This window comes from Ornithodoros turicata, chromosome 1 (genome assembly GCF_037126465.1).
Source record: "Ornithodoros turicata isolate Travis chromosome 1, ASM3712646v1, whole genome shotgun sequence".
NCBI lineage: Eukaryota > Metazoa > Arthropoda > Arachnida > Ixodida > Argasidae > Ornithodoros > Ornithodoros turicata.
In genome coordinates this window covers 126,160,926-126,277,359 of record NC_088201.1, presented here as the reverse complement: position 1 = coordinate 126,277,359, position 116,434 = coordinate 126,160,926, and the positions used below count along the sequence as shown (strand labels likewise).

General features: G+C 44.9%; 3 protein-coding genes across 4 annotated transcripts; 2 read left to right on the top strand and 1 right to left on the bottom strand.

Annotated features, from left to right (window-relative positions):
- Positions 1-1,846: 1,846 nt before the first annotated feature.
- LOC135378580 (zinc finger protein 665-like) lies at positions 1,847-5,741 on the bottom strand. Its single transcript, XM_064611635.1, has one exon. The coding sequence runs from the start codon at positions 5,535-5,537 to the stop codon at positions 3,093-3,095; it is 2,445 nt and encodes an 814-aa protein (XP_064467705.1). The 5' UTR covers positions 5,538-5,741; the 3' UTR covers positions 1,847-3,092.
- Positions 5,742-5,895: 154 nt separating this feature from the next.
- On the top strand, positions 5,896-59,441 carry LOC135378581 (GPI-anchor transamidase-like). 2 transcript variants are annotated; one of them, XM_064611638.1, is made up of 9 exons: positions 5,896-6,023; positions 6,175-6,332; positions 6,424-6,559; positions 9,755-9,866; positions 20,898-20,994; positions 40,042-40,159; positions 41,359-41,469; positions 50,824-50,996; positions 51,647-51,915. In XM_064611638.1, exons 1-9 carry the CDS (start codon positions 5,946-5,948, stop codon positions 51,654-51,656), a joined length of 993 nt encoding a protein of 330 aa, XP_064467708.1. In that variant the 5' UTR covers positions 5,896-5,945; the 3' UTR covers positions 51,657-51,915. The 2 variants fall into 2 exon arrangements, with proteins under 2 accessions (XP_064467708.1, XP_064467707.1); XM_064611637.1 differs by lacking the exon at positions 51,647-51,915 and adding an exon at positions 58,532-59,441 and having other exon boundaries at positions 5,899-6,023.
- A 12,709-nt stretch (positions 59,442-72,150) lies between these two features.
- On the top strand, positions 72,151-84,819 carry LOC135378579 (uncharacterized). Its single transcript, XM_064611634.1, has 4 exons — positions 72,151-72,448; positions 76,108-76,218; positions 82,037-82,114; positions 84,660-84,819. The coding sequence occupies exons 1-4, from the start codon at positions 72,215-72,217 to the stop codon at positions 84,663-84,665; spliced, it is 429 nt and encodes a 142-aa protein (XP_064467704.1). The 5' UTR covers positions 72,151-72,214; the 3' UTR covers positions 84,666-84,819.
- The last annotated feature ends 31,615 nt before the right edge of the window (positions 84,820-116,434 follow it).

Here is a 116,434-nt window from a genome sequence, read left to right as displayed (position 1 = left end):
ACGCTAGTGTCTGACCAATCACGTATCCACTTCACCATGCGTCCATTCCACAGAGAGGCATAAATGGGCCACAATGACACGGTCGGTGAAACTTTGAGTTGCAGTGAAGTGCACGTGCGCAAACGGAGCATCTTGTTTCGCCAACGTGCTTTCAAACATTTTCAACGGAGGCGGCCATGTTGGAAAAGCAACGGTGACAGCAACGCCACGGAAGCGACGGCGATGCACTTGTGTGGTGTGCCTTCGCTCATTGGTCAGATGCATAGCCGGAGGTAACCCGTACTGTATGGAGTTCGGTCGGGCTCAACTCTTGTGGTGCATGTGCTTTTCAGTTCGCCGTGTTTCCTTGCCATGACAACCATGCTGCGCTGCAACCGTAACACATGAAAATGCAACAGTGTGAACCAGGCATAGTTGATTGTGTTATGTGCGTTACGTTGCACACAAGGTTTCCAGTATTCTTAATTGCCCAGCATGTCAAAAAGCACCTTCTGAACGTCTTTGCAGACTCAGCATTTCCCAAATGTTCAAATATACTGGGAGTTTCAGTTAAACCCTCGGGCTCAATAATTCGCGAACGGGATCACCAATCGACGAACTTTCTTTTTTACAAGTGCACGTCCGATACCACCTACAAGATGTGCACCGTGTGAATGAGTGGGAGGCGTTCATTATTTAAATAAAAATCCAAATGAGTTTTGTAAAAAAAACATAACTTCTAAAGCAGGGCGCTGTCGGCATTAAAATGGGTACTACCCCTTTTGAGACCTTCAGTGGACACCTTTTAGAGAAAAATCTGCCACCGAAGCCGGTCATTTGTTGCTGTAATTAATTGGTTTCAGCTTACATATTTTGTCGCGGCTGGTCGCGGTGAAGTGCAAAAGGACGTAACTCATTGGTGTAATTCATTGGTGTAAGGACATAATTCATTGGTGGACAAGGGAGTGGAAGAGCGTCCTTTTGTGTTTCACTGCAACCAGTTGCGACAAAATTATGTAAACCAAAACCAATTAATTACTGCAATAAATGACCTGCTTCAGTGGGGGATTTTTCTCTAAAAGGTGTCCACTGAAGGTCCCAAAAGGGGGTAACACAAGCCCACCATTGTTATAACTACCCTCAAGCGGATGCTTTTGGCAAAACTGCAATCTTGTCCTGGTCGCACATCATAGAAAATGTCATTTAATGTCGACAGCGCCTTGCTTTAGAAGTTATGTTTTTTTTTACGAAACTCATTTGAATTTTTATTTAAATAATGAGCGCCTCCCACTCATTCACACGGTGTGCAGCTTGTAGGTGGAATCTGACAGATACTTGTAAAAAAGAAAGTTTGTCGATTGGTGCACCCGTGCGCGAATGATTTAGCCCGTGGATTTAACTGAAACACCCAGTATATCCCCTCTATTCTGAATACATTGTCAGCAATCGAAAGTGTCGAAGACTGATATGTTTCCTCGTTTGATTTTCTTCAAGTGCAGAAAAGAGTAAATCCCAATTTTGAATAAGGATATGTTCCCAGTGGTCGTGTATTTTTTGTTGTTGTTGCGAGCACGATTATCCCAAAATCATGGATGACCTAAAATGTTGTCAGGTTATGTCCTCAATGCTTGGCCAGAGAATGCTGTCAACCCCATTCGGTCTTGAGTTCGCCACGCATGAGCATGGCCACAATCGTCAACTTATCAAAGTGAGTCCTACCTAAGCATACTTGCTGTACTGTTTCCTCGTGTAAATGTTGAGCACATTCCAAAACACTGTGTTGTGAGCGGGAAATGGAGCACTACCACGTTGGATGAATAGCATGCAATCATGTCAACCTGTGTGTACTACAAAAAAACACAGGAAACTACATGTTCAATGTATTGCAACGAAGTAAGGTGATGTATAGAGAACTGATAAAAGTTTAGTGTGATAATGCACGTGACCTCAGAAATGGTGCAAGGGAGGTACGTTGCGAGTTCCACAACCGCCATAAGACAGAATGAGTCAAATGTCCGTGACAATGTCAGCATATATGAGACAAAAATACTATCATCAAAATCAAAGGAGACATGTCCTAGATGAAAGAGGAAACTCTAAGGAATGCGGAAAGGTGCCACTCACTGCTGCAGAACGTTCTAGACTTTATAGAAGGAGAAAGAAAAAGCAGGCTGCTTGCACCAAGAGCTCAGCCTCAGCACCTTTTTCCCCCCGAGCTGTTTGATTTGATTGACACCGGGCTTTGGAGTGTTACGCGTTTGTGTCGTCCACGTTTGTAGCCCATCTCGGCTAATTTCTCGTTGTTTCCCTTATATTCAAAGGATCTAGTTTTTTTCCTTTATATATGTGGTGTCATGGGGTGCACGAAGAAGTGTTGGTGATGTTTGGCAGTAGACGAGCAGGATCAAGTTTTTCTCAGTAATAACACTTTATGGCGTGTTGTCACGTTTACGCATATAAGTACCCCTAATCCGTAAAATCAATAAGTAAAATAAGTATTTAAAGAGATTGAAACATTTATTTTGCTGAAATAAATGTTTCAATCTCTTTAAATGCTTAGTTTATTTACTTGCGAGTGCTAGACTTCTCCCATTTTTGCCCGTTAGGATCAATAACTAGTTCATTAATGGGTCTCCTATGTTTTGAGATTGTGTTTATGTCATCTTTCCCTGTGTCCGGGTTTCCCGTCTATCACCATGTACCAGCTCAGCCACACCCTTGCCCTGCTGCGAAGTAGCTCGGCATTTTCTCCCCTAAAGCGAAGAACTACAGAATTAGAAACAGCTTTGGTGCACTGTGGGCTTTGATCACAAAAGTAAAACACAGTGCACTCCGCATGTGAGTAAGCCCGCATCACTTCCATGATGAAGGCAAAACAGAGGCCTCGTGTCAAGAGCTCATGCAGCGTTATCAAAGAGCGTTTCAGCCTACATGCAATAACTGCTCACAAATGGTTCTGGACGAAACAAAAACGAACTTTAGAAGGTCATTGAACCACAACACAAAGCAGTACGGCACAGCTGAAGGCACAAGGATCCGATATGACACAACACACCACCGACATCACAATGTGTCAAATGTGTGCCTCTTCAAAGTACGCTCTAACAGTGTCATTACTGCAGCTCTGCCTCTTCTTCCATAAACACATCCTCACTCAACAAGCTGTCTGCACCGTTAAGTTCCCCTTCTGTCACTTCTATTACAGCCTCTTGTACGTGATGCGAAACATGTTTCTCCCGTTGCCCACGGGCCAGTGCAGACCGCTTCGAACAGCTCCGTGCATCTGTCTTGTGCTTAGCGGGATGGGTCACGATAATGTGCCGTTTGAGCGCGCTGTAAGATGCAAAGCTCTTCTTGCAGTGCCCGCAGTAATGAGCGGCCCTCTCGAGCGTGTGGGTTCGAATGTGCTGCGAGAGGGTCACCTTGGACCGGAACCTCTTGGAACAGTACTGGCACTCCAACCGTTGCTCCTCCGCGACGTGATGACAGGCGTTGTGAGCGTGGAGGCTGCTCATGTACTTGAAGCTGACGTTGCACACGTAACAGCGGTACGGCCAGCGTTGGGCGTCGCGGAAGAAGGACCGGCTGCCATGGTGACCCACGTTGTGGAACGTCAGACTCTGCGGGGTCTTGAAGTGCCTTCCGCAGACGCTGCACACGTAGGGGGAGTGCTCCGAATGGACCAGCTGGTGGCTCTCCAAGTAACCCTTCGTCTCGTACAGCTGACCGCAGGTCAAGCACGGAAATCCCCAACCCCCCTCGTGCGCGGAAACATGCCGGCTGAAGCGGTCGTGGCTGTAGAAGACCCGAGGGCAGCGTTCGCACGTGTAGCGTTCCCTGTTGTGGTGGCGACTGCGGTGGTTGGTCAGTTCGAAGCGAAATACGAAACCCCGCCCACATTCGTCGCACGTGTGCGGGTACGAACCGCTGTGGGTGTAGACGTGACGACGAATAGTCTTGTCACTGTAGGTGGCGAAGCCGCACTCGTGGCACACAAACTTCTTGATGAGGTTCAACCGCTTCAGGTCTTCCTCCGTCATCTCGGACCGATGACTGACGGCCAGGTGGCGCTGCAGTTGGCGTTCGGCCGCAAACTTCTTGGGGCACCGTCTGCACGCGTGGGGAAGACACCTGTCGTGCACACACCTGTGGTGCCGTCTGAGAAGGGCCTGATTGGTGAATATCTTCTGGCATACGGAGCACGCACACGCTGAAGCCACATCCTCCCCCGATGGTGTCAGGTGTTGCTTTCTGAAGTGCCTCCTCAGTCGACACCTGCTCCCAAATGTTTTGTAGCACACGTCGCATATGTAATTTGTTGCGTCCTGATTGGCGTTGTGGCTGCGAATGTGGCTGACGAGTGCGCCCAGTGTCGCCAGCGTTTCTTCGCAAACGTTGCAGTGATAAATTTTGCGTCCTGGGCTCTGCTTGCTGAAACTAACCTTAACGAAATGCATCTTTTCGTGAGCTTCCATTTCGGATTGATCTGTAAACACTTGGGAGCACTTCTTACAAGGGAATACGTGAGATTCTGGATGCTGCTCTGACAGATGTACGCACAGGTCTCTGAAGTTTGGAGCGAGGTGCAAGTTGCAAAATGAACACAGCTGTTCTTTTGATTTCTCAGCATATGCCACGTCCTCTTTGTGGCACTTATTCATGTGCTGTGTGTACCCACGGTTTGTGAGAAATACACCTGAACAGAATTCACACATGTACACCTCTTGAACAGCTGCTTGACCCTTTGCTTGCGTTGATGCTAGGAGGCTATTTTCTGATGCTCTCCCTTCTGTGTCACATTTATCTGGTTTCACTTTGTGCAAGAGCAACTCACCCTTTGACAGGAAAGTTGCCTTGCATTCACTGCACCTGAATGGCATCATGTAGGGTGGCAAATGCGACCACATGTGTCGCACCAGTGCATATTTTTCGAGAAACTTGCGTTGACAAAATGGACAACCGCGCATAACATTGTGTTGGCTAAACATGTGATCGCGTCTCTCAACGGCGCTCTCAAATGAAGCGGGACATTTACAGCACAGATATTCTTTCTCTTCGCTGTCACTAGAAACACTAACGTCGTCGTTTTCGCTGTGTGAATCGGATTCGGATTGGGAAGAGAGTGAATCATCTTCCTTCGGCGCCTCTTCGGGTCCATAGCATATTTCGTGTTCAGAAACTCCCGCGGAGGTCGTTGAAACGCCGGCATCGCAAATCACGTCGTCTTTCTTTTCTTCCGCGCCGCCTCTTTCTTCCTCGCTATTGATATCAGAACAGTTACTTTTTGCTGCATTTGAAAGCGAGATTCTTATGAAACATTGAGGCACTCCTTCGACAATTGGCGACTGAACGCGGAATTTTTTCCCCAAAGATCGGGCCAACTCGTCAATTTTCTCCAGTCGTCGCTTCGGTAGTGTGTCACCAAAAGTTCCGCATATTAAGGACACGTACCCATCACAGGCAATTCCCTTCGGGAACACAAGATCTGCTACAAAGGGAACGGTATCGAAGTTCATGTACACACAGGTGTGGTCTTCATTCCCGTCAACCTCATCCATGGTTTTTGCCAGTGCATGTATATATACGTGTCCCGCGGGATGCCAAAACGGTCAAAACCTTGTAAAAGTTTGTGTGTGTGTGTGTGTTTCTGTGCGGCAGGTAGTGCACATCAAACTCGTGCCAACTTCATGAATGCAAGTCTCGTCAAGCAGAGTGAACAGGAAACGGCACACACCGGTAGAAAATGAAATGCTCTCTCCGCTCTCTCCTTCTTCTTTATTTTTATTTTCGCGTGTTTAAGTTTTACAAATTTTTGATTATGCACTCTGATGTTATTGATTGCACTTGACATTATATGTGTCATGTGGGTCACTCGATGGACAACTCCAAGTTAGCGCTCATGATGCTACTCATACGGTGTGCTCTCGTGAAATTGCTCATTCCCAACGGCAGCGGCAGCAAGAACGATGTCTGCCAAGTTTTGTTTACTCAGTCCCTTTCTGCTAATATGTTTTTCTTCATTTCTAACGCCCTCGTGTTGCAAGGTGAAATGCAGATTGATAATAATTTAAATTATCTCCACTTTATGCGAGCCACACGTTATTCTCGCTTTTCTGTGTCTTCGGAGGCGGCGAAACAACATGAACGATAGCTGACCAACCGGTGTTCCTTTCTTCTGTTCTGTTCCTTTTGCAGACTCAAGTAGACGCCAAGCTTAATGAATTTTTCAAGTCGGGCCACACGAATAACTGGGCTGTTCTCGTATGTGCATCCCGGTTTTGGTTCAACTACCGACATGTGGCGAATGTATTATCCATATACAGAAGTGTCAAAAGGCTCGGAATCCCGGACAGGTCAAAACTGTTCCCCTTTAGCTTTTCTTCTGGTGTCGTTCTGTGTTTTTTGCTGCATGACCTAGTCAAATATTCTGTTGTGTATGCGCAGTCAAATAATCCTGATGATCGCTGACGATATGCCGTGCAACGCCAGGAATCCAAATCCAGCTACCGTTTTCAACAATGCCCATCATCATATCAACGTGTACGGCGACGACGTAGAAGTGGACTACAGAGGATACGACGTAAGTCATATCTAGGGTTCAGCGTTTTCGGCATTTACTCCTGCGAAGCTTCGTCGGCCATTTTTCGGCATTTCAAAAAAGTTTGACAAAAATAGCTAGGGCACCGTGCACTAGCGAGAGGACGCTGCGGTTGTTTGATCGGCAGCGCCACCCGTGGCGATTTCGCGCGTAACGGTCTGGTACTGACACCGTATCGGCGCCTTCGCGTATGTAGCTTTGGTGCGTACGGGTGTCTTACCGAATTTTATATGTCGACTTTGGGGCTTTGGACTCATTAACCCATGAGACTACTTGTGTGGAAGTGGTTTGTCACGTAAAATGTATGCGATGGGGAAGCCTTTTGCACGTGGAACATTATGTGTCTATGCACAATGTGTGACACAGTGTGTAGCGCAGACAAGCGTGTAGCATTCGTGGCCCGTATTTACGTAAAGTTAAGTGCATATTTATCCGCAAGGGACTACCAATTATAGACTACACATCAGAGACTAGCTACGTCCAGTACCTGCGCTATGAGGACGGAAATCTCTCACTGAAGAATTCACATGAATAATACAGTCAACAACAAATTGGAATATATATTACGAACATAGCGGGAAAAAACGTTCTCGTTTCTTTCTTATGCATAATCCGTTAACGTGATGATGCACTGTGAGGATAAGTTTCTTAGTCAAATAATTCCCAATCTTGCATCGCTCAAGGCGGGGGATTCCCTTTTAGCCCTATGTGCCTGCATTTGATGCACAGTCACAGTAATAAAAATCAATCAGTCAATCAAGATTGTTTCAGGATATAAATAAGGCGTGTTTTTGTTTAAAACTGGATATGTAATGATGATAATGTTTTATTAGTGCTAAACAACGACCGCAGCGGCCTTAGTGTAAATGGACATAGCGCATCAGACACATTGTCGCAAATTGCAACATAGAAGCAGCCAGAAATATCACGCAAAAGAAACACAAAACAAACTATGCTAAAAAAAAATGACAATAATTAAGAAGAAACAGTGAGGTTGCTGTTCGACAAACGCATGATTACTTTTGTGTGTGTTTGCGTGTATGTGTGCAGACGAATAGGCAGACACTAATTTTAGCCAAGCTCCACGATGTTCGTTGGTCATTCATTGGTGTATTTCGCAACTTTTTCACGTCAGTTGCTGTGCTATAAGTCCGCATTGTGACGCTCAACTGGTCATTGACAAATATACTAAATGCAAGGAATGAGTTCTAAGTTTGAAACAACGGATTTGAGCAGCACGTTGGGTGGATTGCCGTGAAAGCGCTCTCTCAAATACATGATCGGCGGGACGATACAGCGAGAAGGACGAAAACTTTACGACAAGTTGCCTCTCTTTCACAATAACTTGGTTGTCGTGGCAGATTACCACACAGAATTAATTTCCATTTTGTCTTCTCCTTTGACTTTCTATGCAGGCAGCTTCAAATCGCTCTTTTCGAACGGCGAAACTAGCACAGCACTGCTAGACGCTCCTGGCTGGTACCAGGGCATTACGCCACGTTTCCCCTCGAGGGGCCGCTGCCGTCGATAGAAAACTCTAGCGCACGGTGCCCATAACCACCGGGCAGAGCTACACAGGGAGGAGCAGTTTCTCTAAAAATAGAAAAATAGAATAGAGCGTGAAATAGAGCTAAATGATTAACTTATGAAATGAAAAATACTTGCACATCAAATCATCAATCCCTGTTAGAGACGATACATCAAAATCAGGATCATATATTCACTTATACATACTAGACGTTTGTGTCTTAGGGTTGAACGTAATAAAATTCTTAGCCCATTCTTAGCCGAATTTACATAATCATCAGCATGTGTAAGTCCCAAGTCAAGCTCAGGTGCTTGTACATGCATGAGGAAACACTAAGTACTTTGTGCTCAACTCTGCCCCCTATGCTAGGTGTTCCACCCAAAATGTGCTCCTTCACGTGGCTTCACCAAATGCTACCTTGTCTTACAGCTTCTGACATAAAGCCTCACTGTAGTAGAGTAAGCGTTTGGGCTGGTTGGTTCATATTGAATTAAAAACAATTAAAAACCCCCAGTGCTTGTCGGTCCTTGTCCTTTTATCCTCTGTCCTTGTCCTACCCAGCACTGGGGGTTTTTAATTGTTTTTAATTCAATATGAGCCTCACTGTTACCCCCAATTTTGATCCCCCCAAAACGAGGTTCTAATTATGCCCACATGCCCGCTCCAGCGATGCCATGTATATGTGTATGCATACTTTCAGATGATGAATGGAGGTGAGTGTGTGTAACATTAACAGTATTCACATCCACACTGTACTGACACATGTGAGACCTGCGACTGCATCCACAACCACGCATATATTGGGTACATATATCCGCTGTCCTTGCATACGCAAGAAAAACTCTGCATGCCAAAAATGTTATGTTACAAATCACTCAGGAACATTGTGTCATCAACAGTTGTCAAAAAAAGGCGACTAAAGGCACGTAAATGTAAAGGATGACACACTCGGACGCCATTTTGGATTCATTGTGTACTCTCAATTGTGCCTGCATGTGGAGGGTGTTTGCAGAGACACTGCTGCTTATTTGAGGGCAAAATTCGGGTACCCATGTGCACCGCAGCAGTGTGCAGATTTATCTGCTTTTTATCCGTGCTGATTTCAAAACATAACGTTTCTAGCCACAAACCAGCATGTCGTAGATATCCACGTGAGTCACCAGGAGTAACTTCATCGTGCTGCAGCCAGTGTCATCTCTAAGGACAAACACTGACCACTGTATAGACATAAACGTGCATAACACCTCCTTCTCCCCTCATCCTCCAATTTACTCTTTCCAAGAGCATAGGATTTTTGAAACATGTACAGGCAGGCTGCAGATCACGTGTGCCAGTCGTTATTTCGCAGGAGCTCATTGTTTTTGGTGCAGAACACGCCACAGCCAAAAAAATACGAATAAAATTAAAGTTGTGGATCTCCTCAGTGTTTTTTTTGTAAGTGGCAAGCCCTTTGTGAATACTAGTGTAACCAGATAACAGGTGCTAGTGTACCTTCGACGTACCTCAAGGGTGTCAGAACGGGGACACCTCGTGTCAGCAAAATTACTGTCAGCTCCGTGCATGTAGCCTGACGAATGACTTTCGTCCTCTTGTAGTTAATGCACAATAGGGTTACCACCATTTACCCTGAACAACTATTATTCTCATAGGTCACTGTGGAGAACTTCATCCGCATCCTGACAGGGAGGTTGCCAGCAAACACGCCACGGTCCAAGCGTCTTCTCACAGATGAGCACAGCAACATCTTGATTTATATGACAGGTAAATAATACGCATGGATGACATAATGTTACGGATGCCAGCAGTGCACATAGCGTATTTACTCGAGTCTACCGCGGCCCTGATTCTAAGGTGCACCTACCAGAACGCGAAAAAACTGGATTCTAACGTGTTACCGGATCTGACGCGTGTCACCCTTGAGGGTGAAAAGATATGTTGTAACAACAACAACATTATTGCGAGATGATGAATGGGGAGTTTCATTGCCAGGGACGATAGAGCATTACAAATATGCTATAAACACAAGTGATAAGGTAGATAGCAGAAGAAAAGTGCCTATTTATAACACGCACTCATTGTCAGAATCACCACTCACCTTGCACCACAGCATTTCATCCTCCGTGCTGTCAAGCGCGTTTGTAATGCAACATTTCTTGAACGAGTTCTTGTTGTCATGATTTCCGTTTTCTTCAGCAGTCTATTACCATGTCTTCTGTTCTATAACGCATGCGTTATACAGTTAAAAAGTGCTGTGAGGAGGTCCTGTGAGTTATCTAACGGTGAGGATTATACACGGAAATATTTTCCTGCATAGTTCCTTTTAAAGTAGCACAGAAGTCATTTTAAACACCCTGTTTTCTTCTTATAAAACTGTTAAGTAGGCCATTAAGATGCACCTTGCGAAGTAATTCACACCACATAGTCATAATTATAGCAGAAACTGAATTTAAAGTGTGCCGCAAAAAGCGACTGTGCGCAACGGTGGTGAAGAGCAGTACCAGACTGTGATCTGCTTGGAACCTCGCGCTGATGCTATAAGGAGAATGCTCGCTGATTGGTCTAGAGAAATGTTGTCTGCTGCTTCGCTGTCGTCTGCTACTTGGCTGTTCGGGGTTCTGAAAGAGCCTTTCTCCTGGCTCTGTAATGATTCGGTCGCTCCTTCAGTCCCCAATTCTCCGGGAGAACTGGCAAAACTGGTTTACGGCTGCAGAGGGACAAGGCGCTGACCCCCACTGACCAGTGAACCAGAACGCGTTCTCCTTAGAATGTCATCGGTGACGTGCCATCATACCTTCTCATCCTCGTTATACCTGGAGTGGTGAGTTAAGGGTGAATGCACGGAGCCATGTTTATGCAAGTTTTTTTTTTTCTTTTTTTCTGGGAAACAAATTACACACATCAAAACCTTTCGCACTAATCGGTAAAATGACACACATACTTTCATTAGACGTCTTAATCTGAAATTTTTTTAGATGGCCCTCTGTACTCCTTTAAGGTCAGTGACATACAAATTCTAGCCTCTTCCAGGATGTGCGAGGGCACTGGACCTCATGAAAGGTTAACGATGTTGTTGAGCAATCAATGATCATGAGTTCATTTGAGAAGGGACACAAAGGCGTTGAGGAGACTGAAGTATACTATGACACCGACACCATTGCATCGGAGTTTCACTGCTTTGACTAAATATGTTTCAAATAAACCATGCATATATGATACACCGCCCTGGTTTGTTGTGTGTACTGGTAGCAGTACAAAAGCCTGTAGCAACATTGCAGTGTGCGTTATGCATCAAACTTTTTTCAAGTTCGGACTGTTTTTAGGGGTGCGCGTTATACATAGAGCCTGAAGTTTTCAGGAAATATTTTTTCCTACATTCGGGGGGTAAAAATTGGGTAAATTAACATCTGCACTAAATTCATGCAAATTCGGGTGAAAAAACTTCCAGTACGCTAAATTTGGGGAGAAATCGGGCTCAGTTATTCAAACTAATTGTAGCGGTTTGGTACAAATGGTGATGTAACTGCATTTTTCTGTGAAACAAGTAAGTTAGTGCATTCCTACAGACATCCCAGTGAGGGCAATTTGCCGGGTAAATATCGGGTTTCACCCTAAAGAGGCAATCTTCAATTCGGGGAAGAATCTGGTAAAACCCTAACACTTCAGGCTCTAGTTATACACCAGAAAATACGGTACTTTCTGTTTAAACGTAGCCGCATTGTGGGCCTGCTCTTTACTTCACCCTAACAGATTGTTAAAAAAGAGGCAGAGGGGCAGGTCTCGACCACTATCTTCGTAGAGAACGGAAAGCGTAGATCGTTATCTCCGGGAGAACTTCGGTGTCGCACGGTCTCGTTTTTCGCCGTGTGATGAACACAGAGAATGGGGAACGGAGATTGCTATCTTGCTTATCTTCGAGGGAACTACGGGCACGACCACGGGATGCGTGGTTTAGATTTTCACCACGTGAGGGCGACCGTCGTCAACCTCTCTCTGTGCCATCTGTCGCAGTCGTCACTGATTCTAACGCGCACTCCCTGTTTTTGCGAAAGAAGTCTGAAAAAACATGCACCTTAGGTTCAAGAAAGTACAGCAGTTGAATGAGAAAAGCTCCGAGCTTGTCGTGGCACCAAAAAAGTAGATGCGGGCCTGGTTACACAAAGCTTGTCCCCATCATTGAAGACCAGAAAGTACTTTATATATCTGAACATTTTTGAGTTCCCTAAACAAAATAACGGCTCTTTCGAGCGGTGATCTGCTAGAAACAAAAATCACAACTGGGGCTGCAGCAGGCTCGGTGCATGAACCCTTACTACAGTAAACCCCCGATAACTTGAAGTCGTAAAAACCGGAAAAAATTTTGAGATAAGCGGGGTTTCGAGTTAAGCGAACAGCGAAAATTACGTTGCCACGATGTTACCACAATGCGCTATGTTATGAAACGTAAAAAAAAAAAAAAAAGCGTTCCTACAGTAGTAGTGCCTGTAAACAATTCAGAAGCCATTTATTTTTTAACATCATCGGAGACTGAATAACTCGGTAATAGCAATCTGCTTGGCATTTGCGTCTGTGAACAAGAAAGCATCTTTAAGCACTTGAATGCAACACATGAGACGCTCCTCCCGGCACGTCACTACCGCAGCCACTCTCGACGATTTCTGTACCACTCAGTTCACCGCTACTGAACATCGCCGTCGTAAAGCGCATAGTCCTCGATGTTGAAGTCAGGCGCCCACAGCTCCCCATAGAGACCATAGTTTGAGATAATTCAGGCGACACTGGACATAAGACCAATGAAAATGCGTCGTGATGCCTAGCATCCAACCAATCAGCAACCTCTCAGTTTGGCTTGGCTTTCGGCCGGCCCTGGCTGCCATTGACTTCTACTGGTTTTCATACCTGGCGCCCGTTATTCCAAAATAACTAAGACATTTTTGATAGGCTAAATACATATTTATTGATGCAACGTATAAACTCAAATGTTTGACTCATATATTCACCGTGCGTACAGGACGTTTCGTTCCTTGAATAGACAGCAGCCAAACCATGTTCAAACTTGCAAAGCACACACACAGTCTACTTCTGGAGGCGAGCGAAGTCCACGAGTGCGTGCGTTTCACAGATGAGCATCTTCTTCTCATTCTGGCGATGCACCATAGGTCACACAGTCACGGGAAATACTTTTTTGTCGTTACGAACACACTCTTCTTAGTCACTGTATTTGAAAATGCGTCAGCTCACCAAGCATTCCAGTTCCGACCCAGCAAGAATGTCCGTAGGTGGACACTTTATCGGAGATCAGTACATGGCCTGAGTCACTATAGCTCACGAACAAATCCGCGCGTACACTTCCTCTTTGGTCGTTGTGGTCAACCGACATCGGCGAGCCGCGGAGACGCAGCGACCTTGCTTGGAGCTGCCCACCTGGCCGACTGCCCAGACTGCCCGCAAAAAGTGAGCTGTCAGATATTTCGAAACTTTATCAACCAACCCTGGAGCGCGCATCCTCCTTTGGCCAATGGGCATCCGTCATGATGCCTGACGATGTAATACCACGTGACTGTGACGTGATTTTATTTTTCTTCTGCCGCAAATTCGGGGAGCTGTGGAGGCCTGGTTGAAGTTCTAAGTCACTCTCCCCAAAGCATGCGAGGCGCATCACGTCGTTGCACAATTCATCACAGCCACTGAAGTGGTCTGCTGGCTCCGGTACGGCGGTGGAAGACCAGAAACCCGCATGAATGAAACAGTTCATGCTACTGGCTTGATGAACTTGCTACCAGGCCTTTGATGAGTGCCACCTTCCGCTCCAAAGTCAGGGACTTTCATGCGCGTTGTTCAGCCATCATGGCGCCGCGAAGAACAAAACGAAGAGATGCTCGGACGAATGCAGAGGAGGAGGAGGAGGAGTGACGTTGGGTGGAAAGGGGAGTGCTGTCTGTCTGCCACAGCTAGCGGTGCGTGAGGCGTGAGTCACTAGGACTGAAAGGCTTTGACCTTGACCTAGCCTGGGGGACAGAAGAATGCACGTTATCAGCCGTAGGTACGCTGACCTACCGGTGATGGGATTTCGAGATATTCGTACTCGGGCAAAAAAAAGCTTCGACTTGAAAGGGCCCAAATATATAGGAAGCATTGGGACATGGATCGGGACGCAAAAAATATTCGAGATAACCGATATTTCGAGATGAGCGAGTCGAGTTAACGAGGGTTTACTGTAGTTGTATGCATTGTGCCTGTCATTTAGGTAGGATGCAAGAAACACCAGGATGATCTGACTTGAATCTTGGCAGATTTCATGTCGGATCATGCAGGGGGGTCCCATCGACCTCTGAGATTTACGTATTTACATATTCAGATGATGAATTCAGAATGATAAACAATGGTGAAACGAAGGATTTCTGCCAAATAGATTTTGCGCGAAAAAATCTAAAAAATCCGGTCCTGAATTCGAGTGTTTTACGTTTGCTGTTTTGTATGTGCATGTACCCTGTGTTTTAAAAGATAGTACTCTTGCAAAAAAATTGTGTACAGTCGCGCCGCATTAATATGGACCCTGTTAATATTGGCAACTCGAATTATGGACAATATTTGTAGGGACCAAACTTTTTCGATGCATTTTCATCTCGTTAATATGGAACCTCGCTTTTCGGAAAATGGACGGCCCAGCACGGTACAAACCATATGTAGTCCATGAATTTTTGTCTCGTTATTATGTACGGTATCGGTGTGGAGGGCAAGCCTCTCATCACATTCTACAGGAAAATTTTTGGAAGTAGGATCTTCTGTTGTGTATAGGGAGATATTCCCCCTCTCCTTCGCAACCGTCCACAGGAACTATAAGTGGGAAAGGGGGTTATTTGCGTACATGAGGAGCCTGGAAAATACACTATGACGTCGTGACTCTTCCGAACACGTCCGCGGGCAGTTGATCCCGGTGCAAGGAGTTGTCTCTTTAGTTAAACATATTGCAGTCGCTCGGCAACTTACGAGAACAGAGGCGGTACCGTTGTCAACGCAAGTTGTCAGGCTCTGGCGTCACATCAGGGTAGTTTCATTTTAAATCGAACAACGTGTGAAAGTCGTATTTTTTAATTCGCCCAGAAAAAATATATGTTAGAGGACAGCTTAAACGACGCAAATCGCGCCACGTGCGATGCTCGTACGTGTAGTAGTTTCCGCGTAGGAGAGGGGGAAAGTCTGAGGCTGCTTGAGCATGCTTTCTTCTGGACCGACTTTAACGAGATCTAGCACGGCTAATTTTATGTCTAGGAACTGGAGGTTTTTTGTGATTATAGGCTGCACCATAGACACTGTCGACAGTCACCCACAGAACTCTGAGAGCCATAAATTTTCTGTTAAAAAATGCCAAACTTCGCGTAAACGTTCAAAAAGGCCAAACTTTGTTACCAATTTGCTTCATGATGGAACCTCTGAGAACATCGAGCTTAGTGCCATTCGATAGGACATTGAAAGAGCTTTCGTGCTGTATAGAGCTCATTTTTCTCAGCCCCGTTATTTCTGTGTTATTAGCTTGAGAATCACACATAGTAGGCGAAAATTGCCAATGTTGCATCTCAATTTTCTCAAAAATGCCATCTTTGATTTCCTTGATTATTTTTGAAAAGGTGGCGTCATGTCTCTACTTTAGACACCAAGTGAGACAATATTTTATTTTTGCCTGTGAGACACGCAGCGATTTTTTTTGTCATGCAGGGTGCACGAGGCTGCAGCCTTGCGCGCCCCACCCACGAGCACGCGACTTTCAACCTCTTCTTTGCTACAGGTGTCCCGCTGACGGAGAAATCAATGACCACACTGCGTGAGCTTGTTGTAGTGTCCCCAGAGCATCACTTTACGTTTACCCTATGGCCTCCCAGTTCCGTCAGGCTCATTCAAACCGTGGGAGAGTACACGGGTAGCCTGTGCGCCTTTGACGAGAAGCCCCAGTTCGACGAACATACCGACAAAGCAGTGAGAAGAAACGAAGTGCTTCGTAGAGATCTTTATCCACTGGTAACATCTTAGCTTTTGTTTCAGGTTGCCACCAGTCCCCCAGGAAGTGCGAAAGTCACATCCTTTTCATTGGTAAAAGAACGAAAAACGGAAGTTTCGAACAACGTAAAATGTGCCCATTGCGAGACCCCTGCAGGTGGTGGCTGCCACCATTGGATTAGCATGGTGGCAGCCACCACCTGCAGGGGTCTCGCAATGGGCACATTTTACGTTTTTCGAAACTTTCGGTTTTCGTTCTTTTACCAATGAAAAGGATGTGACTTTCACACTTCCTGGGGGACTGGTGGCAACCTGAAACAAAAGCTAAGATGTTACCAGTGGATAAAGATCTCTACGAAGCGCTTCGTTTCTTCTCACTGCTTTGTTGGTATGTTCGTCAAACTGGGGCTTCTCGTCAAGGGCGCAGAGGCAACTCGTGTACTCTCCCACGGTTTGAATGAGCCTGACGGAACTGAGAGACCATTGGGTAAACGTAAAGTCATGCTCTGGGGACACTACAACAAGCTCACGCAGTGTGGTCATTGATTTCTCCGTCAACGGGACACATGTAGCAAAGAAGAGGTTGAAGGTCGCGTGCTCGTGGGTGGGGCGCGCAAGGCCACAGCCTCGTGCACCCTGCCTGACAAAAAAAAATCGCTGCGCGTCTCTCAGGCAAAAATAAAAGATTGTCTCACTTGGCGTCTAAAGTAGAGACATGACGCCACCTTTTGAAAAATAATCAAGGAAATCGAAGATGGCATTTTTGAGGAAATTGAGATGCAACATTGGCAATTTTTGCCTACCATGTGTGATTCTCAAACTAATAACACAGAAACAACTGGGCTCACAAAAATGAATTCTACACAGCACGAAAGCTCTTTTAACGTCCTATCGAATGCGACTAAGCTCGATGTTCTCAGGCGTTCCGTCATGAAGAAAATTGGTAACAAAGTTTGGCCTTTTTGAACGTTTACGCCAAGTTTGGCATTTTTTAACAAAAAATCTGTGGCTCTCAGAGTTCTGTGGGTGGCTGTCGACAGTGTCTATGGTGCAACCTATAATCACAAAAATCCTCCTGTTCCTAGACATAAAGTCAGCGGTGCTAGGTCCCGTCAAAGCCGGTCCAGAAGAAAGCACGCCCAAGCAGCCTCCGACTTTCCCCCTCTCCTATGCGGAAACTACTACACGCACGAGCATCGCACGTGGCGCGATTTGCGTCGTTTGAACTGTCGTCTAACATATATATTTTCTGGGCGAATTAAAAAGTACGACTTTCACACGTTGTTCTATTTAAAATGAAACTACCCATCAGCTGTCACGCCAACGGTCACATCTGCTATGTCTGAAGCGGTACTACAGACAGACAGCTCTTAAATCATTTGAGGACAATGAGCAGCAGGCTTTACGTGTTGCCGACATTTTGGAAATGTGCAACGAAGTATGCCGTCAAGCAGGCACTAATCCGGGAATTCTTTACAATAAACTTTCAGCATTGTTTTTGTTATTCCCTTGCTATTCTATAATACGCACGATCTGCTTTATGGACGATTTTGGTCGAGGACGAAGGTGTCCATATTAACAAGGCATGACTGGACCTTAGTATACACCCAGGCCAACAGGTCGAGACAGTACGTGATATAGAAAATGGCGAACATGCTCTTGCACGCAATTTTGTTCCCATTCAAACCAGCAAGGCAGGTTACAAAGGGATTAAAAAGGAGGCAAAGGGATTAAAAAGGCCAACCAACCTGAGACAGAAAGGAACCAGGTCAAGCAAAAGTACGGAATGTCACAGAACGCATCTGTAGCCAGGATGAACAGACACCAAGGGCAACGAGGCAACACTCACACAATGGCCCGCGTTCTGTATTGCCAAAGCTTCTCCTAGAAGTTGTTTTTGTGTGTCAGACTCCCAGGCAACCACTGTGTTGCACCCCAAAAAGGTTGGCAATTCTAACGAGCCTCTAAATTACTAAATAAATTTGAGTCAGACTTTTTTTCAGCCTCTGATTTAAGCATTGAGATGTTTGACGAACCCACATGCCAAAGTAATACAATAAACAACAGTTTTTTGCACAGGGAACGAAATGTAGTGTTCTGTGACTTACCCCACATACTGCCACACATTTTGAGAAAGGGGCCAAGTCGTCAAGACGAAAACGATTCCTAAAAAGAAGCCATACATCATAAGACTGAGAAATTCCTCTGTCTTTATCAGCCAGAAATATCTCGGTCTTTTGATGTATGGCTTATTTCTATTAATCGTTTTCATCTTGATTGCTTGACTTCTTTCTCAAAATCTGTGTCGGTCTGTGGGGCAAATCACAGAACACCAAATTTTGTTCCTGGTGCAAGAAATGTCATTTATTGTATTCCTTTGGCATGTTGGTTTGTCTAATTCGCAGGGTGTCTACCAACCTGGAAAACCTGGAAAACAGGGAATAGTCAGGGAATTTTGATGTGACTGGAAAAGTCAGGGAATTGTCAGGGAATTTGGCTAAAAAGCAGCTGAAGTCAGGGAAAATCGCAGACAAGTGCCCTGATGACGCGCAGTGAATCGCGAGTGCCGACTGGTGGTTGAGAGGCGATGCCGCAGCAACGTTACTGCGAGTAGCAGTTCACCAGTATTACAAGCTCTGACGCAGAAAAGTAGGGTAGCCTCACTAATACTTAATAAATGGTCTGTTTTATGTTGGATCTGGTATAAAAAACGTATGAGCAGGCACCAAGTTCCCTTTTGTTTTTGTCAGGGAATTCGCTTGAAATAGTCAGTGAAAACCTGGAAAAGTCAGGGAATTTGAAGGCTGCAGTTTAGTAGACACCCTGATTCGTCAAACGTCTCAATGCTTAAATCAAAGGCTGGGTCAGCACAGAAAAAATATCAAAATAAAAATAAAAATGCGACTCAACCTTCTTCCTTGTGTATCATTTAGAAATATTACTTGCACGGGAACCTCTTCTTGTAAGAATTGTCAACTGCATGTCAACTACATTCCTCATTGCATCGATCGCCTTCGGAAAGTTTACATACAGTCAACGCTCGATTTATAAACACCCTTCGTTTCTCGAAAGATCGTCACATGAATTCAGGGATTCATAAATCGAGGTGCAAGGTGCGCGGAGGAGAAATGGGCTGAAACACGACAGGAAATGCACTTGATTACGTTTATTTCTGAAAATACTCCGTGATTGTGCTCTGCACCATACAATATGCTGTATTTATCCTGTCCAGAAGAGACTATAGAAGTCTGGCACACTTGACTCGTCCGCCTGGTCCTTGAAGTACTGTATCTGACTGTGAATGTGATTCCACGCTGAGCGAGCTGGCACAGCTTGGCACACAGTCCTGCTGCTTGTCTTGACTGTCACTATGGTCGCTCTCGGCACCTTCATTTGACGGTTTTTCTCTCAGTTTTTGTTTGTTTTCTTTCACATCTCACCAAGCTTTCGTTCAGAATCTGTCGGTGCAACACGAGTCCGATATGCAACGTGCGTATGACACAAGAAACGGCGACAACATGACCCAGCCCAAATGTTTCAGTTGATCTTTAAGAAATCACCGCTTTTAATGCACTTTATGCAGTGCTATTTTTCACATATTGGACACGGGAAAACCTTACTCATCTCTGGAGCAACTGCTTCCTAATATTATTTACAAAAACTTGGTTTCACAGAGATTAGACAAAACACGCAGCAATTTTCTGGGAATTTTCTTAGTGAGGGGCAGGTAAATACCATGGGAACAGGTGCAGCTCCCACCTCATGTTGTTCCTATGATAATAAGTACTAGCTTTGTGGGGTGCAGAGAGCTTGACAGAGGACCCCCTGCAGTGTCGGGCATTTGGCGTGGAGTAAGTTTCGTATGCGAGGACGTACCAGCATAGGACTCTGGTTAGCATGTTCAAGAAACAAAACGCTGCATTTTTGGAAGTGCTCCTCCCAGAAGTGTGGTTTGCTCTAGTTCTCGTAAACGTTAATTGATAACATGTATCTATAAATAAAGCCTGAGGTTTTCGCGAAATATTTTTCTTTTCAAATCGGGGGTAAATAAACGTGTGCACTAAATTCATGCAAATTCAGGTGAAAAAACTTCCAGTATGCTAAATTTGGGAAGAAATCTGGCTCAGTTACTCAAGCTAACTATAGTGGTTTGGTACACACTGTGATGTGACTACATTTGCTGCCAAACAAGTAAGTTTGTGCATTCCTACAGCCATCGCAGTGAGGGCAATTTGCAGGGTAAAAATCTGGTTTCACCTTAAAGAGGCAACCTTTATTTCGGGGTGCACATTCAGGGAAGAATCGGGTAAAACCCTAAAACTTCAGGCTCTATCTATAATTAGAGCTTGAAGTCTTTGGGCTTCATCTGATTCTTCCCCAAATTGAAGGTTGCTTCCTTAAGGTGAAACCAGATTTTTACCCGGCAAATTACCCTCTTCGAGATGCCTGTAGGAATGCACACTAACTTGTTTGACAGCAAACACAGTTTCATCACCATTTGTACTGAACCAGTTCAGTTAGTTCGAGCAACTGAGCCCGATTTCTCCCCATTGAGCATACTGGAAGTTTTTCCACCCAAGTTTGCATGAATTTGGAACACGTGCTTATTTACCCGGTTTTTACTCCCCCGAATTTAGAAAAAAATGTTTCCAGGAAACTTCAGGCCAATGAAACAGGAAATGTAATGTAGTGTCACTTACTGCTTATTGATGATGGTGAAGGATATTTCAGTGTTCAGTGTGGCAAATATTAATGTCCTGTTTTCTGTGTACTATTTACCAGAATTGTTTGAAATTTCAGGACATGGCGGGGATGGATTTCTCAAGTTTCAGGATGCAGAAGAAATCACGAATGTTGAGCTGGCAGATGCCTTTGAACAGATGTGGCAAAAGAGGAGGTGCGTACTACAGTATCTGGGTTTCACGGCCTGCTGTTTGGGTGAAAAAATTTTCCAGTATGCTAAATACGGGGAGGAATTGGGCTCACTTACTCAAACTGAGAGTACTGGTTTGGTACAAACGGTACTGTAACTGCATCTTTTTCCAAACAAGTAAGTTAGTGGATTCCTACAGACATCCCAGTGAGGACAATTTGCTGGGTAAAAATCGGGCTTCATACTAAAGGTTTCATACTTTCAATTCCGGGTGCAAATTCGGGGATGATTCGGGTAAAACCCCGAAGCTTCGGGCTCTAATGATTCATTGTTATATGGCAATTGTTATCTGCATTTAGCTGTTCAATTGGTCAACTGGAAACTCGCACAAAGTAAATGAGGAAGAGAGCATGTACAGTAGACTCTCGTTAATTCAAACCCTGATAATCCAAACAAATTTGGATAGTGACAGAATATTGTAAACAGTGTAAAGTGGACTTCGTCTAACGCTCCTGTGAAACAAAGTGAAGCGGACTTGCAGAGTGAAGCCGCACCCTAAAAGAACAATGGCTGTACTGTAAAGTGGGCTTCACCTAACTCACAAATGTGATAAAGCGAGGGACAGCGATACCTCACCTCGGTACCATTAGAAAAATATTCGAAAATTTCGGAAACTGAAAATCCGTTGTGAATAGCGTTTGAACAGAATCAGATACTAGTATATTCGAAATTTTGAATATTCACACAGCGCTAACGTTATCGTTGTCCAATTTCTTGCAAATGGTATTGTGCATCGTTTGCAACTGCTATACTGCCTCCCAATTGCTGTTCACTTTTTTTCGAAACTTTTGTACCCCAAAATAAAATCGCTAAAACAGTGCTAGAAACAATAAGGACAATACAGGATGACAACGGGCCAAATTGGTACTTTATTCAGCTATATATGTACCCCAAGCTCTGGGGTCGTCCTAGATTCGAGAAAATACGGCACCTTAGTGGTGAGTAGGATTGGCTACCGAGACAAAGCGTTGTACTACATCGAACCTCGTTAATTCGAACTCCACGGGAACCGTACTTTTGTTCGAATAAAGTGGAGTTCAAAATAGCGGGAGACCCACTGAATAACGGCAGTAAGTGCGGGGTGAGCGTAAATCACGTCACACATGCTCTTCGCTTATGTTCCTCGATGTTCTATCATGCAGCACGGTCCACATTAAATCCCCAGAGTGACAAAAATCTGCATTTATTCAGGGAAGAGATAGCATACCATTACATCAGGAAGTAATCCGTTATCTGCATCTACACGTGCTTCCTGAAACGCAATTCAGTCAACTGGAACTTGGAACTTCTGTAAAAGTTCGAGAGCGGCGTCCGCATTGTCCTGGCTGGAAAAGTAGCGCCGTGTCACATCTAGTGCCGATGCTTCTTCCGATGCACTTGGTATTGGCACTGGCTCACTGGTTTGTTCGCCCAAGTCATCATCACTGTCTGTAGCAGGGTCTTCAGGCTCAGCCCGGTCGGAGCACACAGACTCGATGGTTTCTGCGTCAGTCAACGGTCCACATATGTCCTCGCCTTCGTCCGCGTTGACTAGCTCTCGAAGGTAACTCCCTCTGGCACGTTGAAACAAGCTTCATCAAGCAGGCGGTTGTCGTAATCGGAAGAAATCTATTCCACGCTCGCAGTGTCCTCCAAGGGTACGCTGGAACCGCACTTTCGAAAGCAATTGGCGATAGTTTTGGGTTTCATGGCCTTCCACGAGCTTGCCAGATTATGGCAGTAATTTGAAATAGAGTGCCGTCTCATCAGCGTTGAATACGTTGTCAAGCGAATAGTTTTCGAGGTGCTTCTTTAGAGGGCCAGACAGCCATTCTTTGCACGTGGCTTCGTCGACGTCTGCTCTTTCGCCAGAAAAGTTCTTGAAGGTTAGTCTGTGACGCACCTTAAAACAAGACAGCCAACCTTCTGAAGCACTGAAGTCTTCAGTGTCCAACCTGTCTCCTGGCGCTTTCTGGATGGCTCCACATTTTCCTTTTCATATGCAGCGATTACAGTGTCTTTGTTCTTGATGTACGTGGACAACATACTTTTCTTGATGTCGAACTTCTTCGCGATTTGGGTCTTAGATACCGCGCCGCGTTCCACCTTTCACAGATTTTGTACCTTGGTCTCCAGGTCTTTTGCCGACGAGTAGTTCCCCCTTTTCGCCATGATGCCAGTGACGGTGACGAAAAGATGCGGTGGCAAAAAAAAATCTTCACGTCCGCAAGGTCATGCACAAAAGGAACTGACTGCCGCTGATCCGCAGTGTGGGCACAATCCACGGGGTTGACAGTGGTTGCGAGGGGAGGAGGAGAGAAGAGGGAAGGAGGGAGCCCAAGGAGATTATGCTGATTACGCGTCCCCTGCCTTTCAGTTCGGCTGCTGTAAGGAGGTCAGTGCCCCTGGAACACATGGAAAAGGGTCGATGCATCATGGGTAGCGCTTGCGGGTCGAGGTCAGCGTTCAGGAGGAGATGGAATTTGGAGACGGGGCCGGCCACGTGGGAAAATATCGGTTCGAATTAGCCGTTGTGTCCGTTCACCAGTTCGAATCGTTGGGAGTTTTTTGCCATTGAAAAACATAGGAGTTGGATGGCATCTATGTATAAGTTCGAATTATCTGGAATTTCGAATTAAGCGATTTCGAATTAACGAGGTTCGACTGTACAACAAACAAAGCGAAACAAAGCACCACATACTTCTGATGTTGTGCTTCTGAAAATAAAGTGGTGCTGTATAACAGTCTATCAAAATACGACACAAATTGTGTGCTGCTGTGCACAAATAGAAAACATAAAAATATTTTCGATGAGTACACATACTGCATGCAAAGATGTGTATCATTAGAGCCTGAAGTTTTAGGGTTTTACCCGATTCTTCCCCGAATTTGCACCCCGAATTGAAGGTCCACCCTTTAGGGTGAAACCCGATTTTTACCCGGCACATTCCCCTCACTGGGATGTCTGTAGGAATGCATTAACTTACTTGTTTGGCAGCAAATGCAGTTACATCACCGTTTGTACCAAACCATTACAGTTATTTGAGCAACTGAGCCAGATTTCTCCCCGAATTTAGCATACCGGGAGTTTTTTCACCCGAATTCGCATGAATTTAGTGCGCATGTTTGTTTACCCGATTTTTACCCCCCGAATTTAGAAAAAAATATTTCCCGAAAACTTCAGGCTCTATGTATCATGCAGAGCGCTGTAGCATTCGATGACCCAATTTTTACACTATGACCCACCCGTATGTGTATTCATGTTCTTGTGCGCAGCCCATCTTTGCCAGTTTAAGGCCTCTGCTTTTCTAGATTTCCTCAAAAAGTCATGAAACTAGCAGCACAGAGTGGTGTTCCCTGCTTGCAGTAGGAGACAATAGAATCATACGTACAATTAAATATACAAAATGAACAGGTAGACTTATGGAAAATTTTACAACATACAGCTCACATCTGCATCTCTGGCTGCACAATCTCAAGCAGACATGCGTATATGTATTTTGTACAATAGAATCTCAATGATACAAATATCCTGGGATAGCAGAAAATATTTGTATCAACTGAACTTCATATCATCCGAAGATAAAAAGATGAGAATGGCAAAAATAGAGAGTACCACTTTATTTGTTCTAGATGCGATGAAGAAAGTCTGTCATATGCCGTTATGTTGTCGATGCTTCGAGATCACGCAGAATACTTGGCTGAAACGCCTAAGTGTATGCACTCGTCGTCACTGATGCCCTCCGCATTTGCAGTGCATCTCAAAATGTTGAGAGCCTGCAGACATTGCCTGCAGTCGGCAGGCGATGTCTGGTTCTCATCATTCCTGTCACCATCATCTTCACAGTCACTGGAAGTAGATGCTTGCCTTGGTGCAGAGTCCTCAATGATCTCAGTAATGGATCGCACGTTCGGACGTTGTAATTGGTGGTCAAAAAGTCAAATGCGGAACATTCAGCTCTAAGTTCGTCCCAATTTCCAATCGAAACATTTTCCTCTTCAGGCTCCACACATGTTCCCACATCCACAGGCGAGCTGACAATGCCACACTTTCGGAAACAGTTTCCATCACCTGGTTCCACGAAATAGCGACAAAGTGCAGAGCATCCAGCAATCTGAACTGGAGGATTTTTCTCCATGCCTTCATTTTTTGCTAGGAGATGCCGCACTAGAAGCTCTTTAAAATGATGCTTCACATTTTTAATGATTCCTGCATCCAAAGGCTGATAATGGCTTGTTGCGTTAGGTGGTAAGAATACCAACCTTACATTCCTAAGGTGCACGTCTTGAAGGTGTGCGGAACACTGATCAAGAATCAAAACAATCTTCCTGTTCTTGCTCTACATTTTGTGGTCAGAGTACACCAAGAAATATGGAAAAATGCCTGCTTGTTAGCCTCGTACACGCACTGTAGTGAGCCTGCGTTCTTGAAGCACCTTGGCTCAGATTCATTCACCTTCTCATAATGTTGCTTTGCCTCGGCAACATTGCTTGCACCGGTAAACAAATCGTCCACGTAGAAGCAGGCGATATGTATGGCAGGCATTTCATCTTCACAGTTTTTCATGTGATGCTGGAATGTAGTGCTGAGCAGAAATGGGTTGGACGTTGTACTGAACGGTGTGTCACCCACCACTCTTGAATGTTTGCAGTGCTTTGACTCCGGCACAGTGTACCACAGAAAGTAAGGGGGCGTCTCTGTCGCTTTCATTCACTTTGATGTGGAGGAAGGTTTTGCTGATGCTATGTTGTTAAGACGGAATCGGAGTACAATCGGTAGGAGTTCGTTCAATGGTGGTGGTCCCTTTTCCAAGTGGTCGTTCAGGGAACCTACGTTAGGGGCGTGCGAAGAATCATAAAAAAAAACAAAACACACACACGTTTTTGTCGACACTGCGTTGCTCTGTATCACAGCCTTGTGTGGCAAGTAATTAGGGCCTGATTTTTTGGGGTTTTATTCTTCAGCGAAATCGGGAGGTAAATATCTGGTTATATTTTGCTTCAATAATTCGGGTGTAATCGGGTTGAACTGAACCTGATTCAGCCCAATTCTTGTTGAATCAGATAGAATCAGGCATAAGTCTTCGGTTTACTTGGCATAATACACACCAGTAGACAGAGTCCATGCATGTAAGAGGCAACAGGGTCTCTGTTTTGACAGGTTGTATGAGTATATTTATGCATTTACAACAGTTTCCAAAGTTCTGTGTTAGTTGTGATGACTTCAGATCCTCCTGGTCCAGCAGTTTTTGGGGAAATATCGGGTTATGCCTTGTTTTTCCTGATTTGAATCGGGGGGGGGGGGGGGGGGTAAATATTGGGCATAATCGGGTATAACCCTAAAAAGTCAGGCCCTACATGTAATACACTGGTGTGCTAGACGACATTCTTGGTGGCACCTTCTCCGCATGACTGTGAACCATGTAACTCCTGATTGCTTCATCATTGGCTCTGTTTACATGGGCGTGCTAGAAGCGTACCGATTCAGAGCATCCTGAGATTGAAGCCGGAATGCTATCGTTTACGTGAGATCATGCAGGAGCCGTTCCAAGCACGAGTGTATGGGGAGAGGAGGATTGTGATGGAGGGCCCGGTAGAAGGAACTGACATTCACACGTCTGCATTTCCAGCCGCTAACTTAAAACCTCGAAAAAGGCTGTCTGTCGCATGGCAGTGTTCTGGCTACTGATTTGCTCCCAAGTACAGTTTTTCCGGTGTTGCTGACAAGGCTTTCCTTTGGAAAGACAGTCTGCATTCAAGTATCCAGCAAACAAAAATGCAAACGAGCCGAGTTCAGAAAACAGCACTTGGAATTGCGGAGCCGAATGCAGAGCGCCACGTGATACTTCCCATGATGCAACGCACGAAGAAATCTAGAGCGCCACCTACTGGGGATGCAATAGAAGCGCTCAGAGGTGTTTACATGGGTTCTCCAAGTGAACTGTACCGACTCGGTTCACCCCTCTGAAGCGGACCAAGTTGGGCCACATTTGGGAGCACTTTGAGGCGTTTACATTAGTGCACCGGGACCACTAGCCTGGTCCGGTTCACTTTAAGCGGTCCCATGTGAACGGGGTGGTAGTCCTCCACCATTCCTTCTCGTTGGAGGCGTTTCATTAGATCGCACTGTCGTCATAGCGCAGCCTCGCTGTTGCCGTGCAGATTCTTGGTGTTTGTCTGTTTCCAGGGCATCCTGACTTAGTACCGACCATCGACGCACTTGACGTTTTCTTCAAATTTCTTCAGAACATTGTTGTTGTGTTCAGTGTTGCCATTCAGTGGATCATTCACCCCTATAGCTTCGAGGTCCCAGAGTCAACATAGTGATGTTGAGTTCTCCGTATTGACTGTAACGCTGACTCTAAGTACACAGACGACAGTGTTTGTTACTTCTTCGATGGTTGTTTTGAACTCTTGTTGAGCCCTGGAACGTCCACCCGAATTTAGATTCGACTGCAGCTAAATCTCGATCATTTGGTGACCTTCGTAGGCGGCCTGTCAGGAAACCCCCCACATCTGATCTGTGCCAAGAAGCAGGGATAGTCCAACTTCCGCCTGCACACCTGGGAACATCAGTGAATCTGCAATGTTTTCGCCATCGTTCTTCATTGCAGTTATGAGTAGTGCTCGGATTTTTAGGCATTTGCCTATAAATGCCTTTAAACGCCTAAATACAACATTTTCAAGGTTTCCTGCGTTTTGTGTACTCTATTGAATCGTACCCTTTTTAACATTTTTGGATGCCATAAGAGCCTTTTTATAGAGGTGTAAGTTTGAGTGCGGCTTTCAGGCTCGTGCTGAGAGCTGCATTATGCTTTTCGTTACTGCGTGTTTGTGCCTTTCAACTTTTTTTGCCTGCGTTTGATCCAAAGATTTGGCCTCTCTGGGCCTTTCAAGCTCTTCGATGGTGGAAGACTAGTAAAAGCATTATTCAACATAGCGTGGTTCCAGGCCGTCTCCGCATTCGTGTAGCAGACGTCAAAGCTCGTATGGTACCGTAGCCTTTAAACGTGCAAGTTTTCCTTGATGTAGCATTCTGAAACACCAAAAGAGTGTACCTGATCAACGTGCCTATTTTTGCTTTTTATTGCCTATTCAGCTATTTTTTTTGGGCCTAAACGCCTACCTATTTTCGTCGTTTTCAGTACCTAAATTTCTGGGCCCTGGTCATGAGCGACGGGTTCGATGGAGTCTGGGCAATGTCCTGGCAGATGAACAGTATAACGATGGCTTGGATGTCGTATTCCCTCGCATCGTACTGACTGCGGAGGCGCAACTTGACCACCTTTCATTGTTGGACACTGCTTGTGGTCCTATCTGCAAACATGTTTAGCTGCAAGTTGATGTGACCGATGACAGGAGCCTGCAGTTTCTGTGCAACGTCTTCACGTATTAAAGATACGCTGACTGCCGCTATCTTTGGTCCCTCGTGTGTAGGTACATCTGGAGTCGGTGACAGACCAAGCTTGGAAGGCTGTAAACACTACCGTGGAATCGTTGGCATTTGATGGTGTAGTCCCGCAAGAAGCCAGTAGTCCTGAGAGTCTCTGAGCATCGTCCTTGTTCTTGCCTTTCTTTTGCCGCTCTGGGTCACGCGTCAACGTGACATTACATCTGTCGTCCATGCTGAGAGGTCACTTTCGTTTGGCATTCCTTCAATCGATGACCCTTTCTTGTACACCAAAAGCAGCATCCTTCTCTGCTTAGAACTTCCTTTCGCTCAGAAAGTGGCAGGTTTCTCTACGTGATCCGGTCGCATGGTCATTCGTTCCGCAAAAGAGAGATGCACGTTGATTCGGTCCACTCCAGCATGCAGTACAGCCACGCTGTTTCTGCTGCATTGCTGCTGCTTGTTATCACGCTGATGATCTGTGGACAGTCTTCGTTCTGCAATTCGGTATCATTCACAACTCAATTTCTATTCTGAGGAATCTGAGAAGCTTAGTGAGCTCACCCACGCCCCTTCTCCTGTTGAGGTAGAGCTGCTGTCACATGACTCGTTGTCTTCCTCGTCCCTCGACCACGGTTGAAGTGTCAAGACCATAATTGTCCCATCGATGAAACTCCACCTCCAAGTTTGGAGGCTACGACGTTAGCAGGATGTGGCACAACATAGCTGAGTACGTGTTGATGTGAACTCCAAAAGCAGTCAAACCTCGGGTGTTGGTCTGCTTTAATTACCGAAATTCACACCGGCTCACAACAATTAAAAACAGTGAATAAAATTGACGTTTCGGAATCCATCCGGATTCCATCATCAGAATGCGGTCTAGGTGGTCGTCCCCGCTCTTTTATACATCAAGGGGGCGTAGCATTCGGGTAACGGGCCGGGCTGCCTGTTCATGGTGTTATCTATCTTCTTGATAAACCAGGACTCCAATTGTTTACGTACCCCCCAACGTTTTTCATGTGCCAAGATTGCCGGTTTTTCTAAGTTCACCTGGTGCCCTGTTTTCAAAACATGGTCACAGAGCTCTGTCTGCTTACTAGTACTGTATTTCATATCCCTTTTGTGTTCTTTCATTCTCGTTTTTGTTTTCCTACCTGTTTCCCCAACGTAAACCTCGGGACAATCGTTGCAGCTTATTTTATATATAACCCCACGTTCGTCCCCTTGTATCGTCTTATCCTTAGGGCAAGATATTAAGTTCTTTATAGTCACCTGTGGTCTAAAAGCAGTGCGTATACCTACCTCATCAAGAGCCCGCCTAATTTGTTCTGAGACACCCTTTGTGTAAGGAATGGTTACAAATGGCTGTTGGCCAGAGTCCTCGGCTCCACGGTGCTCCCTGTTCATTCGACGGCACGTGTCGTCGATGAAACTGGGGGGATATAGTCTATTCTCTAAGCATTTCTGTGTAGCTTCCAACTCGGTTAACGTAGCCTCGGGATCGGAGGAAATGTCGACCGCACGAGAGGCTAAAAACCGGACTACAGATCTTTTATGTTCTAGAGGGTGAGCCGACGCATAGTGGAGGACCTGTCCACCATGCACAGGCAGCCCGGCCCGTTACCCGAATGCTACGCCCCCTTGATGTATAAAAGAGCGGGGACGACCACCTAGACCGCATTCTGATGATGGAATCCGGATGGATTCCGAAACGTCAATTTTATTCACTGTTTTTAATTGTTGTGAGCCGGTGTGAATTTCGGTAATTAAAGATGTATGTTCCCGGCCTTTGGTCAATCTTTAGTGTTGGTCTGCACGCGGTCATATAGTGTCCGTAGTGTCGGCATAGTGCCGGATGATTTGACGACAGGAAGTCTCCTCAGTCTTCCTACGTATTCTCTTTCGATGCTCTTGCGGTTGCCAAAACGCCGAGTCAAGATCACAATGGCGTCATTGTATGTTGCGTCAGCCACGTGCTATCCATTGCGGAAGCAGCTGATCCATTCAGTTGGTCTTGCAGATATTGAAATTTGTCGCTCTTTGACAAATTGGGGTTGCATGAACTGAGAGTCAAAATTGCTGCCGGAAGTGCTGCCACTGAAGTAAATCGCTGTTGAAACACTGGAGGCTAAACTGAGGCAATTTCACACCCGTCTTCCATACACTGGGTCTTTGCATTGATATGCATTGATATCCTAGCTGAAGTTGGATTCGACGCTGATGCTGAAACAGGCGTCAGACGTGCCTTCAGTACTGCGATAGCTTCGGCAGTCTTGTCCTCGTATTCGATGAACATGCAGTAGAACCCTGTTAATTTGGGTCTCACGGGACTCACAACAATGTCCAAATTATGCGAATGTCAAATTATTGAATGAACCACATAACAAAGAGTAAATCTTAGCCCCAGCCGATGGTGTTGACCGGGGAGATAAGTGCGGTGCTCATCCGTTCCTTTGACGGCAGTGCGGGAAGCAGACGTGAACTAGAACTGCACTATACAAGTCTTATTTACAATGAGGAGACAAGTGTCCCTCTCGAGGGGCAAGTCCTGAGTGCCTCACCGGTCCAGTTTTCCTTTCCGCGACACATCGGTCCGAGGTCACGTTACAGACGACCCCTCCCACGCAAGCACAGGATCCCCCGCGGTTACCAGCCGGCTCATTTCGGGGAGTAAACGTCCTTTTTTTTTTTTTCCTACGAAGGCGACACCAAGAGTTTTTTTTTCTGCCTCTTTGTAAGAGTAAACTGTCATCAGGTCAGAAACAACGCAGATGTTCTTGAGCGATCGAGCAAGGGGAATGGCAACAACTTAACAGCCCCCCTTTTCTTCCCACCGCTCCCGAACGAGAGTGGCCTTGAGTCGCAGATAAAACAGACCACTCCAAGATTCTTCAGAAGTCCACAATGGTGAAAGTCCGTGGGAGGCAATAACTTCACACAAAGGGTGTACTTGCCAAAATGAAGACTCTTTTATTTAAGAAAAACTGTCAGAGTATGGTAGCTTGCCTTTGCAAGCTGATTTGCGCCACTAGAAGTTTTCAGAGCGTGGTTAGGTGCTCCACCGCACTTGCACGACCAGCGGCGTTCAAGCAGAAATCGTCCAAAACCGCAAGTAATTCTCACTGCAGCAGTGACTCCTCACACTCATCGTCCGACGATAGCCTTTTCAGCAGTTGCGAGGACATTGTCGACAATTTCATTTTCAATCAAACTGCCAGCAACAGTATCTTCAATTGTGCCAAAGAAGGCAAGAGACCATGGGAATGGCTGTCGTCCTCTTCGGCGGCCATGTACCCCAATGCAGACAGAGTTCTTTGATTGCGTAAAACTACAGATGCGAAAATAGTTCACAATTTCTTCCGAGTCTATTACAGAGTCACCATGGCAGCTTGGCGTGTAGTGCAGATACAAGAGCGTGAGACACGTGGTTGCTTCATGGATGCTTGAAGGGAGAGAGAGGGCATCACAGCGCTGATAACCATAGCAATGCGAGCGTGCCTGCTCTTCTTAGTTGTAGAGTGGTGCATGGTGCCACACTTTGTCTTCTTTGTCCATGTAATCGCTCTGGGTTCGTCGCGATGTCATGCCCTCTGAATTACGCTGTGGAAGTGCAACTGCTTCTTAATTAACGAGTGTTTCTTACCATAGACTTATATAGCAATGTGTCTGGACTGCACAAGTCATCCAAATTTTCCAAGTTACCGAATTAACGGGGGTCAAATTATCGAGATTTTATTGTAGTGTGCTCCATCATTATATCTTCGTCTTCGAAAAATGGCTCCATTTCTTGTGTCAGTTGTTTGAGCTCGTTGTTACTTGTTGTTCAAGAAGACAGCTCAAGGTATCTTTACGCTGCTCCTCCACTTTGACACGTTCCATCGTTGTGATCGCAGTTGGCAGTTCTAGTTTCAGTATCCAGGCTTCCCGGGTTTGGGCACCGTGTTACGGAATACTGGTTCCCTTTGTCGCATTATTATAGCCCAGAGCAAGAAACACAACTACGTCTGTTCAGTATGAAGGTGAGACTTCATTCGACACAGAGAAACTGGCGAGGGAGGAGGGGAGGGAACGGAACACCAAACTAAAGGAAGCAAGCAGCAGAGAGCATCTCAAACTTGGATGCGATTTCGCTCTGGGATGATGGGTCTCGGGGTTCGCTCGGGGTGAAGACTAACGAGACCAGACAACAACATGGCGGTGGAACTGCCAGGTCAGAGCGAGAGCTTGGGCTGAGCGAGGCAAGGCTATTTATTATTCGCGCCTTGATGTGATGGCGCTGGCAATGCCGCCACAGGGCCTCCCCCCTAGCCAAGCGCTGGAAGCTGGCGAACAGAAACGAGCTTGGGAGCCCAAGTGACTTGTCGGGGCGGTCTGAGTCGGGTAGACAGCCGAGGAGGCGACGGTGGGGGAAGAGTAGTTGGAGTAGTGAGCGGACAGCTTGTCGTGGAGGGTGAGTCATAGAGTAGCTCCACGGAGAAGGAGGGCGGCAACGGTGGTACAGCGTCGACGTATGCCGGCTTAAGCCGTTTTAAGGCAACAGTGTCCTCGCGGCCGTTCAGCTGAATGGTGTAAAAGTTGGGTGAACGGCGCAGCACGAGGTGAGGGCCTGTGTAGGGCGGTTGTAGGGGCTTCCGTACAGCGTCACAGCGCACAAAGACGTGTGTGCAGGAGGCGAGGTCGGGATGCTGGAAGGCCGAGGACACACGCGAGGGCCGAGATGTTGCTGGACGAAGGGCGGCCATAGTACGGCGGAGCCGCGAAACGTAGTCAGCTGGTGAGAGAGCAGTGCTGCCTGGCAACGGGCAAATGAGATCTCCGGGGAGGCGTAGGGACGTGCCGTATACCATCTCGGCGACGGAGCAGCCTATGTCAGGTTTGAAGGTGGAATGGATCCCCAGGAGCGCGAGCGGTATGACTTCTGGCCAGGGTGTTTCGGGAGCAGCCCGGAGGGCAACCTTGAGCTGTCGGTGGAAGCGCTCCACGAGGCCGTTTGACGCCGGGTGGTAGGCAGTCGTTCGAATCCGCTTGCAGCCCAGTGTGTTGACGAGTCTAGAGAAGAGGGCGGACTCGAACTGGGGACCTCGGTCTGACGTGATGATAGACGGTACACCGAAGCGCGACACCCAGGTGTTCAAGAGGGCGGCTGCAACTGTGGATGCAGTGGCGTCGGGTACCGGTACAGCCTCGGGCCAACGGGTGAAGCGGTCAATGATGGTGAAGATGTAACGATAGCCGGATGATATTGGGAGTGGTCCCACCAAGTCGATGTGGATGTGAGCGAAGCGGCTGTCTGGCGCGGGAAACTGAGAAGGATGGAGGCGGGTGTGCCTGTGAACCTTAGTCCGCTGACACGGAATGCAGGCTTGAACCCAGCGCTTGATGTCCTTGTTCATGAAGGGCCAGACGTAGCGCCGAGAGATGAGTTCTTGAGTTGCGCGTATGCCAGGATGGGACAATGAATGATAGGTCGAGAAGACTTCTCGTCGAAGTACCGCCGGAACAAATGGGCGGGGTCGACCTTGTGACGTGTCGCACGCGACAGGATGTGTAGTGCCTGGCAGGTCGACATCCTCTATGGTTAAGGAAGACGAAGGGTCACTTCTGAAAGATGAGAGTTCTTGATCGGATGATTGGGCCTGGGCCAGTGCGTCGAGGAGCGAAGACTGACAGGTTGTCCCAATGAAGTTGACGCGACTGAGAGCGTCCGCCACCACATTATCTGCACCACTGATGTGCTGAACGTCTGTGGTGAACTCCGAGATGAATGCGAGGTGGCGGGTCTCACGAGGGGTGTAGCTTGTGCTGCATGAAGAAAATGCGTAGACGAGGAGCTTATGATCGGTGAATACAGTGAATTGTCGGCCCTCCAAGAAATGGCGAAAGTGCTTGACGGTGAGATATATGGCCAGGAGCTCGCGACCGAAGGCACTGTAGCGAATCTCCTGGGGCTTCATCTTGCGTGAAAAGAATGCTAGAGGGCGCCAAGCGCCAGAGATACGTTGTTGGAGGACGGCGCCGACAGCTGTGCTGGAGGCATCGACCATGATGGACGTTGGGGCGTCGTGTTGAGGATGGAATAGAAGGGACGACGAAGCGATTGCCTGTTTGATTGCCTGGAAGGCAGCTGCCGCTTCAGGGGTCCAAACCAGCACAGAGTGTTTCGAGCGCTTGGTGCAGAGTAGAGCCTCGAGAGGACTCAGTTTGGCTGCGCATGATGGCACAAAGCGCCTATAAAAATTCACCAGCCCCAAGAATTGTCGTAGTTTGGTCACGGAAACGGGCTGCGGGAAGTCTTGAATGGCAGCGACTCGGGATGGTAAAGGCATGATGCCCTGGCTGTTGACATGGTGGCCAAGGAAGTCGAGTTCTCCGACTCCGAATTCGCTCTTAGCGGCGTTGATAATGATGCCGCTCTGTTGTAAGCTGGTAAAGAGTGCCCGAAGATGATGTTCGTGCTCTGTTGGGGAGCGGCTTGCGACGAGGAGGTCATCCATGTACGCGTAGACAAATGGTAATCCGCGAATGATGTTGTCGATGAACCTCTGAAAAGTCTGGGCAGCGTTCTGCAAGCCAAAGGGCATTCGAAGGAACTCAAACAGGCCAAATGGGGTCGTGATGGCGGTTTTTGGTATATCCTCCTCTGCCATAGGAATCTGATGGTAAGCGCGGACGAGATCTATTTTCGAGAACGTGGTGGCGCCTTCCAGATGAGCTGAGAAGTCCAAGATGTGCGGGATGGGATAGCGGTCGGGGATGGTTGCTTTGTTCAATGCGCGATAGTCGCCGCACGGGCGCCAGTCCCCGGTCTTCTTTGGCACCATGTGCAGCGGCGAAGCCCACGTACTGGATGATGACCTGATGATACCAAGTTCAAGCATGTGGTCAAATTCTGCCTTTGCCACGCGGAACTTTTCGGGTGCGAGGCGCCGCGGGCGGAAGTGAACTGGTGGGCCACGGGTGGAAACGTGGTGAACAACGTCGTGTTGTACGGGTTTCGTCCATTCGGGTGGTTGAGTCAACGCAGGGAAATCCTTCAGGATAGAGGTGAAGGGGACGTCCGGCGCAGTGCAAGATAGTACGCGGGATGGTGGTGCAGGGAGGTTAAGGCCGCAGACTGACAGGGACGTTGAGCGATCAATGAGGTGCCTGCCGTTGACGTCAACGAGCAGCTTGAAACTGTTGAGAAAATCTGCTCCGAGAATTGCTTGGGTGACGTCGGCGACAAGAAAAAGCCACTTAAAATCTCTTCGGAGCCCGATGTTGAGGGTTAGAGACCGCTGGCCGTAAACGGGTATGGTAGAGGCGTTGGCGGCTCTTAGGCTGAAGCACTGCTGTCGGGGTCGGCGTGAAAATATGTCGGCGGGTATGACGCTTACTTCCGCGCCCGTATCAACGAGGAAGCGCATCCCGGTGGTACGGCCAACGATGTGGAAAAGGCGGCTGCTGGTGGACACGGGCGCTCTTGTCGTGGAAAAGGTTTTCGGCTGTCGCGACCACAAGCAAGGTAGGAGGCAGCGTCGTGCATCGGCGCCGAAACGGTGGTGGTAGTGACAAAGTCTGCTGGAGGTTCTGGAGCAGGAACGCACAGGAACCGATGGGGAGTCTGCGCGATGGTCAGCGCGGCAGGAAGTTGATGATCTTGGTCGGCATAAAAGGTTTGCGACCAACTGGGTAAGGTGACGAACCTGCTGAGACAAGGCGTGGGCGGAGCTTTCGAAGCTGACCTGGGACACAGGCGGAGCGGGCAGTTCCGAGAAGCCGGAGGAATTGACGACTGCCATGTCCAGGTCCGTCAGGTATTGTCCAAGGTATTGTCCGGGTCACCACTGTAGTGCTACTGAAGACTAACGAGACCAGACAACAACATGGCGGTGGAACTGCCAGGTCAGAGCGAGAGCTTGGGCTGAGCGAGGCAAGGCTATTTATTATTCGCGCCTTGATGTGATGGCGCTGGCAATGCCGCCACAGGGTCATGTACACAAACTCTGCGCGTAATGTATAGTGTCTTCTACGCAGTCCCCAGAAGGGGCTTCACACAACACACCATTATTGGTGGTGCCCAATGGCTCCACAAGAAAAAAAAAAGCTGTTGCAGCTAGTCAGGCAATAGAACTTGCACTCCCAAGCAGGTTTGGTATCTGTGCTTTTTGGACTTTTCCTGTCGATGTGCTTGTGTACGTACATCACATCATGCACAAGTCTGCATCTTTCAGAATGACTTGCCTAACTATCATTTGTAACATTAACGAGTAATGCTCTGATGCGGCGAATGTCTCGTAAATGTCTCCAGGAGCAGACTGTTTTGCTTCATAGGTCAAACTATTTCTTTTAAGCGGAACCACAACATAGTGGGGCGCACACATCCGGCATTGCAACTTCCCGACGCAGGAAGTGAAGCAGTGGTGCCCAGGGTAGTGCTGAGATAAAGAGTTTGACGCAATTTCGATTGTAACTTCGTAAGGTGATGGAAATTTTTATTTATAGTACCCACTACAATAAATGCACTTTGCAGTGAACTTGTGCTGCATAACATCAAACAGAGCGGAGCAGAAACACATAGTACAACATAGCAGAGCTTGTGCTGGTCATGTTAGTGGCCCTTTCAACTTCAAGCTTCACTCTCCAGAAAATGTTTATGTGCACATTACCTTCTTCTTTGCAGTGTCTGGGGGTAACTTGTTTCTCTAAAGTGACTTGTTTGGTAGCTTATAGCTTCACACATTACTTTCAACTTGCAGTAACTCCTCGAGGAGCTCGTTCTTTTTTTTTTTTTTTAACTTTGTAACTTCAAGTTCCAAGTTCCTTCGGTTAAACTCGATACAAGAGAGACCGTGCTCCAATCTTGGCCGGCACCTTTTTGCACATTTCTTTTCTTTTTCGTTTCTACTCCCAGTTCTTTCTCTGTGTAGCAGACAACGCTTCTCCAAACAAGGCAAACCAGTTAGCGGGTTGCACTGCGATGACGTTTAATGGCTCTGGCGGCTAGTTGCGGACATTGCCAACGTTGCGCGCAGATTGCCGATTTTCAAAATTGAATTCCACAATATATATGCATCTATCGAGTAAATCACTTTCTATGGTGTGTTTTAGCAGTCAAGTTAATGGCTTAGTTTGAAAGAATGGTCATGACTCAAGCGCTTTTTGTGCTCCTTTGAGAGATCAAAATCATCAAATGCCAGCCTAAGGAAGCACATAAAGGTACAGCATGTTACATTATATTGAAGATTGGTATAATTTTGATGTATCAAAACTATAATAAAACATCTTGGCAACCCATTGGGACATCAAGATATGAATTAATTACGTACAGAAGCGTAAACAACTAAAGACTGCATAGTGTGCAACAAGTAACTTCGAAATACTAACTGGTTGCTTTTCAAAGGTAACTTCAGAACTTCAAGTTCTTTCTCATGAGTTGTAACTTCGTTAGCAACTTAGTTACAGTTTCGACACAGTAACTTAACATGTACCAAGTTCCATAGCATAGTAAAACCCCAAGCTTGAGGAAAACACGACATGGCAGCTCTGATAGCCGCTCAGATGGCCACAGTTCTCACGGCGCTCTCAAGCACCAAGTTCATTTTGTCAAGTAACTTCCTCATCTCTGCCTCTTTGTGCTTGGAGCCTGTACTCCTGTTAATAGGTTTGTTCTCTGTGGATTGCTACAGCAGCATATCCTAGTTACTTCCTTGTAATTGAGTAGCAAGTATTTGAGTATTTGCAAGTAGTATATGTAAAGTGTTTTCCACATGATAGAATTTTCAAACTGTCCACAGTGTAGTGGTTAAACCTTGGTCTGCGATACTGTCCCCCTGCAGAGTTTGTAAAGGTATACTCTTGCAAAGCATTGTCCAGTAGCTGTACCTATCCTTAAACAGAACTTTGTTACAGTGTATCACCGTTTGCGGTATCGGGTGTACTGTGGAATGATGTAGAACTTATGAACGTGTTCTACGTAAAATGCAATTTACCAGAGTCAAATGTACAGTGCTCTCAGGCGTGATATTTCACTAGCTCTCAATGCTTGTACAGAGAGGAAGTCTGCCCTCAAGATTTTAGACCCAGTGCATCACCATGCACTGTGTTCGATAACTGGTGCTTTCCGCACATCGCCAGTGGGAAGCCCCTATGTTGAGAGCAACGAATGGTCACTGCAAAGAAGGAGAATTTACTTCTCTGTTTCGTACTCTTCGAGGGTAAGAGGGTATCCCAATAACCGAGCCATTTCCTGTGTTGGAGGCACACGTTTCAAGCAGCTCTTTCTTAATAAACTCAGCATTGTTCCCCCATTTAGCATGTGTGTTCTTCAGGGATACGAGGATTACAATTTCCTACGTAATGATTTCAGTACAGGCTCTCTCCTCCGTGTTTCCCTAGCTATGTTCAAGAAACAGGACACACCACCTGTTATGATCCAGCAGGAGTTGGAGTCCCTTAAAGAAAGCCTTGGGCAACACACCTTTTTACACTGACGGTTCCAAAACACGCACCTCAGTATCGTGCAATGGTAACCGATGGATTCACACAATTTTATTGTCTACCTGACATACTCTCAGTTTTTAAGGCTGAGGTATACAGAATAATCCTCGCACTAAACTACATCTTAGAAAGTCACACCAAGTCATCAGTCATTTACACAGATTCTCTGAGCTCTTTTCAAGCAGTAGGCAACATAGTTCAGTTTCAGTTCAGTTTATTTTTTTTGCACCAAAAGATGATGCTGGGGGGACTGGGCAAAAAGCAACTGAAATGTGCTTGACAAGGCCCAGCCTCCCTGCGACGTCCAAAGTGCGACTTCCAAGGTACGACGTCCAGAGTACGTCCTAGTGACGTCCAAAAACCTCCTTGTACAGAAGGCACAGTGCCTTGCTAGTAAGATGATATAAAAGGGGTCTGTCTTTAACATTCTGCTGTGTAGTGGGTACCCAGTAATGTGGGTATACCCAGGAATGAACTTGCTGATGTAGCTGCTACAGCTGCCCTTTCGTCTGAGGTCAATCTTTTTGATGTACCCTCTCAAGACCTCCGACTTACACTTATGAGGACTATAAATAGCAAATGGCAGCAGCACCGGGATACACTGCACAACAACAAACTTATCTGGTTGTGCCTACCTTTGTGAAACTGACACAGATATTGAACAGTCATCTTCATGAAGTTGTTTCTGCCAGATTGAGGACCGGGCACACTCGAAGTCACCTCCCCCGCAACGAAGAAGCTCCGCATTGCACTCTGTGCGGCAAGATGAAATCTGTTCTCCACATGCTCATCTCATGGCCATCATATGAAACACATCGGCATCATCATTTTCATGAGTTCTACACCTACCATTCGCCCCTACATCTCTCTCTTTTGCTGGGGGATGAGGCTGTTCTACTGTTTGAATGGGTTTTTAACTTCCTTCAAAATATTGGTCTTTTAAATGCATTGTAGTTTTAATTTTTTTATTTCCTTTGATTCTTTAATGGTATGCTTTGATCTTAACTGAATCACTATTCCTTTTTCTAGTCCTTTCCTTACCATTGTCTTGGCGCATTATGGCCTTTGTTGCTTGTGCACCAGGAAAACCTGAATCATTATCACTATGTGCAGAGAAGGCAGAACCTTGAGTAACTCTGATTTGTTTTTTTGTCTTGTTCCAGATACCACGAAGTCTTCTTCATGATCGACACATGCCAAGCAGAATCAATGTTTAAATGGTTTTATTCACCAAATATCCTAGCTGTGGCCAGCAGCAAAGTTGGCGAAGACTCCTTGTCGGTAAGATCACATACACTTTTAAGGTTGTTGGTGTTCAAGGTGTCATCTTCAGCTTGCTGGGACTTTAACTGTCTTTGACTTGTCTGTTGACTGCAATGCAAAAGCTGCTTTTCTTCATCTTTGAACATCAGTACCTTTTCCCAGACATGCTATAGGATAGCTAGAAGGTATAGAGCAGGCAGGTTAAGACTCAACATGATGGAATGCACAGAAGAAGTTGTCCATGTCCGTCTACGTCTTCTGTGTGCTTCATCATGGAATAAAACATGCTCTAGGATGTTACTTCAAACTTCAAGGGGCACTAAGGCGCAAAAAGGTTTCCCTCGCAGAATGAAACATGGTGTTACCTTGGCACCAGGAACCTGCAACATATGCTTTCCCTTTCCCTCTCTTTCTGAAGGATGCTGACCTCTCTGCGCGCGCTCTTGTTTATCTCCACAAGCGATTTGTCCGACCATCGCCGGATATGGTTTGAGGTGACCAATCTGAGACCTCTCCACATTTTTGGATTTCTTGTGAAGTTGGCTTGAGAAGGAGAGAGAGAGGAGGAAAGTGCAACATTGTGGTTTCTTTCAGTCATAAAACAGTAATGATAAAATGGATGAAGAGACTCCCTTTTTCAGCTAGTACACATGGTATTAGTATTCAGGGCTGCATTCATAGGTTGGGCCTGTGGCATGATGAGCCTTGAGCTAATGCCTGCAATGATGCTGTTCCCTAAATATTATTCTTATTATTATTATTTTTTTATTGTGTGGGAAACAGGTTTACGACATGTTGCATGCAGAGACTCTGGTGCGCTGTTTCTTTTACTTACCAAACAGATAAGTAGAAGATGAGTTGCCACCACCCGATTGCACAGATTCCATAAGTGGAAGCTAGTATTTAACATGTTCTGGGTGTGTCTTCCCGTTTACTGCCTCGTTTTGTATACAGAATGTTCTCAACTCCAAATCCTTTGAATGTCGCACCAACCTCCCCCTTGTGGGGAGGGGCTTCCACGGCCTCCCCATTCTTGTAGCAAAGGACAGCCTTTATTCCTGCTGTGTATTTATGTGCTTATTTGTCTAACCAATAGCAAAATTATCCTTTTCTATAAGTGGCCACGTATGATTGGGTATACACCGTAAGTGCAAACGGGTTTGCGGATGGAAGAAGCATGATGTTGTTGTTCATGCAACTTTTTTCATTGTCTCCAGCACCACGGCGATCCCACCATTGGAGTGTACGTCATAGATCGGTACACTTATTATGCGCTGGAGTTTCTGGAAAAGGTGACACCCAACAGCACCCAGACTATGGGACAATTTGTAAGTAGGCACCATGGGCACCATGAAATGTCCCACCCAGGGCACCATGAAATGTGTCTTATATGGATTAACTTATCAAGAGCCAGTGATAGTAGTAGTCCTTTTGCATCATTCCTGAAATATAGGGAGGAATATGTTGCTTCACACATGGGTTTAGAATTGTGATGTGTGTACTCTTCTTTCCAACAGAACTGAATGCAGTTTTTAGAATCCTGCTGCATATTTAAATTTAGAGGAATAGGTCCAGTTCATTTACCGCTTTACTTGAGCAGGTAGTTAATAGGTTGGTAATGTGCAGAACAAGACATATACATACAGTCTAGTGTAAGCTAAGCTGGAATCTGTATTGTCAGCTCAATACCTAACCATTTAGTAGGACATTAAATGTGGCTGCATTAGCAGCCTTGTAAGCATTGCATGCAAACCCTGTCTTATAAGTGCTGGCTAAATGTGCTATTTGGCACAGTCTTTTTCTTAGGTAGGGCATGAGTTTCTCTCTTTGTGTATGTGTGTGTATATGTGTGCGCTCAGAAATTGTGCATGTGGAAGTGCACTACAAGTAAAACGGCATCATCACCTGAAGGACCAATAGCCTTAGTTGCTTGTGTGCAACAAAAATTCCAATTATCATCACATTGGCATAGCCAAAAGAGGGGGAGATTCCGGGTGTTCAACCTCCCCCAAAATTGTACCTTTGGTAGTGCATTTGGGAGAGAGAAATGAGTGAAAAGCCTCCTCTCCCATGTAAAGTCCCCATGGAACTACTTCCGAAGCACCATCATCATCATCACCAGCTAAAAGGCGGGATGGGCGTTTCTGCATTTTGTAATTCATAGGTGTCTAAAAGGGGGTCATGGAGGAGCACCCCCACCTTCCGAGCAGCTGTAGGGGTAAGCTGTACAGGTCCTGCCCTCTCTCCTCCATCCATAAGTGCGCTCTGAGACGTGTGTGTCCAGTTTCTTCTTACGATAGCAGCAGCTACAGCTTCACGACCGCACGAGAGCAGCAGCTCTGGCGGTGCAGTACAGTAAACCCCCGTTAACTCGAAGTCGCAACATCTGCGAAAAATTTTGAGCTAACCGGGGTTTCGAGATAAGCGGGATGCCGAAATTTTCAACATATAGCAGTGGCCATTGCAAGAAAAACCAGCCAGGCTTACCTTGAACAGCTGGTAATTTCACAAATTATTTATTTGATCACTGTGAGCTGACACTCAAGAACGTCGTGATCATTGTTTGTTTAGTGTCTGGTGCCAGAAGCACGTCCTCCAGTACCTCCACACACGGCATTAGGCAATCTTCTCCACCGCTGCACTCAATCTTGTTGCGAAGTAGCCTCAGTATGTTCCTCATCTCCGCCGCAGTTGGAACCTCTCGCAGCTCTTCACAGTCTTTTTGGGAATCCACATCGCTTGTATTATTCAAAGCTGTCTGAACAATTTCCACGTGGCTCATATCACCAGTAACCGGAACATCATCATCGTACTCGCATACTCTTCAAAATTTACACATTCGGCAACATCGTTTTCTTCACTGCTTGTAAGGCAGACCACATCTTTGCAAAGTTTATCACACTCGTTGAGGTCTTCAACATACGGCTCCGGCAAACATGTAGCACGTGAAAAGACGGCGTGCACAAAACAATTCGCAATTGATTGTGCAGGCACCTGCACCCAGGCGTTGTTGATCAGATGCACTGTCCCAAGCAGGTCAACTTCATAGGCTTTTCCATTGTCGTATGACATCAAAACATGACGAAGCAGGCTCTTCCTGTACAGCTTTCGAGCGATCTCGATTACACCTCGGTCCATTGGTTGTAGTGCGGAGGTCATGTTGAGGGGCAGGAACTCCAATCTGATGGCATCAAGGTTCTCGATCTTGCCATGTGCCGGACAATTGTCCAGATTGAACAACACTTTGCGATTATCCCTTGCATAATATTTGCGTTCCAGTGTGTGCATGTACTCTTCGAATAGAGCTGCCGTCATCTAGGCGGTTTTGTTCGCCCTATAGTGCACATCTCTTGGTAGTTGCGCATTCCTGAAGCATATTAGGTTGCATGCCCTTTCGATGATCAGAAGGGGCAACTTCTCTTCACCAGTTGCACTGGCTCCACATAGAAGCGTGATCCTGTCTTTTCGCTGCTTTGTGCCCGTACAAGTGTCGCCCTTTGGCGCGAAGGTTGGGCTGTGTAGCATCTTGTAGAACAAAGCTGCTTCATCCAGGTTGAAGATGTCCTTGTCACTGTATAACTTCTGCAGTTCGATGAGTCAGTGATTACTAGAGGTGTGCGAATATTCGAATTCTCGAATTCGAATCGAATATCAAACGCTCGAACTATTCGATTCGCAAATCGAATATCCAGTATTCGATTTTTCGAATGTTCGACTATTCCGCGAATATGAACGACACAACCTGAAAGTCGGTTTCACCTGATGCTTCCATGCACGAGGTGAAGCCTGCTTTACAAAATTGCCCTTGCTGCAGGACTAACACAGGCAGGACGGTGTTTAGTTTAAGATAACGTTATCCAAAGTTAGTTTTGTAGACATCGTCTGTGGAAGGGGCAGCGCCTCTCCCACATGCAGTTTAGCGGTGCCGACGAGGGACTTTGATTTGATGTCTGTGAGGTTGCGTTTAAAAAGTTAGGACCCTTGAATAATGACTACAACCCACGAACAAGAAGAGCGTCTTAAAGATGCCCTTTGCATCTAAAATTTCAGTAGTGCAACTTCCTAGGGCGAGTGCAAAGAAACTAAAAGGTGTTCATGGCAAAGCTGAGGCAGGATGCCAATTCGTTTGTTTCACAAATGGCCTGTGGTTGTCTGAAACAATTACAGCCTCATCCGTATAATATGCTACTGCCTGGCATAAAATTTTGAAATGAACGTAACCACTCCAGTAAGTGTAGGCTCACCCGAAAAGGAGGAAGCACTCTCATGTACCATTAAAATGTAGGGGCTTTGAACAGAAGAATTGCATGTCTCTCTTGTGACAGTTAATGCTAGAAAAATTATACTAAAGGCATGGGCTACGAAATGGAAACTTTTAGTGCGAAAGTCACATATTGAAAATTTTGCACGAATATTCGATATTCGATTCGGTATTGGGAATTTTTTCCCCCATTCGATGCGATATTCGATTCGGCTTAAAATATTCGGATTCGCACACCCCTAGTGATTACGGCAATTTGCCGCTGCAGCTCCATAAACCGCCCTACTTTCGCCATGTACGGGCTTGGCGTTGTTTCTGTCGGTCGAACCATCCATTGCTGCAGGCGAAATCCGTGTATCCCACCTGCAGGGCAAAGGCGTCTGCTTTTTCCATTATCATTGGTCTCGACACCGTAGCGCAGCACCGTAGCACCGTAGCGCACAACAGTAGCGCAGCTTCCACGTCCGGGAAGTTCTGCACCTTTTTCGCTTACTTGAAAAGCTCTGTTGGAAGCCATCAAGGACCTTGTCCTTGTTCTTCAGGACTGTGGAAAGGGTGGACAAAGGGAGGCAAAACTCTTTCACGATAGTCGTCCTCGTCTTGCCGCTAGAGGTGTGCGAATATTGGAAGTTTCGAATACGATTCGAATAGTTCGTGCTATTCGAATGGTATTCGCCAATGTTTACAACTATTCGATTTTTCCGAATATTTTTGGAATATTACCGGAAATTGCCATGGCTGCCCATTTGTGAGAGGCCGAAGATAGAATCGTGAACAGAGAACCAAAAATGCGCATAAAAGAGGCCGGTTTCCGTAAAATTGGTACTTCATGTGCGCAGGTAGGGGTCCCTTGCGCTTCGTTTAGCGTGTTTAGCGCAAACCTAGTCCAACCACATTGCCATCCTCATCGTCCTTCTTCCTCCTCCTCCTCCTTGTGATGCGTGCTGCTCACATGCGCGAGTCGAGCTGACAACCGAAAGTTTGGGAAGTGCAACACGCTATATCTTTACGCTGCTACGCTGTTCTCGGGCACAATGGAAATGCCTGACGAACACCCGACAAAGAAAAAGAAACGCAGTGCAGTGTGGAAGTACTTCGAAGAATCTACGACAGGCGGGAAGTGCATGACTTGTGGCGCGTCCTTTCAGATGCCAACGGGAGTGACAACGGCTCTTGCCAATCATTTGAGAAGACATGTGTTGGTCTTCAAGGAATATCAAAATGAGTGTCAGAAGCTAAAAGATGGTACACAATGCAAGATAACAGACAGGATGAAAAGGGAGGACACCGTATTCTCACGAAGGAAGGACGCTCTTGACGCGAAGGTGGCAGGAATGATTGCCGTCGATCCTCAGCTGTTCTCAGCGTGTTTAGCGCAAACCTAGTCCAACCACATTGCCATCCTCATCGTCCTTCTTCCTCCTCCTCCTTGTGATGCGTGCTGCTCACATGCGCGAGTCGAGCTGACAACCGAAAGTTTGGGAAATGCAACACGCTATATCTTTACGCTGCTACGCTGTTCTCGGGCTCAATGGAAATGCCTGACGAACACCCGACAAAGAAAAAGAAACGAAGTTCAGTGTGGAAGTACTTCGAAGAATCTACGACAGGCGGGAAGTGCATGACTTGTGGCGCGTCCCTTCAGATGCCAACGGGGGCGACAACGGCTCTTGCCAATCATTTGAGAAGACACGTGTTGGTCTTCAAGGAATATCAAAACGAGTGTCAGAAGCTAAAAGACGGTACACAACGCAAGATAACAGACAGGATGAAAAGGCAGGACACCGTATTCTCACGAAGGAAGGACGCTCTTGACGCGAAGGTGGCAGGAATGATTGCCGTCGATCTTCAGCTGTTCTCTATTGTAAACGATCGTGGATTTGGGAGCTGGTGACAGAGGCTGTCCCGGGCTACACACCACCATCAAGAACGTCTCTTTCACGGACGATCATACCTAAGTTATACGACGACACGAGAAGGAAGGTGCAAGAGGAACTTCACACTGCCTTTGAAAATGGTATGGAAAGTATATCATTCAAGAGTCAAAAAACGAGGTACCTTGATGTGGCCGCCAGTCTAGCAATGTTTATTGATCCAGGTATAAGTCTCATCTACAAGAGCGTTCCCGCCAAAGAAGTATGGCTAAAGGATGTCGCATCCAAGGAGCTCGAGAAATTAGGACCAGATGAATGGCCTTCCTCAGTCGAACTGACTCCTCGTAAAGAACATACGTGTCAGTCAGCAAGCACAACACTTTGGCACAGTTTCGATCTGTTTGTCAAGGGGTGTTCTGCCTCCCAGTCACAAAAAGAACTAGAGAACTACATCAGTGACAAACCAGTGAGTTGTGATGCTGACCCATGTCAGTGGTGGTACACCACAGGGCAACACAAATTTCCCCACTTGGCAAGACTTGCACGGAGGCACCTACCTGTACCGGCAACATCAGTGCCAAGTGAACGTGCATTTTCTTTGTCTGCCAATGTTGCCTATTCACGCAGGGCCTGTCTTACACCACGACATGGGGAACGTCTTGCCTTTTTGCATGACAATTTGTAGTCCTCTGATATGTAGTTTAAATTTTCAATGCAAATAAGAAGACTGCACTACATCAAGTTTTCCTTGCGTTCAGTCTTCATATTTGCATTGAAAATTTGAACTTTTATTAAATCTGACCACCTCAGATTCCAAAGCTATTATCATTGCAGCTAGGCAAAGTATATAGTCGTACACATGTACAAGTGTGCCACACAAAACAAACTCGGGGCTGATTGCAGAAATCAACGTCTTGGCGTGCGATACGGAAGTCTGCATAGATATGATGACAGCCGTGACCTTGTCAGACGACCCATTCTTCTGAGTGGGCCGATTACTGTATAAGTAGTAATTTTCGCGTTGACCTATTTTTCGCGAATTTAAAGTCCCGCGAAATATTCGAACCAATGACAGAAAAATACGTGAAAGAAATATGTAAAAAATTTGTCCCAGGACGCTGAGGCAACTTATGTATACGGAGTTTCTTACGCTGTTACACTGCATTGCTTCGCAAAGTGTTCAGTTCGCCGCTGCAACTGGAGACTGTAGTCCAGCCTTCACGTACGAATCCCGCGCGGATGTAAGCCTCCCGTGATTCCGGTTTCTTGTAAGCCTGGATCATCCAGCAAGCACGTATAGACCTTTGGAAAAGTTGTCGCATCACTACGAAGTGCCAATCGCACCTGCTCGATGCGATGACAGGAATGACGGAAGACAGGGCAATTGGGCAATGGCACAGATACGAGCCGAGTAGGACCCCCTAATCGCATCTCTTGCAGTCAGAAGTGCTCAAAAGGAAGACAAATTGAACGAGTTACCCAGTTGTTATACCTTTTATTAGCTACTTCCAGGAAGTTCAAGGTTGATGGCCCCTAAGATGCAAGGTGGACGCAGCGCGGTACCGCGAATTTAAGGTTCCGTTAATACTTGCCTGATCCTGGCTTCTCACAAATTCGCGAATTATTGAGCCCGCGAATTTAAGCACTTATACAGTATTTGATTTATTTCCAGACTCTAAAGGTGGGATATTCGAAGGGTATTCTTTTTGAATGTTTCGTACATATTCGAATTCGATTCGAAATGGTGCCAAATTACTGCAAACGCATTTTTATTCACGATTTATTAATTTTCGCGAATTTCGCGACCGCTAAAAAATCGCGAAAAATTGTATTCGCGAACGCAGCTTGACATTGATCCCGCGGAAGGAAACAGACCTGGAATCGCGAAATTAAATACTCGCAAATAACTTCACAAATGCGATTCGCGAAAATTAATACATTGCGAATAAAAATATGTTTGCAGTATTTGACTTCGATTCGCATTGAACATGAAATATTTGAAATCGATTCGACTAGGGAATTTTGCTATTTGCACACCTCTACTTGCCACCCTTTTCCACTTCCTTGATGAGCGCAACCTTCCGTTCCAGTGTGAGGGTCTTGTACTACCTGCGATGCGCCATAGCGATGTTCGGGGCCATTCCAATTCGCGGACGTTGGTGCAGTCGAAAACGTTGGTGCAATCTGTGCAATCGAAGATGAATGGCGAAACGAAACTGGCAGAAGGTGGCGCCTGGCGTGTTCGTAGTCCTCTCTCCCTCTCTCCATTGTCACAGGGTCGTCACTGGACCACACGCTCGCACCTCCTCTCCAACTCGTGACTCAGTGTTGCGGAGAGTTTACAAGTGGTTGTAAGAGAAAAGGTCTTCTCTTCAAAGTGGTATGGAAGGATGGAGGGTGTGGAATGTGGAACGTTCCTTCTCTGGGCTTTGACCTCCTTAATCTCCTCTTTGCGTGCGGTAGGGAAGAATGCATGAACCGGTCCAGACTTCCCACTAAGAAGATTTCAATTTATCCATTTTTTCCCCAAAAGTCATTCGAGATAAGAGGGGGCAAATACATGTCAACTATAGGAGAATATTCTCTGATGAAAGGAAACTTTGATTTTTCCGGGATTTTGAGATATGTGAGCTCGAGTTAACGAGGTTTTACAGTATCTCTTTCTAATGAATAAAACAAGTTACATTTTACACCTTGGAATTGAATGGGAAATGGGCAGTGGATGAGATCAAGAGCATATGCATAGTCATACCTGGCAAGCATCCTGGTTTATCTGGGAGACTTCCGGGTTTGGACAAATGAACCTTCTGGAAAACACAGTTTCCCCCCTGTATCTATCGAAACAGATACTTGCACTGTGGTCACGTAGACATAAACTCCTGTGCAATCTCATCCCGATTTCAATCACCATTGTTGCTGCTTTCTGGACAGTTTCTAGTTTTCAGGCGGTTTGCTGGGTGCAGGCTGTGGTGTTTATGACAAGAGGCCACAGTAGGCTTTTCCTGTGCTTGTGCCTTGGACATCACTGGTCCTGGCACTGTGTAAGCAAAAGAAGTACCGTGAATCCTCGTTAATTCGAACCAGCTTAATTTGAAATCAGGATAATTCGAAACGTTTCCGGGATCTGCAGTCCCTCTTTTCCGCTTTGGGATCTGACTGCTTAATTCAAAGTTTGTTACGTACCCCAGCCCACTTAATTCGGAATGTTTCCCACGCGATTCCTTCGATGTCCTTCAGTGCCGTGCATCTGTGAGTCACACTTAGTCACCATGTGCCCAGTGGCTTACCAATCAAATTGCACACCCTTCTCACCATTGTCATTGCTCTCACCACACTTTCTCTTTGTGCCACTTGCCACTTCTGTTTCTCTCTCTCCACCAGCCGAGTGGGTAAGGCGTCCCGTTCGTTGGTGGTAGCCAAGGTTGCGTTGAAGACTGGGAGGTGGTGGGTTCAAAGCCTACCACAGACTGTGCTGTCTTATGTTTTTCCTGGGTTTCCAGAAGACGTTCCAGATGAATGTCGGCACAGTTCCCCCTGAAGTCAGCCCAGGACGCATACTAACCCCCCCTGTTCGCCACTCCTTCTTGCTGACCTCTCTCCATCTGTCTACATCTGTGTGCCGCTCATAGCCACAGTTGCTTTGCGGTGCTAGCACGGCTCTGTTCCTCATGCTTTCATGTGTATTGGGATGCAGCACACAACTTGTGATCGACTGCTGTGTGAAGGAAACATGCAGAAGTACAAAATGATGATGATCAAAAACAAAGTGGCGGTTATTGAGGCCGCAAAAGCTGGAACGTGTTCGAAGACCCGCCTTGTGTACCAGACTGCTGTACCGTCATGAACACAGTCCACAATATTGAAGAACAGTGACAAGATCATGTGTGGGTACGGTCACGATCAACGAGGATATTGTTCTTGATCGAACTGATAATGATCAAATCGTTGAGGTTAACGATGATCCACCGCGCGTGTCACTATTTACTGAGGTGCTGGCTTCCGTGCATCTGGTGCGGGACTTCGTTGAGGGAAACTGTGCGTGCACCGATATTATGTATTTATTATCCTGTCTTGAATTGTTCACTGACATTGTAGAATGCCGCAAGATCTTGAAAAGAATGGCGCAGTACATTTGTCACAACCACAGATGAAACAAACAAGCAAAGTTGGCAGAGCCTTTGAGAAAATTTGCACAGCTGTGTGCAAAGGCAAGCTACCACTAGCAGTTTGCATTAATGTTTTTTTTTTCTTGAGTAGCACAAATACAATTTTTGGGGTTTACACGACAGGATGAACCTTCTGGAGAATGTGGAGAAAAATTATGCATATTGATACGTGTGACTGCATCATGTACTATGTGAACAAAGGTCATTTAAAGAGAACTACTTCTGCCACAGGACAGTCCATCACATATCTTGCTGGGCCAGATATCAGTGGAAAAAAGGATAATTTTGCATTGCCATTGTACCACACCAAAGAGCGGTTACATAGTACATATCTAAATGTATCACATCCATGTTTTGTAACCACATGCATTTGTTGCGCAGCTACGTGTGTGCCCCAAAAGTGTGTGCATATCAACTGTGACGTCACGGAGAGACCTCTTCCTCCGGAATGTTGATGAAGTGCCATTGACAGACTTCTTTGGCAGTGTCCGCAACGTTGAGCTCAGCAGAAGCAAAGTCAGTCTTCCTCCATTTTCTCCTGAATCAATTCCATTGTAAGTAACAATTTAATTTTGATTTCATAAAATAATTTTTTTTAGTCTGGTAAATTTTTCCAGTTTTCACTCTTGTGTTGTGACAGTGGTGTGTTATCGCAGGAAACTCACTTTGGAGCATGGTTATCAGATTTCAGAATGGTCCATCATCCAGAAAATAAGATAATAAGTGATTGTGGCATTTGCAAGGATTATGTGAATGTGACATACCCGACTCTTAGTGTGTTTTTTTTTCTCAGTAATTGTTGGTTTGCCATTTCTCTCTCCACAGCAAATTTCAAAATCTATGCTGTAATTCTGGAGCTTTTTACAGTGATATGTTTGCTCCTCCTAGATGTAACGAAATGAAAAGGCAGGTGATAGTAAGTCGGGGGACATCAGTACAACGTCTGTGTGGACATTAACGGGTCCTGCCCCACCTATGAGAGGCTATACTGAACAGTATGCTGCATCATTTCATGTTTTGTGAATGGAGGTGACTATGGAGCTACAACCAGAATTTGCGTCACACTTATTACATTTGGTTCTGGCAGTGAGACACTTCTTGAAATTAGAGTATGAGAGGTTGACAAGGACACACTGCTTTTTGTTGTTTCTCCAATGACTCTCTGCCCCTTGGCTGCTCCTCTTCTGGCTGTTGACTATTGGAGAATGATTTAACTGCCCTTCTGGATGACTGTGAGACTGTTCCTGTTTATTGGAATCCTGCTGCATCACCTCAGAGACCAAGAACCAAACTTCAAGACTTCATCTTGCCAACACAATGATTGATTCATTTTGCGTCCGTTCACGAAGCAAACATTGTGGAGGGCGCAAGACATCCCATAACAGGCGGGCAGGGAACTAAGCAATTGGACTGCAAAGAATGTACACAGAGAATTTAGAAAAAAAAATAAAAAAATACTGAATGCATCCCGACTCTACGGTTTGATGTGTGTTTCAACAGATGAAGTATCTAGTCCTAACATAGCAGAGCCTTTAAATGGATCTGCCAGAGAAGTGAGCACACAGAGTAGTGTGGAACAAATGCAGCGGCTCACTTGAAGTTCCTCTGTAGCAACTATTAGTCTTACGGGACCGCATGTGGGACAGCAGGCATTCTGTGCTACAAGCCTCCACCAAGTAATTTGACACTGTCAGTTTCCTGTCCCCATACACCATTGGAATGAAGATGGGGCGGTCCGTGGAAAATGCCGCCACGTCACTACTACTGCGTGCCATGCCACAAGCTTCAGTTCTATGAGCAACGTCCTGGAGTGAAGCCACGGGTTGGGAAGCTCCCCAGCACATCCGGCCCTCCGGGATATTACATCATCGCTGGTCAGGACTCATGTACAGGAACACCATCTCCTGTACATAGTACAGTGAAATCTCGTTAATGCGTACCTGTCGGGGATGCGAAAAAACTACGTACTAAGCGGTAGTACGGCTTAACCAAAGACTCAAAATACAAGGCCACGTACCTGTCTAATGGAAGAAAAATCTAACATGTTCGACAAAATGAGGATAGATATCTCCGTGTATTGACTTTGCAACAAGATAGTTCATTATTTTCGCTTTGTACTGAGGCGGCCTCGCAGAAATGATCGCGGCTTCAAATCCACATACATTCCTATGGAGCTGTTCAAGAAGTCCCCGTTTTCTGGCAAACTGATCGATGGTATGGATGATGTCCAGTTTCTCCTTGGTGTTCAGGACACGGTGGCATGGCGCTGTCCCACAAGCCAACACAAGTGACAAAGAAGTGAGAGACGAAACTATAGAAGGGGGAGGAGGTTCGGAGCCTACTTGCCCTCTCCAATCTGCGGGAGAATGACCTCTCCTCCTCGCAGGAGTGACGTATTGGCGTCGCCCCGTCTCTGGAGGAGACACGTGCTTCCAAATCTTTGTTTCTGGTGCGGGAGGAGCTAGTTTTTTTGTTCTGCACGGTCTGTTTCAGGACGAAAAGTACACATTAACCGATATTGAGGCTGTGAGCAGCTACGGCTTAAGCGGGTAGCAAATACATTGGTTTCAATGGGAGTCGCGACGGGGATTCAGCGCAACTACTGCTTAAGCAGAATTACGGCTTAAGCGGGTACGTATTTACGAGGTTTCACTGTATAGATGCTTCTTCAGCAATTCGTGACGGCTGACCAATATTTGCCTCGAGAAACTGAACCTGCATATTCTCTGTAGCATCATATCACTACAGATGCTTTCCTGTATGTCCATGGTGTGTACCTTCCTGCAAAGCATTTGTGACCAACTTCCTATGTGATATGCTGCACCCATAAAGTTTAACCTGCTCGAGTTGCTCAGAATTGGAATATGTCCAGCTAAGTGCATTAAGCAAGTGCTGCATGTGCTGATGGTTGAAGTGACATTCTCTATCCCCCTCACCCCTGTTCCAGTGATTTCGTTCCGTGGTGGTGGTGGTGTCAATATTTGCAAGCTGTTTGCTTGCTTCAAATGGTGGCAAGTTGCCTTGGCTAGTCACTTGTCCTGGGCTGACTCAGTAGGGAGTTACTATGCTGACGTTTGTGTCAGAGCATAGGTTCTCACACTTTCATCCTGGGAAGCCTTCAGCAACTTTCGAAAAAGTGCCCAGAAGCATGCTGAGGGGTTTTCTCTGCTTTCCATAAAGGCGTTTTGTTTCATGATTTTTAATTACAGAACGACTTCCAACGAGGGTTGCCTCCCATTCTGCTATGTGGCTTTTGTAGGAAATTCCAAAAATAAATACAGTAGAGCCCGGATAGGGGGCATCTGGATAAGTGAAACACAATATTTTGAGCCTGTCCATGAGACTCGTATTTATTTCTTAATGCACATGACAGTGTCCATACTCATTTGTGCAAGATAAGCGCCAAGACATTCTTCTTTTGCTCAAGGAACACTAAAGCAGTTCCGAGTGCATTTCAGGCCTCTTGGAGTGTCACCACACGTGCTTCTTCAATCTTGTCATCTAATCCACGGCTGTTGTCATTGCAACTGACTATAGTCGAACCTCGTTAAAATGAAGTAGGTTAAAGCGAAGTCGGTTACAGTCGGTCAGCGAATTTTCGGTTGTTACGAATTGTTTTTCTTCACTTGGTTGGCCATGCATTGGTTCTATGGGGATTTTTTTTCTACAACAAAGTAATCGCCTCTATTTTCATCCCATCCTCGGTTATTGCGAAGTTTTTGCCCCGAATTTCTTATCGCGGAATGACTAATCCGTGGAGATTAGCAATGCTGCGTACGTGTCACCAATGAGGCGAATGACCTCGATGAGCGTTCGCGTCCTAGCCTGGCGCTCCGCTCTGCATTCTCTCGCTTCCTCCTGGCCACATCTCCACCTCCGTGCCCAGTCCTCCTCCACCCACGTGACCACGCGTAACATGATTCATTCCCTCTTACTTCTGCCAGTGATGATAACGTGTGTACACCTTCGACCAGCTGGTGCGCCATGTCTCGCAAACGGAGAGCGTTGTCTAAATGCAGATCCTGCAGGATGTTGACAGCGGCATGAAAAAGAAGAGCGTCGCCGAGAAGTATGGCATTCCCGCCAACGCCCTTTCAACGATTCTGAAAGCAAGGGAGAACATCGAAGCAAGCTTCCAAGGTACGACCTCACTCGCAAGTTCCAGAAAAAGATTGCGGAAGTGCACGTTCCCTGACGTCGAAGATACACTCCTAGCGTGGTTTAAAGATGTGAGGGCGAGGAACCCACCCGTCTCGGGCGCCTTGCTGCAGATAAAGGCAATGGACCTTCTCTGGCAAGGCTTCTCTGCTAGCAGCGGTTGGCTGCATAGATCCAAGGCGCGCCACGAGATCTCCTGCCACGTGACCGCCGGTGAATCCAGCAGCGTTCACCGGGAAGTCTGCCAAAATTGGCTCAAAAAGGTGCAACCACTGCTTAGGGAGTACGACGAGAGGAATGTTTACAACGCCAACGAGACTGGCGTATTCTTCAAGTTGTTACCGGATCGCTCACTCGCAGTGCGAGGAGAGACACGTCATGGTGGGAAGCGAAGCAAGGACTGCCTGACCGTCTTGTGCGCAACTAATATGGATGGCTCCGACAAGCGGAAACTTCTGGTGATCGGCAAATGAGAGAACCCCGGTCGTTCAAAGGCATCCACCATCTACCTGTCGACTATTGGGCGAACAGCAAGGCGTGGATCACAACTCAGCTGTTCGAGGAGTGGCTTATCGCCTTTGATTGCGACATGGACAGGCAGGGAAGACGTGTGGACTATTCGTGGACAATTGTTCAGCGCATAAGGTGGCCACACCTTTGCGCTGTGTGAAGCTGATGTTCTTGCCGCCGAATACGACGTCAGTGATGCAGCCCCTTGGCCAAGGCATCATTTGGTCGCTAAAAACCATCTACCGGAAGAGGCTCGTGTCAAGGATGGTCTTTGACATTGACCAGCAGTGGGCCACGACAGCAATAACCGTAAGGACTGCGATTGAGATGTTGTTCGGGGCGTCGAACGACGTCACGCACACGACAATACGAAATTGTTTTGCGAAGGGCGAGTTCGAGGCCATCGCGGAGGAAGTTGACGCGGAGGCGACATCGGTAACAAACGAGGCTGGGCACCAAGTGGAAGCTAGCGTGTGGAAGTGTCTGCAAATGGTGGAGGAGGTGACTTTTCGTGATTTTGTGTCGGCCGACGACGAGGTGCTGGTGGCAGCTGAGCTGTGAGAGTGACGTAATCGCTGCCGTCACCGCGCAAAACACGATGGTTGGAGCTGACACAATCAGTGACGACGACTGCGGTGACAGTGAAAACGAAGGCACGGAAAACTTTCGCGTAACCAGTGCTGAGACGCCTAGCATGGTGCGGACATTAAAGGACTCCCTCTTGGAACACCCGACGGCGTCAGAAGCAGATGTTTGCAACGGACTTTGTTGTCTCGACAAAGTGAGCGACATCGTCATGCACAATGCTATCGCGATGAGGCAACAGGTCATAACGGATTTTTTCAAATAAATATGCTTTTTTGAGAGCTCATTTTTTGTTGTGGCCTGACTGTATCATATCACAGCGTAGTGCACGCTCTTGTTCATAGTTTAGCAGCAATCTCCCGCATTTTTTGGAGGCATTCTTTTAGTACGAATTTCGGATACAGCAAACAAATTTGCGGTTCCCGTGAGACTTCGCTATAATGGGGTTTGACTGTATATCAACAACGGCTTCATGAGAATTGGTGACACACATTTCACATGACCGTCCACATTGAGGTACTCGAGACTCGAGATTTGGAGGACCTTCTGACTGGCTTTCGGACCGAGTCCTTCCTTCCTCTGAAGCTTCAAATGGCTGGACTGGTCATCAGCCCCGCGTGGGTGAAATGGGAAAATAGGAAATCATTGAAGCAGAGTACGGAGTAGTTCACTTTACCCTCGAGGTTGTTGCTCCCGCTGGCAAAAATGTAGGTCGCACACGGACTCTGACCGAGGACCGGATAAGTAAGTGAAGCAGGTTGTTGAGTACTTTCCTATAGTGGTTCCTGGAAATTCCTGTCTGGATCCGGAAGCTGAAGCCCGGATAAATGACGATAAAACGCGTGGACTGAAATCTGTCCCCACTATTCTTGTCCGTATAGCACGGGATACGGACAGGTGAAGCCTGGATAAATGGGGGTGGACTGTAGTACCTGTGTACTTATCGGACCCTGCTGAAGATATCTGAGAAACTGAAGTGCATGTTCGTGTACGTACCCATAGTGCTACAGGAACAAAGCAGCCCTAAGCAATTTGAAAGTATGCTGTGCTGGCAACAGGTGCACAAAAGGAGAGGCACATCTACCAACAGCGAAGAGAGGAGTTGAAAATGCACGACTCCCCGAAAACTCTCGCAGAGCCAGATAAGATCCCTGAAACTGTGCAGAGAAGCACATGCATTGAACGAAACTTCGTGTCACTGTGTGTTGTACCGGGCCGTGCCAACATTGGCCAACTTCACGTATCTTTAGCAAGACAAGCCGCACAAAGTCCAGCGGCCCGTCTGCCCTATATACAGTGAAACCTCGTTAATATGACATCCCCCCTTTATGACCGGTTTTCTGCAGTGTCCTTGGCCATATGGTCATAGTGACCTACTGCAGTCGAACGGCATTCATCGGCCATGTCTGAGAAGAATCGCAAATGGACAGAGCTGACTGCTGGAATGAAGAAGCGGATATGCGTCAGATTCAAGGATCAACCATGCACACATACATCAAACTCATACGTTATTTTAAAATGCCTCATTATTCGTATTCTGTTACCAGCTCACGTAATTGTCTACCTTTCGAAGCCTACTTAAAGGGCACGACATGACTCGTAGCACGAGGTGTTCATTAATATGACAGTTCACTTCATGACCAAACTTCGCGGGAAACGGCCGTGGTCATGTTAACAGTCTTGCAACTGTAGACATCACTGCAGGAAAACCGGAATTTGTAAACAATACCTACGGAGTACTGACCAAATTTTGCCTTAGGGGTCGCACCACAGCCCTCCTGCGGAGAATCCTTGTTCTCCTTTGCAACTAAAAAAAAGCTGGTTTATTCTCAGCGTTAAAAAGACTGGTACCCAATTTGCTTCCTAATGTCTTCAATCTGTGGGATAGCTGATGAGCATATGGAATGTCTATGCTGGTTGCCTGTACTTGACTCTTTCCACCTGGGGTTAGTTCTGTCACCAAATGGTCTTCAGACGATGCCAGCCACAAAGTCTTCCGCATAGTTGACTTTCTTTAAGTGGCAGGTCTGCTCCTTGAAACTCACCCCCACTTGACGTCAGTGCTTTGTCTTGTCTGCACCATCAATGACGCATTTCTTCACACACTGTTGTTTCTTCAAGATCATGCTACATGTGCATTTTTGTTGCACTAGATTATTTTGAAAGCATGTACTAGTAGGGGGACATACTACCATTGAAAATCAGCCATGCTGAAGATGGCATTATTCGGAATGGCCTCGCACACTTTCTGTGACTCTTGGCTGGCTTGACTGTTATGCAAACACCTAAACTGTTATAGTTCTAGTCATCCTCAAAAAGTCGTCGTTGTCGCTTTTGGCTCATTTGCATAACATAATTTGGTGATGGGTATCTCGAATTTTGAAGAAAAAAAAAGGAGTATCTTTAAATAATGAGTGTTCCAGTTCTGTTATCTGATATTTCTGCCAAAACCTCCAACTAACAAGTCAGTGATTGAATTTAGGTAATTGGTCATGTAGTGGTTACATGCTCTCTCCAATAGAATGTCTACCTGGATTTGTGACCCAGTTGCAACAGCATGTATGCTGCTCTCATGATTTGTTTATAAGTATTCTGTATCGAATAAAAAGCACCCTGTGTGTCTCGATGCTTTGCTTTCAATCTTGGTTGACTTGCAATAGTGATCTGCAAAATATGGGGCCCAAACCACAGGTATATAATTCAGTACTTGCCTCATAAATGACTGATATAGAGTTGTTCCTGTGTCATTGATCATCGTATGGTTAGAATGAGTATGTGACCAAAGAGTATTGCTATGGAATGACATAATATGCTTAAACATTCCCCATATTTCCAGAACGACTACTGGTTCCACGCAGCATAAAGCTACACAGAAGGTCTGGCACAGAGAGGCACAATTTCCATCATCGTGATACCCTGAGACTGTGTTGTGTTAGTTACAATTTAGTTGCTTTTCAGACACGTCTTTTTTTTTGTGTGTGTGTGTGGTGTAAATAATGGTAGAAAATTGTGATGGTGTGAATGAGTGTCATCAAGAATTCTGTGGTTCACCATGGACAATTGTTGAACAGGGATTGTGCTCCAAACGAGCTTGCAAGACTTTAATCTGGTCAGCCATGATCTTGAATTAGTTGGAAATTGCCCTGCTTACTACAGCAGCGTGTGTATGCATTACATCTGATCTGCATGTGTTGCCTTTGCCTGGTTGGCGATCATGATGGATGTGATGAACAGCCCCAAAACAGCCGACATGGTCTTTGTGTAATGTTATTGTGGACCACGTTCTCTGACACGCTAATTTCTGCAACATCACAGGTTGTGCCCTTCAGTAGAATATAGAGAGGGAGAACCAGCATAAAACCCTTATTGTATTGCAAAATTTATGAATTTTCAGAGCACAAGACAATGTCAAGCAAGATTTGGCACTTGGAAAAATATGTTTCACAAATAACGAATAAGAGTGAATAAGAATAAAGTCGTGAATAAGAGTCAAAATGCAAGCTAACTGGTGATACAGTTGTGTACTGTCCAGACATTTGGACGAATGTAACAATTGCCAGGCTGACTTTCAGTTGACGTCTGTGCTAAGGAAAGATAGAAACTGGGCCAGAAGGCTCCCCTTGGAATTGGTGGAGATTAGGAGTAGAGGGAATTGTGTTAGCTATCCCTCCCTCTTGCCCCCCTCTCTATGTCAAACTTTCTCCGATTGAAAGGTTCTGGCTGCGGATAAACCTGCTAATGTGTTCGAGAGTGTGTTTGTGGTCATCTGAGTTCAGTCAGATTTCATCGTGTTTTACAATTAGTTTTAAATATTAGTGATATACACTCGAACTGCTTTACAGGACAAGCATGTGAAATGTCACCTTTGTCAGATGTGCTGGTGTCAGATGTCACCTTTGCTGATGTGCGGCTTAAAACCCACTGAATGTCCTCCTCATATCTCATTGAACCAATGAGCCACAGCAGCATATTTCTCATTGGAGTGGTTTTTCATTTCTATTTGCCAGTAGGTTTTTTCGTGGTGTAGTCACATTAGATTTGCGGAGCTTTCCAATGAGTGTAAATGAATTAGACTCAATGTGACTTGGAAATTTATTGGATCAATGCACTGTACATGGTATCCTATCACAGCACATACTTAAGCTTGGGTGTCATATTCTCAGTTGCACAGTGCCTCCACAGATGCGCCATGTTTGACTAGTAATAATGTCGTGCATCATATAGTGATAAATAGAAAACCTAAAAGATGTAATGAGCAGTGGCTGAAGACTAAACCTCCTTCACCCCTGCTCCTTTTCCGGAGAACACCTCATGAAGCGCCACATTGCAGTGTAAACCGAACACTAGAGAAGAGGTTGCAGGTAGTCACTGTACAGAAGTAAGAAGCAAACAAATTTGAAGGTATCTTGGACAGAGCAAAGTGTAAAGCATTATGCCAGCTCAGTCAGGTCTTGTCATCACCTTACAACTTCTCTTGTTCATTTAATACTGATGGGGTACAAGTATTTAGATCAGCAAGCATATCAACTAGGCCCATTCACTTGATGATAAATGAGTTGCTGCAAACTGTGAGGCAGAAGCACATGCTTTTAAGTGTGGTAAAGGAAAGCCGGACATTAACACCTTCCTCGGATTATGTACATGATGCAAAGGATATTTTTAGTGGTGTGACATGGAAGACCAAGCCAGGAAACATTGTTAAAAGCAGGTTTATGGGATTATGCTGCTGTGTCGACTCCATAGCTCTACCTCCCATGCAAAACCATTTTGGGTTTAACGGGTACTACGGATGGAGTTGGTGCTACCATGAAGGAGAGTACTATGCCTCAGCCGTGGACCCTATCACCACTAACGCCCCAGGAGAACAGGCTGAAGAAAGAGCAGTGGGAGGGATGCAGCAGTCATTAGAGGACAACCTGCGGATCTAAAGTACCAGCTGCACTAATAAACGTGCCACATTTTGAAGGTATGTCTGGACTTGTTCCAGATTACATTCACGCGGTGTTCTTGGTCGTTGTACGGGCTGTCACAGGTACGTGGCTGTCTGAAACCAAAGGAGCATTCTACACGGTGTTCATTTTTATTTGTCACATAATGTTTATTAAAAAACTGGCAGAGCAAAATAGATGCCTGTTTTGCAGTTGAGTTATGTGGCCAGATGAACATGCTCTGGATGAAAGTATGTAACTACAAGGTCACTAATTACCTAACATTGATTAATTAACTCTTTAATCATGGAACTTTGCAAAAAAGCGAAGTAAGAGGAATATATTCCTCGTTGAAAGACATTCCATTTAAAAAAAATACCTTAAATGTGCAACTGCTTTCCGAAAGCAATTTCATGTTTAAAAAATACTTAAATGCACACGTGCGTTGTAATATCTATCCCTGAATTTCGCTATGCAAATGAGCCGAAACTAGAAATACGCACTTTGAGAGCGCAGAAATGATGCAACCTTCGCCTTATCTGCGTCGAAGAGCAGTCTATCTGGCCAATAGATTAACTCCCACACCAATCAGCTCCGTCACTCCAAAGCACGTGGCCCTCTCACGTGGATTGAATGTCGCTCTCGGCTCACTTGCATAGCGAAATTCAGCGATGGATATTACAATACACGTGTGCATATAAGTTTTTTTTAAACATGAAATTGCTTTCGATGACGAATACCTCGCGTACTGTTACTTCACTTTTTTGCAAAATCTCTTAATTAAAGAGGTAATAAATTTTAGGTAATTAGTGATCACGTAGTTGCAAGTTGCATGATTTTCTTCCTTTCCTTCTGCTTTCTTCGAGCGAATGTCTGCCTGGCCATATAACTCAACTGGAAAAACGGCATCTGTTTTGCTCTACTAGTTTTTTAATAAAATTTCTGTAACGAATAAAAATGAACACCCTGTATGTTGGTAAGATACGAACAGTCAACATAATCAACAGAAGAATAATGACTCCACCAAGCTCTTTATCGAGACCACCAAGGGACTTCAGTGAATATCGCTTTTCGAAGGCCTCACAATGGAAAGCTTCGTTACTTTTCTGTTTTTCGATGTGTGAACTTACATCACGTTAAAGCAAAAATTTGGAACCCGAGAAAGGGACAGAGGAGGAACGACACGACACGTTCTCTCGTTTCGAGAACGTGTCGTGTCGTCCCTCCTCTGTCCGTTTCTCGGGTTCCAAATTTGTTCACCATGTACCAGCTGGCCTGCACCCTTGCCCTTTTGCACGTTAAAGCAACCGATTCAAGATAGTGTTTCACGAGGAAGCAGAAAAAAAACTATCATATACTGGAAAATTATCAAGTGACAACGAGCAAGTAATTAAAATATTTATTGTAAGAATGTGAGGCAGTCTGGCTGCAACAACAACTACATGAATGACGATGGGATGAGGGGATTCACCGCACTGCAAACGTAGACACTGTCTATGCAAACTTGTTTAACAACAAGAAAAGAAGGTGTATGAAGACGTCAGTCAAAACAATGAAAACTCCCAGTGATTTACCAAGACCCCCCTACACCCCCCCCCCCAAATCTGGAAGAGGTCCCCCTAAAATTTTGTGATTCCACAATATGTTGTCAAAAGCATGTAAATACAACCCCTTGCGGAGCCAAACACTCCCCCCCTCCCCCCACTGACGGGATTCTGGGTAAACCACTGAAAACACCCCTCTGCTTCATTAATTTCTTATCCACGCTAATACCTTATAGGAGGTATAACAACAGATGTACTAAAAATATTTAGTGTGCATGCAGCAACAGTGACAACACCATAGGAATATAATGTGATGTCATACAATTTGATGCAAAGTCTGATACATGTATACGCGAAAGGCAATGCGAAATCACAAAGGTCACTTATCAGTCGGTCTTCGTGCAAGCAGGATGATGGCACATTATGAAGGCAGTCCTCATAACTATAGATAAATATTGGGTCGCTACTACACCTCTTGGTTCAGATTTGGGAGGATCAACCGTCCTACACACGCCGCTTACCTTTGTCATAATGGGGCTCGTGCAAGAACAAAATGCATCGGCTCATTGGCTCCCAATGGACCCATTACTTGATCTGGTTCTTGATTTTCTGGGAATCTTCTTCACCACAACACCTGTTAGAGCGCTGAAACATGAGATCAGCTTTCCCTCAACACCTCTCGTTACTCCAGTGAGAAATACCTACGTTATTCACATGAAATTAATTGGGTGCCTCAGTTCTCATTGAAGGTTATTGTTTCTCATTGAACCAATTAGCTCCTGATTTCCTGGAGCGCTCACACATAAAGTCAACTTTCCCACAACACCTCTCATTACTTCGATGAAAAATACCTGCTTTATTCACATTAAATGAATTGGGTGCAGAAATTCTCATTGAAACTCTTTGAAATTGATGGGGACGTTGAATGAGATCGAGCCTACTTTTTCCAGCAGGGATGATACCCACAAGTATCAGTAATCAGTTTCTCCTACAGTCTTTTGGAGGTGGCCTGCATTCTCTCCCGGCTGCTCGTCGCGCTGTCTGTCACCTCTGAGTTATGACCTTTATGTTTCGCGTGCCTCCCCACGGCTGTGGTTGTGGAGTCATTTTGTGGTGTTTGTCCGAATGACGTGTTCTCGGCTGTGCGCCATTTTGCTTCCGTTGCTCTCTGGGTGGCTTTGTCCAACTCTGTGACCTTTTCCGCTACTTGGAAGCATGCTCTGTCCTCTTGGACATTGGACGTATCGGCGTCTCTTGTTGGATTACCTCCTGCGTTAGCGTAACGGAGGTCAGGAGTTCCCATGCTCCCCCCACAAGGAGGCCGTCTGTACCCCCAGCTAGATCCTCTGTAAAAGCGCAGAGTATGCATCCCGATATTTCGGCGCGGCTATGGTTATTTTCTTTTCCAATCATGCTAAGCGACAATGTTCCCGACTTCGCTTTGACTTTTTGCCCGAATGTCAATACAAGCGTTACGCTTTCCGTGGCTTCCGCGCTCTCCTTTGGGAATAACCTCTGTCTCATCACTGTTAATTCAGTCCCTTTATCTGCAACAGTTTGTACGGTGGTGCTCTGACTATGCAGTTTGACAATGTGCAAGTCAGATACATTTTGCTGCCCCGTCCGCAGTAGTGCAATTGGTCATGTATTCCCGCGTTCCATTGAACCTCTGTATGCAATAAGGAGATAAGTCGAGTTACCCCCTTTTTACTATTTTTGCTGGAATAACATCTACATCCTAGCATATACCTGCCATAGAAAATTTAGGACCGTATTGCAATTTATTGGCCCGCTACAGGAGGTTAAGAAACGGGAAAAGTTTGAGTGCAGCTAGGAATTGTTTGCGGTACTTTCGCACATTCCCCCAGGGCGTCAGTCGTGACGTTGCCCACATACGTGAGGCCGACAACGGCAAGCCCTATCACCACCCACCACCACCACACATTTGCGGTACTCCCCCGGAGCTAGCCTGAGCTCTTTCAGCACGGCATCCTTCGTAGCTATCCAACTCGTCCGTAGAGACCTTTGAGTCGAAGTGCTTTACCCGTTTTGTGACTTACTAAAGGATTACGTGGCTTTGTATATTAGCCGGCACATTGTATGATCGAAAGATGCCTTCGATTCTCTCAAACCACACCGGCACCTCTAGGCCAGGTGGTAACGGCAAAACTACGCCCTTCAGCTTTTTAGCATATTACCAGAGGCGATGAGGTACCAAGTCGCATTTTGCAGCTTGCCAGTGACATTTCCAACCCAATGCGCCGCGCGCGCTCTCTTACTAGCAGGATCTGTAGCCTCAGTTGCTCAAATGCGACGTCGCTAAGATTGTCCCGGCCGAGAGCAATGTCCTCTTCCCTGTCTCATTGCATTTACTTGATTCCATGCTAGCTGCAACTAACACACTGCTATCAAGTATCTTCTGCCTGTCCATCGACCGATTACCCCTGATCTGCCGCAATGCTACCCTGCAACTAACATCCTGCTATCAAGCTTATAGTTTGCACCACTACGTGTGTGGAGAGTCCTACTCCTATACGTACCCCTAACTATACACTGGACCGTGAATTATGCAAATGCTCTCCTACCTGGTGTGTGGTCGTGTCGATGGTCCTCCCAACGCCTTCATTCAGTTGCCAGTTCAAAGTTCAAAGCCTCGACAATGTCTGCGCCGTGGCGTACACACAGCGGACTCTGTTGACCCAGGTGACCCGCCGATCCAATGGTGCTTCACTCCTTTCGGTCCTCTTCGCTCTCGCTGTCCGTTGCCTTCGATGCTGCTCGTTGCTGGTACAGTCATATTCACTGCAGCCCGTCGCAGATGTTCTTTCAAAACATATCTGTCCATCGCAGTCGTTGCTTGCCCTTGCCAGTGTAGAGTACTGCAGTCCGCGGCAGTTGTGATTTCAACGCCGCTTTCCGTCGCGTACCAGCTCCCGTGGCATAGTGGCTAGGATGATCGCTTTCCTGCACTGGGAGATGACACGGGTTCGAATCCTGTCATCGGTTGTGCTGTCTGAGGTGTTCCCTGGGTTTTCCGAAGACTTTCCAGACGAATGTCGGGTTTTCCGAAGACCTTCCAGACGAATGTCGAAACAGTTGCCCCTGAGGTTGGCCCTGGACGCATACTAACCTCCCTGTCCCCCACTCCTAACTTCCTGCTGTCCTCTCCGCATCTGTTCACGTCTGTACGCCGCTCATAGCCACACTTGCTTCGCGGCGCTAACGCGGAATTAAAAAAAAGCTTTCCGTCGCAGTCATTGCTCACACAGCCGCCCCTACGGCTGTCCATGGCTGCGGCTATGAATGACTTGCCTCTTGCCTGTCTGTTTCATGCCGATGATCGCTGCTGCTCTTCTTCTGGCCAAGAAGGAGATCCTGTCGACTGCACCAGTAAAAGTTGGTCTTCTTGTTCTAATCTTTCTTTCTAATTCCCGTGACTTGCCAGTTGTCGGTGATGCTCACGGTTGAGTTCAAGGTACTCAACAGCAGATGATCTTCAATACTTGGAAACAGGTATATTTACAGCGATAGACTATGTGGCAAAACTTGCATGCTATGGCAAAGCCACTCGTCCTCCGAGCAGTCCGTTTGCTACGGAATCCGCAGGCCAAGTCCCCCTATTTTCCAAACCCCCTCCCCCTTTCACGCGACTCATGTTACACACCAAGCAAAATAAACCATAACAAAACAAAGCAGTGCCCCCTGCGCAACCTTTAGCTCGACTGACTATGGCTTCCTGTCGTCCGCTACAGACACACACGAAGCACTGCTCACACAAACCCGATCTCCCGTGTTTCTGCGCCAGACTCTGGAAGCTGCATATAGACCCTCGGTCATGCAAGGGACGAGGGTGGAATCTTCAAAGTGTTGGGCCGTGTTCTGTGAAAGCGCGAGGACACATAGAACATCGATGGAAGTAGCTACTGCGCCATTTCAGCCAAACTGCTCCAATCACCGGGGGCTACGCCATCCAGCGATGTAAGAGGAGTTTTTGCTGCATTTCCGCCAAAGCGCGGAGCGGGCGACTACTTCGCAGTCCACTGAGGTCGCGCACGTCACGAAAAACGAAACTCGATGTAAACGGGGCGAACCAGCGTTTGACCAAGTTTAAACATGAGAGGGAGCTGTCGCAGCGACTTACTAGCTTTCTAATCGGCCGAGGCCGATGCCAGCTAGGCTAGGCCTAGTCTGACCCCATTCAAGCAGTCTCATGGCGCACGTGTGCGCCGTCACGTTGACGCTCCAACGAATGTGCTGTTCGCTTTGTGTTATTTTTTCTGTTTTCCCCAAGCTCAGAGACATGTTGCCAACGTCGAGTATACACCAACTAGCTTGCATTTTGCTTTTATGTTCATCGCTATTCAAGCTGAGAGGCACGAGGTGGTCTCCACGCTAAGAGCGCTTTTCGGTTCCTAAAGGTAGCTCGGCGTGTCTCCAAAGATATCGTTTAGACCTATTGTTGACGGTCACCGAAACTTCCTACTTTTGAGGATCGCAAGGCTCTTGGACAACGAAACACATTACGTATGTGGATACGCGTTTCACGCCCGCTGGGCTCTGACCCCTAGGCAGCAGGTTAGGCTCCAGGCTCCCCGATCTCGCGCCTTTAAGTTGAGTGGAAAATTGCCCAAGACACAATGAAACGATATAAACGTGGAAAGCACTCATTTCACATCATAAATTAGTAAACATACACGCCCGAGGTCCTCCGACGGTGGATCGCGAAGCTGCGCCATGTTGCGCCAAAACTCCATTTTCGAAGCACTTCCATCACCGGTAGAAGTAAAAATATAAGAGACCAGGTACTTCAGTCGCACAACAAGTTACAACTTTACAACGTCCTCCTATTTGATTATAACGTACATATCTCCATGTGTGATAGTCTCCACTGCTCCGGAATGTGATCTGATAAATTTTAGCAATTAATGTACAAACAAATATCTTGTATACAATGTGTGACTATATAGACAGCTTTTTATCTATATCTTAAAAAATTGTAAGAGTGTACAGTTTTGACTTTGAAAATTTAAACAAGAACCTTTGGTGTTGGAGTTTGCGTTTTGTCTCATTATGAGCTAAAATCTTCTAAAATTAAAGTATGTCCTTTCCATTTGTAGTGCCTCATATGCCATGACATAATGAATAGACTCATAGTTTTTCAGTATGGCTAATGAAAACCTCGGGTACATTCTGTGAATTGGATCTATGTTTATGTGTGCTGCTTTGGTTAAGTTTGCAAAAGGAATATTTACTTATTATAATTACATATCTTCCATTGTGTTTATGCATAGTGCTCATCTTCATTGGTTAAACATTTCTGATGACAGTTGTGTGATTTGATTCTCCCAAAATCTTATTGGAACTGTGTGCCGCATGTTATGATGATTAGAATGGTAGACTCCGCCTGTGCATCATGCTTGTCCATCACTTGCATCGCGTCATTTGATAATAGATTCCTTTCAATATATATTGTCAACTGTCCAACCGTTTGAGAAATATATACACTGTGCAATTTAATTCGTAAAATAAGCCTTCGCAAAATATTAGTGATCCTCTTTTATAAACAAAGATTGATGTAACGTGCCTCTAAATTTCAATTAGCGATTCTTCTACAATTCTATCCTTCGGATGTCGGTGTTGTATAGGGTGTGGTCGTATAAAATCTCTTTGATTGCCAGCGCTGATTCCACGCGAGGATCCTTGTACATAGTGTGGAATAAACGTCTCCTTAGCAATCTTCAATCTAATCATAAGCTGTTTTCGTTGCGATGTGTAGAATACATTACATTGATGACGAATGTTACAGTTATTATTTCAATTATACACTTGTTTATTTCCATAAATTGCAATTCTATTCCAAACACTGAAGTTTTCGTTTGTTGTCTTGATTGATGAATTCCGAAGACATCAAATAGTGTATTCTGATTATTGGGCGCTTGAATCCAGCGTTGATTAACGCGGGCGATATGTTGTCGCCGTGTTTGTATTGCTTCAACAACTTGCACTTTGTAGCGATGAACTTGCACAGTCTCTTATTTATGTTTCCTTTCTTTGTACGAAGATTCTTGAATGGCGTACAAGAGAATATTAGATGAAAATCGTCCGATGGTCCACCACAATTGATATCTTTGTTGAGTTTCAATAAGTGATGATACATCAGACCTTGCACGACAATATTGAACTTCTGTTCATTCGACATTATTGCAAGAACTGGTAGAAAAAAATTAATGTGTAGAGGCTTTAGTGGAACATATCACGTGATAATATTTTTTATGTACTTTCCATTTCAACCGTTAGGTGTAAGTTTAACAAATCCGTAATGAATCGCGCGATATGTTTGTATATGATAATTTGATCTGTTTGCATTCTTGATTAATGCAATGCCCATTGCGATCATTACAATTACATTTGGCCTAGTGTATTTCAATTCTTCGTTAGCAAACCTCAAAAACTCCACCATCAATCCCAGTGGTCCTTCCGATGTTGACGTGCAAATATTTTATAACTATTGTAGATTCGGCATACAAGTTCTTGCACCTTGAATTCCATAATTTGCACCATATCTCCGAATACGACCATGTCTAGGACGTATTGAAATGCTGTGGTAATAGAATCATTTTGTAACTCTTCTTTTTCGAAGCCGCTTTTTATTACGTCCTCCCATGACCTATGGTAACGAGTACAAAGTCCGTCCATCTCTTCAATGTAAAACAAATGTCTGTTCTGTTTTGTAGTGTGCCTCGAAACTTAATTAAATCATATCGGTGCTCATTTTATTTATTAAAAATTTATTATGTTATCGTGTTTAGAATGTTATTAATATCCACCTGGCGCAAGAATTATGAAAGTCAATTTACAAAATGGTGTGATGAGTAAGAAAAACGCGTGCTTTAAATGCGCTAGAACTCTCAATTCCCAGCTTGAGTTGTTGGAGTCAGTTTATGACTTTCACCAAGACCACTGTAGGATCCCCCTACTGCCTGCGGGCGTAACCTTCGCGAAAGTGCATGGGAGCTTAGCTTCCCTCTCTCACTCGTGTTTTTTTCCTTTTGTTAGTGGGTTCTGAATGAAAAAGATGTGTTCCTGCTTGTTCAGAAACTGCTTGCCTAAATTAATTACTGCTTTGAGTTTGCTTCAGATGATCGCTCGATTGATACCAATAAAAATATTCTACTAGTTGGGAAAGTATTTTTAAGTTGTGTGCGTTGATTTTCACTGTAGCAAACTTTTACATTAATTTGCATTTCAGATGAGTTGTTTGTTTGTGGCTTCTGCGTGTATAAATTACTGTTGCAAAGTTATCATAAAATGATGTAATTAATTTGATTCTCGTTTTCAAATGAGTACTGTTTCTATCATTGAATAAATTTGACTTTCTCTCTTTGCTTCAGATATTCACTCGATCGATATTTTGTGAGTTGAGAATAATGTATGCATAATAGTTGTGTCAGATCTGAAATACATTAAATGCGGCGTTTCTCGTTTTGGTTGAGTATTGTTTGCGCCGATAATATTTCTCGTTTGCTTAGATAATGTTTCTCTAAAACCAGTTTGCACTGACATAAAAGTCTATTCTTAATTTTTTTTCTTTTTTGCGTGCTATTGTTTGTTTGTTGATAGAATTCTTATTGTGTTCTTGAGAATCGAATAATTCCAATGTCTATTTGGCGATAGTTGATCAATACAAAAATTTCGCCTCTGTACACCGGTCCTAAGAATATTTCCCTTTGCAGGAAAGAATGTGAAAAAGAGAGAGGGTTTCCCCACCCCATAGATTGACAAAGGATGTGCAGTTTCTTTGCTTTTGTGGTGTATAGAGGGAGAGAATGACCCCAAGAGGCTTAAGTAGCATAGATGGGCTGTACTGTGTAAAGCTAAGCTGTACTGCGTGTTTGGATACCTCTGTCAAGGTAATGTTTATAGTGCCTGAGTAGAACGAAAATTCTATATTGTTAGGTCGCAAGGATGATTTTATGATAGTTCAAAAGATAGATTACTTCCATTTCAATTTATTAAATTTGTAATGTTTGATCGTTTGTTTCAATAATATTTTCCTGTCTGTTGTTTACACGTTGGCAGGTGCACCGTTTAGAGTGTTTCTCTGCTATTCATCCGTGCATGTTTCTCGTTTTAGATTGTTTTTCAATTATTTATCCTTTGTGTATCTCTTGTTTGGATTGTGCATTATTTTGGCTCTGTATTAGCTGTTGATCGTGTTTCTCATTATTTCCTTGCGTGTGTGCTATTCCCATCATAAGAAATTGATTAATTGTGTCGTGTTGGAATATTCAACTTAGCTTCCCATATTCTTTATTATGTGCATTGCGTTCCTTCTGCTTTCTTTTTTTGGATGAATTTTTTCTCAACTTAGCTTCCCATATTTTTTACTATGTGTATTGTGTTTTCTTCCATTTCATGTTTTTGGCTGGGTTTTTCGGCTTCACGCAGAATTACAACATAATTCCTGCCACTATTTGGCTTTACTATACTTGCATGTAAACCATCCACCGCACAGCTGTTGTAGCGGGAAAAAATTATGAAAGAAGTCGGCCCAGGGCGAAAATCGCGAATGAAGTCGGCCCAGGTGTGACGGTATCATCGCCTGGCTAGGATGGCGGTGTGCATGTCCCTACTTACGTGTAAACCACTCACGCGCCGCCTGAAAAAATTGCGAACGAAGTCGGCCCAGGGTAAAAAATCGCCAAAGAAGTCGGCCTGGTGTTGTCAGAGTGCATGCCCCTACTTGCATGGAAAGTGCCCACGCGCCACCTGAAAAAGAATGGAAACTAAGCCCGCCCACGTCGAAAAATGCACAACCATAAGTGTACGCTCAGCTCTTTGGCCCGCTGTGGTAAGCACACGGACAGCCCCTCACCTGCGCGCCACCCACCGTGTGCTGGAAAAAAATTAAAAAATCGCTAGAGAAGTCGGCCCAGGGTGCACAACGATAAGGGCGCACTGAGCCCGTCGGCCCGCTGGTAAGCATTCGGACAGCCCCTCACCTGTGCGCTGGAAAAAAAATAATAAAAATCGCTAGAGAACTCCGCCCAGCTATTGTTCTTGAAGTTACATACATCTGTCAGAACTTTGTAATTAAAACTCCACTATGGTGCTCACGTGTAATAATGTGAGACTTTTTATAATAAAACTTTTAATTTTGATTGTAATCATATTGATTAAAAATATCTTCTTTGATTAAATGTGCTATCCCTTCTGCTTAACTGAAAACTTGCGTGATTACCACTAATAAAAAATATTGTGTATGATGTGTGATACCCCTTCAATGCTATTGCATCGTACCTGTAATAAGTTTGTTCTTTATTACGTGTATTGTGTTTCTTCTGCTTCATGTTTTTGGCTGTGTTTTTCTCCTTCACGCAGAGTCATAACATAATTCCTGACACTAATGACTTTAATAAATATATTTTCACTTGTACTTTTGTGTATGGCTATCCTTTGCATGTAAAATGCCTACTGCACACCTGTTGTAGCCGGAAAAAAATTACGATTGAAGTCGGCACAGATTGAAAAATGATGAAAGAAGTCGGCCTAGGCTGAAAAATGTGAGCGGGTAAGCGCGCACGGATAAAAATCCTGAAAAAAAGTCGGCTCGACAGTGGCGGGGGTGCCGTAGTTTCTCATTGCCGTAGTTTCTCAACATAATTATACTACTGACATGAGATATCTTAGTGAATAGATTCAGGTTCTGTGGAAGTGACTTATGAAAATTGCTCTGTTCAACACAGAATGAATGCAACTAAGTGGGTCGCATTGATACATGTTCGTAAAACTTTCAAGAGAAGACATCTTCATTTCCACGCCAGCTGTCTAAACAAAGAACACGATAAACGGCACTTCAGAACGCCTGAACGTATGTACGCGCTGACGTTACGTATGAAGTGTCGTATATAATCATCCTTCGACGTCCAGGCTATTCAAACTGCCTCAATAAATGGTGTCAAATAGAAAACGTGTCAGGTATTAACATCCGTCCCGGTAGGCATATAGATATATTAATTTCGTCACGGAGAAACACGGGCCGACAACATGCGTCTTTCTTGGATCTTCATTGCTGGTTTCGTTACGAGTATTTGGTTGGAAACATTGGCGTTTGATTGCCAACTTGATATAAGCCATCTTAATATCAAATATCATAATGTTAGTCAGCCCTACCTTGTGCCTCTTTACTTCGAAGTGTGCTATTTTGCAGCTTCTCAGCGAACTGCCGAAGGGCTGGATGACTACCTTGCCGTCATAGACGTCCGTACTGCTTCTTACCAGGTATGTGTGAAAATAGTCATGTCCAAGTGAAAATTATGCGAAGTGCATTTTATTCACACTCACGTTATTTCATGCGACATGGCACACGATGCATGCGCCAGGAAAACTGGTATCAGCGGAAGACATTCGATTGGAGTCCAAGCTACATGTTACCATCCTGTACTCGAAGTCTCCTAATGGTTAAAGGAAATGTAAAGCAGCAGGCATACAATTTTATACTGCTGGCTCATTTGACAGCCTGGGTGCTCAGTATACAAACGCCACAAATTTCGTTCAAAGCCGCCTCGTAGTTTATTAGAAAATTCAGATTGAATATTACGGGCAACCCTGTGTCTGACCCAACACGAATTCTGCAGTTCCCCCTTGTAGGGCGGCGAACATAAACATGCCAATAACAATGGGAGTGTACAGCGGCATCTGTGGACCGCTATCATCACCACGTCGGCTTGCCTCACAAGTTGCATTTTTGCGTGGGTGACTCTCATGGTGTTTCTGCTGACAGTTTGTTACTTATTTCCACGATGTACCAATGTTCTTGCATTTTGAGATAACATATGTCAGGTTGGAACACAACGGTTGGAAGTATCTCGTTTGAACAAACTTTTAAAAGAAAGTTCACGAAGCCGGCTACTTAGCCCATGACTTAGCCGATACAAGGTTTGGGACATGTAACGCTGTTGCTCGACGAATAGGCGATGGTTTCCCACCAGGCGTCGCCCTTCGTCTTTTCACCGCAATTTCAGTCGTGATTAAAAAATATTTAGAGTTTTCTGTCGCACATAAAATTTGCAGTGTGGATTTCTTTCGGAATAAGCTTTCAAATGCCGCTGCCAATATTAACAGCTTGCCTGCTGCTTTACAGTACCTTTAAGTACCGTTCAAGCAGGGGCTTCAACCCTCACCCTATACGAAAAATGTTGTCGACCGGTAGAGTAAGCGTTGTGCTATTTTTGCACGGACTCGAAACTCGCCGATGGGTTCAACAAATCGCATCATTATCATTGCCCAAACAGCACACAATATTGGATCCATATTGGCTGAGCATTGGCGACAGCGGTCCAGTATGGGACCGTTTTCCCAGGATTTCCCCATATTTTCTCAAACTTGGCAATATGGGCCCCATATTGCCAAGTTTGAACCAATATGGGCAAAATGTCGGCCCCATATCACCCGTGTACACCCCATATTGACTAAAGATGCATAAAATGGTACATACCTGTGTTCGTATACTTGTACCAAATGCCCAAGCGGCACGGCAAGATTGGACGTTGAAGCGTGTGAAAAGCCCAACTCAATACGTCGTTACATCCAACAACTTCCCGCAGATGATACACATTGTTCGAAACAGTCAAAATAGGTGGCAGTCTGACTGTAACATGCACTGCAACTCAACACAACTCAACTTTCCACTTGCTACAAACAGCCGCCATCTTGCTTCGAGATGCTAGTCGATCGAACCGACTGAAAGCGTGGTCGTTCGATGAAATCTAGTGTCCCACAACTAATGCGCATGCGCGACACTCGGATCGGTCGTTTCATTCAGGCAAAAATGTCGCTGGTTCTTCAATGGAATTGCGGCAGGTCAAGTAAAGAACACAATGTCTGATAGGAAGGGATGTCTCTCCTGTAACGCTAGGTGCTTTGACGTTACTGCAGGCATGTGACTTGTTGAGGCGTATGTCCGTCACCGTCACGAAAGTGTTTCGTTCCTTTGTACTCTAGGAGCTGGTTGGAAATTTTTGGTTTATACACTATTGCGATCCCAATGAAGGCTTGTTCCGTGGGACTGCCTGCGTAGCACTAGTTGATCCTGCTCTTCGTTTTTAGGGCGAGGGCAGTACTATTTTTGAAATGTGATGTGGTAAGCTTTCGTTTGTCCCATCCTACAGTTGGCAATACGAGTGCCGGGATCCTTCAGCAAGACGTGTGTAGCACCTGTTCATCGTTTTTGGGGCGATGCAATGTAGTTTTTGTAATGCTATGCAACGTGGATCAGTCAGAAGGTCTGTAGGGGTAAAAAAAGGGAAAAGAAGACCGGATATTATACCGGATAATGCTTTATTATTACGCGGGCTCACCGTTGGCGTTAACACGAAATATTGGCGCAAAATAGGCTTGTCAATATAGGCAGCCCATATTGGTCCCACCATTGGACGAATATTGATAATTCTTGCATCCCACATGGGTCCAATATTGGAACAATATTGGCGTGCTGCTTGGGTGGAGAGGCACTCCTGTCACATGTTACAGAAGTAGAGGCAGTGATAAACTCTCGTCCGTGGGGTACGACACTTATGCTGCCCGCACAGCGTTTCAGAGGTAAGACGGGAACAAGTGATGCATATAGGTGCCTGTAGTCAACAATGCATCTGGTTTCCCACGTTGAAAAACGTAGTGAATTAAGCGCAAGTACCCCGTCAACATCTTGCCGATATTACATAAATGTCGCCATAACATAGCGTCTGTGTGGAATGTTACAGTTGTCATGTTGTCACAATGTTGTGCACAGTGCTTGCAACTTGCAACCAATGCCGTGACCTCGCTCTGATAAACGTTCGACTTGCGGCGAACATCGCAATCTGTACCGGGTCGGGTGCAGGATGTTCATTCGAGGGGTGGCAGGATGTTGACGTGCTGTCGCTTTTTGTCAACACATGTGGAAAGAGAGCCGACAAAAAACAATATCTGGGCAATCTTCGGGGCGACATTACAACGTGCCTACTTTGCCATTAATATCTTTAAGATTATTGCGCAAGTTTTCGATAAATCGCTGTAAGGTAATGATAATTTGTGAAGCTCAGAGCATGAAGGCTCGGCCTTTTGTTAAGTCGCGACATTGCGACGCGCACGCAAATGTAAAGGGAGGACGGTGGGATGGGGGGATATGTTTATTAAGAAGGAAAAAGAAGGGGAGATGACATATGGTGCTGTTCGGGGCCCTCAGGCTGGGCGCTGCACCGGACATGGCCAGCTGAAAAAAATGGTAAGTGGCAAAACAGACAGACAGACACGCAGTGTCATTCCGAAGATTGTCCCAGATTTTGTTGTTTGTCGACTCTGTTTCCACACGTGTTGACAACAAGCGACAGCATGTCAACATCATGCCCCCGCTCGAAAGAACATGGGTCAGGCCCGGTACTGATTGCGATGTTCGCCGCCAGTCGAGCGCACATCCGAGCGAGGTTACGGCATCGGGAGATTGGTTGGAAGTTGCGAGCACTGTACATACGTTGATAACGTTGTGTACATTTTGTATACAAATGTTGCTACAATGTTGTGTACAGATGTTGCTACAATGTTACAAATGAATGTTGCAAATAACTTTGAGGTCGCGGACATTAAACGTTACCTGGGATGCTAAGTTATACCGCAGCACAAGACATTGTAGAACGAGCATCACTGTTCAACTGACTGTCCCTCTTTCGACTAGTTTTATCAATGGTTGTGATATTGGTCAACCAGCTACTTCTTTTACCATTTTGTTTTTTCTCCTTTGTTTCTACATCACAAACCCGCTTCCCTACCCCCTCTGATGAAAATTCGCAGCTATGCGTACAGGTTGAGCTATATTTTGTAGCGCGTCTCTCTCTCTCGTGCATTTTACTACAGTGGTTAGTCAGTTGGTTGCCAACGTTTTGTTATTGTATGTTTGTGTGCAGAGCCCAACTCAGGACTGCACTCACTACCACATTGGATTTCTCGCTGCTGAGTCCGTTTGTAAAGTGGGAGAGGAATACACTCCTGAAAAGTGTCAACCGAAAGAACCAAAGGTGGGGAAAGCTACTCAAGCTACTCGGCTAGCTGATTTTGTTATATAGAACGTGGAAATGCCGTTTAAAGCACAACTACTCAAGGACTACAAGGATAACCAAAGAGAGATAAGATAAGATAATAAGAGATAACCTAAGATTCCAAACGGGAAAGCCGTGGCGCCGAAGCCGCAGAGACGACGAAGTCAGGTGCCCCATCGGGGCACGCTTTTTGAATTCGTAGTTTTCGTGGCTAGCTGCCTATCGAGAATACCCAGTCAGTTGTACCCCGAATTCTTGACATAGTAACTTCTAGCTCGTCATTGTTGGTGACCCGGAAACGAATGTCTACCCTTCTGTTCTGCATTGATTTCTCCGACGGCCACCTCAACCCACCTCTCCCGGACATTGGTCAGCATACACTAGACCACGTTGCCGTTCGGTTCCCTGCGTTCTGGCTGAGAAACCCCACCATCTTTCAACAAGTCGAAGCCCAGTTCCTTCTTGCGGGCATCATCTCACAGCTCTCTAGGTACCGGCACATCGTCACTTCCCTACTGCCTGAGACCGCCATGGACGTCGTTGACGTCATTTCGAACCCTCCTGCGCACTAGCCCTGCGACGACTTGAAGATCGCCTTCCTGCGACGCACCATGCTGTCGGAGCGCAAGCGGCTTCAGTAGCTATTATCGTCAGAGGAGCTGGGCAATCGCTGCCCTTCACAGTTACTGCGTGTCATGCAAGCCTTCATGGCTGACAGAACTACCACTTTCGATGGAGCCTTGCCTGATGAAGCCGTACGGATGGTCTTTGCGACGGCTGCAGAATTGACCCTTTCTGACCTTGCACACCATGCCGACGAGGTTATGGAAGTCGCCGTTCCAACAGTCGATGCTACGACTCGTGGCATTCGTCACCCACCCCATCCTACCCATCCTCTTCCACGGCGTGCTCCGCTCTTAGCGGTGGACTTTCCTCCATACGGTCTGAGATCCAGCGACTTTCGAAGACTGTTGCCGCACTTTGCATGTCTGATGTGCATCGCCCCTCAACTAGCCGCTCTTCAAGTCGTTCTCGTGTGTCTCGTCTATCATCTAGGAGGTTCCATCGCCGGCGCTCTCCTTGCATCAACAGCGACAACTCGCCACCTCGCTGGTACCACCAGCGTTTCGGTGACGCCGCTCTGCACCTTGCGGTTGACCCGGAAACACTCCCGAGAGCCTTTGACGGCGAACACTGTTTCCCCCACCCAAGCAATCAGTCGTCTATTTTTCTTCGTTGATCGCGCCGCCAAGACCCGTTTTCTTGATGACACTGGCGCTGCTTTCAGCGTTTTACCTGCCTCTTCCTGCGGCCGTCTCAATTCGTTTACCCGCTGCAAACGCCCCAAGTTGAAATAAACAATCTAAAGTATAGGGACGTCCGGCTGAAATTCGGCTGGGTGTCGCTAGCGCCGCCTTTCTCCTCTGGTGGCCACGCGAATGAAAAGTTTTCAAGTAAATTCTGCGGGCGAAGAACGGGACTCCATGTGCAACCTTCCGGTGGTTTCCGAACTTCCGAGAATGGGCAGGCCGTGAACAGGAAAAACGAAGAACGGGGACACGTTATGGAAACGCACAAACCGAAAAAAAAAAAGAAAAGAAAAGACTCCCCACCGGAGCATAGTTTCTTTGTGGCCCACACTCAGACTTCATTCATCAGGGATTTCGCCTGCGGTTATGATATTATATTACACACATATTGTACAACAATGATGTTTGTGTATTATACATTTATTTTGTTTCGTTATTCCTAGTTACAGATTCTACGGATATAGGTGGAATGAATTCTAAGAGAGGTATGCGATGTCGCGACTGCATCTGAATCCTTCCAAAGTGTCTCAAAAAGGTCATATCTATGCAGGATTCGCCGGCAGCCGCTGGCTCTTTCAATGATGCGAGGAAAGTTGTACTTCAAACATGTCTGTCATGAAGTTAGAAATTGTCAGTTCTCATTAACCGTGAAGACCAAGTTGAAATCCGAGGGCTACCATATTTATATGTTTATGTGTTTGAAATCTCTCTTGTGTATGATAGACATATCAGGATATACATAATCAGCTAGGTATCGGTTAATCTGATCAGTGTTCGGACTATGTACTGGAGTATATATTTCGGAACGGCGTGCTCCTGTTTACAGACCGCGATGAGAAAACTTCTCTTAGGGCCAAATTTCAACCGCAAGGACATTTCCCAGTTTTCGTGCCGATGCAATTTTGACGCCCGTATTCATCTCTTTTGAAACAGCCACGAATACGTGAAAGTGGTTGATTCGGTTTGATATAGAAAAAAATACAATAGAGGTTGTGGCGCTCATAGAGAGCCGACTACAGGCTGCGCCCATAGTGCTCTCTCGATTCATTTCATTAATCGCTACTGCACGGGATTCCATACCCTCCCAGTGATCCATACCGGAGATACGCAACTGTATCCACCCAGCCTTCATTCTTCATTTAGGGTTCACTCAGAGCTAAAAGTTCTACGGCACCTGCGAGACATCCTACTCGGATCACGAGCCTGTTCACTAATACGAGTACCTTGTTAAGGGCAACCTCCATGGAGCGAATTTTTGCAACGAAGTTCGCGCGGCAGACTACCACGCGCGTTCCGCCGCCAGTTGTTCGCCGGCACCAGCTCCATGGAGCGAAAAACCAGCGGACGGCGTCGGGAAGTCATGTTGTGATGTCGCTGTTGCCAGGGTATAAGGTGAAAGCTTAGTGAAATCACTTGCTCGAAAAAGTGCATTTAATGTCACAAATTTTGCAACTAAATCCAACACCTGTGTGAAAAGATGCGACCAGTAACGTACCGAAAGCCATATTCACTACTGCGCAAGGAACACATGTTTCTTGGCAGAGAATGCCTCACGTTCTAACGATGCAGTTGGCGAAACAGCGAGCAGACGATAGCATCCAGATGCAAGAAGAGGACGATGACGATGATTCACGAGAGCAGACGACCACGTGCAGGCGATCTGGCGTAGGTTCGTAGCGGAAGAGCACTTTGATTGGTTCATCTGCAGTTGACGCTTCCGGAATCGCGGACGCTGGGCGAAAATATCTGGCATGGGCAGATCGGCGGCGGACGCTCACATTTTTGACGCTGAGCGAAGTTCACAGCTTTTTCGCGGTACATTCGCTCCATGGAGGTTGCCCTTTATGCAGCGATGAAGTGCCGTCGTAGTTGGTTTTCCTTCCTCGAACTTACGATAAGGGAAAAAATATTCGGTTTCTTTAACGTGACAGAGATTGATCACCCGTACACAGCGCATGTCGTGTGCATGATTAGAGTAGAGGTGTGCGCCGTGGGCATTTTTTTCGGCGGCGGCGTAGAGCACGTTGAAGGCCCGGCGGCGGCGGCGTCAGCGGCGTCACGCCGATGCTGTCATATCGGCGTGCGCCCCGTGGGCTGTCAATATGTTCTCTTCTCCAACGGGGACGCACGAACACCTCAGAGCGGGGGTATTTTCTCCATCATAGACACCGCGACGGTGGCAGTATTTACTGTACCTTGCACCAAACGAGTGCGTAAGCACTGGATAGTATTATGAAAGAAAACCGAACACACAAAGGAACATTAGGAGAAGTAAAGCACTTCAAGAAGGTCGTCGCCCAAGAACTGCGACTGGGCGGGTTAAGTGCGCGTTAAGCGCTGGAGAAAAGAACATAGCTAGATAATCAGAACGACGAGCCATCCCTTTAATGGCAACTACACGTAACAGTTATAGCGAGTGCTGAACGTTCACAGGACGGCGACGCGTGAAAGCTCTGTCCACTGATCCAGTGGCACTTTTTGGAAAACCATATAAATATGCGAACGTTAGCAAACGATATGACATAAGGCGCACCCACCACGTCATTGAACAGTATTTTTGCAGAGTCTGTAGTTATCATGAATAAACACTGTAAAATCATTTAATTTCGCAGCCCTAAATTTTCGCGAATCGAGTAGGGATATATTCGCAACAACGAAATTTCGCGCGCTCCTCGAGTTCCTCGAATTTTCTCGATTCGCAAAATTCGCGAAAATTAAGGTCTCGCGAAATTAAAGGGCTTTACAGTACAAACTTGTCCAGAACGAGTGGGTTGAGTCTGCCGTGCTTCGCGCGCATTATAACCCCCGCAATTCCGCGATTGAAAACACCCTCTCTGACTGTGTGCTTTTCGCCGGCACACACAAAATGCACTATTTGCTAGCACTTTTCGAGCGCAGAAAGAGCGACGGGCAATCCACGTGAGAGGACCAAGTGCTTTGGAGCGATCGAGCTGATTGATGTAGGCGCTAATCTGTTGGCCAGATAAGGCGAAGGTCGCGTCATTTCTGCGCTCGGAAATTGCGTACTTCTTGTTTCGGCTCATTTGCATAGCGACATTCAGCGTCGGATATTTCAACACACGTGCGTGTTTAAGAATTTCTTAAGCAGGGAATGGCTTTCAACGATGAATATATTCCGTTCTGCTATTCCGTTTTTACGCGAAATCCCTTAATTAAAGTATTAATGAATTTGAGGTAATTAATGATCTTATAATTACATACTTTCTTCGAGATAATATTCGCCTGACCAACTCAAAAGCGGCATGTATTTCGTTCCGCTATTTTTTAAACAAAAATTCTGTGACGAACAAAAAACAAAACACCTTGTATATGGATAATGACCAGTGCTATGGTGTTGGTGGATGACCGGCAAACAACCTGCAAGAATTGAATGACAAGTTTACTTAAGTACTGCTAAAAACACCACAAATGAAGCCTGGAACCTAAGATGAAAGAAAAACAAACAAAATATTAGGTATGTGAGATATTCGTTTATAGAAAGTGGATCAAAATGGGCTCGCTGTTTCGCCAACTGCATCGTTAGAACGTGAGGCATTCTCTGCCAAGAAACATGTTTTCTTTTCGCAGTAGTGAATATGCTTTTCGGTACGTTACTGGGCGCATCTTTTCAGACAGTTGTTGGATTTAGTTGCAAAATTTGTGACATTAAATGCACTTTTTCGAGCAACTGATTTCACTAAGCTTTCACCTTATACCCTGGCAACAGTGACATCACAGCGTGACTTCCCGACGCCGTCCGCTGGTTTTTCGCTCCATGGAGCTGGTGCCGGCGAACAACTGGCGGCGAAACGCGCGTGGCAGTCTGCCGCGCGAACTTCGTTGCAAAAATTCGCTCCATGGAGGTTGCCCTTTACACAGCCGCGCCGATTTTTCAACATCGGCGGCGGCGGCGGCGGCGCGCCGACAGTTTTTGTACCAAAGTGCAAAGTTGGGGTAGTTGGTGTGACATTACTAGTTTAGGCTGCCAAGGGGGACGTCGGACAAAGTAGGAGACACGACAACAGAAACAGCTGTTTCTGTTGTCGTGTCTCCTACTTTGTCCGACGTCCCCCTTGGCAGCCTAAACTAGTAAAGTTTTGTACGGCGGCGACGGCGAGGGCCCGACCTCCGGCGGCGGCGCTTCGGCGCGGCGGCGCACACCTCTAGATTAGAGAACGCGTGACTTACGAAAACTTAGCGCTATCACCACAAGTGGCGCTGACGGCGGTACACAGGAGCGCCCCCTGGCCGAGCCGCGAACGGGCGTATGTCATCAACGCTCACTCAGTAGCATCACAATTCCTTGTAGTGCAACAAAATGTTGGGCCCATTGTCCAGCACCCAGTAGCACAGTTTTTGTTTCGCTTATTTATAAAACTTCTGTGTATTTCACGCATCCAAGTTTGCGCATGAACCGTTTGTGGTGGTGGTGTTGCTCGTTGTTCAGTGTTATGTGCGTGAGTGAAACGAAGCCGTTCTCTTCGCAGCTCTATTGGTGGTGCATGACAACGGTTGTAGAAGATTACAGATCGAAGGATATGCGACTGAAGAGCTTCGAATGCATGGTAATTTTGCGCTATTCTCATTCTTTTCCCGGACTCCTAGCTTCTGTCACACTAGTGTGCATAATGCAAAAACTAGATAATGACGAATACACTCCGAGAAAAAAAAAAGAGTGATTTTAGCCCTTTTGGGAATGAAATGCTCTGCCACAAAAATTACTCCCTTTCGGGAGTAAATGCATGGGACTAAATGAGCGTCACAGAGAGGAGACTGCGTTCCACGCTCTCTTCTAAGAGTACCAGGTACATAATTCGTGTGCATGAATGAAAATACTTCGAATCAAACCGTCAACCGTGATGTGTCGAGTGAATTAAAATCTTGTGACACGCATAGGGCACAATTTGGCAAAAAAAAAAAAAAATATCGCGAACTATTTCTCCCTCTGCGTGGGTGAAAAATTGCTAAGTTAGCAAAGTTATATAGTCTTATTCCATCAGATTCACGAACAGCACATATTTATGTAGACTGTTGCATTCAGGAGACCATTTGCGAAGTTCAGTGACTGTATTTGCAGTCCTGGGGAGTAAATGTTGGGGTTATTGGACTAAAATGGAGAGTAAGTGCAATCTTGGGGACTAGAGGCTGCAGGTACTCCCAGCTTTACTCCTTTTTTCTTACAGTTTAGTGGCATCATCATATTCGTAGTATTATAATAACATATGTTTCTGAGAATTCAGTGAAACGTATATGGCTCGCTATCTAAAAAAGAAAAATGGAATAAATAAGAACGGTAGGACTTATGAAACTTTAGGAAACAACGTTTACTGTGACGACTATCGTGGTGTGAGACATTTGCTTGTGTTTTCGGAGACACGGCAAGACAGATAGCAGGTAATGAACACTTGTAGTAATCGTGGCTGGAAGGAGGCTAAGTTCACCCTTTTGGCGCATTCCATTGGCAGAGCTGTGTCAAAGTTCTGCCCCAGGAAGGGCAAAAAGTGTCCCATTAGCAGAATTGGGGGATGACTTAAATGTGCCACTGCCGGAACAGGGGCAAAAAAAAAAAAAAAGGCTCCAAGGAGCAATAGAGCAAGGAGCATAGTCGGGGCAAATCCAGAGGAACATGACAGAGAAAAGGAGGCATGCGCGCGATAAGTGAGTCCGTCAAGTTGGTGCACTTTTTTTTTTTTTTGTTGTTGTTGTTCTAACTCGTTTGTCGTGCACGTTGTCCTGCGTCACTTGAACTGTGGAAACATGACGCGTCCCGTTGTGTTTAATTATGTTGTGGGATTTCGAAACAGTTTGCTGAACTCCACGTGGCCAAAGCAAACTCGAGAAAATACGCGCTATGCGCAGAGCTCGCATCGCATAGCATTCCATTGACAAGGCAAACCCGTGCGACCCCGCCTGGAGCATGCAATAAAACTTCACCCGGCGCGGGGCAGAAACTGCTCCCAATGGTATTCGCCATCTGCAAGCACCACATAACTGTTACACCAACGCAACCTGGTAGGTTGCAAATTAGACGACATTTCCGCTGGATGGGTTCATCTTTTAAAAAAGTAATGTCTAGGACTGGTATACGAATAGAGACGAATAGGCCGTCTTCCCACTGTCGTTAATGCTTCTTTACTTGCAAATTTCGTAGAATATCTTAGAATCGTTGCATAGAAGCACACATGGGAGCTATAAAACGCTTACGCCATTCATGTAGATGACCTATATCAGTAAAATGCCTTCATTTGTTGCTGATGTGCAGCTCCTTCGTTCTCGTCATAAACCGCTGGTTGCGCTATACGCGGATGAAACCAAAACTATTTGTAACGTAACTGGCATTAAGGACGGCTTAATTCCTCAACCCAACTTGTTGTGAGAAAAACGCTGAATCACGTCACCAAACTCCAAACCGACGTGAAAAGGGAACTCGCGTAGGGGCACAAGACTGCGGCAGAATCAAACATGTTCACTAATAATTTGCTTGTGTTGGTGAGGACTGGCGACTAACGAGGGGCAGAGTACGCGTATTTTATGTCATCACGGAGGTGTGCATTTACGTATTCTTACGTATTCTTCATACGCGGATGAAAGTACAAGGCGACGGAGCAGTCGAGGAGAGACGGTGGAAGAAGGAGTAAAATGCACGCGTTACCACTTCTCCGGGAGGTTCGTACGCCTCCTTTACGCCTTCCTCTCGAGCGAAGGAGAAAACGAAAATCTTTTCTGCTTTTTTTGTGAGGAGTAACTTTGACGTGAAAGGAGTATAAATGCGAAATCTACCTGTTTCACCTTTTTCAAACACCTCTTCGGCTAACAGTGTATTCCAGTCTCCCCTTCTCAAACTATGGAAATGTTACCCTTTCCACGTGTACACCAACTAGGTCACATTCTGGCTGTTCATCTGTAAAGGCACGACATACCATGTGTGCCAGTGGAGCGAATGCAGTTTGCGTGCATTTCTTCTCCATGAGCTAGGTCAACCATGAGTAACTATAGGCTCAGTATGCTATTGGTCTGTTGTAGTTATCGCACCGCATACAGCACCGTATAGTATCGAATTTGCAACTTAATTCGGCTGCTTCCCTGATAGACCATTTTGTTTTATTTCAGTACTGAGCAGCAAATCGTCTCCGGTAAAGCCGTAAGAGCCACACGGTATTGAAGTACTCCGAAGACACCATTAAACAATGCGCCCAAGGAACATGCTGTATTTTATTCGTGAAGTAGCTTGGCAGTAACGCATTAAATAGCATTTACCTACGCTAAACAAGCAACGTCTCATGTGCTTTCGTTGCATAGTCGGAGTATCGCTTCTGACGATGAATCACCGCCACACATCATCATCAAAATAAAGTTGTTGTTGTTGCACAGAAGAAGAAAACATCAGGACTCCCCAAACGCTTGATGTGGCGTTGGAGGCATTCTTTCGACGAGCGTGAGTTCTGATAAATTTCTGCGCACGCAAGAATACGTGATCCTCTTATGGAGTACCTGCATGGGACTCAGCGGGACCAAGTTGGCTTTTATTTAGGTGTGAAGAAGACGAGCTACAACGGGCTTGAACTATTGCCTATTGCTTACACGCTATGGCGTGGGGAGCGCTCTTTGCATCATGGCTTATAGAATCGCCGTCGACCTCACAGGACTACGTGCAACTTGTACGACCAGCCAGTTCACGAATCCAATCCGCGCAAGCTTATCGACCGACCACGAGCTACGCGCTAACTATCAACTGGCGGACAATGGGCATCGGGACCAGTGTTTCAGCGGAGACCACATTGATGCCTATTCCCGGCCTCCACCTCCTTCGCGAGGTCCTCCTTGGCGCCTCTTCGGCGAGAACGATACATATGAGACGGAGTACCCGGTGGAAAATAATCCCTTTTGAAGGGAACATTGTCACGCAGACTCAAGAAAGCAAAAATGGAGAACAATGATTAAAAAAGTTACTATTAAGTACTAGAGCAGCCTTTATGCGTACCAAAGAAAATGTCAAATATTTCATTCAAACAACCTTTTAACTGTGGTCAAACAAGGTTCCAGTGTGAAACACAACGAAAAAGAAATGACCGCTTTCAAAAAAATTTTAGTAGCGGGTAGATTCAATATGCACACTGTTCCTGGTCGAGCAAGTTCAGAGTAACTCAGTACCAATGAGATAGTATGTGCGTTAAGAAAACTGCAAGTTATGTTTAATACGCTGTAAGAAATTAGCTTCTGTACATTAGGTATACGCCGGAACTGAACATTACGGTCGACGAATGCGACTGGTACGGTAGGCCAAAAATTATTCATATTAGAACACTGCACGGGCCGCATTTTTAGGCCTGGCCCGAGCCCAGCCTTCCTTTGATTTACCTCGGACCCGCTCCGGCCGGACGGCTGCATACCTAGCCCGAGCCCGGCCGAAGCCCGATCTATTCTAATTTTCTCGACCCAAGCCCAGCCCGAGCCCGATAAATTTGTAGGCTACCGGGCTCGGTCCAGTCCGGCCCAGTGTATCAGGCTGTAAAATTTGACCGTGAGTAACTAATAGAGGGGTAACACAGGCTCGAGCCCGACCTAGGTCCGGCAATGCACGGGCTCGGGCCCACAATGATCAAACCCGAGCCCAGCTCAGGCCCGAAAAGGAAACCTTTAGCCGGGCCGGGCTGTGGTTTTAAGCCCGAGTCTGTCATATAGCTCGGTTTTGCAACACTTGTAAAGAGTGTAAGTGAGACGTCAACCCCATACTCGGGAACAGTTGTGGGAATGTATAAATGCATAATCCAAGTTGAGGAGAATTTAAAGAGGAAAGTACTGCACAGTCCTTATTAGGGTGCTGTAGGAGACTTTCCGAGTTCCTGGTATGCGATCGAAATCGTAGATACAGGTATAAGGTAATGCCAAGAAATTTTGATTCGTGATGGAAACTTAGCGGTGTACCTAGCAAAACAGTCAGGCGAGGAAAGCTACCTGGCGCTGCACTCTTAGAAAAAAGGGTGGGCATTTATTTTTTAAGAGGTATTACTTGTCGGATATGTTGTGCCTAAAAGGTAGCAAATTTCTACCTGCTACCCTACTCTCAAAACGGGGGGGGGGGGGGGGGTAATGGCAGGATAGGCTCGCCGTTGTTGGCCACACAGAAGTGGGCGTCGTCACGACTATAGCAAAAAAAAAAAAAAAAAAGGAGCACAAAACACAAAGAAAGGACGGACGGATGGAGGATAGAGGAGGATGAAGGATAGGGATGTGGTGAGGGTGCACGAGTTCGTCGGGGAGAGCAAAGTATTAGATGTGTTGTTCAGCAAGGCCTGCCTTCTGCATAGAGAGAATGAGGTTTCTTGCTTTGGCGGTACGTTCGGCAGAAGAACTACCGGGGTAGAGGATGTTCGCTAGCGCGCCCGAGGTGGAGCGAGGGAGATGGGCTTCGCGCGCAGAATGGTATGCTCGGCAGTCTCGCAAGATGTGCTCTATTGTTTCGGGATGTTGACAGTGGCCACAGCAGGCGTCACCCCTAGAGCCGATCTTGAATAGCTGAGAGTTGGTGAACGCACACCCAGTACGGAGCCTATGGAGCATGGTCTGTATGCTTCGAGGAAGGTTTTTCATGGGAAGAAGGGGCGATGATGGTGCATAATGTCCCGTATCCCAGGGTGGCTCAGTTCAACAAGCTGCTGAACGGCCATTTGCCTGTCGGTGTCGTCCGGAGTTGGCAAAATATTGCTGCAGCCCAGGTCTGCCGAGGACGCCAGCTAGTCCGCCCTTTGGTTGCCGCCGACACCGACGTGGGACGGGATCCATTGGAAGACGATATCGCCTCCTGTTTGTTTATGCCGAGTGCACGATCTTCTGATGCTTCGCGCTAAGATGTTGTCACTCATGGAGTTCATCACGTCCCGTAGAGCGGTTCTTGAGTCTGTGAGTAGGACTGCCCTAGTGAACCTTCGCACCTGGACCGCAGCAGCTGCATGCAGGAGAGCCAGAACAGCCAAAACAGAACTTAACGCATAGCACGTTGTCCGTCAACCATTGCCACGAATGATAGGGTTATCGCTTCTGATTCAGTGAGCGAGGGGGGTGTACGCCTTTTTGTAGCAATTTGGGTATAATTTCTTTTAGCACACTTTTACACCCTTTATCAGACGCTATGTTGACCTAGGTGGTAACTATTGAAGTTACCACCTTTTCACTCCGGACTCGGAAAACAGCTTTTATTTTATTTAGTCCATGAAAGGTGGTGCCTCATGGATTCGATAAGCAAAATTTTGATCCTGTTTACGAACGCTGTGCATTTCTGAAAATTTTTGAAGATCTGCTGAGCCTTCACAAGTTTCGATGACACGAGGAGCGGGTGACGTAATTATAAGCCTACAAATTACAATGATATCATGTTCTGGAGAGGGCACTCGTCCCCTAGCAACTACGCCGGCGTCCGGGAAGGGTCACATGGTGGAGAAGTCACGTGACGCTGATCGAAAGAGGGGAAAATTGGAGAGATGTTTTCTCACTCCTTTGCGTCGAAGGCCGGAGCGGTCGGAGGATATGTCAAGTGGGACTCCTCTAACGGAGCGCAAAAAGTGAGCCCCCCGGAAGACGCGAAGGGGAACAACGTTGCCAGATGAGAGCCGGGCGCTCCGTCGGAGCCTAACATGACGTCACAGTTCTCAAAAACAAAAATTAATTTTCTCTAGCTTTCGCGTCACGTAGAGCCAAAATATTTTGCAGGAATGTAAAGTGAGACAAGATTTCAGTAACATACTGTATAAGTAGTAATTTTCCGAGGAACTAATTTTCGCGAAATTCGCGAGCGCTCTTTTTGTTCGCGAATTTAAGGGCATGCGAAATATTCGAATCAATGACAGAAAAATACGTGAACGAAATATGTAATAAGTTTGACCATAACGCTGATGCAACTTATGCACGCCGTTTCTTACGCTAGTGCATGCACTGCGTTGCCTTACAAAGTGTTCAGCTCTTCTCCGCGGCAAGTGTCCAGCCTTCACAAATCCCGCACGGACGGCGGCTTCCTGTGATTCCAGTTCTTTGAAATCCTAGATCATCCAGCAAGCGTATATGGCTTTAAGTACGCTGCCACGGTGATCGGCCTTTGAAAGGCGATGACAAGAATGACGGGAGGCAGGGCATTTCGGCGATGACCCAGACGCCAGCCGAGTAAGGACCCCCTGATTGCAGCCCTCTCAGTCAGATGGGCTCAAAAGGAAGACAAATGCAACGAGTTACTGTCCAGTTGTGTTGCCTTTTGTTAACTCTTTCCCAGAAGTTCGAGGTGGAGGACCCCTAAGACGCCTGATGGAGGGTCGACGCACCGCGAATTCAAGGTTCCGCGAATAATTGCGTGATCCTGGCTTTGGTAGGATTCTGAAGACACGAGATTTAGTCCGTAGTGGCACTTTAAGCAGAGCATAGATCAACCAAAATTTCATTTCAGTGGTTCTTGAAAACTTAGATCAAAGACTTGTTCGCGACACCAAAACCATTTTGGCCTTAACTACCGATACGTTACAGACACAGTTCGCACCTTATCCTGGCATATCCGGACCTTTTCCTAAAATGTCGAATTGGTAGAAAGACATTCGGTCATTGTTTTTTGGTAATTACGTGAATGCGTCTTTCAAATGGGAACTGAGGTATAGGGTGGCATCCTGGAAATCCGAGCGTTTAAACTCACATTACGTGTAAATCCACTCCCAATTTGAACCTGAGCGACACGAAAACCGTCACTTTCTTCAGTGAAACAGTCAATCAGAAATTACGAGGTCAAGAAGTGGGGCACCCAACCGGGCTCCACCTCTTGGCCTCGTTGTATAGGGGGGCAAGAAGCGTTGTCTCTGTCGGTGGCGGCCAGTCGTCTACCCTTTGATGTGACTTGTGGTGTCCGTCAAGGATGTCCTGTCTCTCCCACCTTGTACGCCATCGCCATCAACCCTCTACTCGTAAGACTGTGCTCGCTTCCCGTTACATTAGCACTGCCCAATGGATGCACTCCACCTGTTTTGCGTTCGCGGGTGACATCTCTGTGATTCTTTCTCGCGAGTGTTCACTAGGACCTCCTCTGAAGGCGTTTGAAGATTACGGAGCTGTTTCAAGGGCAAGACTGAATAGATAAAAAAGTGCAGCATTGTTTGTGATTCTCCAGCCTTCCTGCGAGACTCCTTTCCGGGTTCCAGTGAGGCCAGACGTCAAAATTATTGGTCTGACTTTTGATTGCACTGGGATATCTGCAGGTTTTCTTGCTCAATTTAATCCAATGGGCACTCAATTTAATCCTGTGGTCACTCATTTTAATCCCATGGTCACTGAATTTAATCCTATGTTGTATCAGTTTAATCCTATGGTCAACCTAATTAATGCAGTGATCAGCCAATTTAATCCGGCCCATATCATTGCATCTGCCGCAATTGGAATCAGTATAACCCCGTAATTCATGACTAGTGATGCACGATAAGGACATAAATTGCGAGTACTTTGTCATTTATTAGATTGGTATAGCTCCGTGAGTTATGACTGCATGATTTTATGACCTTTTCATGACTAACCTACATTATAGGCTATGACTGGACTATTTCGGACCACCCTTGTCGGAAATGGGATAATCACATGAATTATGGCTATGCGAGACTTTATGAGCTTTTCATGACTATAACCTACATTATAGACTATAACTGGACTATTTCGGAGTAACCTTATTGCAGAGAGTATAATACCATGTTCTATGACTACGCGGGATTTTATGACTTTTCCATGACTAAAACCTGCCTTGTATACTATGACCGAACTATTTCGGATTACTCTTGTTGGAAATTGAATAATGTCATGACTTATGACTATGCGGGGGTTTTATGAGCTTTTCATGACTATAACCTACATTATAGACTAAGGTTGGACTGTTTCGGACTACCCTTGTCGGAAATGGTATAATGACATGAATTATGACCATGCGGGACTTTGAGCTTTCATGACTATTACCTACATTATAGGCCATAACTGGACTATCTCGGACCACCCTTGTCGGAAATGGTATAATGACACGAATTATGACTATGCGGGACTTCATGAGCTTTCATGACTATAACCTACATTATATGCCACGGCTGGACTATTTCGGACCTCCCTGGTCGGAAATGTGATAATGACGTGAATTATGTCTGTGCGAGGCTTTATGAGCTTTTCATTGTTATAACCTACATTATAGACTATAACTGGACTATTTCGGAGTAACCTCATTGCAGAGAGTATAATACCATGATCTGTGACAATGTGGTATTTTATGAGTTTTCCATGACTATAATCTACATTATAGGCCATGACTGGACTATTTTGGACCACCCTTGTGGGAAATGGTATAATGACATGGATTATGGCTATGCGGGACTTTATGAGCTTTTTTATGACTATAACCTATATTATAGACCATGACTGGACTATTTCGAACCACCCTTGTCGGAAATGAATCCCATGATCTATGACTATGCGGGATTTTATGAGCTTTTCATGAATCTAACTTGCGATATATACTATGACTGGACTGTTTTGGACTATCCTTGTTGGGAATTAAATAATGTCATGACTTATGACTATTTGGGGATTCTATGAGCGTTTCATGATTATAACCTGTATTATAGACCATCACCGGATAATTTCGGGCTTCCCTTGTTGTAAATGGTCTGCTGCCATTACCTATTGCTATTTGAGTATTTTATGAGCTTATGACTATAATCTGTCAGATGGGCTATGAGTGGGCGGTTTCGCAGTGACCTGTTTGGAAATGGTATAATGTCATGACATCACTATTTGGAATCTGATGAGTTTTTCATGATCATAGCTTATGTTATGGACTACCACAAGAACAATTTGAACTACCCTAACTGCAAATGGTGCAACGATATGGCATTGCACCATAAGTAATGAACTCACTTTTTTACCATACCTTATGGGGCATACAGTTTTATGTATATGGTCCATTAAACGGAGCACAGCACTGCTCTCGTCATAACCGATACAGTAAGATATGTTATGACTATCGAGGTACTATGCGGCAATTTCATGACGACAGACCAGGTTGCGGACTTTCAAGTCAGTGTATATCGGAGTAGCCTCTGTGCCAGCAGTATAATGAACTGCGTGCGTGCATGTACTTACATACAGTTCCTGTGTGGGTATCGGAAGTGGACCTTTAGGTTATGATTATACCACTGATCTCGATTGTAAAAGGCTGGATCGCGGATAGGGAGCGCGAGCGTGAAGAAACCGGCCGCCATCTTACTGTACCCACAACAGTCGCCGCAGCGATCATGACAACTTCTTGCAGTTACGGTCGTACCAACCGTACTGGCAAGGTTACAGGGCCTAAATTTATACAGGTGAGTCACTCTTTATCGAGGAATAAATAGGCGTCCATTCTGTATATTTAGTTGACCATTATGAAGTGTTTTTTTTTTTTGCCCAAAACGAGCACTGGATGCAGGTTGCTTGATCGCTCTTCCGACGTTAAATCGAGCACACTTGCATTTTACCCGGCGGCAAATACGGTTTGAGTGCGTAATATGCTTGAAAGAACACGTTACACTACACAGGTAGTGTTGTCATCAATATATGTGCGAGCAGTGGAGCGCTTTTTTGCGTGCATTGCTAGCATGGTACACGGTGTTCTCTGCGGAAGCAAGTGCCACATTCATTTCTTTGAATTACCTTCACGCACAAGTTCGGTATTACGTCATAATGAGACCACGATTGTCACCTTTTTTCACGTATCGGTATTGTTTTGTGCCTTGGTTTGATTTGTGACAAAGAATCCTACGTAACGGTGGTGTGGCGCGACTTGAATAACGCCTTTGTGTCTGAGCTGTATCGTCAGCTTGTTACGATAGTAATAATTTGTAGCGTGTCGTGCTATTTGAAGCAGTTTTAAGGCAAAAGTGGTCTCTCAATACAGGTTTCGTCATGAGGGCTACCCAGTGAATAATCTGTGCAGTGTGATACGGCTGGGTGTACAGGTAAGTATCACGTTCCTCATCCACTGGTTTCTACTTTACAGGAAGGAACAACCTCAGTGCACGCACTGTGGTTAGCCTCTCTCAGTTTTGCATATTTTCTTACATGTTCACATCAGAAACACACCTTACACTTTAGGCTCCTTCACCCAGCAATATAATAATTAGAGATTATAATTCTTTTTAGAAGAGTTCCCCATATTCGTTTTAGAATAGTTTTTAATCTTTTTAATTTTTAGAAGATACAGGGATTGTAAACCATGTTTTAAACTGATGTTTTAACATTTGTCCAATGCATTTATTAAACAACATTTTCATTTTTAACTGGTTGCACCCAAACCAATGTTCTGATGTATTATTTCCTTTGTTGTCGATGCACCATAAATATTGAATAAACTTGAACTGGTATATTCTCTTTACTCATCATCAGTGATCTTCATTACAAAAGCATATCGTGTTAGACTTCTTTGTTTGCGTTTCACAGACTGGGTACACGAGGGCCAAAATGACAAAATCACAACTGTTTCAAGCTCCAAATAGTCCAGTTGCAATTTGATGACCATATGTGGAGCTGCATTTTTTGGAACATGCTCCATATAACAAGCATGACAAAGTCAGCACTGGATAGCAGTACCCCGTCCCCAAGCAGGTTTTCTCACGCTGCAGTTGTATTCAACAAAAGCATGTGAGTGCTGGAGAAGGACATTCAGTTTGGCACAACCGCGCCTGCAAATAATCAGAACAAATAAAGGAAGAAGCAAACAAACATAGAAGGGCTGTACTTCAAAAAGAGATAAGTCCTGTGTCTCAAGGAGGTGTTACCACTTTCTAAGTAACTTAATTGATTAAGCTTACATCACTACCTGATTAACTGTCCTAACGAGTGTGATCTATTTGCGTGAAGTAATTATTTGGGCTGCTTCGGTGTGTCCATATTTGCAAGGCAAGGCACCGCTGTCGTTTACTAAAAGACTCTTTTTAAGGCAATGCTTGATATAAATCATGCTAAACGCATACACGGCTAAAACAACGGCTGTGATTCTACAGAACGATCTCTCTCTGCCATGCGAGTATATCTTTTCCCGGACCGTTCTTTATGGAACGATTTTTGTCCAGAACACAGTACGGAATATTATATACATGGTTGTTATTAACCTCAAGTTGTTTCTTATTGAAATATTGGCTGGGAAACGTGCTGTAGTACAATCCCCAGCTCTGCACTGCAGTGACGGTCTAGTTTCGGAATGCAAAACATAATGTAATTAAGAATCGAACGGCAGGACACCTGTGAAACACTGTTAGGATACATCAGTATACTGGCACCTTACAAAATTGTGGGATGACAAACAACGATCAATGCTAGCAGCGCAATAAATACTCACAATCTCTGTTGCCTCCCATTGTTTTCTATGGGCATACACAGCACTTTAGGGCCCACCAACATGGCGGCCCGAAGGCACGCCTCTCCCCCACGAGCCCCTCTCCCATGCGCGATCCAGCCTTTATACATAGAGATCAGTGGATTATACGGAGCTTCGTCTTCTTCTTCCTACTTTTTCATTTTTTTCTTTTTCTTTCCAGTCCAATCCATACGGAGCTTCGTGTCCCAATTCAACGCTAGACGATGACCCGCGCCCATGTGGCATAAACTACCAACCAATATATTTGGAGTGACTATGAGCTGCGGTGCGAAACATTTGTTATCTTAATCTCACAAACACGTTTTATTTACGTGAAACGAAGTAAGCGTTCGGCTCATGTTTATCTGGTACACTAACGTAAAACACTCATAAGACAAGAGAAAGGCTTCGTACACAAGGTTGTAAGCATTTTCTACATGTCAAGACGTTCGAGCACTTGACTTGTGTAACTGAAGTGAGTACTATCAAAAGATGCACAGTCCACGCGGCGGATGCTCTCCATGCATTGCTGAACGGCTTGCAACAAAATGGTACTGCGATGGTCGAGTATGGTTACTCCAGACGGGGGCGCCAAAATGTCTTCTTCCCTTTCCGTTAGAAAGGCACGAACATGAAGCTTGAACTTTGCGAATATATCCTCTATTGGGTTAAAGAAAAGACTGTATGGAGGAAGATACTTTACTGTATACCCTTCACATAGCCCAGCCATATGCGCACGCTTGCGAGCTGGGGCGTTGTCCATGATGATAGCGGATTCCTGGTGCGTTACCCTCTCCATCACTCTCCATCTGCACGCCATTGCAGGACATGCAAGCAACTATGTTAACGTTGGAGCCTTTGCAACTTGTGGTCTTCTTAAAAGAAATCTAAAGTGAAGTTCAACCCAGGGTAACCCTATGATTTTATGAAAGCTTAGGAAGAGTACATCTCAGTTACGAAATATTTATTTTCGGATCCCTTTTTTCTTTGAGTAATCGAATTTCAACTAAACTATCAAATGAACTATACAGGGTGATTCACGAACCATGTCGTTTGGGGTTTATACGAAAACGGTAGAACGAAAAAATATGCGGTCAACGGCTCCCGTGCGGCAATTAAGTTTGCCATCTCGAAAAATTGCTTTTGTCGAATTTCAGTTGCAATAAATTGACATTTCTGAATTGAACTCTGAAGCTTGCCTTGTCAACATAACGATTTTTTCTTTACAGAATCAGGAAGCCCAACTTAGTCGAATGCACCGGACGACGAAATCTCTAATGCTACAGCAAGTGAAAAACGATAGTGAAAATCGGCTTTTTCTGACGCGCGTATTTCAACGGTGCACGAAATCGGCTGCAAAGATGCGATGAGAGGAGGACATGCCCCTTCAGAGATGATAGACAGAACACCGCAAAAAACAAGACGAAAGGGAAAAGAAGAGACATCCCGATAATAATCTGAGGCTACATAGATACCCATTGGTACAGGACAGGGCAGGGCGTCCTCTCATCGCATCTTTTCGGCCAACTTCGTGCGCCGTTGAAATAAGCGCGTCAGAAAAAGCCGATTTTGACTTTTTTTTTGCACTCGCTGTAGCATTAGAATTTCGGCTTTTGGTGGTTTGAATTACCACTTCAGGGTCAAACTTCTTCTCAGAACCTCCTCTTCGGTTTTTGTGTCTCTATCCGTGCGCACAATGGAGTGAGCAGTTTTGATGTTTATTCCCAACGTGTTAGCAGTCGATGTCAAGTCGCCGCCTCGCCTGTGGCAGTCGAGGAGACGTTCCCTGTCTTGCTGCGATACTGTTGCATATTTTCTCTGAGGGTCGTTGAGGTCTCTACGCGGACGCCTTCGCCGGTTTCTTCCTCCTTCCCGTTCAATATCGGTGCTCATATCAATCGCGTATTCACTATGAATGCGGTTCAAAATCAACTCACGAATAGCCGTTGTCTGACGCACGCAGCGGCCGTTGTCTGGTGTGTCGTCTGCTTCAGCGGAGCGCTTGCTCTCGACATCGTCTGCTCACCAGTGCTTTGCGAGGCACGTCGAAAGTGAAGTTAGGATGGTCTATTTAGATAACGAAGCCGGGTATTAAAATGTCTGCAGTGAGCAACTGTACAATGATAATGAAAAAAAAAGAAAAAGCAGACGTACTGAAATGTCGTGAACATGACACCGCTTGTGTCAAGAGCAGACGATGTCGAGAGCAAGCGCTCCGCTGAAGCAGACCACACACCAGACAACGGCAGCTATACGTGCATCACACAACGGCTATTCGTGAGTTGATTTTGAACCGCATTCACAGTGAATACGCGGTTGATATGAGCACCGATGTTGAACGGGAAGGAGGAGGAAACCGGCGAGGGCGTCCGCGTAGAGACCCCAACGACCCTCCGAGAAAATATGCAAGAGTATCGCAGCAAGACAGGGAACGTCTTCTCGACTGCCACAGGCGATGCGGCGACTTGACATCGACTGCTAACACGTTGGGAATAAACATCAAAACTGCTCGCTCCATTGTAAGCACGGATAGAGACACACCAAAGTGAACAGGAGGATCTGAGAAGAAGTTTCACCCTGAAGTGGTAAACATATTGCCAGACTTTGTTGACATACATGCTGCATACACACTGCAGCAGTTAAAGCGAAAGCTTATAGAGCGTATGCCCAACCTGGAGATCAGTTTGGCAACAATAGACCGCCTGCTAGACGGTGATTGTTACAGCCTGAAGCAGCTAACACTTCAACCGGCGGACCGAAACAGGGACGACGTCAAACGCGTCGGAAGAATTATGCGATGTGGCTGCTGCCGCGGAGGGGCCGCAAACGCATACAACGTAGACGAAACAAACCTCAATATCTGGTGCAGTCGTGACTACGGCAGGTCGCAAAAGGGCACACCGGCAGTTAAGAAGACCACAAGCTGCAAAGTCTCCAATGTTAACATAGTTGCTTGCATGTCCTGCAATGGCGTGCAGCTGTGGCGAGTGATGGAGACGGTAACGCACGTTACCTATAATGCATTTTTGGAGGAATTTTCACGCTCTATATGGGAGTCCGAACTGGGTCAAACCTGTAAAAAAAAGGGAATCAAGGTGACTCCCCTTGGGGGAGTCAAAACTTGCCACATATATAACCCCCCTCGTGGGGTCACTATGAATCCATGAAGGCAGGGGTGTTTTGATGCCATCAAGAGGAGTCATTTGACTCCCACTGGCATGGATCTCTTTTGACTCCTACCGGCATCAAGTGACCTCATGGTCACTTATGCCACTTGATGCCCCAGGGAGTGGGGGGACCCTCCATCCCCACACGAAAAATGCACCAAAACGAAGCACCGTTGCAGTAAACTCTGTTTCCCTGTAGTACTCGCCAGTAGTAATGACTGGACTCTCATAGTGCACAACGCTCAACTGGCCTGAACACGATTTAATTAGCAATTAGAGCTAATTGGGACCCCCCACAGTAATCAGCACCCCCCAGGGAGCCACCACACTAATTGGGGAGCATCTAACTCGTGTCCACACCAGCTGAGCGTTGTGCACTACGAGAGTCCATAAAAAATAAAAGATAGGTAGAAAAGAAAAAAATAGATAGAAATAGAGTGGAGAGAAACAATTTATTCGAAAATCAATGACACCATGGCGAAGAAACCGCTCCAAAACGTCCGAGTGACCAGCGCCCGCCATGTTGGTAGTTGGCGACAGGCAGTTGCAGAGATCGACGACAGGTGGCCACTTAGTTGCAAGGCATCACACCAGATGGCGCCATCATCGTAGCTCTATGCAAGAAATACAGAACAAGACACTAGCGGCAGGTAAAAATGGCAACACTGCTGAACAACTCTAGGCATGCGAGAGAAAAGGTCTAACCGCTACTGCTAAACAGAAAACAGTACACATCGGGGAAAAAGCAATCGACTAGGCCTAGCCACAGCGTCACAACACTACGCTGCTAACACAAGGCGGGAACCACTAGCCACACGACGGTAAACGTGCGTCAACAGACTTGGTACGGGACACCGCTAAACAAGTCTAAAGATGTGCGTACAGCGAGAAAAGGCTTAACACGAGCACGGTAAAACAAGGCGCAAACATCGGTAAATCACCCACCTTTTTTCCCTGCGACTGCTCATCAGCCAGGCAGAGACTGAGCGAGCGCAGGGACTGCGGAGCAACCAAGCACACGTCTGCTCTCCGCGACAGCCAGCCAGAAACTGAGTGAGCGCGGGGACTGCGGAGCAACCGAGCGCACGTCTGCTCTCCGCGACAGCCAGCGAGAAACTGACTGGGACGCCGCTACGCATGCGTGCGCGCTCTGAGTGCCCTCTGCGGCGACCACCTGCGAGAGGCTAAGAGAGAAGAGCATTCCTGCGCCCCCTGCTGGCCGTTCTCACTGGTCGTGACGTCATCTGATTGTCCCAAGGCTACACTGCTTTTTTTTTTCACAGGGTCGACACAACTGGACAAGGTCAATCTGCACTGAAGCCATGCCATGACGTCATCATGCACCTGCGTGGCTCAAGGACGTGTGCGCTCTAGACAGGAGACTTATTATTTATTGAATCACTATCCCAGGATTATTTCTTTTATTCTTCTATAACGATTGCATAGGAAGCTATTGCAGAAGAGCACCATGTATGAAAGCTGATCGTAGGAATTCCAAAGTCTTACTAAATGAGACTTGCAAAAGAACAAAATATCCTAACACGTAACTCCATCAATGGCTAATAAGAGGACTAGGCACTCAACAAATCAACGCAGAGTACGGGTAACAAGGAGCACAGAACGATGCGTCTACTCCATCCGACAGCCAGGCACGGAACTGAAATGTAATACTTTTTCTCCTCTATAAAGTCATGCATCTGTCCCTCTTGCGGTTGATTTCTGAACTAATTTAACCATAAAATTATTAAGAATAGCGCTATTCCCATCCAGGGCAGCACTATCGACATCATCAAGACAAGAATGTTCCTTGTCAAAAAAAGAAAAAATACAAAGCGTCAACAAAGGAAAGCATTCATGTCGGGGCATGTCAGGACACGTCAGGACAAATCGTACGACTGCTGGGCAACAGAGGAAAACAAACAGAGACACTTGAAAAGAGTGAAAAAGACACTCACCATCATTTTTCACGTTCACAGCATTCCCTCATTGTAAATCCGTTCGTCACAAAATCCACCTGCATCGTCGAACACCATTCACCAGTGACGAACCAGACATCCGCACCCCATCAGAGGCAGACAGAACCCCACCGAAGCTACGCTCTTCCACTGACAGCCAACGCAATTGCCAGGAGCAGAATTAGCGTGTCCACACCCGTCAGTGTCTCAGAGAGAAGTGAATCCTTGCGCCCCCCGCAGGCCGTTCTCATTGGTCGTGACGTCATCCTATTGTCTCAGGGCTACACTGTTTTTTTCCACTAATGCTCCTTTAGACAAGGTCATCCCGAAACAATAGTCTCGCGGTATGACGTCATCATGCAGGTGCGTGGCTCAAGGACGCCTACGCTCTAAACAGGGGACCTGTTATTTATTGAATCACTATCTCAAGATTATTTCCTTTATTCTACTATAATGATTGCATAGGGAACTATTGCAGAAAAACACCATACATGAGAGGAGATTGTGGGAATTAAGCATTTCAGTCCCAAAGTCTTACTGTACAGGAAAAAAAATAATGGTTCAGCAAGACATGTCCATCCCATCCGAGAGCCAGGCTGCTAACTGAATAATGACGCTTTGTTCCTCCTGAATAAAGTCACACACCTGTCCCCCTCGCGGTTACTCTCTGAACTAAATGAATCGCAAAATGATTAAGAATTGTTCTAGCACTATTCCCATTCAGGGCAGCACTATCGACATCGTCAAGAATGTTTCTTTTCAAAAAGAAAAAAAATTACATGTAGAAGGAAAGCATGTCAGAACAGGCCCAGGCATGTCAGCGCATGTTTGTCAGACAACAAGGGGGAAAAAAGCGAAAAGAAACACTTGAACAAAGAAGAAGAAAACCAGCATCAAACTATTTCTAAGCACACGCACTCCTCTTATTCAAAAACAGTGCTCATCATAAATCCGTCCAGGGCAATACACACCATTTTTCTATTGCTACACTTTTTTCCAGTAACGGTCAACGCATTGCTACAGACTGCATGACGTCATCACATCCTGTCTGAAGAAGACAGCGGCAAAGACTCCTATTAATTATTGAATCGCAAGAGTATTTCCTTTGTCCGATTCTTAATTATATTCATTCTTACATTAAAATTCAACAAAAAGCACCGTGCATGTTAACGATTTTCACCCCCAAAGGCTCATCATGGTCATTAGAATCACATCACCAGTAAACTACCACTGCTATTTTAAAATAATAAGTGAGACCACTCAACATCATCACCAGGCTTATGTAATACATGACCCTTTCTATGCTCATACATTCGTTGTCTGAGGCTACACCTGCGAGCAAAAGGGCGCGAACGCCGGGAGGCGAAGTTCTATTCGCTCTCGACGGAGGACTAGACAGAACATGATGGCATTCCTATACTATATTAATGATTATTGCATTGCAGTTTAGAAAAGCTACTACAAAACTATAATTTTAGGAGCCTATTAAAATTCTACTTTCTATGGAAACTATAATTGCCCTATTACTTGGATCACCATTAATGAAGCGTTCCCATTTTTCTTTCTTCCAATTTCAGCCTTGTTATGCAGTGAAGCAGACTCACATCCAAAATAATTAATTTACACTGAGGGTGCCGTGCTTCAGGAATTCCTATCCTGCGCTCAGATGCAAGCGTTTCTTCACGAATACCCCCCTATAACAGGGTACTTCTTCAACATACCGAGGTCCTAACAACATCTAACAAACAAACAGAGAAACCCACTTCTCAGCTGTACCATGCAACTTTCTTCTGCGCAAAAGCCGTGATTTGAGGAAAGAGCAGCAAAAATTGTGCGCACTTGTGCTTGACTTAAAAAAACTGAAGCATATGCTAATAAACTAAGAAAAAGACACCCATTTCTAGTATCAGATAATTCTTGCATAATGCTACATGCACAGCCTCATTGTCCCAAAGCTACATACACAGCCGCATTGTTGCAAAGAAAGCGCAGGACAAGGGCACACAAATTCCTTTAAGCGAGCAGGGAAAAGGCTTAAGACCTCAGGAATAATCGTATAGTCACCACACATCGCTACGCGGCTAACCCAAGATAACAACAAGGTAATAGCGGCGGGTAAAATTGCAACACTGCTAAACAAGCCCCAACATGTCATGATGACGTCACAAACCAAGAAAAAAGCACGCACACACAGTCATCAGCTCAGGAATGCACAAGGAGAGGTGCTATATTGTAACTTCTCCTCCACGCTCACATACCAGCATTTCTGCGCAAATACTTATAACTGCATACATACAAAACCACATACATACATATACATATAACAAAAAATAAACAAATTCCATTCTCATGAACTCTCCTCTGCCGAGCAGCTTTCTCCTGCTCTACCTGGATGCTGACTTTTCCCCCTCACCTACATTCTGAGTAAAAGCAGCGAAAGAAGAAAAGAACCGCGAAAAATTACACGGCAATTGTTCCCCACTAGCTGTAACTGCAAGAAACCGTAGCGCACGCCAATAAACTGAGAAAAAGACACCCATTTCTGCCACCTGATAATTCTTACATAATGCCACATACACAGTCGCATTGCTCTTGCGTAAAGAAAGCACAGGACAGGGATACACAAATTTCCTTAAGTGAGCAGGGAAAAGGCTTAAGTCGAACCGCTCAGGAATAATCGGAGAATCACCGCTTATCGCTATACGCGGCTAGCACAACATGACAGCAACAAGATATTATCGAAGGGTAAAATTTGCAAGACACTACTGAACAAGTTTAGACATGCGACATCGCATACAAAATACTGCTCATCGGGGAAAAGGCCTAGGCCTGCGACAGAAAATCATATAGAGCATACACAACTTCATTTTTCTATTTCGTGTAAACTAAACGCGGTTTGCTCGGAAAACGACGTACAAAGTTTCTTAGGGAGCAGAGAAATATAGGAATTTCTACTCCGTGCTCAGATACCAGCATTTCTGCTCAAAAAACCATGACTGCAAAATGAAGCACTGCTTACTTCATCAAGATATCGAGCACCCAACAAAATCAAACAAACAACCCCACTTCCACTGATAGCACACTATACAGCTTTTACCAGAAGGCTTTCTTCTGCGTAAAAGTAGAGAAAATAAGAAAAGAGCAGCGAAAATTACACGCACTTTTGCTCGCATAGCTATAAGAGAAAAAAATAAAATAACGAGGCACACGCTAATAAACTATGACAAAGACACCCATTTCTGCTATCAGATAATTATTGCATAATGCTAAATACTCAATTGCATTGTCCCTGCGTGAAGAAAGCACAGGAAAAGGACACACAATTTATCTTAAGCAAGCAGGGAAAGTCACTTCTACTCGGACAGCTTAATACCATAAAGTCTGAATTTTTGCAAAGAAAACAAAGCTTGAACAGCGCCACGAACGTGACAGATACATACTAACAAACAAACAACAGCAGGACCGACATCGGGCACTCATAAAACACCATCTCCAAAACAAAGACCTCACCGGGTTGGCGAGGCAATTCCATTAAAAACGCTCGTCCAATCCAACAGATAGCAATGCAAACCCGACTACCCTGATTTTTTAAACCACTATTTCACGCAATTGTACATAAATGTATCACTCGTGTCACACGAAAAGGCAAACACTTATTGTCAAGTGCGGTCCCAGCGCGCACGCACACACACACACACACACACATTTTCACACTCACAAACACAAAGTCTATTCACAGCCACATAAATCCATATTATTCCTCAGGTCAATAATTATCCAACCAGCGTCCAAAGACGGCTCACAGATGTATGCGTACGCAAAGGTCTTCGTTCCGGATGCAATAGGATATCACCAGTCGACCGTCGCAAAGCAAAAAAGAATGGAATGCATGTTCGCTATACATCCGAAGAAAACGGTGCCGTGCTTCTACGCAGCGATCATTATACAGGAGTGAATTCACTTTCGTTTTTCCTTTTATTTCCTTGCACCCATATATCTTGCATGAATACTATAGAGCAGAATGGGTAAATGTGAACATCATTCGCTACACACTGTAGCTCTCATCATTTTTAAACCAAACCACTTAACATGTGTTCATAGGTCTTCACTAAATAGGTGAGCCGATAATGACTCAAAATAAAATAAAATCAAATAATCATTCCAGCATCGCTGGCTACAAGCTTGGGTACCCAACAGAGCAGCGTGCTCCCATCAACACGCCTTGGGCTGACCTTACACACCCGAAGCCTTTTCTGAATACATTCTGCTGGCGCTTGAATAAAAGATTTATCGCGAGGGTACTACAATGTCAGCTCTGCTTCTGTTTAAGTGATAAAACAGTGCGCCCGAACCACGCCCCACGCGAGCCGCGCGCGGGCCCGTTCTCGCGGTTTGGACGCGCGACGCGCGCGATCCGTTACCCCGAGTGAGCGCACTGTTTTATCACTTAAACAGAAGCAGAGCTGACATTGTAGTACCCGCGCGATAAATCTTAATTAATCAGATTCTTACGAAGTGATCGGTGGTCGACACATTGGGGGAGGGCAGTGCATTCGTTTACCATTGTGAATTTTTCAACCTGGGCCGACTTCTCTCGCGAATTTTTTCCAGCGCGCGGTGGGTAGTGCGCAGGTGAAGAACGGTCCGGGTGCTTACCAGAGGGCCGAAGGGCTAAGCGTGCCCTTATCATTATGCATTTTTTCACCCTGGGCCGACTTCTTTGGCGATTTTTCCGCCTGGGCCGACTTCGTTCGCATTTTTTTTCAGGTCGTGCGTGGGTACTTTACATGCAAGTAGTGACATGCACACTGGCAACCACACCAAGCGATGGTGCCGTCACACCTGGGCCGACTTCATTCGCGATTTTTCAACCTCAGTCGACTTCATTCGTAATTTTTTGCCTCTACAACAACCGTGTGGTAGGCGGTTTACACGCAAGTATAGACATGCACACTGCCAACACACCCAAGCGATGCTACCATCACACCTGGGCCAGCTTCACAGGCATTTTTTCTTTACAACAGCCGTGCGGTGTGTGGTTCACATGCAAGTATAGATATACAAAGGATGGCCATACACAAAACTACAAGATGAAGTATATTTATTAAAGCCAGTGGCAGGAATTATGTTGTGACTCAGTGTGAAGGAGAAAAACTCAACCAAAAAACATTAAACAGAAGACACACAATACACGTAATAAAGGATATGGGAAGCTAAGTTGAATATTCCATTACGACACAATCAATCCTTTCCTATGACGTGAATAGCACACATGCAAGGAAAGAACGAGAAACACGATCAACAGCTAATAGAGAGCCAAACCCATGCATCATCCAAACAAGAGATACATACAGGAAAATAACTGCAACACAATCTGTCAAAACGAGAAACATTACAAATTTAATACTGTCACCAGCACAGAGTTAACGCTGAAGAACAGAGAAACACTCTAAACGGTGCATCTGCTAACGTGTAAACAACATACACATGCAGAAAATAGTAGTGAAACAAACTATCAAAACAAGAAACATTACAAATTTAGTACTGCGACTAGCGCAGACTTATTGCTGAATAACATAGAAACACTCTAAACGGCGCCTCATCCAACACGTAAAGAAAAGATACATGCAGCAAAATAATTGAAAAACAATCTCTGAAAATGAGAAACTTACGAATTTAATACTGTGACTAACACAGAGCTAATGCTGAATAGCAGAGAAACACTCTAAACGGTGCATCTTCCAACGTGTAAACAACAGACACATGCAGGAAAATAATAGCGAAACAATCTATCGAAACGAGAAGCATTACAAATTTAATACTGTGACCAGCACAGAGTTAACGCTGAAGAACAGAGAAACACTCCAAACGGCGCATCATCCAACACGTAAACAACAGACACATGCAAGGAAATAATTAGAAACACGATCAACAGCTAATCGAGAGTCAAACCAATGCACCATCCAACACGTAAACAAGAGGTATGCACAGGAAGATAATTGAAAAACAAGCTATCAAAACAAGAAACTTACAAGTTTAATACTGTGACTAGCACAGAGCTAACACTGAATAGCAGAGAAACACTCTAAACGGGGCATCTGCCAACGTGTAAACAACAGACACATGCAGGAAAATAAAACCGAAACAAACTATCAAAACAAGGAACATTACAAATTTAATAACTCGAAATGAAAATAATCTATCTTTTGAACTATCATAAAATCATCCTTGCGACCTAATCTAGTCGAACAATATACAATTGTCATCCTACTCAGGCACTATAAACGTTACCTTGACGGAGGTATCCAACACGCAGTAGTACCAAGTCAGCTATCTTTGCTACTTGAGCATGGTGGGGTCACTCTCTCTCTCTCCCTCTATACAGCCCAAAGCGAAGAAACCGCACGTCCTTTGTCAATCTATGGGGTGGGGACTCTCTCTCTTTCACATTCTTTCCTCCACAGGGGAATATTCTTAGGACTGGTCAAGTTTGCACAGACGCGAAATTTTTTATTGATCAACTATCTCAAATAGATGTTAGCATTATTCGATTCTCAAGAACAAAATAAGAATTCTATCAAAACAAACAGTAGCAAGCAAAAATCTACGAACAGACATCAATATAACTGCAAACTGGTTTTAGACAAACATTATCTAAGCAAGCGAGAAATATTACACTATCTTCGGCGGAAACAATACTCAATTAAAACGAGAAACATTGTGAATTTAATGTATTTTTCAGATTATTGTTAATCAACCAAGAAATCAACAGGCACAACTAATAAATTATGCATACATAATTCCCAACTCACAAAATATTAAAATATTAATCGAGTGAACATCTGAAGCAAACAGAGAGTGTGTGAAAGTTTATCCACTGTCAGGAACAATACTCATTCGAAAACGAGAAACAAATTTAATTACATCATTTTTTTTTATGATAACGTGCAACAATAATTTCTACACGCAGAAGCCACAAACAAACAACAGATCTGAAATGCAAATTAATATCAAAGTTTTCTACAGAGGAAATCAACACACACATCTCAAAAATACCTTCCCAAGTAGTAGAATATTATTATTAATATCAATCGAGTGATCATCTGAAACAAAGTCAAAGCAATAATTAATTCAGGCAAACGTTTTCTAAACAAGCAGCGCGAATACATCACAGAAACATGTCTTTTTTTTATCCAAGACCCACTAGTGGATTCGAAGTGAGCGAGGGAAGCCGCTAACCATAAAGTTCCCGTACACTTTCGTTGAGGTTCCGCCCTCAGGGAGTAGAGGAATTCTCCCGCGGTCTTGGTACACACTGTAATTGAAGGCCATAAACTCGCCCCCACTCAAGTCAAGATATGGAGGGACGGACTCTAGTGTGGCCTTTTGTACACAACAGAGACAATGGAAGCACACGCTTTTCTTTACACATAGCATCTTTTTGTAAATCATTTTCCATAATTCTCACAGCTGGATATTAATAACAGTCTAAACCTGAATAAAATTAACACAGATATGATTTAATTAAGTGTAGAAGCATACTAGAAAACAGAACAAACAAGGAAGTTTCAGCGAAGAGATGGAGGGATTTTGTACTCGCTACCATGGGTCATGGGAGGACATGATAAAAAACTGCTTCGAAAAAGAGGAGCTTCGAAATGATTCTATTATCACACCATGTCAATACGTCTTAGACATGGTCGTATTCGGAGACATGGTACAAATTAGGGAATTGAAGGTGCAAGAACTTGTATGCCGAAACAACAATACTTATAAAAATATTTGCACGTCAACATCCGAAGGGCCACTGGGATTGAGGGTGGAGTTTTTGAGGCTTGCTAACGAAGAATTGAAATACACTAGACCAGATGTAATTGTAATCATTGCAATGGGCATCGCATTAATCAAGAAAGCAATCAGATCAAATTATCATATACAAGCAGTCTATATCGCACGATTCATTGCGGATTTGTTGAAATTACACCTAACAGATGAAATGGAAAGTACATAAAAAATATCTTATCATTTGATATGTTCCACTAGAGCGTCTACACAATTATTTTCTTCGACCAGTTTTTGTAAAGACGTCGAATGAACAGAAGTTCAATATTGTCGTACAAGGTCACTTATTCAAACTCAACGAACATATCAATTGCGTTGGACCACCAGACGATTTTCATCTAATATTCTCTTGTACGTCATTCAAGAATCTTCATACAAAGAAAGGAAACATCAATAAGAGATTGTGCAAGTTCATTGCAACAAAGTGCAAGTTGCTGAAGCAATACAAATACGGCGACAACGTATCACCTGCATTAATCAACGCTGGATTCAAGCGCCCAATAATAAGTCTAAACTATTTGATGTCTTCGGAATTCATCAATCAAGACAACAAACGAAAACTTCAGAGTTTGGAATAGAACAACTGTAATTTTTCGAAATAAACAAGTGTATAACTGAAATAATAAATCTAATATTTGTCATCAATGTAATGTATTCTACGCATCGCAACGAAAACAGCTTATTAGTATGGGTAGATTGAACTCACGACTTTACACGACTACACTCTATACAACATCGACGTCCGAAGGATAGAATTGTAGAAGAAGAATCGCTAATTGGAATTTAGAGACATGTTACATCAATCTTTGTTTACAAAAGAGGATCACTAATCTTTTGCAAAACTTTATCATATTTTATGAATTAAATTGCACAGTGTATATATTTTTCAAACAGTTGGACAGTTGACAATATATGTTGAAAGGAATCTATTATCAAATGACGCGATGCAAGTCAAGGATTTTGCAAGCATGACTCGCAGGCGGAGTCTACAATTCTAATCACCGTAAGACGCGTCATACACTCTTAGAAATGAACTTCACCGCATAGCACGCTGTGCAACATCTAAAAGTGGGCTAAATTCAGGCGCCCACGTCATCAGAATTTACGCGCTTGGGTCGCGACATCTAGGTCTAGGTGTTTCTGGGTCACATAACTAGCTTTTACTATTAATACTGTTGTGTTGTGCATAATTATACAGTCTATAATGGAGAACATAATTAGTTCGAGAATTTTATTCCTATTCTATGAATTCGACTGCCGAAAAAAAAAAAAGCCGTTGGCTCACCCTCATCATCAGCCAACCATCATCTCGAATGATGTCGTTATCTGTCCTGATTTGCTGAAAACGGGAGGCGTACGCCATTTTTGTGCCAATTCATCATCGTATCTCTATTTGTGTGTGTGTGTGTGTGTGTGATAATTATGAACCGCATAAGTGTCACAAAAAGGCGTACGCCTACCGTTTTGAACAATTCAGGACACATAGCGATATCATTCGAGTTGATTGGTGGCTAGGAGCGTGCTATGCGGTGAAGTTCATTTTTAAGAGTGTACAAACGCAATCAGATTTTGGGAGAATCGAATCACACAACTGTCATCAGAAATGTTTAACCGTTATACAATGAGCACTATGCATAAACACAATGGAAGATATGTAACCTTAATTATAATAAGCAAATATTCCTTTTGCAAACTTAACCAAAGCAAACAGCACAAATCACACAGAAACGTAGATCCAATTCACAAAATGTACATGAGGTTTTCCTTAGCCATACTAAAAAAGCTATAAGCCTATTCATATAGTCATAGCATACGGGGCACTACAAATGGAAAGGGCATACTTTAATTTTTAGAAGTTTTTAGCTCATAATGAGGCAAAATGCAAACTCCACACCAAAGATCACTTTCTTGTTTAAATTTTCAAAGTCAAAATTGTACACTCTTTCTTACAATTTTTTAAAGATATAGATTAAAAAGCTGTCCATATAGTCACATATTCTATACAAGATATTTGTTTGCACATTAATTGCTAAAATTTATCGGATCACATTCCGGAGCAGTGGAGACTACGACACATCAGTAAGTGTTTAATTAAAATTTGAACGGGTGCTGCAATTTACGGACGGAGTGGTAGAAAGTGTAATTTCACAATACGCAAGCTTTAGATCGCTCACTTTGACACGCGAAGGTTTTAAGAACTCTTTCATGATGACAGAGAACTTAAGCGAATGGATTGATATTTTCTATATATACACTACAACGTAATGCGGATTCTCTATGTCGTGGATATTAAAAATCACGAATATTTTTCGAATAAAATTTACTTAAAACTCGTAGAAGCAGTCACCCGCGTCGACGAACCCGTTTCCGGAAGAAAGCAACACGCTCACGTGGGGTGCCGCGTTAACGCGTCGGACGCCGAAAAATATTCGTTCTTTTTAATATCCAGGTAATAATAAAATTAATGGAAAGTATGCCCTTTCCATCTGTAGTGCCCCGTATGCTATGACATTAGTAATAGTCTGATAGTTTTTCAGTATGGCTAAGGAAAACCTCAGGTACATGTTGTGAATTGGATCTATACATTTATGCGTGATCTGTGCTGTGTGCTTTGGTTAAGTTTGCAAAAGGAATATTTGCTTATTATAATTAAGATTACGTATCTTCCATTGTGTTTATGCATAGTGCTCATTGTATAATGGTTAAACATTTGTGATGACAGTTGTGTGATTTGATTCTCCCAAAATCTGATTGCGTTTGTGTGCCGCGTGTTGCGATGATTAGAATTGTAGATTCCGCCTGCGCGTCATGCTTGCAAAATCCTTCACTTGCATTGCGTCATTTCATAATAGATTCCCTTCAACATATATTGTCAACTGTCCAGCTGTTTGAGAAATATATACACTGTGCAATTTAATTCATAAAATATGATAAACTTTCGCAAAAAGATTAGTGATCCTCTTTTGTAAACAAAGATTGATGTAACATGCCTCTAAATTTCAATTAGCGATTCTTCTACAATTCTATCCTTCGGACGTCGATGTTGTATAGAGTGTAGTCGTGTAAAACCTCTTTGATTGTCAGCTCTGATTCCATGCGAGGATCCTTGTACATAGTGTGGAATAATCGTCTCCTTATAGCAATCATTGTGTTCAACCTAGCCATACTAATAAGCTGTTTTCGTTGCGATGCGTAGAACACATTACATTGATGACAAATATTACATTTATTATTTCAGTTATACACTTGTTTATTTCGAAAAATTACAGTTGTTCTATTCCAAACTCTGAAGTTTTCGTTTGTTGTCTTGATTGATGAATTCCGAAGAGATGAAATAATTTAGTCTTATTATTGGGCGTTGAACCCAGCGTTGATAAATGCAGGCGATACGTTGTCGCCGTATCTGTATTGCTTCAGCAACTTGGACTTTGTTGCGATGAACTTGCACAGTCTCTTATTGATGTTTCCTTTCTTTGTATGAAGATTCTTGAATGGCGTACAAGTGGGTATTATATGAAAATCGTCCGGTGGTCCACCGCAATTGATATGTTCGTTGAGTTTCAATAACTGATGATACATCAGACCTTGTACGACAATATTGAACTTCTGTTCATTCGACGTCATTACAAGAACTGGTAGAGGAAAATAATTGTGTAGACGCTCTAGTGGAAGATATCACGTCATAAGATATTTTTTATGTACTTTCCATTGCAACTGTTAGGTGGAATTTCAACAAATCCGTAATGAATCGTGCGATATAGAGTGCTTGTATATGATAATTTGATCTGATTGCTTTCTTGATTAATGCAATGCCTATTGCAAAGATTAGAATTACATCTGGTCTAGTGTATTTCAATTCTTCGTTAGCAAACCTCAAGAACTCCACCATCAATCTCAGCGGCCATTCCGATGTTGACGTGCAGATATTTTTATAACTATTGTAGATTCGGCATACAACTTCTTGCACATTCAATTCTGTAATTTGTACCATATCGCCGAATACGACCATGTCTAAGACGTATTGAAATGCTGTGATAATAGAATCATTTCGCAGCTCTTGTGTTTCGAAGCAGCTTTTTATCGTGTCCTCCCATGACCTATGGTAGCGAGTACAAAATTCGGACATCTCTTCGCTGAAACTTCCTTGTTTGTTCTGTTTTCTAGTATGCTTCTACACTTAATTAAATCATACACTATTAAAAACGAACTTCACCGCATAGCATGCTCCTAACCGACTATAATCTCGAATGATATCGTTATCTGCCCGAATTTGTTGAAAATGGCAGGCGTACGCCTTTTTGTGACACTTATGCTGTTCATAATTGTCACAAAAAGGGCGTACGCTTCCCGTTTTCAACAAATCAGGGAAGATAACGATATCATATCGAGATTATGGCTGGCTAGTTGCGTGCTATGCGGTGAAGTTCATTTTTAAGAGTGTATCTGTGTTAATTTTATTCAGGGTTAGACTGTTATTAATATCCAGCTGTGAGAATTATGGAAATTGATTTACAAAAAGATGCTATGTGTAAGGAAAGGCGTGTGCTTCTATTATCTCTGTTGTGAACAAAAGGCCATATTAGAGTCCGTCCCTCCATATCTTGACTTGGGTGGGGGCGAGTTTATGGCCTTCAACTACATTATGTACCAAGACCGCGGGAGAATTCCCCTACTCCCTGAGTGCATAACCTTAACGAAAGTGTACGGGAACTATGGTAAGCGGCTTCCCTCTCTCACTTCTAATCCACTAGTGGGTCTTGGATGAAAAATCATGTTTCTGTGATGCATTCGCGCTGCTTGTTTAGAAAATGTTTGCCTGAATTAATTATTGCTTTGACTTTGTTTCAGATAATCACAAGATTGATATTAATAAAGATATTCTACTACTTCGGAAGGTATTTTTTTGAGATGTGTGTTTGTTGATTTCCTCTGTAGAAAACTTTTACATTTCCATTTCAGATGTGTTGTTTGTTTGTGACTTCTGCGTGTAGAAATTATTGTTCCAAGTTATCATAAAAAGTTATGTAATTAAATTTGTTTCTCGTTTTCGAATGAGTATTGTTTCTAGCACTGGATAAACTTGAGTTTCTCTCTTTGCTTCAGATGTTCACTCGATTGATATTTTGTGACTTGGGAACCATGCATGCATGATTTATTAGTTGTGTCTGTTGATTTCTTGATTGATTAAAAATAATCTGAAATTCATTAAATTCACAATGTTTCTCGTTTTGATTGAGTATTGTTTCCGCCGAAGATAGCATAATATTTCTCGTTTGGTTAGATAATGTTTGTCTAAAACCAGTTTGCTGTGATATTGATGTCTGTTCGTAGATTTTTGCTTGCTACTGTTTGTTTTGATATAATTCTTATTGTGTTCTTGAGAATCGAATAATGCTAACATCTATTTGCGATAGTTGATCGATAGAAGATTTCGCCTCTGTGCAAACTTGACCAGTCCTAAGAATATTCCCCTGTGGAGGAAAAAATGTGAAAGAGAGAGAGAGAGTCTCCCACCCCATAGATTGACAAAGGACGTGCGGTTTCTTCGCTTTGGGCTCTCGAGAGAGAAAGCGAGGGAGTGACCCCACCAGGCTCAAGTAGCAAAGATAGCTGGCTTGGTTGTACTGCGTGTTGGATACCTCCGTTAAGGTAATGTTTAAAGTGCCTGAGTAGGATGAAAATTGTATATTGTTCGACTAGATTAGGTTGCAAGGATGATTTTATGATAGTTCAAAAGATAGATTATTTCCATTTCAAGCTCTTAAATTTGTAATGTTTCTTGTTTTGATAGTTTGTTTCGGTATTATTTTGCTGCATGTGTCTGTTGCTTACACGTTGACAGATGCGCCGTTTAGAGTGTTTCTCGGTTATTCAGCATTGAGTCCGTGCTAGTCACAGTATTAAATTTGGAATGTTTCTTGTTTTGATAGCTTGTTTCGCTATTATTTTCCTTCACGTTTCTGTTGTTTACATGTTGGCAGATGCACCGTTTAGAGTGTTTCTCTGCTATTCAGCATTAGCTCTGTGTTAGTCATAGTATTAAATTTGTAAGTTTCTCATTTTCATAGATTGTTTTTCAATTATTTTGCTGCATGTATCATTTGTTTACGTGTTGGATGAGGTGCAGCATTAAATTTGGAATATTTCTCGTTTTGATAGATTGTGTTTCAATTACTTTCCTGTATGTATCTCTTGTTTGGAGGATGCATGAGTTTGGCTCTCTATTAACTGTTGATCGTGTTTCTCGTTATTTCCTTGTATGTGTGCTATTCACGTCATAAGAAAGTGATTAATTTTGTCGTGATGGAATATTCAACTTAACTTCCCATATTCTTTATTATGTGTGTTGTGTTTCTTCTGTTTCATGTTTTCTGGTTGAGTTTTTCTCCTTCACACTGAGTCAGTACATAATTCCTGCCATTGCCTTTAATAAATATACTTCATATTTTAGTTTTGTATATGGCAATCTTTTGCATATCTATACTTGCATGTGAACTACCCACCCCACGGCTGTTGTAAGGAAAAAATGCCTGTGAAGCTGGCCCAGGTGTGATGGTAGCATCGCTTGGGTGTGTTGGCAGTGTGCACGTGTATACTTGTGTGTAAACCACTTACCACACGGTTGTTGTAGAGGGAAAAATTTACGAATGAAATCGACTCAGGTCCAAAAATCGCGAATGAGGTCAACCCAGGTGTGACGGCACCATCGCTTGGTGTGGTTGCCGGTGTGCATGTCGCTACTTGCATGTAAAGTGCCCACGCACCGCCTGAAAAAAAATGTGAACGAAGACGGCCTAGGCGGAAAAATCGCCAAACAAGTCGGCCCAGGGTGAAAAATGCATACTGATAAGGGCACGCTCAGCCCTTAGGCCCGAAGGTAAGCACACGGATCGTCACTCACCTGCTCACTACTCACCACGCGCTGGAAAAAAAATTCGCGAGAGAAGTCGGCCCAGGTTGAAAAATGCGCGACGGTAAATGAACGCACTGCCCTCCGCCAATGTGTCGATCACGAATCACTTTGTAAGAATCTGATTAATTAAATTTATGTCACGTTGGAATATTCAACTTAGCTTCCCTATTGTGCTTGAAGTTACTTACATCTATCAGAACGTGAAAGTAAAACTCCACTATGATGCTCACGTACAGGAATGTTAGACTTTTTATAATAAAACTAGTAGTTTTGATTGTAATCGTATTGATGAAGAATATCTTCTTTGATTAAAAGGAGCTACTCAATTTTAATTCTGATTAATTAAAAACTTGTGTGCATGATTATTAACATTATTGATTGATAATTATAACAATATATATGTAAATTGTAAATGTAACAATATATATTGATCATTAATAAAAAATATTGTGTTTGATGTGTGATACCTCTTCAATGCTATTGCATTATACCTGGAATAAGTATATTCTTTATTACGCTTATTGTGTTTCGTTTCTTCTGCCTTCAGGTTTTGCGGCTAGATTTTCTCCATTCACCGATTGGCATTACAGCATTGGTTTTAATAAATATATTTTCACTTGTACTTTTGGTATGGCTATCCTTTGCATGTCTATGCTTGCATGTAAATCGTCTATTGCACATTTCTGGACACCATCGGACTTCGATCGTTATTGTGAAGGGGCTCATTATTTTATTCCCCACATCCCCACCAGCAATGGGGTAGAGTATCGCCTCCGGCGATGAACCTCCCCACTCTCCATCTCAAAATAAAGTTGTTGTTGTTTGCCTACTGCACACCTGTTGTAGCGGAAAAACTTTTGGGAGTGAAGTCGGCCTAGGCTGGACAATGGAGAAAGAAGTCGACCCAGGCGAAAAATATGCGATGGTAAGCGCACACGCAGCCCTCCGGCCACGCGCCGCCCACCAGTAAGAGCACACACAACCCACCACCCGAGCGCCGCCAGCCGGGCGCGGGAAAAAATACGCGAGTGAAGTCGGCCCAGGTGTCAATTAACGCGGCGGGAACTCGCCACGCTTTTACCTCGGCATGGCCAATTACTACTGGGTTGAACGGTATTTCCACAAACAAAGACGCGCACAGATATTTTGGTAGTTTTAAGTCACATCTGATCAGATAAGGCATATCATTCCGGATGTACATTGTGACTCTCCCATGGTTTGAGCTTGATCTATTCAACACTCCATGGAATAATCAGGCAGGTCATAAGATACAACGGAGTTGGAGTCAGCACCCTGCCAACTTTCAGAGAGAGCAATGGACGAAAAGATGTGATTCGTGATTGACAATAAATCACGCAGATCATAGAAGTGGGCCTTAAGGCTTCGGATATTTAAATGAAATAAGGACAGTGAGCAGGATTCACAGACTAAAGTGTTGAAGTTTTGTGGTAAAAATTCAGGTAATTCTATTGACATCTGTACAGGAATGTATAGATGCGACTACTGTATGAGACTAAGACTATGATGTTGCCTTGGTCCATCCACAAAAATTGCCTCTCGTTGCGCTTTTGGAGCTTCAGTGCTTGCCCGCATAATTTTCGATTCTGTGACGACAAATGATCATCGAAATATATGGGCATATTAGAGCAGTCGTTCAACCCGAGATCGTGGAGGGTTAGCCGAGATTTCCTAGCTTTCTGTTGGAAGCTCTGTTTTACAGATCTTGATACGAAGCGGACAATGATACTAGGTGGATAGGCTTAGCTTGATTTTGTTTCCCTGTGACTTATATCGACGTCTTGGCATTTATTCCGGTATCTCGTACAAGCGTCGTACCCTGCTGTCTTATGTCGCAGCAGAAGGCTTAAACGGTAAACGAGGCTGAAAATGAGACAATGCAAGCACACACGACGATAGTAGACGAAACAAACCAACTCCCCCTCCCCCATACACACACACACGGAGGCCAGAGGAAAAACACGACTTGAATTGGATTTGATACCAGGGATGCCAAGGCGGAGTGGCGTTCACGCATAAAAGGTAGTGGCTGCGTCGATCATGGCGGCTCCTAGGCTTGCACTTGGGAGAAGGCATTTGCGTGATCACGGCGTTTGCGTACCTCACAAGGTCGCACATTCCGCACAAGTACGCTTTTCCGGGCGCTTTTCCAAACTGAATTGAGCAGGGACAAGGCGAGGCAGCGAAAATATTGTGCATTATCGTTCGTGATATACTGCTCGATTAATTAAGCGTAGTTTAGAGCAACCGAAATTTCATTTCAGCGGTCCCCCCCCCCCCCCATTTTAGTCTCCTAACCCCGACATTTACTCCCCAGGAATGCAAATAGTCGCTGAACTTCGCAAATGGTCTTCCGAGTGCAACAGTCTACGTAAGTATGTGCTCTTGGTCACCCACACGGAGTAAGAAACAGTTAGAACCTCTTTCTTCGCAAACTGTGCCCTATGTATGTCGCAAGATTTTATATAACTCGATATAGCACGGTTGACGGTTTGATTCAAAGTATTTTCATGCATGCACACGAATTATGTACCTGGGACTCTTAGAAAAGAGCGTGAAATGCAGTCTCCACTCTGTGACATTCATTTACTCCCGAT

Coding starts and splice junctions, on each gene's coding strand:
- LOC135378580 (XM_064611635.1), bottom strand. CDS start 5,537: ATGGATGAGGTTGACGGGAATGAAGACCACACCTGTGTGTACATGAAC.
- LOC135378579 (XM_064611634.1), top strand. CDS start 72,215: ATGCGTCTTTCTTGGATCTTCATTGCTGGTTTCGTTACGAGTATTTGG. Junction 72,449..76,107: donor TCCGTACTGCTTCTTACCAG/GTATGTGTGAAA, acceptor GTTTGTGTGCAG/AGCCCAACTCAGGACTGCAC. Junction 76,219..82,036: donor GTCAACCGAAAGAACCAAAG/GTGGGGAAAGCT, acceptor TTCTCTTCGCAG/CTCTATTGGTGGTGCATGAC.
- LOC135378581 (XM_064611637.1), top strand. CDS start 5,946: ATGTCTGCCAAGTTTTGTTTACTCAGTCCCTTTCTGCTAATATGTTTT. Junction 6,560..9,754: donor TGGACTACAGAGGATACGAC/GTAAGTCATATC, acceptor TTATTCTCATAG/GTCACTGTGGAGAACTTCAT. Junction 41,470..50,823: donor CCCAGACTATGGGACAATTT/GTAAGTAGGCAC, acceptor TTTGTTGCGCAG/CTACGTGTGTGCCCCAAAAG.